Source organism: Lutra lutra, chromosome 7, assembly GCF_902655055.1.
Source record: "Lutra lutra chromosome 7, mLutLut1.2, whole genome shotgun sequence".
Classification (NCBI taxonomy): Eukaryota; Metazoa; Chordata; class Mammalia; order Carnivora; family Mustelidae; genus Lutra; species Lutra lutra.
The window spans coordinates 10,946,577-11,090,755 of NC_062284.1; the positions used below are offsets into that span (position 1 = coordinate 10,946,577).

At 47.0% G+C, this 144,179-nt stretch overlaps 1 protein-coding gene across 1 annotated transcript; it reads left to right on the plus strand.

Moving 5' to 3' along the window:
* The first annotated feature begins 31,318 nt into the window (after positions 1-31,318).
* On the plus strand, positions 31,319-97,339 carry ST8SIA2 (ST8 alpha-N-acetyl-neuraminide alpha-2,8-sialyltransferase 2). Its single transcript, XM_047738973.1, has 6 exons — positions 31,319-31,762; positions 64,412-64,474; positions 67,929-68,057; positions 71,798-72,055; positions 77,283-77,576; positions 92,848-97,339. Exons 1-6 carry the CDS (start codon positions 31,665-31,667, stop codon positions 93,131-93,133), a joined length of 1,128 nt encoding a protein of 375 aa, XP_047594929.1. The 5' UTR covers positions 31,319-31,664; the 3' UTR covers positions 93,134-97,339.
* Positions 97,340-144,179: the final 46,840 nt, after the last annotated feature.

The window sequence follows — 144,179 nt, forward strand, 5'->3', positions numbered from 1 at the left end:
AGGAGAAGCTTGCCTGCCTCTGATTCATCTGGGTTTTTGAAATTTACTCAGTTGCCTAGGTTTGGCCACTTTGCTTTCACTGAGTCCCCGACTCCTTTCTTATCCCACTTCCATCTGTGCTGGGACGTGGCTTCTTTGTGTGAAGCCCTTGCTTGCCTCTCTTTGCAGGAAACACTCAATCTCTGTTTATGCATTTGTTCAAAGTTCACTTTAAGTACAGAGTATTTATCAACTGTATTGCTCTGCAAAGCGCCTGCCGCCGGTTACTCATTATAGGGAATGGCTTCGCTTCCTCTTTTGCATGGCCCTGAAGCTTTCTGTCTGTCTCTCTCATTTGAGCGCTCTGTTTTCTTTGGCCAGATGCCTCCGTGCTCCGTCTGCAACCTGATGATCATGGCATATTTCAAACTCTACTCCTGGAGGGTGGGGAAGGTGACTACCAGTTTGGGACTGCCATGAAAAGAGCTCTTCCATCGGATGGCAACGTGGTGACTATGTTAAAATACTCCTCGTGGAAGCAACACCCTGGTAACGGGGGTTCAAGCAAAGCTTGGGGGATGGAGGTAAAGGTGGAGGCCACGGAGAGGTGTGGTTTCTGCCAGGGAATGGTTCTCTCAATCCCAGCTACATGTTGCAGTCTGCTGGAGCACATCTGAAAATTCTGATACCTCTGTCCCACCCCAGAGGACTTGACTGAATTATAGGAAAAGAGGGAGCCTGGACATCCGTTGTTTCAAATTCCCCAGGTGAAACTGAGAACCACTGGACTGCAAGTCTGAGCAGTCCGACTCCAAATCCGAGTCAACAAGAAACAGCCAAGCTTCACATTCAGGGGAGAGTAAGACTTGACCTCAAGTCCAAAGGGCCAGCAATAGGATTGGAGTCCATGGTGCAAAGCCAAGAATTTAAAGTGGGGGCAGAAATGAAACACAGTATTTTTTTAAAAAGCCAACCAGACAAGAGCCACAAGGACCCACGCTGACCTCTGCAAGAGCCATGGCCTGGTGGGGTCCAAGAGCAGCCTCAGAGGCCAAGGTGTCTGGAGCCCCAGTTGGTCTACACGGCTTTATGTCTGAGGCAGGACCCATGGGATCTGTGATTTCTTACTTACACCTCTTAGGCACCGTTCTGCCTGTGGTAGCTAAGGGTCGAACCACTTCCTGCCATTGCTACAGATTGTAATGACCAATACAATGGCGTAAAGTGATAGAGTGTTAGAGCTGTAATGACCAATACAATGGCGTAAAGAGATAGAGTGTTAGAGCCCCATGAAGTAATGTAGTCTGACCTCCTCCATTACATCAGAATGAGATCAGAGCCTGTTTCTCCTCCCCAAGATCTCCATTATAAAGACTTAAACTCTAGTCAGATGTTCATAAACAAGCACAATGGCTTAGAATATTAATAAGAAAGTTTCAGTTGTCATCAACTCTGTTACTACAGGGAAATGGGAGAGAAACGCTTATTCAGCCTTTCCTGAACATCATTGTGTATGAAAAGTGCCCAAGGAGGAGTGTGTTAAAAACTAAAACTCCTGGGCCCACTGCAGAGAGTCCCACTCAGTAAGTCAGGGAAGGGGTCCCAGGAATCTGCATTCTTATCATGTGAGATGCCTTACTTACTACCACAGGATTTCTGGTGCATGTGGTTCTAGAGCCAGGTTTTAAGAGATCCCAGTTCAAGCAATGCTATCATCATGTGATTCCTGAGCAGAAAAAAGCAATACCCCAAATTCAGTCATCATGGCAGTCACCAACCATGGTTGTACAATAGAGTCACCTGGGCAGCATTTTGAAAAACACTAATGCCTGGGCCTCAACCCAAACCAATTAAATCAGAATCTCTGAGGGCTGAGGCCTTGTATTAGTCAGACATTGCTATAATAATGCTGTATAGGGGTGCCTGGGTAGCTCAGTCGTTAAGCGTCTGCCTTCGGCTCAGGTCATGGTGCCAGGGGCCAGGGATCGAATCCCGAGTCAGGCTCCCTGCTCTGTGGGAGAGCCTGCTTCTCCCTCTCCTGCTGCTTGTGTTCCCCCTCTCTCTGTCAAATAAATAAAATCATTTTTTTAAAAATGATGCTATATAATAAACATCTCAAAACACACTGGCTAGGGGGCCTGGGTGGCTCAGTGGGTTAAGCCGCTGCCTTCGGCTCAGGTCATGATCTCGGAGTCCTGGGATCAAGTCCCGCATCGGGCTCTCTGCTCAGCGGACAGCCTGCTTCCTCCTGTCTCTCTGCCTGCCTCTCTGCCTGCTTGTGATCTCTCTCTGTCAAATAAATAAATAAAATCTTAAAAAAAAAAAAAACACACACTGGCTCAAAACAAGAAACATTTGTTTCTCCCTAGCAAGTCTAGGGCTGGACTGCAGTCGACTCACCTAGGCTGGGCTCAGCTGGGCAAACCCCACAGACTACAGGTGGCATTCAGGTCAGCTCTAAGTATATTTCATTCTCTCTAGACCAGTAGCTACCTAGCATATGCTCTCATGACAGATCACTGGTGTATAAGAGACAAGCCAAACTAAGCATTTGTAAGTTTTCTGATCATGTCACGTCTAGTAACACTCCATTGGCCAAAGCAAGTGCTATGGCCAAGCCCCATATCAATAGGATGGGAAAAAATATTCTGCTTAATGGTCCAAACTACCACAAGGCTCCATCCCAGACCAATTAAATAAAAATTTCTGGGTGGAGTAAGAACAATGAAAAAAATGCCCTAAAATGTGCAGCTGGGGTTGGATTCTTCTTTCTAAAGCATGATTCAGGTTCCTGGCCAACCCACAGATAAGTAGTTAACCCTGCATGAAGAAATTATAGGACTATATAATTAGAATAAAAGATGTCACATGAGTGACAATAAAATTATTAATAATAGAGAAAACAATAAAACTCAAGCAAAGTGCATTATTTGTCCATGTCAGCCCTTCATAGATTTGGACCCAGGGTTCTGCACTGCCGACCCTCAGCTCCTTCTCTGAGCTTTAGCGACTTATTCTACTGATTGTTGTCCACATGCCATGATTTCAATTTCCCACACCATCTGACCTCACTCTTCTCCAAATGCACTCTATAGGTTATATGACCACCCCTTAAATCCTGGATCCCTTTGCCACCCCACACACACTGTGCTGCTACTATGGTCTTGATACAGGAATAAATTAGCCTCTGCCCACATCTTGAGACCAAATTCCTGTTAATTCAGCTCAAGGAAGACCAGCAGGGAGGGGGCAGCTCCCCTCCCCGCCCAGCTCTGGTGCAGCAACCCTGGCTCACTGTCAAGACCAATTCCTCAGGCAAGTGCCCTCCCTTTGGGGTCTACGACCAGCTTTGCCTCTGACTCCCTGAGTTCCATTAGACAAGTCACTTCCTCCCTTTTCCATCCCAGTTTCCTCATCTGGAAAAAGGGGTGTCTGGAGATGGCCATGCCCTTTCTACTTTAACCTTGAGTACAGGCTTATGCAGGCACAAGAGTGGCCTTCAGAAAATGACATGGAGATCATTCATCCAACTGCCTTTGCCCTACCCAACGAGGTCTGCATGGTCTGGCCCTGCCTCCCGCTCTGTCTCCTCTCTCCACATGCTTTACCATGGGCCTGCCATATTGACCTCCTGGACATCCCTAGAATACACCACATTCTTCCCCTCTCACCAGCCTTTATACATCTGCTCTTTCGTCTGCCTGGGACTGTCTTCCTGGGGTCATCAACCATCCTGGTTTGCATAAAACTCCCCTGATTTAAGCACTGAAGTTCCCCCTTCCCAGGAAATGCCTTTGTCTCAAGCAAATAGGACAGTTGACCACTCTACTGTCCTAAATATTTGTGGGCTGGCTTTTCCTTTCTATTCAGGCTCTGCTCCAATGTTACATCTTTTTTTTTTTTTAAGATTTTATTTTATTTCTTTATTTTTTTAATTTGACAGAGAGAGAGAGAGGGTCAGAGGGAGAAGCAGACTCCCCGCCAAGCAGGGAGACTGATCCAGGGCTCGATCCCAGGACTCTGGGATCATGACCTGAGCCGAAAGCCAATGCCTAACCAACTGAGCCACCCAGGCACCCCTCCAATGTTACATCTCTAGTGAAGATTTTGTAGATCACTGTTATGAAACAGTCCACCCAACTTCTTTTCATTTTTTTTTTTTTTAGAAAGAGAGAGAGAGAGCATTGTGAGCAGGGGATGCAGGGGGTAGAGGGGCAAAGGGAAAGGGAGAGAGACAATCTTAAGCCAGCTCCACACCCAGCATGGAACCCGATGTGGGGCTCAATCTCATGACCCTGAGATCATGAGTTGAAATCAAGAGTCAGATGCTTGGGGCATCTGGGTGGCTCAGTTTGTTGTGCATCTGCCTTTGGCTCAGGTCCTGATCCCAGGGTCCTGGGGTCAAGTCCCACATAGGCTCCCTGCTCACCAGGGAGTCTGCTTCTCCCTCTCACTTTACAAAAAAGAAGAAAGAAAGAAAGAAAGAAAGAAAGAAAGAAAGAAAGAAAGAAAGAAAGAAAGAAAGAAAGAAAGAAGTCAGATGTTTAACCAACTAAGCCACCCATGTACCCCTCTTTTCACTTTTTATCACTTACCATATGCTGAACTTGGCTGACATTTATTTATTCTCTATCTCCTCCTTCTATCTAGAGATGAGAAGGCTAGTCTTATTCCCCATTTAGAAGGATGTCTGGCGCATGGGGGCATTCTGTAAGTATTTTCTGTTGGAGTGATTTTAGGTAAACTGAATTGGTGTCTTTTCTTCTCCAATTACGGACTGGAGTCCGGGGGTGTTCCTTTGAAGACCACACTCTCCTGGAACATTTTAGGAGGCCGACTGGTCCTTGAGTCCCAGGAGTTTGGACTTTTGCTCACATCATTACTTGTTTAACATCAGAACAGTCTGCCCAGAGATGCAATAGCCCAGGCAGCAAAGAGAATTCCATTAGCTATTTAAACCTGAAGCAAAATTTCATGGAGAAACATGGGACCTGCTAAGCACAAATTTAGAGAAGAGAGGTATGGTATGCCCACAAATCAGAATCGCTCAGGATCACACATCTACTCTTTAATCACAATGAACATGGCAGCCAGGTATAAAGTGCCAATCTGCAAGGTATTTTTCCTCATTGCATCCTCACACCTCTATAAAAGTTAGATGACATTACTTCACTTTAGAAATGAGGTAACCAGGGAACAGAGAGAGGAAGTAATTCACATCAACTGGTAAATGGCAGCAGATATTTGAAGAAAAGTCTGTCTGACACTAGAGACTTTTGTCTTCTCTCAAGACTAAGTCGCTCCCTTATTTCACTAGCTATGCGGAAACTTAAAACTATAGTAGGGTGTTTCCATAATAACTTGCAAAACACCGTGTTGTAATGTTTCATTAAAAATATAGGGTACAAACATGTATGTATGCTTTCTTAACATTTACATTTTTTCAAATTGTACATAGGAAAAATTTTTAATCTAAACCAAAATAATATAGTGGTTGTGCTAAGTAACAGGTTTTTAAGTAGTGTTTTTAAATTAGTTTCCAAATATGTGGTATTTTTACATTAAAGAAAATTGATGTAGTTATTCAAAGGGAAAGTTGCCAATACCTTGTTTACCTTGATAAGGTGAGAGGAGAGCTCTGGAGATGTCTGATCTGTAACTTCATTAGGTTCTTCAGTGGCTGGAAGACAAGAGGAGACTGGAGAATGAAAGCAGTTTTTCAGCAAGAAGTTGGACATATAACAGAGAAAGGTTGGTGGGGATGGGCAGTGTTTGGTTGACATCAAAACTAAGTCAGGGTCTCACTGACAAGGGCCAAAGACCCCTGTGGTCTAACCACCCTGAGTTAGTGCCCCAGGATTAGGGCACTGGCAGGCAAGGGCCTTGAACCAAAATCATTCCAGAAAAAAGGTGGAGAATGAATTTGGTGCCCAACCCCCCTTTTATTCACAGGACAAAATACCAGGCATGATTTCCTTTTGTCTTAGGTATTTTGGATCTGATGAGTTTCCTTAGAAGCTCTTAGTATGGCTCAGCCTTCAGATGCTCTGATGAAATGTATTTTCGACCATGAACAAGTTTTGTGTGCGCTTTCAACTCAGTATATTTTCCAAACGCAAAAATTGGAGAATAGTGAAAGAAGGACTTCTATGCACGGGGAAATTCTATTGTTTAAGATTTTTAAATAATTTCTATGAAATAGAGTTTTTTATGTAATTTTTTATTATGTTATGTTAGTTACCATACAGTACATCATTAGTTTTTGATATAGTGTTCATTGATTCATTGTTTGTGTACAACACCCAGTGTACCATGCAATCTGTGCCCTCCTTAACACCCACCACTGGGCTCACCTATCCCCCCACTCCCCTCCCCTCTAAAACCCTCGGTTTGATTCCTGGAGTCCATAGACTCTCATGGTTTGTCTCCCTCTCTGATTTTCCCTCTTCATTTTTCCCTTCCTTCTCTAATGTCCTCTATGCTATTCCTTATGTTCCACAAATAAGTGAAACAGTGTGATAATTGTCTTTCTCTGTTTGACTTATTTCACTCAGCATAATTCCCTCCAGTTCCATCCATGTTGATGCAAATATTGGGTATTCATCTTTTCTCATGGCTGAGTAATATTCCCCTGTATATATTTACCACAACTTCTTTATCCATTCATCTGTTGAAGGGCAGCAACTTCTTTCAAAACACATCTCCAACGGCAAGGGAAACAAAAGCAAACATGAACTTTTGGGATTTCATCAAAATAAAAAGCTTCTGCATAACAAAGGAAACAGCCAATAAAACAAACAGACAACCCATAGAATGGGAGAACACATCTGCAAATGACACTACAAATAAGGGGCTGGTATCCAAGATCTACAAGGAACTTCTCAAACTCAACACCTAAAAAACAAATCATCAAGTCAATATATGGGCAGAAGATATGAATGGGCACTTCTCCAAAGACATACAAATGGCTAACAGACACAAGAAAAAGTGTTCAACATCATTAGCCATCAGGGAAATTCAAATCAAAACCACCCTGTGATACCACCAGACACCAGTTAGAATAGCAAAAATTGACAAGGCAAGAAACAGCAAATGTTGGAGAGGTTGTGGAGAAGGGGAAACCCTCTTACACTGTTGGGGGGAATGCAAGTTGGTGCAGCCACTTTGGAAAACAGTGTAAAGTTTCCTCAAAAAGTTAAAAATAGAGCTACCCTATGACCCAGCAATTGCACTACTGGGTATTTACCCCAACGATACAGATGTAGTGAAAAGAAGGGCCCTATGCCCCTCAATGTTCATAGCAGCAATGTCCACAATAGCCAAACTATGAAATAGAGTTTTATAGAACCCAGGACCATGTATGATAGGTGGATTTCTGTGGATGGCGGAAGTATTGATTATAGATTCTATATTTCCTATAGATAGGAAAGGAATTAAATATCTCCCTTTGAACAGCATCCTTATGACAAGTTTAAAGACCAAAAAAACTATCCCAAGAATATTACAAATTTCTCAGGGTAGTTTGCACGTGTTTTGTCCTGAGTTATTTTACCATTATGGTGTGATACATTAGCAGAACATCATAGTGGAATCGCGGATCATCCTGGAGAGGTGGTGGGATACACTGGGATGAATATGGGTGTTCAAGTCAGGTACACAAGGACTGAAACCACAGACTGGGTGGCTTCCACAACAGATACTTATTTTGTCACAATGCTGAAGGCTAGAAGTCCAAGATCAAGGTGCCTGCATGATTGGGTTCTGATCAGAACACTCCTCCTCATTTGTAGACAGCCACCTTCTCGCTGTGTCCTTACATGGAGGAAAGAAAGAGCAATCTCTCTGATGTCACTTCTTATAAGAGTGCTAAGCCCATCATGAAAGTCCCTACCCTCATGACTTCATCCTAACCTAATTATCTTCCTATGGCCTCATTGCCAAATACCATTTTATTGGGAATTGGGGCTTCAACCTATGAATTTGAGGGGAGACACAAAACATTCATTCCATAACACTCAGGCTCACCATTAGGTAGCTAAGGGGTCTTAAGCAGGCTATGTAACCTTTCTGAGTTCCAATTTTGTCACCTCCAAAGCTGGAAGAGTTGGGCAGCTCTCCAAGTTAAACGAAAACCTCAACATAGTTCATGGCACATAGTTCACCCCACATATGTTACAGGTGCAGAATACTTTTTTCACAGACAGAAACACCGTCTACACAGGTGACAAGGGCAGAACTACTTCTGATAAGGCAACCCTTCCACCTGGGTATCACTTCTCTCTGGAAGCAACACTAGGACCCAGGACTTCAGAGGACATCGTTTAAAAACTGCTCATGTGGCACAAGTCCACCATGCCTGCTGGGTAGTGATCCCACCCTCAGTTCCGGGGTCCTAAGTATATAATGCACATTCATGTGAAGACACTGTCATAACTCAGGCAAGCCTGGACTCCTGGGGCCACATCCACACCCTCCAGACAGGTGTCTTTCTCTGCACCCCCATCTTATCCCAATGCCCTATCCCCTCTCTTTGATGTCTGTACCATGCTTCCCTCTCCAAGAATGGACTTAGAGTGATTCTCAGTCCCCTTTCAACTTGTGTTTAAAACTCCGCCCCCTCCACAAGAAAGGAAAGGAATCCAAAAGATGTATTTCTTTGACATTCCAGGTTAAAAAATTTGGGAAATCACAGTGTGTGTATGTACCATGGGTCTCAGTGTAGACAAACTTAACTAGACTTAGGAGTCTTATTTTTCTCTTAAAGAGTTGTACAGCGGGTTAAAAAGTGTATGATTTGTAAGTTTTGCATTAGTATCATTTCTATGCTGCCGAATGCATAATTCTGACTCACAGTTCCCACTGAACCTATAAGGAAGAGGATTTATTTTATCCTTTCATTTTATTCATTTCTTTCCCTTCCCTTTCAGTGTTTCCTTAGGACTGTGTCATGGGCAAAATTTCGCCTGTGGTTAGTTATGGGATTACAGCAGTGGGAGTTGGGCATCTGGGTACCAGTCTCCCATTGGCTGGTACCTACACCTGGGTGGGATGAGGATGTTTCTGAGGAGAGTTGTGACCCCAGCCAAAATATTTCTAGCCAAGGCAGACAAAGACTTAGCCCTAAGGTATTAAGACCTCCTCCTTAATGTTTTGTATTTTTGATCAGTAGCTTAGACAATGTATCTTCCTTTTAATCAGACTACCCTGAAGTTTATAAGTAGTTTCCACCATGAAGAGCCGTTCACAGAAGAAACATAAGATGTTCATTCTCACATACAATGAAATAATTTGCATTTAAAACAACAAAATACCAATTTTTTTTCCACCTAGCAGATGGCAAAGATCAACAAGTTTGATACAACGCTATATTAACAGGTGTGGAGAAACATTTTGAAGGAAGAGTATATTTGCATAGCTCTTTGGCAATGGCCACTAAAATATAAAGTGTCTATGATTACCAATTCAGCAGTTCTGCTCCAGCCATGTGAACATGGCTGGAGAAAACCACATGCCTGTACAGACTGGATTCCTGTTAGGTTTGCCCTCAAATCTTAAACAGGAATCCAGATCCTGCTCAGAGATTATACCACTCTTTTCCTGGTCTCATGACTTCCTGCTTTTCTAGATGATCACATCATTTGGACACCTGACTTCTTAAACCACCAACTTCTCTCAGTTGGAGACCCCTTCTCAGTCTTCATGGAGAAAGAGATGCAGATACAAACTGATTTTCCCAATTAAAAAATTGTGGCAGGTCTATCATGGGAAGGGAAGACAGCGTAGGATTTGCTAGGTCAGCCTCAGAGGTAAATGGGTTTAAATATCACCTATTAGCATGAGATTTTGGCCAAGTCATATAAACTCTCTAAAATTCAGTGTCTTTGCCCATGCCCTTGAAGAAAAGAGAAGAATCAAGAATGACCAAAGTTTCATACAAATAGGTAGCATTTAAATCATTTACCCCTGAGGCTGACTCATCACCAAATTCTGCGCCGTCTTCCCTGCCCAGACAGATCCTCCACAAATTTTCAGTATGTTGTTTCCTCTGGGTTTGTTTTCTTACAGTTATGAGAAATAAACTAACTTCCCTAGTTGCCCGCAAAGCCTCTTGTCAGGAAGTAACTTTTTTTTTTTTTATTAGAAAAGAGATTTTATTAGACAGAAACAGGAATGAGGCCCTAGGCAGGTCTTTGTACCTTCAAAGGCAAGGGCCTTCTACTAATTTCCTCCTACAAGTACTTTCACAGAAGGGGAACATTCAAAGACATAACAGGGAGAATAAATATCCACACTCCTTCTTCTTGACTGTTTCAGGTTAATAACCCAGTATTTGTGCAAATGGATGGACTCTGATGGCCACATGAATACGCGCCTGCCAAAAAAGATTACTCCCCAAATGAGCACAACATGGACAAGTCAGTGCCACACTGGGATGGGGTCATACTCTGCCTGTCACTCACTGTCTTCCTAAAGACATCAGATGGCATTACCTCCCCAGGTTCTGGGCCATCAGATGGGCCATTAAATTGGAATTTATCCTGTGTGTGTACAAAAGGCACTTGATTTAGTCAACTTAAGAGAAGTCTGAAAGCCAACAGTGGGTTCCATAAAGTTTTTAAAATTATCTCCTTATCAAAGAGGCTGTGAGCCCCAGCCAGCATGCACATACAGGAGCTGGGAGAATATTCATGGGTGCTTGATCAAGGGAGCCAGACATAAGACTGGATTGAGCAGGGCTGTGGGTGTCATTATTGTGTACCCTTGAATAGTGTAGGGTCCTTCCTCCTGGGACTCAGGAACCTCTTCAATCTGAAACTCACTGAAACCAAGAATATAAGTAAGGAGGTGTAATATCTTATTGAGGTGATTGCCCCCAGCCTTCTGCTCATCCATCCTTGGATTCTTCTGCCTGTAAAGCTTAGGAGCACCCTGCTTGGAGTCCACATATTTCATTTCTAGTGCCATTGTGTTCTATTACCTGTCTCCATAAAGTTCTGAATTTTCTGTGGTCAAGCTTCTTGGATGCCACTCCTGCCCTGGTCCTCATCATGATAAATGTCCCCACCTGGTCTCCATTATTCCCATCTCTATCATCCCCATTGCTCCCAGTGTGCCCAGTTCAGTGACAGCTCCTCTTACCACAAGCCCTAGCTTACAGAGGAGTGACACCACTGAACTTTCTAGTGATGCTGGTGCCCCCTCACCACTGGTCTTAGAAAATGGTATATTCTTTGAGACTTCCTTAGAATATCTGTTGAATCTCCTGGCTTTATATAGTATACCCACTCCAGTCCTTCCTAAGGGATGTACAGCTATTAACTTACACAGCTAAACAGCAGGGAGAAGTAAATACTCAAATGTTTGGAGGACTGTTGGACACAGGACTGAGTTAACACTGACACTCATAAACCTAAAACATCACTAACCTCGCATGCTCTGTTAGAATGGGGAGCACATGGGGGTCAGGTAATAAGTGGAGGTCTGGCTGAGTTCTGGCTTATAGTAGATCCTCGGGGTCCATGAACCCTTGTAGTAGTCACTTCTGGAACCCAAATGCATATTTAGGGTTTACATACTCAGGAATGGATGCAACCCCCATATTGGGTTCTTGATCTATGGGGTGAGAACTAGCATAGTGGGGAATACCAAGCGGAAGCCTCTGGAACAGTATTCTTGTTTGGAGGTAATTCTCCATAATTCTGGCATTTCTGCTCATCCTTTGAGCCAAAGGCCCTGCAAAAAAAAATGTTTCTATAACAGACAGCCTTCAGAGCTAGAAAGAGTGTCTCCCTAAAGATAGAAATCCTAGGAAACATTCCAGGATAATAAAGTCTCCCTCCTCCCAGGAGAGGATTTTTTTACCTTCCAGGATAGGAAGTCTAATCTTTTTCTGGAGAGAAGGATGGGCATGTTTGCCAGCAACCATTATAAGACTTAGCCTCTCCTAAGCTCAATGTTTCTTGGCTGTGGCACAGACCTGCATGTACAGCAACCCCTAGGCCCACCCCACATCACCCCCATGGAACTTGGTGGGTAATGGTAATCCATGCAAACATATTGTGCCATGACTAATAGATTGTCTAAATTCATTTTGTCTCATTGTTCTCTTACCAAATGTATGGAAATGGAGAAAGCAAATTTTAGGAACTGCTTGACTGCTTGACTTGACACATCCTCCTTCTCCAACACAAGATAGCAAATCTTTCTTTAGGATGGCAGAAATTAGTGACACTCTTAAAGACCTGAAGCTGGGATTGGCAAATTACAGCCCACGGGCCAAACCCAGCCCACCACGTGTTTCTCTATATAAAGTTTTATTGGAACACAGCCATGCTCATGTGTTTGTACATTGTCTGTGGCTGTTTTTGTACTACAGCAATAGTGTTAAACAGTTATAACACAGATTATGTGGCCACAAAGCATAAAATATTTATTATTTGGTGCTTGAAAGCTTTGCTAAGTCCCCATTTTAGGATTGCAGAGAATGCAATCCCCATTATACCTCAGATGAATTCATCAATCTGGCCTCTGGCAAAACCCAAATGGATCCTGAAAAATGACAATAAACTACCACAAACTCAACCAAGAAGTAGCCCTAATAGCAGCTATTGTGTCAGATGTATCGACTTGGTTAGGAAAAATAAACATGGCCTCAGGTGCATGAGGTGAAAAGAGGAACTGATACAGTTTGCGTTCACATGGAATGGGCAACACTATAAATTCATAGTTCTGTTCCAGGGATAGAGGAACCCTCCTGATAAAAGGGATATAGATGATTTGGACATCCCACAGAGCACCACATCTATCTTCTACATTGATTACAGTGATAATTGGGCCATATAAGTAAGAGTTGGCTAGCACACTGGATGAGTTGGTATGACACATGGTCCTAATGGTGGAAGGTAAACTGTGCCTAAGCAGGGCCTGCTACATCAATACAATTTGTAGGGTTACAGTGCTCAGGGATATGCCAAGATATCTTCCAAGTCAAAGATAAAAGATTACATTTTATATCTCCAGGCTTGAAGAAGGAAGGAAACACAATGCCTGGTAAGCTTCACCAAGTTCTGGGTGTATCATATTCCACATCTTGTAGCCCTGTTCCAGCCTATATACTGAATAAATTGAACACTGTATACTTTGAGTGGAGCCCAGAGCCTGGGCTGGTCTATAGTGAAAGCACATTGCTATTTCTGCCATATGACCCAGAAGTACCTGTAATACGGAGTTACTGATGGTGGGGAAAGTTGCTGTGTGAAGCAGATGGTATATTCCAGTTAAAGAACCACAGTTCAGGTCCCTAGGATTTGGGCAAGGCTTTGGTATCTACAGTGGAGAACTGTATACCTTTTGACAACAGCTACTAACAGAGATGAAGCACCTGACCATGGAAACATCACAGATGACCATGAGTCCAGAACTTTCCATTATGACCTAAGCCTGTCAGACCTGCCATATCCTAAGGTTGGGTGGGCCCAGTAGCAATCCATCATAAAATGGAAAAGGATACTACTGCACAACAATGTGTTCAGCAGGGCACAAGCAAGCTACATGAATAGAGAGCCCAGATATCCATGATTTCTCCCTTAGCCCATGCCCGCAGCTGTATCAGAACCATGGATGGCTAGCTAAAGAAAGAAAAAGCCAAACCTTGGCTTATAGATGGATCGCTTCTATGGGCTACATGCTTGTGTTCCCTTAAAATGCATATGTTGAAGCCTTAACCCCCATTGTGATAGTATGGGGTGGGGGGAATCTTTGGGAAGTAAATGGATTTAGATGGGTTATGAGGGTAGGGCCATTGTGATGGGATAAGTGTCCTTAAGGGGAGGAAGAAGCCAAAGTCCCTCTCTCTGCCATGAGAGGATAGAGAGTGAAGGCAGCTGTCTAAAAGCCAGGAAGAGAGCCCTCAGCAAGAACTGAATCTATGAGAAAATAAGTATCTATTGTTTAAGCTACACAGTTCACAGTATTTTGTTTAATAGCCTGAGTTAAGACAGCTTGGTATGTGAGTGTAAGCCAAAAATGGATGACAGTTGCACAAGAACCTCACTTGGGGTGGGGGTGCCTTGAAAGACAGTGGTGAGGACAGTTCTTCCAATTGGTGGCACGTCTAGTCTTTCACTTCATTGTCTACTTTGCATGGAAGGAGAAATGACCAAAGGTGAGAATATATATATGGCTCATGGCTAATGTGACTAGTCTGGCTGGACAGTCAGGAGTCTGGACAGGAAGATCTGGAGATTAAAAACAGAGATTTGGGTAGTGGCATATGGATGGACATATGGCAGTAGGCATAAGGTGTGAAGATCTTTATATCAAATGTTAATATCTACCAGTGAGCATCCACAATGGATGAGGCACAAAATAGCCATGGGGACAAAATAACTCAGCCATTTGAATCATCCATATCATGTGGTCACATGAATAGAGTGGCCACAGAGAGAGGGGTGAATGCTATGCACGGTCCCAGCAACATGGGATCCCACTTACCAAAGCTAGTAAATCATGACTGCTTCTGAGAATCCATTTGCCAGACACAGAGAAAACTCTGAGTGCCTAATATGGCAGCAAATTAAGGAATACAGCTGGCCACTTCAATTCTTCCCTTCCAGAAGAGCTAGAGGTTCCTTTTTGGAGGAATAGATATATATTTCAAATATGAATTTGCCTTTCCTGCCCATCTGGCCTTGGCCAGCACCACTTTCCAGAGGCTTAAAATGTTTGATCCACCAATGTGAGATCTTACATAACATTGCATCATAAGAGACATACTTTGCAGCAAAGGAGGTGAGGAAGTTGGCTCATACCACATAATGCACCACCCAGAAGCTGCCAGACTTATAGAGCAATGGAATGGCGTCTGAAGTTTCCACTGAAGCACCCTTGGATGCAATATTCCCCAAGGATGGGGTACCATTCTCCAGGATGCAGGACACACATTGAATTAGAGACCTGTATATGGCACTGTGTGCCCAAAGGAAAGAATGCATGGGTCTGGGAACCAACAGATGGAAGCAGGAATGACCTTATTTGACATCCCTCCCCCTGGAGAAATTTGTGTTTTCCCTCCCTATAACTGGGTTCCACAGAGTTAGAGGAACTATCTCCCAAGGGGGACACACTTTTGCCAGAGCCAGAGCAAGAAACTCATTGATTTATAAGCTGTGGTCACCATAGGGGCGCTTCAAACTCCTTCCATCCAGAAACAAACAGCCGAAGCAAGGAATCACCATCTCAACAGATGATTGTCCCTGAATGTGAGGGGAGGTAAAGCTCCAGGTGATCTGCGTGGTGCCTCTCAGTCGGTCCTCCCTTCCAAATGGGAAGGTGAGAGGATAAGTGCATGACCCTGGCCTGAGGAAGACACTGTGATGAAGGACTCAGACCTCTGGGTCACTGTGGCAGGTAAGCCATCAAGACCAACAGAGGTGAGGTGAAGGAAGTCTAGAGAACAATGAGGTCCAGGTGGGCCCCAAGACCAGCTGCTACAGGTCTTTCTACTCTTCTCCTACGTTTCCCACAGGAGGGAGGAGCACACTGGGATCTTGAGAATGTACATGAAGAAGTGGATCTGAGTATTACAAAGAGAGGACCATGGTCCCAGAGCCATCCTCCAAGGTCCCTGTGAAAGAGAGGACCTGTTGCAGCTACCGGGAAGTGCTGTCACAGGACAATTTCTAGTTACCAGCTCCTCCAGCCTTTCTCAGCTGCAGAAAGTGACATGCCTTTCTCAGCCAAGGGCATGCCTTTCTTAGGGCAGCACATCGAATGACCCATTGTGGGGAGTATAAACATCCAGCATTTTCCACTCAATGGGGAAAAACTATGATTGGCCAAATACCGTCAAGTGTTCTCCATGTGGTGGGCCAAGCTTTTGTTAGGCCCACATAGCAGTCCCACCCCCTTACTACCAGCCCAGCCTGGCTTCCTTTACCTCTTTTCCAAATGAGCTGCCCAGAATCCCATTCAAGAAAGGACATGGTGTCCAGTGTGGAAGGTGCAGTCAGCAGCCTCCAGTGCCAGCTCCTTCCAGGTCTGTGTTGGGGCATAGAGTCACCAAGCAGAAGTCACCCCCCTCTTGGGGCACCTGCATCCAACAGCTCAGCAAGTGGGGCTATAGAAGCTTTGCCATTTCAGCCCCATTCAAGACACATCTCCTGGACAGTATTTGCTCCAGAGTCCCCCCACCCCTGCACCATCCAGGTTAGATGAGACTGTATTGGCTTGCACTGCAGTTCAATTCACTTTCTGCCCAATCCTGCTCCCTCCTCCTCCTTTCACAGGTGTTGATCCCTAATAAACATCTTGCAACCCAAACTCTGTTTCAGAGAACCCAACCTGCAGCAAAGAGAGGGGGGAAATATGAATTAAAGTCACCCCAAATCATAGTCCCAACCATAAATACAGAGTGTGTCTCAGAGACATGATAGCTCTGTCATAAGTCTATGAAATCAGCCAAATAAATTGTAAACTGTTGTCACCCTTCTGTTTACTCAATGACAGTGTCAAAATCTCAATGTTTTCATCAGAATAAAATATAAAAGCCTGCCAGTACTTCATCTAAGTGATGTGTAGTCCCCAAACATTTTAAGAATGCTACATTTATGCCATCCAGACATTCTGACATCCACTACCCTCCTATATATACCTCCAGATCTCCCACCCTGGGTATTGGCTATCTATTGTTACATAACAAATTATGACAAGTGCAACAGCTCAAAGCAACACACATTTATTATCTCACAGTGTCTATGGGTCAGGAATCTAGGCACAGCTCTTTTTTCGGAGTCTCCCACAGGATGCAATCAAAATGTTGTCCAGAGTGGGGTCTCACCTAAGAGGCTCCACAGGAGAAGTTTGCTCAATGGTTGTTGGAAAGATTCGGTTCCCTGTGGGCTATTGGACTGAGGGCCTCAGTTCTCCACTGGCTGGAGCTAGGGGCCATCCTCCCTTCCCTGCTAGGTGGGCCTTTCTGACATACTGGTTGCCTTCATCAACGTGAACAAGCCAAAAAAGCAACAGAGCCCAAAAGCAAGATGAAAGTCACAATCTTTTGTGACCTAATCATGGAATTGACCTCCCCTCGATGTTGCTGGATTCTGCGGTTGAAACAAGTTACTCGCTGCAGAAGGGTTATACAAGGCTGTGAATTCGAGGAGGCAGACGTCCCTGGGCGCCATCTTGGAGGATACCCACTGGACCATGCAAATATGTGCGTGTTAATGTTTGCAATGTGGGATCATATTGTTTTATAATCTCCAACTTCCTAACATGCAAACCAACTTCTACATACACAAATAGCACCAAGCTATGATTGTTAATGACCACGTGGTACTCCACAGCATAGCTATCACGTGATTTTTTTCACGAAAGCCTACTGCGAGCCCTTGCGTTGTTCTCAATACTTCATTTCTATAAATGACCTTGTTATAAACATCTTTGTAACTAGACACATCCACATTCATTTATGTATTTACTTAGGAAAAAATTTCCAAAGATGGGCAGAATCATTGGGTTGAGGGCATGTGCTTTTTAAAGACTTCTGTTACTTTATGAGTTGTTTCCAACTGCAATTAATGGACTCGTTTGGCTAACAAGAGGCCGCTATTCGTCTCTATAACTCATACCGCTAACTGCTCCCAGAGCATGCGGGCTGTGCAGGAGAAGCAGGCCTCCATGGGTCTGCATACTTCTATTCTCACTGACCACTAATTCACCTTACAGAATAAGTGTCTCCTCTAACAGGGCTTCTGTATATCACTAAAATGACCACCAGAGAAGTTGTTCCAACCTACCCTCCTGTGAACAGTATATGGGAATCTCCCCATTTATTGAAAATCTATTATATGAGAAGGTGCTGACCGATCATCAGTAAAGTATGCACATTCTGGGTTCTTTTTCCCAATACTATGGGCTTCACATTAAATCAGTTCCTAGATGTCCTTAGAGCCAGGCAGAGATCACAAGTATATGAATCAGACTAGATAGAAAATGTGTGGTGGAGCCTGTTGAGAGCTGGGGAGTCTGCGGCCCCCTAAAGATTTCCAGACTAAAAAAAATTTTTTTTTGTTAAAAATTTTATTTGTTTATTTGACAGACAGAGATCACAAGTTGGCAGAGAGGCAGGCAGAGAGAGAGGGGTGAGCAGCTCCTGAGCAGAAAGCCCCATGTGGGGCTCGATCCCAGGACCCTGAGATCATGACCTGAGCCAAAGGCAGAGGCTTAACCCACTGAACCACCCAGGCACCCATCAGAAATATTTTAAACACTTTGCTGGTCCAAGAAAATATTTGGGAGCCTCGGATTAAACTTGAGGTGTGAGTTCTATGATCCATGATTTACACTTGAGAGAAAGTTAGTGGAGAACAGTTATTACCTCTGAACATGGGGGGAAAAAAAGCATTGCCTAAGCAAAGCCAATTGCCTCATACAGGTGACCCAAAAGCAATATATCCTTACTACAAAAAAACGGTCTCATACAAAATGGGCCAGTAGGTACTGCAAGATGGACAAAGGACACAAAAATTAATAAGCTTTCTCTTCTTGGGAAGCAAACTAGGTGTCATAAAAAGCATAAATGAACGAACAAACGATGACAGGGTTTGGGTACTGTGTCACTTCCTCCTTATCTGCTGCAGGAGCAGAGCTCACCCGCTTTCAGAACCTGGGAGCAGTGGGAGATACACTTATAAATACTCCCACACTTGCCGTGAATCAGAGTCGCTTCAACTCCGCATCCCTGTGGGACTGACTATGTGAATCCATTAAGTTAATGAGGGGTTGGGAGCAGCTGTATCTGTGCGACATGTGACAAGCATCACCTCATACGTGCATCAGGGATCTTTTCCAAAGACTCCGGGGGAAAATCTCCAGGTTTTCCAAATTTCTTCCTATCAGGGCACTGGGTACAGTGCTGGACTCCTAAAGGGAAAGGTACTGAACAGTGCCTCCTGGCCCCTGCGTGAGCTGTGAGGATACAGGTGCTGTACGAATATCACACTCTTCCTCCATCCCCAAGGAAGTGGATTTTCTATTTTATATACCTGCCATGGGCGGGGAGGGGCAGGGAGAGAAAGGCTGATTCTTGGTCTAATTAATATGTCAGGATAGCTGGGGAAGTGGAAACATTTCATATTTTCTCACTCTCCAATTTAAACAGCTAGAAATGCACACTGACTGTAGTTGTGCCCAAATCAGGGACAGGGCAAGCTGTTGATCAATTATTGATTTTCACTGATTGTGCAATGTGTCCATCTATCATTGATTTCCATTATTGATTATCTGAAGAACTGCTCAAATTTCCTTTCTTCACCAAGGCTAGAAGAGGCATTAAGAAAAGAACCCCTCTGCAGAGATAACTGGGATCATCCAACCAGTTTCTGGTGATTCATGTCCACCCCCGTTTCATTGGCTTTGAATACTGATAGCATTCAACACCCCGAGATAGTGTGTCTACTTCTTTTTTTTTTTAATTTTTTATTTCTTTTCAGCGTAACAGTATTCATTGTTTTTGCACCACACCCAGTGCTCCATGCAATCCGTGCCCTCTACAATACCCACCACCTGGTTCCCCCAACCTCCCACCTCCCGCCCCTTCAAAACCCTCAGATTCTTTTTCAGAGTCTATAGTCTCGAGTCAATTATCATATGGTTTCACTTATTTGTGAAGCGTAACAAATAATATGGAGGACAAGGGGAGACGGAGAGGAGAAGGGAGTTGAGGGAAATTGGAAGGGGAGGTGAACCATGAGTGTGTCTACTTCTTAATCTCAACTCCAGTTACATGCTTGAAACTGGCTGATGGGAGCAGGCTTCCATGGGTCTAACACAGGTCAATAAGCAAAATACAAGATTTGCGTCCTCTGGGTGTTTGTGTCCTTTCTCTGTTCTCATTCTATTTCTCTCTGACCCTCCCTGGCCCCGCGTCTGCACCGCACAGGCTCAGCCCTGTCATGGCGCTTCATTTTGGAGACCCTCGTCTAGCACAGTGCCACCTGGTGGCCCCTCTCCGCTGTTGCAACAGGACAACAAAAACCGGAGAAGACCACCACCTGGGTGGTGGGCTTGAATACACCCGATATCGACCCCATGCAAGAAATCAAATGACGCAGAAAGCCAGAGAGAGATTCCTCCTTTTGAGGAATGGCCCATAATTTCCCAAGTTGTATGAAAGCACAGGAAGGATTGATTCTGCGAAGACTGTTTTACAAATATCAAAACTATACTCCTCTCCACGCTGGCTCTCAAAATACCTTTTCTATTGTATTTTGTCAGCGGACAAGGATCACTTTTGAGTGGTTAACCACTCCCTACGGAAGCCTTCTCTTTACTGGCTTCTGAAAGCGAGATTGTAAAACGGTTTTCTATTATCTAGCAAATCATGATGAATCATCAATATTATTGATACTTAAGAGTTTATCTGTTCAAATGGCTGCAGCCACCTTGGAAGGGTAATTCCTGCTTTGAGGGAGGGCGAGCTCTCACAATGGCGAGCTGCGCGCTACAGTCCTGGATCCCCGCGGGTCGTCTGCCTGTGAGGAAAAAAAATAAAGAACAAAGTGGCAATTATCCTTTTTTTTTTTTTTTTTCTTTTTTAAACTACGCTTTGGTAATGACAACAAAAATGTGTGTTTGGTGTGATTTTTAAATTTCTTCACCTTTAAAGTAGATGCTGCTGAATGATTTCCACCCCATCATGATTTGTGGTCAATTCCGTTCTAGAAACAGAGAATAGAAGTTCTTTTCTTGCTAGTTTCATCTTTCCTGTTGGGTTTCCTCATGCCATGCGAGCCCCTAAGGGATCTTGAAATAAAGGCTGTGTTGTTTTGGTTCCTTGTTTGTGGGCACACCTCGGCCAGGGTCCAGCTGTAGTCTGAGCGGTGGGACACTCATCCTGCAGGAAGGGCACTGACCCCTCCCAGAGGCTGGCCAACAGGAGGGAAGAAAGGGGAGGGGAATATGTGTTCCCCTTTACTGGGCCTGGAACCATAAGAGAATATTATCTTTTTTAAAAAAGATTTTATTTATTTATCTGACAGAGATTATAAGTAGGTGGAGAGGCAGGCAGAGAGAGAGGAGGAAGCAGGCTCCCTGCTGAGCAGAGAGCCTGATGCGGGGCTTGATCCCAGGACTCTGGGATCATGACCTGAGCCAAAGGCAGAGGCTTAACCACTGAGACACTCAGGTGCCCCAAGAATATTATCTTTTGACATGAGCCTCGCTACAGAACGCAAAATCTTCCTGAAATACCTGAGAGTCAGGAAGTGGGCAATTCAGGTGGAAAGGGAGAAGGGCAATGCTGGAAATGGGAGAGGTCCTTAGAACAAGCCAGACGAAGTCCCTTATAAACCTTCCAAGTTTTTAAATTACAAAGTAAGTACTACAGGACTCATCTTGAATGGTCCAAACTGGGGATTATTCACACAGAGACTGAGAGGAAAGGAAGGACATTGTCAAGAAAGTGTTCAGAGTCCTGTTGTCAATGGTGCCTTTTTGACCTTCCCTACGGACGCAAGAACCACGATCCATACACAGCTGAATCAGTGCACGGGAGCCAGTGGGTCCCTCCGGTAAAATTTAGAGAGTTTGGCCGAGGATCTTATGGGCACTTAGAGAAGTGTAATAACCCACTATGGGGCCTTTCTGGATCTGAGACCCTGGCATTTTCCTTTTGGAATAAAACTGAAAGATCAAGCTTCCTAATCCCTCTTGGACCTATGTTCTGCTGTATTGGGAAAATTACATAGCGGTTTTCTGATTCAGTATGTGAGTAACTTAAATGCTCATGGGGGTTGCTATTATCTGCCCTGTCTACCTCTTGTGATGTCACATGACTGGAGGCCATGGCTGCTCCCAGGGCCACTCAGGAAAATTTATTAAACTGCTTTCTGACCAAAAGGGTGACCCAGCACTTATCTGTCATCTCAGTGAATTTCCAGAGACCTGCAAAATGGACGGTGTTTCCTCCCTTGGATCAAATCTATAACTGGGGTTCTGTTACTGATCTAGGTCTTGGAAGCAAATAAATCATGGCTATTACCAATAATATGTTGATCCAAAGGCCAGTACACAGCCATAAATCTCCCTAATCATAGGGAATTGTCAAAATTATCTCCCTGTTGGTAAACATTTACTCTGAGCTTTAGTTATTTTTTATTTTTATTTTATTTTATTTAGAGAGGAGGAGAGAAGGAAGGGGAGGGAGGGAGGGAGATGGAGAGAGAGAATCTTAAGCAGGCTCCACACCCAGCATGGAGCCTGACGCGGGGCTCAATCTCATGACACAGGGATCATGACCAGAGCCGAAATCTAGAGCCTGACACTTGACCGACTGAACCACCCAGACGCCCCTAAGCTTTAGTTACATGCAGGACCCCAATGCTCTCCGAAAAATATTTGTAAACAAAAAACATGCAACACTACTAGGTCATAAAGATCATCTCCCTCTCCCTTCAAAATGTTAACTATGATAAATGTTAGGTAGCAATAATGCCTTCTTAGAATCTGAAAGAGTTTGAGACAATTTGGATTTTACAGTTTGGATTTAAAAAAAACTGTTTAGAGAAACAAATTATTGCTTTCTTTTTCATTTCAATAAATTTCCTCCCACCAAAAAAAGGGGGGGTGGATATTCTTTTTTTTTTTTTTAATTTATTTATTGGACAGACAGAGATCACAAGTAGGCAGAGAGAGAGGAGGAAGCAGGCTTCCCGAAGAGCAGAGAGCCCGATGCGGGGCTCGATCCCAGGACCCTGGGATCATGACCCGAGCCAAAGACAGAGGCTTTAGCCCACTGAGCCACCCAGGTGCCCCAGGGGGGGTGGATATTCTAAAATATGAAGTGGTCACAGAGCTGACTTCAAGGTGAGGGTCATTCTTCTCAAAGAGAGCTTTGCACAGTAAAGTGACCTGATGATTACATAGAGCCAAGGGCTTTATGTAATGACTTGAAGAGGAAGGATTATGACCCTTGATTATGACCCTCATGTTGGTCTCCCTCTCTGCCCCTCATTTTAATGTATCCTCAGTATCACTGCATGCACAAAACCATGGGTAGCAGAGTTTGAGCCACAATGAGGTCGAGGGGAGAGTCCGTCCCTTCAGTGCTGGGAGCTGGGGAGACCGGGGTGCCATGTGGGTGTGAAGCTACTGCTTGCTCTCCCTGCACACATCTCTCTGAGTCACCCCTTTGCTCCAAAAGCTGGGACTTGCCCGTGACGCAGAGCAATAAACAGAGAAGCCCAGGTTAGGTGACTACTGGGTGATATCAGGTGAGAACATAGGAGAGGGACTCATCTCTGGGGCTTCCCAACGCCAGCAGGCAAAGTTCTGTAGACCGTGCTCTCCTTCCTCAGGAATATTGGGCAGCTGCTCACAAAACATCAGAGAAAGGTTGGAAATTGTTTGCAAAACCAATTTTCTTTACTAAATATGTGTGTTTCTCTTGGGTTATTAAGAAAGAATATTAAACCCTCGCAGAAAAAATATTCAGTGCAGTGCAAATAGGCACTACAAATTGTAATGACTTTTTTTTCCCCTGATTACAGAGTAATTTATGGTCATCATAGAAAATTGATAAAATGGAGAAAAATGTGGAGAAAAATAAAGATCAACCCAAATTTCAGCATCTGGAGATAACTGCTTTTGCATTATATATATATGCATATATATATATATGTATATCCTTTCTATTTTTGCCTTATCCTAAATAATAAGCAGAAGTCCATATATAATGAACAGTTCCTTTATGCCAGCATGCTCCTAAGTACTTGAGTTATACGATCTTAGTTCATTCTTACCAAAACTCATGAGCTAAGTGTTATTATCTTCTCCATTTAATATCGGGAAAACTGGAACCTAGATCGAGATCACACAAAAAGCTAAGTTCTGAACAGCCATCTGCGTGTCTCAAAATCAGCTCAGAGCAAGAACCACTTGGAGTGTGGTCCAGGGACCACGTGTGAACTGGACGTTCCTGGTCCACGCTGAGATGCGTCTAGACATTGAAGACAAGCCTTTAGAAACGTTCATAGAAGTTTCACGTGTTGTGGCCTCCGCGTGATCAGTGACTCCCTCAATGAAGAGTGTGCAGGTGCTTGACGCACGTGGTGAGGGGCCCATGATGTTACTTGCATGCTGGTCACGTGGTCAGACACCTGTTACTCTGCAGTCAATGAGATTTAAAAACAAAGAAAAACCCCGGTCCTGTACCACAAGTAGTTTGCGAAGTTCAGCTCTAAAAACCTTGTTTTTAAATGTAGCTACTGTTATAATTCAGCTGCGGGGAAGGGAAGCCCATGATCAGGAGGCCGTGGCCGTTGAAAAGATAATCTGTTATACAGGCCACGCCACACAGGAACACACGGGGGGGAGAGGGGGCTCCTGGGTCAGTCAGCAGGCAGAGGAGAGGGAAGAAAACATGGCCAAGAGGCTTCCGGTTGGTTGTCATGGGAAGGAAGAGGTGAGTCGGGGTAAACAGGTTTAGGATTCACTCTGTCTAATTTCGGTGGGCTCTGGGGCACAAGGGGTGTCCCTGGTTGTCTGGTGTAGGGCCTTGGGGTGATTTAGGGCAGGGGGATACTGGCCCAGAGAGTGAGAGTCCATACAGGAAGTGGGTGGGGTGTGGGTCTGGATTGGCTTGGTTTGCATATGGAAGACACACTCCCTGTCAAATCCCTCACTCTCTCTGGGATTCACTAGCCCTGGGAGAGCAGTTTCCAAGGTCAGGGAAGGCCCAGATGTCAGCGCATTAGAGTAGAAAGATCTGCTTAGTACAAATCATGCCTCCTAGGATCCTCCCTCGGGTGATAACAAGGAAAGAATGTGGCAAAATAGGGTGCTAAGAAACAGGGAAGTGGGGCGCCTGGGTGGTTCAGTGGGTTAAGCCTCTGCCTTCCGCTCAGGTGATGATCTCAGGGTCCTGGGATCCAGCCCCACATTGGGCTCTCTGCTCAGCGGGGACCTGCTTCCCCTCCACCGCCCCCGCAACCCTGCGCCTGCCTCTCTGCCTACTTGTGATCTCTGTCTGTCAAATAAATAAATAAAATCTTAAAAAAGAAAGAAAGAAAGAAATGGAGAGAGAGAGAACTATGACAGTATGAAACTTGGCTGCACGAACAGGTCTTGTACCCGGCATTTCTGCCCAAGACACAGTCATCTTAAGGCAGAGCTAATGCAGAGAGAAAAACCCTGCGGTGGTCTTTTCCGTCCCCATTGTGGCAGAGCAAGCCGGTTGCCCCTCACATCTGCCCTCCCGTTCTTCCACAATGGGCTTCTCAGCTGAGTGCACAGAAGGCCAGAGTCGCCTGCAGCGAGGTGTAGCCGCAGGACAGTGTTCTGGACCAAGGGGAGTGAGCCAAAGCCCTGTGCCGTAGGCTTCCGGAACTTTCCTTTCTTTTTATCTCTTCCTCCATTCTACCCCTGGGAATCTGGAGGTGATGAGCTATGAGAAAGGGCCTCATCAAAGGGATGGCACACAGGAAAGCTGGAAGGACCTGAATCCTAAAGACTTTAGGGAGCTCCATGGCCATACCAGCCCAGGCTGCCTACTGGGGGCATTTGCACATGAGAGAGAAACAAACTTGTTTTGAAGAAGCCATTGGCATTTGGGATTTACTTGCTTTACCTAATCCAAAAACGCTCACTGTCTCTTGATCCTTCTGTGGTTTTCCAGTCTACTTTGTCAAACCAGACTGGGAGAACTGGGAAGAGAGGATGACTAACCACAAAGGCTCCATGTGGGGTAGGGAGATGTAGAAGAGGACTCCCAATGGGACATTTTATAAGAAGCCTACTTGAGGCCCAGGGCACTCTCTTCCGCCCAGTGCGCTGTGCCAGGATCCGGGCATGTTCACTTTCTGTTGAATGCTGCCATGGCTTTGGAGACTCTCCCATCTGGAGTTTCGTTTAGAAATGGTAGTTTGCCAAGCATGCTCACCAATTCATTGGGACAATGCCAACTTCTTGTTGCCGGTGGTCACCAGTATCGCGCTGGAGGCAGCTTGTGCTGATCGTGAAACAGAGCCATTATTAGAAATCAAAGCCTGCAAACTTTCAACAACATAAATTTATTAAAACAAAGGCCAAACATGCTCAGAACTCATCACTTCCTAACTTTATTTTCTACCTTTCACCATTTTCCGTCCCCTTGAGATGATTCATCTGTTGTACATATGTGGTAGACATCCATGTCATGGCGGGTTAGGGCACACGCTTCCCAGTGTTTCGTTCAGTGACATGATGGTAGTGGCTTGAAATTGACCATGGGGGGGGGGGGACATGTATTCATTGAATAATGTGGGACCAGAAGAGGAATAAATCTCCCTACCTCTTGGGACTTTCATTGAACTGTCATGGAAAATGACACAGAAGAGTGTAGGTACGGGAAACCTGGCACAGAGCTCAGCTCGGAGACAGGAGAGGCAGAATTCTGCTCTCAGTTCTCAAACTAGCAATGGACTTGTGAGCCATCTCTCGGTCTCTGGGTCCCAGGGTTTTCCATCTGTAAAAATTCCACAGGACTCCAACCTCCATAAGGGCAGAAACTGTGCCTAGAGTTTATTCGAGACATGCCATGGTTGAGTGAGTGAAGGGACAGGGGTGCACCTTCTCTGCCCAATGCCCCAGCTCTGAGAATGCAGAGGTCCATGATCCAAACAGAGGCTAGAGAAAGTGACACGAGACAAAACAGAGAGCCAGGGAGGGCTGACCAGGGCCAGCTTCCTTAGATGCTCTTGGGGAGGGTCATGCTGGAGTTTGGGCAAAACTGGATGAGCTGATTCAGAGATCCCAGTCGTCGTTTCGCTGAAGCACTGTTGAGAATCATGAGAGGACGTTCCTTTTCATTTATCTCTACCATCTGACCCTTGACTTCACTCTTTGGTTCAAAACCATCTCTAATCCTGACTGAAGAATTTGGAAAAATCCCAGCAAAAAATTGAACCTCTGCCCCCCACCCTCTGCTATCACTTCCAGCTCCCCATGGAGCTCATGCCCACGTTCCTCCCAAGGTCTCTTGCAGATAATCCCAGAAACATTTACAACACTTGCCTGGGTATATTTCTTTTCTTTCTTCAGCTAATATACAATTTTGCTATTTACAAAAGCTACAAATGGAATGCAAATATGCCCATTTATTTTCCCATATTGTTATCGCTGGATTCTGATTTTGAAGGGGGAAATGTTGCATTTGTGAGAACATTCAAATTTCGTGTAAATTTCAAAAGGGAAGGCTGGTTCTCTCAGTTATGGGAGGTACAGAAATACAATAGCTTATTAGTCTATTCCAACTAAGATACTCTGTGATTTTACACCCTGCCCCAGAAGACCCCCAACACTAAGAATCCACAGCTCCTCCTTCAGAGATGACGATAGAGCAAAACTTATCACTCTAGTTTTTTCTCAAACATTCTAAATGGCTTTCCAAGCAAGTTCAAGGGTGATTTGGTACCGGGTCTCAGAATTTTGGATAAGAAAAATTATTATTTATTGTTGAGGTTTTTATTTAAAGATTGGGTTAAAAGGGGGGCGCCTGGGTGGCTCAGTGGGTTAAGCCGCTGCCTTCGGCTCAGGTCATGATCCCAGGGTCCTGGGATCGAGTCCCACATTGGCTCTCTGCTCAGCGGGGATCCTGCTTCCCTTCCTCTCTCTCTGCTTGCCTCTCTGCCTACTTGTGATCTCTCTCTGTCAAATAAATAAATAAAATCTTAAAAAAAAAAGATTAAAAAAAAAGATTGGGTTAAAAGGACTGGTTTCTTCTGTGTGGACAGATGAAAACTTAAATTCACGATTACGGTCTCACCAATGGTGGAGGGTGGGCAGTGAGTGAAGATAAATTTGTTTCGCTAAACTTGACGTACCAGAATGAAAGAGATTCAGTAAAAATCAAACGTGGTGCCTATTTACAAATCCATTTAGAACTGTGCTGGAGAGGACCTTGGCATTCCCACAATCCCAGAAGTTACCAAGGCTCAGAGGAGGCCAGCTGCATTAAAATTCCCTTTCTGCTCACAGAGGTATCTTGGGCAATGGAGCCCCTTCTGAGCCTCAGTTTCCTCCATAGTAAGATGAAGATGATGGTACCTGTGTAAAGGATTGCCAAGAGAAGTCTTTATCACCCCGCAAGAAGCAGTTCAGATGAAAACACTCCGTGTCTGGGGTGAGAAGCGTGGAGAGGTTAGTTGATGTGTAAATGATACATACGGTTTTTGGGTTTTCAGGAATTTCAACTCTGGGTGGGGGTCCCCACTCTTGAGGTCAGCAGCTGGAAGGAGAAGCACACCTTTAGTCAGAGTCAGAGATAAGGAAGGGCTGCCTGATTCTGGGCCCAGCAGAGTTCCCTGCTCCTCTATCCCCCATTCATATGAACCTCCCAGAGTCTTGTCAGTTGCCTAAATAGCTAATCTACTCTATTAATTTGAGTTAAAATGTTAATGGGTGGTAATGACTTTTAATTTGCTGCCACTCCCATATAACTCTTGTATTTTAACCCAAATACTCAATAATTTAACCTAAAGAAGAGATTACTATTTCTTAGAAAGACCAACGCAGGAAAAGGGACTCATTTAAATAGAGAGGGCAGGAGGAGTGGAGGGACCTGGAGGGCTGAGCCAAGTGTGTGCCCATGTGGCCGTTTACACAGCTTCAGCAGACGTGACACTTGCTGCCAATTCAATCATCTTCCCTCTTTCCAGACCCCAGAAACAAACTCGGTTTTCAGAGACAACCTCGAGGCAGTGGGCACGTGCACAGACCACCATAAAAAGGAGCTGGCCCATGCGGATGCAGACGCAAGTGCTGCTTCCAGACAGTGTCCTGTGGTCAACTATCACGAGAGTCCCTACCACTCTCCAAGTAAAAGCCCGTCTCAGTGGCTCTCAGTGCAAGGATTACATGTTACAAAGCTCACTCTCTCCCAGCAGGTGTACTTGATGGATGTTGCTCTGTGTGGGTCTGGTTACAAGGATTTCTCTAGAAAGGATGGACGGGTTCAACAGTTTCCATGTTTCCTGTCCACTCAAAATGACTGTTCTCAAGTGAGTCCAAAGAAGGGAGACCCTGAGCCTGGGATGACCACTGGGTCACCTAACAGGAGATGGATATACTCTGTTGTAACAGTAGCAATTTTGATGAGTTTAAGATGACAGCAATCTCTCCATGATGTTCACAGTAAGAGCTGGTAGAGAAGCTGAGAGCAGCGAAGAGACAGGCCAGCCCGTTTCTTGTTGCTCTCTTGTGTGGTCTTATTAATCAATTATAAGCTATTCGGGAGACCATAGCTGTACTGTAGCTTGCTCACATCCCGTACCATAATTACATGTCTTCCTTCTAAACCATGAGCCACTAGAGGGCAGGAAATGCCTCTCTCTCTTTCTTTCCCTCTCTCCCCTTCTCTCTCTCTAATTCTCTCTCTCTCCTCTTTGTAGCTCTAGCCCCAAGCACAGAGTGTCTAGTACAGGGTAAGTGCTCAACAAACACATTGAGTAATGGAATCAATCAATGAACAATTGAAATATGGAGCAGTGTAACAGGTGTACCCCATTCTTACCTCTCTGTTCAGATATCACAACCATTCAGAAAAACAAGACAAAAACAACAAATACAATTCTACCACTCCTTAACCACCCATGAAGTAGGACAAGGGAAAGATCAAGGCACTCAGAAATCTTGGAGATGTGATGGTTAAACCATGTGGCCAGCCACATTGATGGTACACCCTCCTTTGATGCCCGTTACCACCTCTAATGGACCGGGAGATAGACATCTAACACAGTACTCAACCTCACAAAATCTCACTCCAAGAAAAATAAGTGGTATTCTGGAGGAGCTCCCCGTAGGCATGGAGGTGCACAGATTTTGTGAGGGGCTAGAAAAGAAATGAAGTGCTGTCATGGGGATCGGTCCACCCCTCCTCTGGGGAAAAGACATCTGTAACCCATACCCAGAGCTTTCCCCCTTTCTCTGGAGTGCTTCCCTCTCCTGCCCTCCAGGCAGGGTAATGGGAACTCTTCCTACGGGGAAGATCTTATCTTGGCTTCCAGGGTCAACAAGAGCCGTCCAGCAACCCCCTAGCTTGGAAGACTTCCTCCTGTCCTCCTTCCTACACACAAAGAGGCAGGAGGATCCTGGGCACAGATAGCCCTCTTACATCCCCAAGGTGCCCCTGAAGGGACTTAGCCACTGACATCCCCCTCCTCAACCCTGGTGAGAACTAGCTCTGTGTGGGTGGTCCTGGAGGAAACAGCCAATCTGCGCCATGCCCCTTTCATTCCACAGTCCTTTTCAGGCCATTAGGATACCCCATATCACTTCTTGAACAGGACCCTTTTCCCCAAACTCAGACCTCGAGGACCCTTTCATAAACCAGATGATCACTTCTAGGAAGTTACATTTCCTGATTTGAGGATTGTTACAATTAGTGCAAAAAAAAAAATAGGCAATTATCTAATTCCAGTAAAACTTAATGGGGCCCTTGCCAGGCTAATGGTTGGTGCAGAATGTAATTTCAGTTAAATTGTCTAAGGCTGGGGAAGCGAAAAATATTCGGCTTGGGGGGCACTACCCCTTGTGGGAGCCATAATTTCTAGCAGGCCTTTAGATCAAGACAGGAGCCTCCCCCCCCCCCCCGGGGTGGGGGGGAGGGCGGGTACTGATTTTGCTAGGAGAGAGCAAAAGCTGGAGAGAGAAGCCCAGCCCAGAGTCAGAAGGGCCAGGGCAGAGGCTGGGCAGGGCCGCCTCTGAGTCTGCCATTGTGGGTAGAGCAGCCGCTCCAGCAGGAGCCCAGAGTTCTAGCCAAGACTGCGCGACCTCAGGCAACTCAGGGAGCCTCTCCGGATCCAGTCTCTCGGTTCTATCAATGGTGACCAAGATGACCGCCCGGAGGGGGTGGTTTCTAGGAGGCTGAGCACCTAGCCCACAGATTGCAATCAGCATCTCCGCTGAAGTTGGCCTATCTAGGATATCTCTTCTCTCCTCCCCTACCCCCCCCCCCCACCTCTCCTAATTCGTCAACTGCTGAAACATCTGCCTGGTTGAAACCGCCTCCTCGCCGAGCGCTGGGGACTGTCCCCAGGTGTAGGTCTTTGTGTCGCCAAAACTTTGCGAGAAAGCGAGGGCGCTGGACAAAGAGCGAGCGTGGGAGGGCGTTTGCCAGCCGGCTGGGGACGCCGGGCGGTGCGCACTCTTCCCGGGGCTCTGCTCGGTACCCGGACGCCCGCGGTGCCCCGAGCCCAGCCTCCCTAGGCGGGGAGTGGCGGTTTCTGGCCACATCCCAGCGCCCTCGGGGACTGAAAGAAGCCAGGCGGGAGGAGCCAAGGCGGGTGACTGGACCTAGGAGTTGACTAGGGTGGGAGGAGGCGAGCAGAGGCGCGGAGCAAAGCTGTCAAACTGCACTAGGAGCCCCGCGCGGGGGGGAGGAGGAGGGAGGGGAAGGGAAGGGGAGGGGAAGAGGAGGGAGGGGAGAGGAGGGGCGGGCGAGAGCGAAGAAGGAGCGAGCGGGCTCGCCGCGCCTGAGCAACCCCCGTCTGCCGCTGTCGCCGCCGCCGCCGCTGGCCCGCACTCGCCCGGAGCGCAGGGTGTCTGCCCCGCTGCGCGCCGCGCGCGGAGGCTCCGGCGCCTGCAGCTGCGCCCTCCAGCCCCCGCTCCTCGCGCCGGCCCGCGCGGGTCCCGGCGGGCGCGAACCCACCATGCAGCTGCAGTTCCGGAGCTGGATGCTGGCTGCGCTCACGCTGCTCGTGGTCTTCCTCATCTTCGCAGACATCTCGGAGATCGAAGAAGAAATCGGGTAAATAGCTGCACTCGGGCCCGTGCAGAGCCCTGGCGGGATCTCTCCCACCCCGGTACTCCGCCCCCAACACCCGCTTTGTGTGCGCCGCGCCCCCCTAACGCTCAGCTGGAGAAGTGGGGGGGAAGGTTTTGGCCCGGGGAGGCGGTGCCGGGGGACCGGGACGGTTTGGGGCGCGGAGCATGGGGGCGCGGCTGCCGTGGGGTGTCCCCAAGCGGGGAGCACGGGCAGCCTCCAGCTGGCCCGCGTCAGGGAACAGACTCTCCTACCCTACCCCCCTTCCCTAGCGTGTCCGCGAACGACGTCGCCGGGGTCGAGGGAGGGCGCCGGGGAGTGTCTGGGGTGGGCGGAGGGGCCGAGAGTGGAGGAGGCAGGAGTTTCTTTGTCTCCAGCTCGGCCGCTTTCTCGCCTGGCAAAGTGGGCAGGGGGCGCGCGGGGATCTCTGCGCTGGGGGAGGGGATCCCCGGGTTGGAGCGGAGGGCGGGGGCTCTGCACTGGCTCCCTGGAAGGGGAGTGTCCCCAGTACCTACCGACTGGCACACGCTCCTCCCGCCCGCCCGGGAGCCCGGCCTTGGGGCGCCAGCTGGTACCGCTAGAGGCGAAGCGCGCGGGGCTGGGCTGAGACTCTCTCCCTCGCCTGGGTTTGGACTCTCAGCTAACCCCACGGCGCCCTTTGCGCCCACGGGTTCCCGTGCGCTCTCAACTCGGAGACGGAGACCTTTCGGGAAAGTCTATGTTGCCGCGGGGTCGTCTTCGGGGCCCCCAGGAGCGCGGTCTCGCCCCGGCTTCTCTCCCGATCTCTCCAGAGCTGGGGCGGGACCGCGAGCCCCTGCCCTGGCGCGGGACTTCCAGGAGCGCTCACTTGCGGCGCGGGACGCACCGGCTGTCGGGCAGGGAGACTGGGACTCGCGCCCCTCCCGGCAGCCTCCCCGCACACTCCGCCGGGTCTCTCTGCTTCAGCGCCACAAAGAGCGTCCAATCCGCGGCGGGCAGGTGGGGAGGCAGCTAGGGTTCTGAGGGGCCCTGAGGAGAGCTTCCTGGCCCAGGGCTGGGAAAGGGTGAGGTCGCCGAGCGGCAGAATGTCCCTTCCTCCTTGGGGCTAGAGCCGAGCCTGGCGCCCTACTCGAGGCCCGCGCCGCGTGCGCCCCCTCCTTTGTCCCATTTGTTTCATTCATTATCAGCTGGAGTTGAGGGCCCGCTAAGCTGACAGGTCCCTCAAAAAGGAAATGACAGGATCCCGAGGCCCCAAGGACCCAAATCTGGGGCAGGCGCCACTTCCTGCCCTCTCCTTTTCTCCCGGCCCCTTCCCATCTCAGAAACCCAAGAATTCCTTCTGTGAGCTCCACTACCTTTCATGAACCCCTCTGCCAGCCTCCTCCTCTTCCTCATTCTCGGTTTCCCCACGAGCTCCGGAAACTTTCGCAAATACTGTTCAGTTAATACGTGACGTGCTCCCACGCAGAAATAGAGAAATATGTTACTTTCCATAGCTGTTTGCCCCAAAAAACAGGGTGGGAGTGGAAAGCGGGCAAGCCAAGTCTTGGATGATGGATGGCCGGGTGGGGAGGGCCTTCCTCTCGGTTCTCCCTCCCTTCTCCCAGCTGTGGGCTCTGCTTGGCCCAGACCACTTGCTGACCTTGACAGGTGAGAGGGAAGGACCAGCAGCTGCCCATTGTTCTGCTATAGAAACATAAGAAGTGCGAGCCCATTCAGGCACCCCTGGCTTTTCCATTCACTGAACTTTGACTGAACAGCTTCTACATGCCAGGGACTTTTAATTTTTAAAATGCAATCAGGAAATCACTTTGCACATAATGCTTCACTTTCCTGCCAAATGCTTTACAGAACCCCCAGCGCCCCCCAACCCCACCCCACATCAGGTTATTTCAACAGGGTATTCAGGAATAAGCTCCTAGGCCAGAGCTAAGAAGGGCCTTTACCTATATATTTAAAACCCAGGGCTCCTCTGCTATGCCCCGCGACCTGTTTCATTGGGGAGGGGAGTATCTGTTTGGGCTGACACTGGGAAAAATTGTCAGACGGGTCAAATGCGTAATCTTCTATGGCATCACCCCTCCTTCTTGGTGTCCCTGTCCTCAGGCTGATCCCCCAGCTAGACCTGTTTTGACCCAGGATTGAAACATCTCCCCCACTCACTCCCTCCCCCAGTCCCACGCCCAATCTGTCCCACACATGTTTAAGTGGAGGGGAAGCATATCTGGGATTTGCCATGGCTGGAGGAGGAAGGATATCGGGCAGAGGACCAGAATCCCAACAGGTGTGATGTCTGCTTAGAGGCTAGGTTCCAAGCTCAGTCACTTTAATCCTTGGAACCACCCCAACTTTGAGTGGTCAGCCAGGGCTCAATGGGTTAAGGGCCCTGGCACAGTGGCCAGTGAGGGGTGCCAGGAGCAGGGCTCTGTCTTCCTCATCTTATTCCTTCCTGGGAGACCTGGACACATATTCAAGACCATGGTGCCACTGCCCCAGCCGTGCCCGCGCTTCCCCATCTTGATCTCGACCTGCACCAGGGATGGCTGTTTCTGGAAGGGGGGACCCCATGGTGTTATTAGGAAGGGAGGAAGGAAGACATTTCTTTCTGGACTAAATAGTCAAGGATTAAGGAATGAAACGTGAATGAGGGAAGAGAATTGCACATGCATTGTCTGGTGGAACAAAAGTGAGATACACTTTTCTTAAGCTCTTGTACCCCCTTCTTCTAAAATGAAGCTTTTGGTACGGTAGTCTCAGAGGTCCTGTTCTGCACAAGGAATACAATGGGTTGCGAGGGGCAGGTTTTTCTTCCTGAAGCTTTTTCTGAGAGACTCGTTTCTTTTCCTCAGTGATGCTTTTCACCTTCTAACTTGCTTGCTTGTGGAAATGCCTCCCTGGGGCCAAGAGGGAAAAGGAAAGGTAGAAAGATGAGTTCTCTGCAAAGCACTCAAAGAGTGAATTCAAATTCTACATCAGACATTGGGTGGGGCTTTGATAAAACAGCCCCCAACAATTCATGCAGTGCCCCAATTTTTAGTCCAAGTTGTAAGCTAAAATGTTTCTTTCTGATTGTCCCCTGAACTTTAGTCTTGAGGGTAACCTACAACAGAGGGGTGTGAGGCATGACTCTCTTGCCCACCAAGATGTCCCCAAATCCAGTGCACAGAGACATTCAATAAACTTCTATTGCACTGGCCCAGTGATGGGCACATATAGCATCTTTGGGCAAAGCAGACACCCACAGATCCTTAGGATGGGAAGGAAGTGTGAGGTTCCCCCCCAGGAAACCTCCCCTTTTTTAAAAATCAGTATAAATTTGACCCTGTGAAGCAATATCACTTATCCAATATCACACCCTGACCTGGTAAAGAGAGGACAGGCCTGCACAGGTCTCCTTATTTGCAACCCAATGCCCTCATCCCTGAATGAGTTCCTTGAACATAGTCTCTGGTTTCAAAGAAGGTAAATAGTAATAATAGTAATAATCACGATAATGATGAAGATGAAGGTGATGATGGTCATTAGCATTTATTGATTTATCGAGTGCTGGCTATGAGCCAAGAGCCATTCCAAGTGCCTCATTGATATTAACATACCTTTTTGTCATGGCAACACAGCGGTTACCTCCCGAGGGGCAACAAGACTTCCTACTGGCCAAACTCTGTGTGCCAGACACTGGGCTAATTGCTTTAAAGTACTACTTCGCTCAATCCTACTGTATCTCTTTAAGCTAGGTGCTGTGGCTATCTCCAGATTGTCAGTGAGGAAACTGAGACTCCGAGAGGTTTGGTGATCAAGCAAGGGACTCCAGTTCCGTAAAAAGCCTCTCTAGACTGCCCTGTCCTCTGGGTTCTTTCGCCTTGTGGTAATACTACACAACGGGTCTCAGAACTTCACTCATTTCCCAGGGACGTTGCACAGGCCCAGTTTGCCTAAGACCATGGTATGGCCTCAGCAGCTTGCAAAAAGGAAAGGTGAATGAAGGAGACTGTGGGAAGGACAGAGGGCTCGTCTCCCCGAAATGCCCCTTTGGTCCCATCAAGTTCAGTGTGATGCCAGAGGACAGATGATGGCACTATCTGTCCCCTGGCTGGCCAGACAAACTCATGGGCCACAAGCAGGAGCATCCTAGACTCACAGGTGGGACCTTGGGCTGAAGCTTCTGGAGGGAAAACCCCTATCCGTTTGTAAATCTGATTTAGATGTCAATTGAAAGAGAATTCTGACATCTACACACCATGTATGATTGGGCATCTGGGGGCCTGGAGCAGGCTTGATAGTAGAGATATTTCACAGTGGGTCCCTGTGAGCACTGGCCTATTGGCATGGACATCTGACTGGTCAGAACAGATGCCATCCAGTCACCCTGGCCAGGAGTCCCAGTGCACCCCAAGCAGACATCAGACCACTACTGTGGAGAATTAAGATGGGGGGCGGGCTAGCTCTGGTCCTTGGCTGTGACCAGGTCTGCAAGGAGGCAGCCCCTGTGGCCATCCACCAGGAGTGAGGTGAGGTGCACCTTTTGGTCGTGGATGAGTCCAGGCTGATGTTAAAGAAACGAGCTCGTCTTTGAGTCCTGAAGCACAGGGACCTTGTCAGGAGAATACATATTTGCTCGAGACGATGCAATCTTTTTTTCTTTTCTCTTTTTCCTTTTTTTTTTTTTTTTTTGGAAAAAGCTCATTCTTCTTCCCAATCCTGGTGTACTTCCCTCTCGTATAAACATGACTGGAGGATAAAATAGGAGAGAAGGCTCTGGTTTTTAACTCACTTGCCCAAGTCCTGTTGCCAACTGTTCCTAGCATCAAATTTAAATTGTAAATAGATATCCATCTTGGAAACCAATTCACCACTCAGGGCCTCTTTCCCCCTTATAAAGCAGGGTTGCTAGGTTTTAAAATTGTTTAGGTTTTACAAATTGGAGATGTTGTAAATTGCAAATTATAAATACTTCTCAGAGAGAGTAGAATTCTAGAAAGGCTCCCATGCTTTGAGCGCGGTGTGCAAGGTAATACATAATCTGGCCCCAGCCTCCTGTTTCAGCCTCCCTGGGCTCTAGCCATTCTGTTTTGCTCACAGTTTCCTGGAATGAGCCATGACTCCATGCCTCCGTGCTTTTGAACACATTTGTCCTCCTTTCAGGAAAAACCTCTTTGCACACCCTATCCCTCCTGACTCCCACCCCACGCTCTGCTACCTTCCCCTGACTCCACCATCAAGGCTAAGGTCTGGTCGCATTTCCTTTGTAAAGCATTGCCAGGGCCCAGACCCTCCTTGGACAGTCTGGGGTGGCCATCCCTCCTGTGTTACCCTTAGCACGTGGTCATGCCAGTATCTATACCCATGGAAGATGCGCTCAGCAATTCTGTTTTATTTCTCCCTGCCCTCAGCCCCTGGTGAGGAGCATATGACTTAGTGCTTGAAAGCCGTAATATATTTTTCTGGACTAGATGTGGCCAAAATAAGTGTTCAGTCTTTCTGCTCCCAAAGGCCTATACTATTTTTTTTAAAGATTTTTATTTATGTATTTGACACAGAGAGAGAGCACGTGCAAGCACAAACAGGGGGAGAGGGAGCGGGAGAAGCAAGCTCCCCACTGCATGGGGAACCCGATGTGGGGCTCGATCCCAAGACTCTGGGATCATGACCTGAGCTGACGGCAGACGCTTCACTGAGTGAGCCACCCAGGGGCCCCTATACTATTCTAATAATAAGTAAACACTCTCTGCTTACTTGAAAGGTCCTGCTTTTCTACTTTGCCTGCCTTCTGTGTCCGACACGGAGGACACAAGCTCAGTCAAGGGCGTTGTTCATCATCTTGGAATGTCGGAGGCCGGCCAGTGGAAAAGCCCTTTCTAGTTTGTAAAAGTAGAGGATTTAGTGGTTCTGTTTCCAACTGCCAGTTCAGATAAAAACCAAAGCTGTCAAGACCCACTCCACGCCTCTGTTCAGCCTCTTATTCTCCAGGGAACCCTTTCTAGCCCTCTAGTCCCCAGTCACCGTCCTTCTGATTGGACAGAAAGTACCAGCTCCATCTGCCTTTGTCTCCTTCATGCTTTCATACTGACCTTAAGAGCAGACTTAACCAGGAGCCAACTGTTTCCTTCCAAGGGCTGGTCCCCAGAAAGGATGCTGGAAGTTGTATGTTTGACACATTGAGAAAGTAAGAAACATGAGGTCGGGCCATAGGGGTTGCAGGGGGGCGTTTCACTTCAGGTGGCCGTCTCCTGCCAAGGGGTGGGGTCGGTGCATTTCTCCAAGAGAAGCCCCAGGGTAAGACACTTGGGTGCCATCTGCGTCCAGGAAACCCATCTCCTGTGTCTGAATGACTGCCGGTCTGGGGCTTGTCCTTAAGTGTTGAGATTAGTCACTCTCCTGGGTGGCAGCTGGGCTGGTTTTAAATTCTCCCCAGTGGCCTGCAATCCATCACTCGGCTAGGAAGCCGCCCTGGTGTCCTGACGGGACCTGTTTGTCCCAGCGTTTTCTCAGCTTCAGCTGTCACAGACTTCACAGGGGCGAAGGGAACTGCTCCATCCGGGGAGAGAGCAGTGGCCGTGACAAGCCATGTATCCGTGTTCCACGCCAGGAGCTGCTCCTCCTGGCACTTGACAACTTGGAATCCTGATTCACTGCTCTCCACTCTGAGTCCCGCTCTGCGGACTGTGTGTGTGTGTGTGTGTGTGCGTGTGTGTGCGTGTGTGTGTGTGCGTGTGTGTGCGTGTTCCTAAATGGCTCTGCAAGGAGGCTCATGCTTTGTCGGAGAGTTTCCTCAGCACCTTTTTTGTTCTTCCTGGGGGAACCCAGAGGCCCCCCTCAGCCATACCTCCCAGTCCCTTTTTGAGCCTCAAGGCGACAAATTTTCCTCCTCCTCTGGCCTCTTAGTCAGTGGCTGGGGGTCAAAATGACCCTCAGGTCAGTGGTCCCCAAGGCTGATCCGCAGAAGGCCAGGGATCCAAAAGGGAGAAGAAAAGAAAGAAGAAAAAGTAAAAGCCCAACGTACCCATGATGATTATGCGGGTTAGGGTTGCCGGCCGCCATTCCTGAGAATAAGTCTCCTTTATTGCGAGGTGGTGTTCTTTTTTCCTGTGGGGTAGAAAGGTGTCCTCTCTTTCCTGAGAGAGAGCGATGGTCTTCCGTGGCCGAAGAGATTGGTGGCCCTATGACACCCCGATGCTACCAATGTTACCGATCCCTGAAATCTAACAGTCTGGGGTCTGAGTTTGCCTTGAAGGGTAAGCAGAGGGGGTCACTCCCCGAAGCACAGCTTTTCTCCTCACACATCCTTTCTTCTCAGAGGCCGATGCCCACAGAGAATAACGCATCACTCTGGGATGCCTGCTCTGAGCCGAACGATACTCGAAACCCGTTAGCCTTCTTCGCACCTGCCCTATCAGCAGTCCCGTGAGGTCTGTGCTGCTCTGTCCTCCATTGCACAGAGGAGGAAACCGAGGCACAGAGCAGTTAAAGAATACGACCAAGGTCACACTGCTAGTGAGCTGCAGAGCTGGGATTTGAACCCAGGCTGCGGGAAGCAAGGAGAACAATCCAGAAACCACGTACTGAATGGCCTCCAGTGGGGGAAATCTGCAGAGGCTAACGCTGGGAAACACGAAGGTCTGTGGGGAACAGCGGTGCTGAGAGCGAGCTCCGGGGCCATGTGCTAGCGCCAGGCTGGGGTGGCATCCTGGAAGCCTGTGGGCCGATGCCCTGTAGGGCGGCCGGCTCCAAGTCACCTGTTGCACGATGGTGCCTCCCCCAGCCCCCCACTTGCCCTCACCGAGTCTCCTCAGAATGGCTCTGGAGCGTGGCCTCCTGCAACTGTCTCATTGCCAGAGAGACTGATACACACTGAAGGAAGAGGAAGACAACACAAGTGATTAAGGCCAGGAGGAATTTCCTTCTGGGGAAAGACAGAAGGGCTGGTGCTTCCAGCTCCCTCGGGCTGTGAGGGGCCCATTGAGGAAGGAAGGAAGGAAGGAAGGAAGGAAGGAAGGAAGGAAGGAAGGAGGGAAGGAAGGAAGGAAGCTGGCAGGGACAGGACAGGCTAGTGCAGGGAGGAAGTACGTGCCAGGGAGCCCTGTTTTCCAGGGACTGACACGTGCCCACCATTCTGCTGGGGACCCCATGGCTCACTCCCTTAACCCCCACAGCCACCCTGTTTGCCTATTTGCAAATGAGGGTGGGAGAGTTTCCAGGATTTGCTAAGATCACACAGGCGGGAAACTGAGGTGCTGGAATCCTAGGCAGGTTTGCCTAGGCAGGCCCCAGCAGGCCTTAGCTACTTTTGGGAAATGGAATTATGGGGCTGCTGCTCCTGTTCCAACAGCTCCCTAGGCCTCCTCTGTATCCTCTGTACCACACAGAGGGTTTGGGAAGGGAAGCTGGGGACATCTGAGACTGCAGGGAAGGCTCATGGCAGGTCAGAGGAGCACCCCAGACACAGTGGTGGCCGCTGCCCTCGGGTGCCCCATTTCAGTGGATGCTGAGGAAGGGGCGGCCACACTCAGACTCTGCCCAGGGAGTCGTGGGCTTGTGTTGTTAGTTCCCCATCTCCGATTTCCAGAACAAGAACGTTGGCTGTACTTGGAGGAGCGATACCCAGGATTAATTCACACCTTCTCTCTCAGTAAATGCCAGCGTGGCTTAAATAATGAAGGGAGGAGGCATACGATCTCCGGAGAAAATGAGCTGGTAAATTGATAGGGCCGGGGACTTTCAGTTGCTGTTCCCGGAAGAACGCTGGGGGGGGGGGGCTCAGTCGGTGAAGTATCTGCCTTCAGCCGCGGTAATGGTCCCCAGGTCCTGGGATCGAGTCCTCCGCGGGAGCCTGCCTCTGCCTCTCCCTCCGCCTGCCTCTCCACTTGCTTGTGTGCTCCCTCATGCTCTGTCAAGTAGATAAATAAAAGCTTTAAAATAAAGAAGGAGAAGGAGGAGAAGAAGAAGGAGAAGGAGAAGCAGCAAAGCCATTCTGACCGCACCTCCATGGTTCCCAAAACTTGGGAACACTCAAGAGGACTCTGTATGACGTCTGACTGTACCGGGATCCACAAGGAGAAGCAAAGAGAAGGGCAAGACAGAAACCCCCAGTGCCATATTCATCCCAGCCCGGGGCAGGATGCCTCTTGGGCCGCTGTATACAAGGACAGAACCACGGCTGGCCAGCCTCGGGCGTGGAACCAGTGTGGAACCAGCCAACCAATGCAGCCCCTTTCCCACCCTGTCTGGTGCTGTCCAGTAAAGCTCTAACCTCCACTGGTGTCAGAATAACTCACTTAGGTCTTCACTGTTCATTTCTCCCAGCTGCCAGCACAAGGGTAACCGTGGGAAGATTGAGGCTCTCCTGTCTGGAGAAACACTTACTACCTGTGTGACCTCAGGCAGGTGACGTCACCTCTCAGAGCCCCAGCTTCCTAATCTAAATAACGGGGTTAATAATATCTGACTCACAGTGTTCTGAGGGTTAAATAGAACACACATCATGGGAATGAAAAATTGTGCCGCCGTGATGGGAATCAATATGGCGGCTCCTCAAAAAATTGGAAGTAGAATTACCATAGGATCCAGCAATCCCACTTCTGGGTGTGGACCCAGAAGAATTGAAAGCAGGAGCTTGAACAGGTGTTTGTACACCTGTGTTCAGTGGTATTTGCAGTAGCCAAAAGATGTCCAAAGATGTGTGAAAGGGTAAGTAAAGTATGGCATATAGGTATGAGGGAATATTATTCAGCTGTAAAAAGGAAGGACATTCTGGGACCACCTAGGTGGCTCAGCGGGTTAAAGTCTCTGCCTTCGGCTCAGGTCATGATCCCAGGATCCTGGGATTGAGCCCCGCATCGGGCTCTCCGCTCAGCGGGGAGTCTTCTTCCCCCTCTCTCTCTGCCTGCCTCTCTGCCTACTTGTGATCTCTGTCAAATAAATAAACAAATCTTAAAAAAAAAAAAAAGAGGGACATTCTGACACAGGCTACGACATGGATGGACCTTGAGGACATTATGCTAAGTGCAAAAAACCAGTCACAGAAAGATAGATACTGAACGATTCTACCTCCATGAAGTGCGGAGAGTCATCAAATTCCCAAGACAAAAAGCTGAATGGTGGTTGCTCGGGGCTAGGGGAGGAGGGAGCGACTATTTAAGGCATACGGAGTTTCAGTTTTGTGAGATGAGAAGAACTCTACAGATGGTTGTACAATGTCCTGAATGCACTTAACACTAGTGAACTGTACAGTTAAATATGGTTAAGATGGGAGGTGTTATGTGACGTGTATTTTAACCACAATTAAAAACAGGCATACAGATGCAAGCCACCAAAACGCACCGGGCAGGTGCTTAAGGCACATTGATTTATTTTAAGAGGGTAGTTATGGTCTTAACCAAGCAACATCAGTGGGAGTGTTCTTCAATTCAAGAAATAATATAGTACCAAAAAGCACGGTCGGGAGGAAGTCAAGGGAGAAAGGGGAGAAGGAATATAGAGCTAGACTTACAGAAATACAAACCACTTGCTGGAGGGAGCAGACACCCAGCACCTGGGATTTGGAATTGTGGGAAGTGCAAACACGTAATTTCTTTGTGGCATTCTGTAAATACCTGTTGGCCTGCTGGCTGGCCGGCCTAAGTTCAGTGGGAGCAGCCCAGGCTGAGTGGAATGTAGGGGATGGTGGGAGGCGTAGGCAGGGAAGGGGATAGACAGCCCAAACTACCCTCCCGCCACATCTAGTTCCCTAGCTGCCCCTTGCCTTACCATCTGCACCCCGGTAGCCTTGGTTAGTGTTTTTGGTTCAATGGTGAATCTGAAAAAAGAAGAGAGCCCCAAATGCTAACCCCCCGAGATTTGGCTCTCTCTGGCCTAGGGAAGGCTGAGATACAGCTGTCTCCCTCGCTTGTAGGCTCAGGCCACACGGTTCCCCTAACACAGGAGGAATGAGGGAGTGCCGTGGGTTGTGGGGACGGGAGTGCGGAAGCTGTGGGTCAGCGTCCATGAGGGCTGTAAGAAACAGTGCCAGCCTCAGGCCAGAGTTTCTGACCCCGCAGATCTGAGTGTGGTCTGAAAGTCCAAGTTCCAGGTGATCTGTTACCATTGGTCCCTCCAAGGACCACATTTGGAGAACCACGGGGCTAGAGCCTTGTCACTCAAAGGGTGGTCCTTGGGCCAGCCACATGGCATCATCTGGAGTTTTGGTAAAAATGCAAAATCTTGGGCCTCACCTCAGAACCAGACCTAATGAAATTGAATCTGCATCATTACAAGACCCCAGGTGATTTGCATGCACACTCGCTCCACTGGTGGGTATAGCTGGTTTCCTGGCCTTCTGCGGAGCCCCAGCCCAAGTCAGTGAGGTCGGACCATCAGACTAGAGAAAACTTGTTGTAGGATCCCTGTTACTCGTCACAGAGTTGGCCTAGAGTTACCCTTGAATGGATGTCGGAATAACTTGCTAATAGTTATTCTTAGAACCACTTGCCAGATGCCTGTGTAAGCACCAGGAGCTTTTCAAACATTATTTCACACATTTATTATATAAACCCCAACAAAACCCACTTTGTGGAGAGGTAAACTGAGACTCCAGTAAAGTAAATGCTTCCTAAACACAGAGAAAGAGAACTGAATTTCTCAAGGTCTAGCTGGCCATTTTCTGGGTGCTGGAGATTTAGACCCAGAGATTAGCCTGCTTCCCTCCCTCTGCCCCTCTCCCAGATGAGGCCCGAGACAGGAGGCAAGGCAAGGAGAAATCCCAACCAAGGGTGGAATTGATCTATGAAATCAGTCTTCAAGGAGACTGCAGTGTGTCTATACCAGAAACAACCTCGTCCCTGGGCTGTAGCACATGATTGGAATTTCTGGAGAAGCTGGGCAGCGAGGCCCTCCTTGGCTGGATCATTAAGCCCCACTCATGAACTTGGCCGGGATGTGGTCATTCACACAGGAAATGCCCCCCTTTTCTAGCTGGTATATGCCGTAACAGACCCCTGGGGTTCCTGGGTTTTCTGGGTGGTTTTGGTGGCTTACCCAGCCTACAGTCTCATCCCAAACTGTGCTCTGTTATAGAAAGCAGAGGAATTAAGGTAGGGGAGGCCACTGGGGGTGATCAAAGGCAGGTATAAGAAAGCCATTAGAACCTACCTGCTCCTTCAGGTAAAGACAGCCTCTGGGCAGGCTGGTAGCCAAGAATTTAATTGTATTTATTCTTGCCATTATTTTCTATTTAGGGCAAGGGATATTGGTATTCTATTTATGGTACTGATATGAAGATTCCTTTTATGATAAATTCATTTAAGTTTTTAAGCGAGTCATTGTAAAGAAAAATATTAAGTCAATAAAGTGCAGTTAGCAAAACCCCTGAAGGAAGATCCAGGAAAAGATTGACGTCTGTGCAGTGATGATGCACTAGCCTTACTTCTTCCCCGTGATCATTATCTGCCCCTTTGGTAGCAAAGCTGTGACAATCCTTGCAAAACTTCTATAGGAAGAGGAAGAGAGCTAATCTTCCTAGAAAGTGCCTGGTTACAGAGGCACTTGCTCACGGTACCTGGGAAATTGCCCAGGGTACAAATAAGGAATTGGCCAATGAAACAGTCTTGTGAATGCTTTGAAAAGCAAGGGTGATTTAGGCCCGAGAGACCCCTGGCCCCCAGCGATGCCACAAGGTTAGGCCCCCATCTCACTGTCTCCTGGCACGCTCTACTTCTAGTTTGCGCCGCACCTTAGGCTTCGTGTATCTGGCATGATACCTTTCTTGCCTGTGGGATGGTAGCCCCAGGAGGTTGGGGCCACCGCAGCAGACCTGTGCTGCCTTGTGCTTCTAAGCTCCTTGCACGGGCCTTGCAGAGACTAAGCCCTGGTTTGGAGAACAAAGGCAGGAAAGGAGAGAGGTCAGGAAAGGTGGGGATTCCTTCCTTGAGGCTCAGAAAGACCCCTGCCGCCTACATCCTGAGATCGTGTCTACATTTCTCTCCATGGCCGAAGGAGAGAAAACGTGAATTATACAAGCCCCCCCCCCCCCCGCCCCAAAGAACTGTCTGATTTGAAGTCCATTAAGTGCCATCCTACTTACAGAGGAAGCCCACTTTCCTTTTGGCTGGTTCCATGGAGAAAGACTAGCGCCCCCCCCCCCATTAACATAAGTATCCCTCGCAGGGTAACTTGAGGTTTTCTATAGTCTTCGTGGCCTGGTACACAGAAGCCAGAGGACTGGAGGGATGTGGCCAGAATCAGGAATCCACTGGCAGGCTGAGATCAAGCTGATAACACGGAGATTAATAAGGGTCTGCAACCCCCTCCATCCTGTAGCAGGAAGGAGGGTTTTAAAATCAATGCTGGTCTGGCTGGCTTAATGGTACCTAATCTTACCTTTTGAAGCTGGAACGTTTGGGAGTTGAGATCAATGGAGAGAAAATAAAGTAAAATGTGTTGACTTTGGGATTTTTTTAGTCTTCATCAGAGTGCCATTGTGTAGCTTTGTTTTTATTTTCTCTCTTGGAAATCGGCGGAGATTAACCACTGAGACCATCAGCCTGGACGAGGTGGTGGGGTTATTCAGTTTTGATTTTACTGTTTTCATCCACTGCAAGACAATCTCTGTGAGAGAAGAGTCCATTTCCGCCCCGTTCACCAACGTGTCCCCGGTGCATCACGCGTGGTAAATGCTCAGGAACCGGTTTCTCAAATGTCACATTTCGGCAACCAGCACACTCTACCTACCACGGAGAAGTCCACTGTCCAAACCTGCTCCCAGCGAGGTGCAGAAACAGCAGCCTTGCAAGGCACTCGAGGTGCCCCCGGACAAAAGCGTCCCTGGTACCGAGATGCTGTGACCGTTACTGCGAGCTTCATGTGCTTACCACAAAGCTGTACGAGTCAAATGGATCCGACTCGCCATCCACAGGTGCTCACAAGCGCTGTGTTGGAGGCTGGCACCATACAAATCTGAACCCAGTACAGGAAAAAAGGCTCAAGGCATTTGTGGTCTAACGGGTCAGAGACTTCTTAGGGATTGATGACAGATGGGTCTGGAGTGAGCAACAATTTGGGGATCAGGGTTTTGGATATGGATTCACCACCCCCAGGCCATTCACCTTAAGGGCAGGCCCAAAGCTCTCTGGGACTTAGTTTCCCCATCTGTAGAATGAGCATAAGATGAGCCCACAGTTCTTCTCTAGCTCCAATGCCTCACAGCTGGGTGCCTCCCTCGATGGGTTTCCCTGTTGGATGGAGTCCAGACTCACTGGAAATAGCAAACCCTTTTGTTATGCCTCTGAATTCCTTGCCCTGAAATTTTAGAGGGGGGCAATAAATAGGTGCTGGTCTATTTTCACCCACCAGCTGCTCTACATTAAACAGGAAAAAAGTGGCCATGACTGGAGAAGGCAGACTAACATACTGAGCACCTGTTACCTGCCAGGCACTGCAGTAGACACTCTCACATCTCAAAGAAGCACCTTATAAACTTGCAAGAGAGGTTCAGTAACATCACTGTTTCCTGTCGTTCAGTACCACTTGGAGAATCATTATATTACAGCAGGATTGGTGCTGCAGATAAATTATGCTCAATAGTCCATGTGTTAGAAAAGCACTAAGTGTGTGTAGTAAAATATAAAAGGCTATTATCAAATATAGCTAAGTTGGAGAATTTTTGGAAGCTTTCTTCCTTTGGTTATCAGGAAAATTCATTGTCACCAACAAACCTCTGGTGTGTGCAATGGCAGTGCCTGTCCTCAGCGGTGAGCCCTGCCTTGCAATAAAAATAAAAGTGACATTGTTGTGCTAAGGGTACTGATGATTCATACTGTAGGAGCTCCAAAGAGGGCTGAGGACAAGAAAGACATTTCACAGAGGAGGGAGGATCAGGGTGGGACTTGAGTCCAAGGATGGGTCCAAGGACTTAGCCAGAAAAAGAATGAAGGTGGTGATCCAGATGGGGAGAATGGTCCAAGCCAAGGAAAGGGTGAGTGACAGCAAGGAGCTGGGCTGGAGTGGAGGCTTCAGGAGTGCCTGGAGGTGGAGGGAAATATAGCAGGACAGAGAGCTCAGAGCCAAGCTGTCAGTGCTGACGCTATCACACTTGGTTCTTTTGGGAGCCACTTTGGATTAAGCTGAGGTCCAGAGACCTCTAAACAGTCCATGATTGATCTCAGGAGATCAATGAACCTCTTGAAATTCTAGGCATTTTTGTGGACAAAGGATCCATATATTTTCAAGGATTCTCAAAGAGATCCATAAAGCTGAAGAGAAGATGTTATGGACAGTAGGAAACCTTGAAGGGTTTTGAACAGGATTGTGCAGAGAATATGTGAGCTGCTGAGAGGGGGACGAGCTGGGGACACCACTCATGTCATCCACAGGAGGAGCATGAAGGGTTAGGGTTGCAGTTGTGTCAATGGAAAGGAAGAGAGAGTTAGGGCATCATTTTACAGAGAAGAAGTAACAGCGCTCAGGGGACCATCAGTGATGGCTAGGACAATGGTTTGGCCTTAAACATGGTGATTATAAAAGGATGGAGTTTGTCTATGTGGGAATGAAGACATTTAAAAATCACTGCCTGAATCAACAATTAGCAGAGCATTGGGACAAAAGGCTAGCTGGCCCATTTTCCTTTTTTCTTTAAGTATGGCAACAAAGGCTTAAGATGGGAAGAGGTTGTCCATGGTCATGTACATGGCGGGCAACTGGGATCAAGCCATAAGAGAACAATATCTAGGAGGGAGGTTGTGGAAGATGGAAATGGAGATTGGAAGCCATTTGTAGGGAGATATTAGTTGAGGCCATGAATGGAGACAAAATCCCTAAAGAAACAGAGACCCCAGGATTAAGCCTTGGCCATTGCCCTCATTTAAAGGGTGGAAAGGAGAAGCCAAGGTAGCAAAGGACATAGAGAAGGCTGGACAAAAATGAGAGGGAACCAAGAGACCAAAGCAGTGAGCAAGAGAGGCAAGTGCTCCTGGCAGGTTTGAGGGTGCTCAGGGACCCCTGGACTTAGCCATCAGCAGGTGTCTGGTGACATTTGGGACAATGATGAGATGAAAGAAGATTTCAAAGAGAGGTCCCTGATCAAAGAGGTGGTGTTTACCGTCTGGCTGCACCAGAGGTTTGAGAAGGAGGGAGAAGCAGGTCCGGGCTGTGAAGAGCAGGCAGGAGAATAGTTTACAAAGGGAAGATCGCATTTGTAAAAATAAGGTAGAGAAACAAGGAGTGGGAGAAGGAAAGGAGAGGTTATATGATAAAGCTACCATGTTGAGGTGAAAACAAGACCAATAATCAGAGTTGGGGAGAGGAAGAGTGGGATGAAGGCTCGAAGACCATATTCTGGATTGGGAGGCTCCAGAAACATGAATTTTAAAGGAGGGAAGATCTGGGATCTGCCGACCCATCAGGCTCTTCTTGCCTAAGCAGATCCCTCTGCCTGGGGCTCTTCCCACAGCCCTTTGTGAGGCTGGCTCTTGATCAGATTCCGTGATGCTAACGGAGTGCTGGCTCCTTTGGCAACTCTTCCTTGTCTCCCGCCGAGCCTGCCCCCAGTTCCTACACACCCATCCCTGTCCTCCTCCTTTCCTCTTGGTGCCACCAAGTACATGTTTATGACTCTTCCTTTGTTGAGATATTTGTCTTTCTCGTATGGGTATGTGTGTGCTTCCAAATTTAGATTTATTTTAAAGATTTTATTTATTTATTTGAGAGAGAGAGAGAGAGAGCACAAGCAGGGGGAACACTAGGCAGAGGGAGAGGGAGAAGCAGGCTCCCTGCTCAGCAGATGTGGGACTCGATCCCAGGACCCTGAGATCACGACCTGAGTTGAAGGCAGACACTTAACTGACTGAGCCACCCAGATGTACCTCAAAATTTAGATTTTAAGCACCTTCAAACCTGGGGGGTGGGTTACTGTCTATCCCCATTGTGCTCCCAGGGCTCAGCTTAGGGCCTGCCATATAGTAGGTGCCTAATAAGTGCATGCTTATTGGAAGAAAATGATTGGAAGACAAAGGAATCCAGCCATGACCCGTCTCTCTTCTCAGAAGAGTTTTAATGAGAACAATAATAGAAGTAAAATTGAAATCGCATCTGCCAAGCTGTTTGTATATATTCATTACCTCATTTACTCTGCAAAGTTTACTCACTTTAAGGAGTGAGGAGGCTCAGCTTTAAATACTCTGCTCGCTCACCAAAGCCTGTGTTCTTCTGTCGCTCTTTTCTTGACGGCATTGAATCAAAGAGGCATTTCTGTCAAAAAAATAAAAATAAAAATGCAGAGAGACTAGATCCCTTCCTGCCTTCCCTCTTCCAGGGAATGGGGAGGTTCTGGGCATCCTCTCCCCACTGCTCCCCATTCTGAACGTGCCCATGAAAGCCCTTTACAGGCCAGAGTGTTTTACAAGAGCCTAAGAAGGGTTAAATTTCCCATCCACTTGTCCAGTCCACTGTGGTCACATGGAGAGGTAAGCTGGTGAAGAATTCTCTTTGCCTCTGGATTGTTCTCAAGTCCAAGGAGGGGGCAGACTAGCCCTCACTCCCCCTAGCTTCTTCCCTGGCCTTTTCTAGGTAAATTCAGTGGCAGGAGAAGTGGAGAAGGGATAAGGCTCAAAGCCAGCCCCAGTCCAAAGCCTGAAATGCTACCTTGAGCCATTGTCCCCAGAGCACCATGCAGAGCCACCAGCCCAGACCCCTGGAGGCAGACGGGCGGAATGCCCCGCACACACCTGGGGAGTCCAGACTGATGCTCAGGGCAAGAGGGAAAGCAAGGGAGGGGTACTTGTCCAGTCCATCTTTGCGCCTCTCACTTTTGTGTGTTTGCAGCAGAAACCAGGCTCCCTGAAAAGCTGCTAGAAACATTTGAAACATTAGGGCCAAACCCTCCTAGAATGAGAAGGTAGGAATCCAGTGGGATAGACAACCCCAAGTCCCTGTGCACAAACTCCTTGGAGGACTTGGCTCCCTGCTTCCTTCTTTTGGTTCTGCCAGGGGACAGCTGGGCCTCTGTCTGGAGTCAGGTGTAGGTCCCAGGTACAACTGCTGTCTGGCCCTGCTCTCTGGCTTCTCTTCTGGGTTTGCGCCAATTACACAAAGCCCCAGTTTTGACTCCACTCAGGCTTTGACCGCCCCTGCCCCAACCCCTTGCCCCATGTTCCCAGCTTAGAGACAATCTGTTAGACAAAGCCAGGTTCAGATCCTGCCTCCAGCTCCTCCTTGCTGTAAATCCTTGGATTCAATGCTTAACGTCTCTAACTGAATGGGATTACTAAAAATGCTCACCTCGTAGGGTTATGATAGAGACAAAAGGAGAAAATCCACAGTGAGGGCGTGGCCTGTGGGTGCCTGATGCTAGGTACCCAGGCAGTAGCAACTCAGGATGGTCACTCCTCTGGGCTCTACCATCCAAGCAAAGTCCTTCTTGAGTCCCCACCCAGACACCTATTTCTAGCATCAACCTGACACAGGCTTGGGTGCCACCATCCTCTCTATGCCCATCCTTGCCCATCCCGACCCCACCCCCACCCGCTTCAAGCTACAGCGACGTTTGTTGAGTGAAGTCATTTTCTATGCCCTAACTCAACATGGCAGGAGGTTGCGTTTTCCATCCTGAGCACCAGCTCTGGGCTTTTCTCCAAGGCAATCAGGAATTGGCTCACAGGGAAACAATGGGCAGAATCCCTCCACAATTCCTCCCCAGAGCCCCCAGACTCCTCCAGAACACAGGGTAGGGGTGGGACTGGAGCCATGGCTGACACCTGAAGTCATGGGGGCTGAGTATCCTTCCAGAGCTCGGTCTGGTTTCCTCTTACTGTTCTGTTAGTTGTAAGTTCAATCAGCGAGCCCTGGGCAGGCAGTAGCCTTGCACTGTATGGTAGGAAGAAGGAACTTCGCAGATTTCCAGCAGCTTTGCTTCTACAGGGGGCAAAGGACTCAGCCTCTGGGTGTTCTTCTTCTGCTTATGGTTGAATTTATCAATAAGCACCTTGTCAGTTGTCATTGAGAAGGAGCAAGAAGCTAGTGTCCCCTGCCACTCCCCACACACCCTTAGGTCCAGCAGGCTTGCTATACTGGCTTAAGAGGGGCTTCTGAGTCAGGGGCATTAATGGAGAAGATGACATGCCATGTTCTGTGACGTGAGTGGCAAAGAGTCAATCCAGGGATCTCAAACTACAGAGTCCAGGTAGGACACGTACATAAGTGAGGCATCTCAGGGTAAGACAAGAGGGAGTGGTGAGGACTGTGGCGAAATGAAGCATATTCCCGCCTGTCCCCCCCCTGCTCCCACCAACCTGAGGCACAGCCCCTTCTCAACCCAACTCAACCAACTACTCTGACTCAGTGTGGCCAGATCTTTTGATTGTTCATAAGGATCCAGAAATTAGCATGCTTTATAATAACTATTCCCTTGAGCTTTAAAATATTGGCCTCTGATTTTTAAAATATTTAGAATATGCAAGTCATCCCCACCCAGACACGTATTGAGGGCAGATATGACCTGGGCCCAGCTGTTCATAAACTCGGAATTTAGTAAATGCAGATAGAATAAAGGATTCCTGAGGGAGAGCATGATGTTCAAAGATACGACCTTGGTTGGATCCAACCCACACATTCCAGAAACTTCCCTTGGTGGAGTTAGCAAGTGGCAAGTGGGAAAATGGAATACGAAGACAGAGAGGGCTACCCCAGAAAGTGTCTCCTGTGCTCTGCTCTTTAATCTGTACTCTTTATTTTGAAAGCTGGGAGGGTCTGTAAGGGAATGCTGAAGAGTTTCAAGGAGGGACTGCCAGATTGCAATTTGCATCTCAGAAAGCTGGGTCCAGTGTGGGAGGGGCTGGCAGAGAATGACTCTCCAAGACAGAGAGGGAGAGAATATGGAGACCAAGCCATGATCCAGGGTGGGGCCATGAAGGTCAGCACCTGCTCCCCTCAAGTGTACAATCTGAAGCCTGGGTGGTCCTGGAAGGCAGAGCACGGTGAGGGCACGTGGGGAATATAGATTCCACCTGGATCCTGGTCAGGTTTGAGTTGTGTAGGGAGGTATCTAGGATGTGCATGATTCTGGAAGTGAGGCGTGCCTGCTGGGAATCAGTCAGTCATGGCATCTAGACAAGCAATGAAGCTGGGGTTTGGACGAGTGATCCATGCTCAGCAGGGCTTTGAGCTACGCCAGCATAGAGGGGGAGGGCGGACAGGTGGGGAGGAGCCGGGAGAAAGTAGTGGGAAAGGTTCAGGGAACACTTGGAGACGTGAGGCCACTCGATGGAGGAGGACAGTGTCTGTGGCTCGCGGCCTATTTCGGGTTTTGCTCAGTCCAGGGGCAGAGCAGAAAGAACCAACGTGTGGTCGGACTCACTCAAGGACCAGTCGGTACTCCGGAAGTTTCTGCAAGGAGTCCCCCTAGGAGCTCAGTCCAGCACAGCCTGCTAGCCAGTCGAGCCTAGGTCTCAACAGCGTGACCTCTAGAGGTGCTTCCTGCTGTTTAGCTGAGAGTTTCTTTGTTGAAGAAAAGGAAACGCACTGATTCAGTCTCTGGCACACCATTGGTGACAGCAACAGCAGCGGGTACCACAGCTCTGCCATGGGGAACACACGCATTTTCTTCTACCTCCTGGTCCTCATTCTCCCTTGAAGGCTGCACTGCTGAAAGGCAGCTTCCCTGAGGACAGCTGTTCCACGGGGGTTTGGCAGAGTCCTTGCCCAGCAATGGTTCTCTCTGATCCAGAGGGTGGCAGCCATCATCTTAATACAAAAACTGAGGTCCCTGTCCGTCGAGTGCTTCTCACTGCAGTCCCACAACAGGACCTCACTTTACCGAGAAGGACATCAAGTCCTAGAGAGTCTAGAGCGGCAAAGCCAGAACCATCAGGACCCGGAACCCCAATTCCCTAACGGATGGTCCTGGCCATCCTCCTTCTGCACGACACCCACTCTCCCTGCATGGTGACCACTGGAAAGGCAGGGTGGGGACACATCTGACACCCAGAAGAGACAGGACTTCAAAGTCCTCTCCAACGTTGGTGCCCTCGAGGGGTTTCCTCCAGGAAAGGCTGCCACTGGTATTAATGGGGATGGATGCTGTTTCTGAATGCAGCTCCATCAAGAAGGGAATAAAAGAGAGGGAAGAAAGGCCGGCTTAAGGTAGAGCCCTTTCAAGTGCTGCAAGGCGAGGCGGGTTCAAGAGCAAAGCGCGGCACTGTGGCTGGGCATTCTGCTTCTCTTTAAAGAGCACAGATTTATCCATGGCAGGCCACATGAATGAAAGGAGAGGCTTTCAGAGCTGCCAAGAACCCACTTCAGGGGTTTTGCAGGAGTCTATTTCTAATGCAACGACGCAAGGCGGGGAATGACAGCCGAGGTTAACACTGTGTCTGCAGCAGGAGGCGCGGGGACTGCCGATAAATGGACACTGAGTAACTGGCCAGTGGAGGTGCTAGGGTCTGAATGCTTGTGTTCCCCACCCCCACCTCCAGATTCATATGTCAGAACCCTAACCCTCAATGTGATGCTGTTAGGGAGTGGAGCCTTCTGGGAGGTGATTCGGTCATGCGGGCGGGGCCGTCATGATGGGATGAGTGCCCTGTCCAGGAGACCCCCCAGAGCTCCCTCATTTCCTCCACCACATGAGGTTAGAACAAGAAATCAGGCCCAGATGGGGTGGGATATGGGGGGGCTCCCCCGACCGTGCTGCCTCCCTGATCTCAAACTCCCAGCCTCCAGGACTGTGAGCAGTAATACATTTTTGATAAGTCACCCGGTCCCTGGTATCATGCTCTAGCAGCCCAAAAGGATGGAGACAGTAAGATTGAATGAATTTTCATATAAAACCACGCCTGGATCACGATTCCTCCCTACTGGTGTGGTGCAGGTGAAGATTCTAACTTGACTCTTCCTCCAGTCCGCTCACCAACTATCTCACAACTACTTGTGGAATTAACCTTTGCTTCCTTTTAACTCCCTGGCATCTCCCTGACAGTATGTTGAATCCTTACCCGCAGCAGGTGAAGGGCAGGGTGGCACCATTCTCCAGGCACAGGAGACCCCAGTTCCTGCTCTGCCAGTGTTTTCACTGGGCACATCACTTAAACTTTTGGGGCCTGTGTGTTTTATTTTTAAAACTAAAATGTGAAAATTAACAGGTCCCTCTTACAGAGCCCCACACATCGTGGGGTCAAGCAAATGAGGTCATTAACATTTTTCACTGATCTCTTGGAATCTGCATCCCCTTCCTAGAAATATGTTCTAGTAACATGTCCATCTGGGACAGGGATTTTCACCTGGGTTGGTGAAGGTGTCACATTTAGGGAGTAAATTTTGCTGAGAAAAGAGAGGCTGATTCGTTTGAAAAACAAAACAAAACAAAAACCATATTCCAGTATGTTTTGTATTTGAAAATTTCATAAAATGAATAGTCTGTAAGAAAAACTGTAGAAAGTAATGCTGAACAAAATCTTGCTGGATGTGAAAATAGAGAAAAATCAAGACTTTTAATTGGGGGCACCCTCTATCTGGGGAGCGGTGAGACTCCAGGAGGGATTTTATTCATTGTAAGTGGAACCTTAAAGTGTTGAGTGGAGATGATTTAATATAATAATGGGTTTTCTGAGCCAGAAGGAATCTTAACGATGCCCTGAGGACTCTAACCCATCTCTTGGGTAGGGATTGTTCATTATGTCCCTTCCCAGTAGCAAATTTCCTCTAGAGGGAAATCTGTCCCATGGCCAGACCAAGGAAGCCCTGACTTTACCTATCCAGGAAGGACAGAAGGAAGCAGCAGCCACTGTCATTCACACAAGGATGGGGTTCAAATAAGATGGGGAATGAGTAGCATCCATTGCAAGAGTTCTTTTGATGGGGGACATAGACCAGATTGGAGAGGCGCCGAGAGGGTAGAATGAGGAACACAGATGACTAGTGTAGACAATTCCTTAGGAAGTTTGCTAAGTGCTGGCAAGACATAGAGAAAGTACAGAAACCTTATCGAATTAAGGTTGGGTTGTTTTTTAAGATGAGGAAAGGAGGGGCGCCTGGGTGGCTCAGTGGGTTAAGCCTCTGCCTTCAGCTCAGGTCATGATCTCAGGGTCCTGGGATTGAGCCCCGCATCGGGCTCTCTGCTCAGCGGGGAGCCTGCTTCCTCCTCTCTCTCCACCTGCCTCTCTTCCTACTTGTGATCTCTGTCTGTCAAATAAATAAATAAAATCTTTTTTTTTTTTAAATGAGAAAAACAAACATACATATAAATGCTAATGGGTATGAGCCAGTTGTATGGCTGAGGAATCAGGAGCTGGGATCCTGAGCCCACCTCCTGGGTCCAAGCCCTGGTGTCCCTACTTAGTCCCTGTGCTGCCCTAGGAAGTATTTCACCTTCTCTGTGCCTGAGTGTCTTGTCACGTGGAACGGGCAAGCAGTTCTGCCTCACAGGGCTATTGTGAGGTCCAACATAAATATCAGAAGTACGACAGAGCTGGAAGGATGTTGTTGAAGATATGGAAGGGAGAAGAAGTAGTTGGTAGAACAAGAGTCTCCAAGGCAGGAAGGGATGCGATTCAGAGCACAGGCAGGTCTGGATAAGAGAACAGCTAGCTCCTACAGGGCTCCTGGGTCTGGATAAGAGAACAGCTAGCTCTTCTCTTGCAACAAAGGAAGGGACAAGGCAGACATCTTCTGTTTACAAATATTCACTGAGCCCTTATGATGTCCAGGCACTGTGCCCAACACTGGGGGTTCAGCCATAACAAGACAGACACGGCGCTTCTGTCACGAAGCTTACATCCCGGGGGCGGGTCAGACAGTGCGTTTAATACATGAATATGGTGATAAGAAGACAGAAGGAGATGGGAGCAGGGAGGCCATGGTGGGGAGAATAACAGAGCAGATGCTATCTTAAATGGGGTGGTCAGAGATGGTCTCTCTGAGAAAGTGACATCGGAGCCCAGGTTTGAAAGGGCAGGGAGGGAGTCATGGAGAGATCTACAGGAAGAGTGTTCCAGGGAAGGGGAACAGCCAGTGCACGAGCGCTGAGGCTGGAGCACCACCTAGGGGGACATGGGTAGGTGGGCAGTAGTGGTGGCAGTAAGGCTAGGATTTCCCTTCTTCCTTTCCAAGCCATGCTTCTGGGAGGCTGAGTCCTCTTCTCTACAGGTGGAGGGATACCTTCAGCCTTCCTGACTCATCTAGTCATTCAACAACCCTCTCCCAGGCATGTTTGATGTGCAAGAGAGACACACCCCACCCCCGCAACACAGAGATGAGCAGGACCCTGTCCTATGCTTGGCTGCGGTCTGGCGAAGTCATGTGCTAGGTGACACTGCAGTGGTGGGGAGCACCTTGGTGCAGGTAGGACCAGGACCCAGAAGTAGGACAAGCACTCTGGCTTGCTGTAAAGCAAGGACTTCAGGATGGGGTCAGGGGGCTCTCAGAAAAGTCTCTACAGCCTTGAATGATTTAAGGAAATCTTCTTGGCTGATAGCTTTACTGTCTCCAGCTCAAGCCACAGAATAAATATGTCTCACCTCTGAGTTTTAACTGCCTTGGTTTCTGGGTTTTTGAGTGTTCAGGGTTTAGGAATGCAGCATTCTCTCAGAAGTCTTTCTATTATAAAGTCCGTCTCCTTTATAAAATGGGTATGGGTTTAAGGAGAGTCCCACATAGATTGGTAAACAGTGCCTCAGTTTATGCCAAAAAGACTCAGGTTTGAGTAAGAAATCATATGGTCCCTTTCTCCCCCACCCCATCAAAGGTAACAGTTTCATAATGAGAAAGGATCAGCAATAAACCGGGTACAAAATATTTGGCATCCAAGTGACTTATTTACTTGAATTTGGATGTGTAGATCCCTATCTGTGCTTTTATATGAAGACTAGAGAAATTGCCTGGAACATAATCAAAGCCCTAAGTTCACATGGATGTTTTCTGAACTTGAGCAAAGGGAAGAGCCAGGAGTGAGCTGGGTCCTTTTTGTACACTGATGAAAGCTGATTCGCAAGCAAAAGTTTGCTGAAATCAAAGCAAATGGGTAATATTTAATAATTTAGTAATACACTAATATTTAAAGTGAAAGAAGGGAGGACAGCCGAGAAAAGAGCTAGGCGGTTGACGAGGAGAGCTCAGGGGCATAAGAGAGACACCTGTAAGCTCGCTGACTTCACCCTGGTCCCTGACACCAACAGCAGAGATCTCGATCGTCATGGAAACACCACTGTCAGGGTTGAACCCTACCGAGGTCTCTTCAGAGCTCTGTGCCTGGTGTGTTTCAGTATCTGTGAGGTTCAAGGGCTTCTGTCCAATAAGACTCAATATCCAGGAAAGGGTGTCCCAGAGACTGGTGAGCACATCAGGAGAGCTTCAGGCTTGACCTGATGAGCAAGAAGCTGAGTTCATGGAACCAGAAGAGAGAGGCAAACTGGTGACAAGCCTGGGTGACCCTGGGAATAAGTCTAAATCTGATGGAACTACCAAGCCAGAAGCGTCACTTGCCGCTTATAAAACTGAAGCTGCTGTGACCTTTAGAGTCACAAGGAGTCCTGCCTAGCAGTCCAGAAGTGACCGGCCAGTTCCAGCTTTCAGTGTGATCCACGGTCGTTGTCAACGCTGGTAAAGAGCTGGCAGTGCTGGAGTTCATGGTCCTCCTTCTTGGAGCTGTGCCTTCAGGAAGCCTATGCAGGATCAGAAGGACATCGTCAAAAAGAAATATGGCAAAGACGCCTCTCACATGGGGGATGAGAGGCATTTTGCTCTTAACTCCTGAGAGCAGAGGTCAGCAAAGTGTGGCTCATCGGTCATATCCAATCAGCCACCTATTATCATGTGGCCCTCAAGCCAAGAATGTTTTGACATTTTTAAAAGGTTGGGAGGAAAAAAAATCAAAGGAAGTGTAACACTAATATCAAGTGCTTTATAATCTGTCCTGCAGTGTTCTAAAGCCTGGAACTCATTAGCTCATGCACTCCTTACTAAAACCCTGTGAAGTGGTTACTCATTCTGTAGACCAGGAAACAAACGGAAGCTTCTAGATAGGTTAAATAATAGGCAAAGATCACACAGCTAACAATTAATTCAGCTAGAACTCAGACCCAGGGAGTCTTATTACAGAGCCTTGTGTTCTTAACTTGCATCCCCATATGAAAGGTTCTCCTACCCCATAAGTGTAGATAAAGTAGAAGTCCAAAAGAGAGACTCAAGACACACATTTTGATGAGTTCGTGGGAGGGAAGACTTTATAGAGGAATGATGCCACCTTTCTATCATGATGACAGGACTACAAACTTTGAATCTCAATTAATCAAGCTCCAATCTCCCCCCAGAAAGAATTGCATTCTTCTCATTGCAAAACCTTCCATTTTTCCTCTTGGTCCACAAACCCTAAAATATTTTGCTGTCTGGCCCTTTAAAGGAAAAGTTTGCTGACTCATATCCCACAGAATACAGAACGTTGGAGTTGCTATGGAATGTGACTAGAAAGGCTGGCTACCCTTACAAGGTGACAAATGGCATGAATGCAGTAGCCTCTAGTTCTTAGAGCTTGGAAAGTATGACCTCGAAATTCAGGTCTCTTAATGAACCCAGCCATTGCATCACTCCTGAGTAGCTGGTGACTGGGTCCAAGCTTCATCAAGGACTACCCAGTGGTATCTACTGAAGATGCCCTAGATCAGGATGGCTAGAATGCTGGAAAAAAGTTCCCATGAATGCAGGTAGTATACAGGAGTTAGGGGGTGGTCTCACAGTGACCGACCCAAAACAAATGACTAAGCCTATGGACAACACCACATGTAACTGCCTCCTGCTCAGAGTGAATCAGACACCAGTGACAGAGTGTCTTCAGGAATGCAAATTTGGCCTGGTCCAAAGGATGGGGTGCCATGTTTCCCACTGTGCTAGGGCAACTGAAAATACTTTTATTGCCAGCTTCGTGGTGAGGCTGTGCACTGGATCAACAAGGCTGGGCCCCTTGCCCATCTGAGCACTTGGCCAAGTACAATGAGCTCCATGAAGGAAGAGATGGACAGCAAAGCTTAATTTTCTGGCAACAAATTCAGGAAGCTCCTCACCTAGTAAGCCCTGGGCCAGAGAGCCCCTGACCCATCCAAGCACTGGTCAGCTGGTAGACCCTCTGCTCCTGTTTTAATCACAGGGGATCAAGGATCAAGACACAAACACTTGGGAGGGGTCTTTCCCTCTCTTGTCTCTGAAGTTCTGCCTCCTTAGAACAGCCACATCAAAAGCTAGGTTTCCAAAGCATGCAACTACATGGAAGAATCTTTAAAAAATTATACTAAGTGAAAGAAGCCAGACACAAAGGTCAACTATTATATGAGTCCACTTACATTTTTTTATATATATATATATAATATATATAATTTATATATATAAATTATATATAATTTTATATAAGTCATATTATTTATTTAATTTATATAATTAATTTATATTAATTTATATAATATATAAATATATATATATAAAAAATATGGAATAGACAAATTTATGAAGATAGGAAGTAGAATAGAGGTTACCAGTGGGTGGGAGGATAAGGGATTAGGGAGGTATTGTTTAATGGGTATAGAGTTTCTCTTTGGGCAATTAAAAATATTCTGGAGCTACGTAGTGGTAATGTGCCTACACAACATTTGGAATATACTTATGCCACTGAACTGTACACTTTAAAAGGGTTAAAATGGGAATTTTATGTTAAGTATACTTTGCCACAATTAAAAAGAAGCCCATCCTCTAACGCTGAACCCAGAAGCCCTAACTCTGTCTATGTGACTGACCCCAAGTGAATTATCCCTTTTCTTACAGTTCTCCCCACCATGCATTTCTGGAGCCATATATTTATAGTGTGTCCCTTAGACAACAGGAAGGAACTCCAACTGGTTTTATGCAAAAATTGAAGGAAAAGAGGCTCCTGGGTGGCTCAGTTGGTTAAGCATCTGCCTTCAGCTCAGGTCATGATCCCAAGGTCCTGGGATGGAGCCCCACATGGGGCTCCCTGCTTGGTGGGAATTTTGCTTCTCCCTCTCCCACTCCCCATGCTTATGTTTCCTCTCTCACTGTCAAATAAATAAAATCTTTCAAATTTTTTGAAAAAAAAAATACCATTCAGTATCCTCCCAGAATTCTGAAGGAAGGAAGGAAGAACCATCTGCAAATTCATGATTTGTGCTTTAGTTTAAACTCTTATTCTCAAGACTACTCAGTTGTTTAAGTTGGGTCTAGACTCTTAATTAAAGCTGACAGTTTGTTTACTGAGCCTCACTCTCCAGTGACAAACAGAGAACACAGGAGATTCTAAACAGCTCTAAGACCCCAACACAACACACTGGATATTCCCTTACCCATCAACAACTGGGCTTGGGCAAAGAGACAACACAGAAATGCAGCTTTCAGATTTGCTAATTGCTTTTCACCAGAACAGAGCTAACTGTACATGATGCCTTTTTTTTTTCAACATATCATTTTTATGCATTGTCTTAGTTTACCAAGTACACTCTACTCAGAGGGAGTATTAGGTCAGTGGTGGAAAGGAGATCACTGTCCTAAAATGCAGGACTGTAAAGCAATCAATTTCTATCATCACTATGGCTGAGAATATTTAACAGGGTCAAATGCACAGTGGTTATTACTAGTATTATACCTTGTTTTATAGAGTTCTTTAGGTGTGCAAAGTGCTTTCCCATATGTCTTCTCCTTTAGATTATCCAAGTGCCTTTGTTTCTATGACTTCAGCACACTGTGAATTATCTTTAGCAAATTTTTCTCACCTGATCATCTTCCTATGTCACTCAACCAAGCAGGTATCAGCATTCCTTCATTGTAAGGAAGGCAGGCTTATCTTAATAACACTGAAGGCAAAATCCTAATCAGAAAAAAAATAAAATAAAAATCCCTTGTCAGTTCATGTGATTCTTGTTGAGCCAAACATCTGCTGTCTGTTTCTTGGAATGACGGTGTGCCCCATCCAATGGATATCTGAGAGGGGAACTGTGTCTTGTACAGGTGTAAATCGTATGCAGGAACATGGCATGCTCACCGGGAAAGGAAGACTTTGGAAGAAAAGTCCCACTTAGCCTGGAAGTTAGATTTGATTCAGTAAGCCACAGTTGGGGAAGGCTGTGAAGGTGAACAAGACAGGGTCCCCGTCTCTTTTAATACAGGTTTTATCATCATTTAGGTACGGTCAGACCAACAGGTCAGGGGATGATTGCCACTAAAACGATATTTTATTATACTTCCAGATCCCAGGTCACCCAGGAGGCAGAAAGATGAGGAAGACTGTGGACAAGAGCCTTTATTGTCATTCTCATAGGAAGGAAGAGTGAGGCAGGGCAAGCAGGCTGAGGCTGGCTAGGTTGAATAAATCCAGCAGGCTCTGGGACATAGGGGCTGCCCCTAGCTGTCTAGTACCTGGCTCTGGGGTAATTAGGACAGGGGGATAGTAGCCCAGAGTGTGAGACCCCAGTAAGGGAGATAACAGGGGGTGTGGTGTGGGCGCTAGATTGGTTGGTTTGCCTTTGAAAGGTGCACTCCCAAATGAGTTGTTTACTGTCTCTAGGAATTGGCTAACCCTGGGAGGGTCAGTCCCTCCAGAGTCCACAACGCTTCAGAATACAGAAAATAAAAGACCTGGTTAATGCATATGCCCTCCAGGGGCTGATGTTCTAGTGTGGTGAGCAGCCAAAGAAACTGCAACCGGGACCAAATCTCCAGGCCCCGGTTCCAACTCTAAGAGGAGGAGTTTGGACCATGCACATGAGATTTCTTTAAAGCCCACCCACCTGTGAGTTCAAGAAATAGTTGAAATAATTAAATACAGCACGGAAGTCACAAATGCTGTAAGACAATTGAACGCTCTGGGAGGAAAAGGAAAAGATGGAAAAATGAAAATGGGGTGGTTTGGAAGGGAAACACAGATGTTGGCTCGGGGGTCAGCTGAGGAAGGTGACAGCAGATAGGCTGGCCGGTGGGAGATCCCTCTTCCCAGGGACACCAGGCAGAAACAAGAGTTAAAGCAGAAATTCTGAATGGAGACAATTTTGCCCCCCTGCCCCAGGGGACATTTGGTGAGTCTGGTGACACATTTTTGGTTGTCATAAATTGGGGGGGTGGGGGGCTGCTGTTGGCGTAAAGTGATGGAGGCCAAGATGCTGCTGAACTCCATGTGTCTTGGTGCCACTCGGGACCTGGTCTGGAGGCAGAAGAGAAAGACCTGGGACAGCTGTTGTTGGGCACGTGGTTCTCTCCAAACCCCTGGTCCCATTAAACCAGAGGGCTGCATAGAGATAGTGCTCTCTCTCCTGATGCCCGCTTCGATTTCATGAAAGACACTGTGCATGGGGTTTGTTGAGGATTGCTTTTTTGTATAAGCCAAGTTTTAAGTTTTTATAAAGTCAGATCTGTCTTTTATTTTCTCTTATGACTTCTTCTTACCCTTCTGAATTTTAAAAAGTCCTTTGCATACACTCTTCATACCTCATCAAAGATTTGATAAATATTCTCTTTCATTTTCTCACCGGTTTCTTATGGGATCCCTTCCTTAAATGGGTACCTCTGCAATTTAGTCTTTTTCAGAGGTTTCTAGAAGTGTTCTCAGAGATAATATGGCTTTAGGAATTCCAGTGATAAATATTTTTGTATTAATGACGTTGCGTTCTTTTCAAATGCCATCTAATCCCTATATCAAACATGTATTTTCACAGATGGCATTGCTTAGGATCAGGGGTTTTCAAAGATGAGTCAGTTTTAAAACTTAAGGAAGTAATGTTGTGTGTGAGTGATAAAACATGGTGAACTGGTGATAAGAGAATAGCTGGCATTTAGGAAACACTAGTTAAATCACTTGAGATCATTTTGATGTATAGACTAATGTAATACTCAACTGATTCCCCTCTGCTTCACCTCCAGGTTGTTAACCAACTACTCCAAACCGTTTACTGAATTTCTCATTGATCATGATTTTTTAAAAGTCATATATCAGTTCTTATATGAAGTCTTTCTGGATTATCTTTTTTGTTCCATTAACCTTTCATTCGCCTTGAGCTATTACCACACTTTTAATTACTGCACTTGACTGAGTATCTGGCCCCACAGGTCTTCCCTCCCTGCAAAGAGTACTGATTTTGAGGACAGGGGTCAGGATGGAGGGATGTGCAAGGTCAGTGACATGTGGACAGCAATTCACCCAGGAAAGCCCTTGGGGTTTGATCTGAGTAGATGTAGTTACAGGTCCAGAGCTGGCCCGATATTCCCAGACCCCTGAGTTAAAAATGCCAGAGCAGAGCTCTGTCTTCCCAGGGAGAGACAAGGAGGGACAAAAAGGAAATACTAGACATTGATTTAAAATGTGAAGAACTAATGACACTCCATGCAATCAAGAACTAGACCGGGAGGGATGGCAATTGGAGACCGGAGGAAAGACCTAAGGGAGGAGGCTCTGGGCAGGACATAGCATACTTCCTGTTGTCGGATTGTCTGGCTGTGAAGTGGGAGAATGTTGCCTGATGCCAAATAATGCTGAAAAGATGTTTCAGTCCATCAGGAAAAGGCATATATGTTTTCACACACATGCATACACAAAACCCACACACAGCGTTATAACTACAGATAAGGTAACCCTAAAGAAAGCAGACAGAAAAATCCGGACTCAACAGTGTAGAGACAGGCATTCACTTCCCCCAAAGAGTTCTCATTAAATCACAGGATCCCTTGAAACATACAGCTTCACCAGTGATTTAATCGTTTCTCTGGAGTGCTCCAACACCCTGATGGAAAAGCTAGATGGAAGTTTAGAAATGAGAAAAGTGTGAAGAAAGAGCTCCTCCACCACACATCCTATAAATCAGTGGGAGAAAAAAAATATTCAATTTAATAAAAATAATTAGTCTCACAACTTTTTAAAAACACACAGAGGGCACAGAGTGGACTAGGTACTGAGTGAGGGTGGATGGATTCATCTCTTCCCTGGCCCTGTGTGATAGCAAAGCAGGGTGACACTTCATGGCCCTAGAGGCCCCCTTCAGAATGGAATTTTCCAGAAGGAATAGGTGGTTGGGCTGGAAAGAGGCCTAGAAGGTTTCTACTCCAAAAACCTATATTCTAGAGGAAGAAGTAAATGACCCTATTAATCACCCATCTCCTGCTCCTTGCCCCCAACAAAGTGACACCACTTATTATTTTTCCTGCCACCAAGAAAGCAAATCATTATCACATTCAGTCTTCTGTTGAACTTCTGGTGTCTCAGGTTTAGAATGTGAGGGACAACATCCTAACATGTGAGTGAGAGCAAGAGAAGACCAGGGGCAGATGCTGAATCATGCTAGAGTGAAGGCCAAGTCATGCTAAAACATGCTAGAGCAGATGCTGAGTCATGCTGAGTCATGCTGAGGGATTAACTAGGGGAGATTCATCTCAAAGAAGTTAGTCTCAAAGACTCAAATGATCTCAAGTGGAAACACTCCTACGAATTGAAACAGTGTTCAAGTGGGAGGGCGGGGGTGAGATCTGGGAGGCCTACTTCCCTGTAAAATGCTTGGGTCTGTGGCTGTGCCAGGATGTTGCCCACTCTGGAGAATCCAGAGTGAGATCTCATCCTCCCTCTACGGTTCTCCAGGCAGGCTGCAGGATCTCCTGGTGATTGAAGAGGGCTTTGGGAAGAAGAGCTGGGTTTATAAATAATGCATTTCCTTTGTCTTGCAGGGATTCTGGAGGGAGAGGTACAATCAGATCAGCTGTGAACAGCTTACATAGCAAATCTAATAGGTTTGTAAATTAGATTTTGTGTTCATTTGTTTTTGCTGTAAGGCAGCTATTAATCTGTTTCTCCTCTTTGCTGGATGGTGCCCTTCTTACTTAGCAAATAGATCTGTTTTGTTTCACTTTGGCTTTGCATTTCCCTAATCACTTTTGGGGAGGAGCTATGGATAGAAGAGCCCAGGAAATGGCCCAAGGTCTAGAGGCTGTAGAGATGGAAAACTCAGATGGGAAAGAGCTCGTTTCTGGAAAAGAGCCCACACATTTTGAAGCACTTGAGCCACCAATGTGCTTATTCACAACTTGCATTTTTGCTGAGCAGTGTAAGCTCTAAAGAGAATCCGGTCTCTCACTCAATTTCATTGTAGGTGGCTTATCCAGGAGATGAAGATGGAAAATAAAACATTCAGGAACTTCACAGAGACCTCTTAAAAATATTTAGGGAGTCAACTCAGTGATGTTCATCTTGACTGTTGAATGCACAATCTAAATTCGGAAAGCAAGTTTTCTCCTGTGATGATCCTTGGCCAGAGGCTTGCTTTTGCAAGCTAACAAACCCACACTTGCCACTGGCTATGGTTGGACCATGCTTTTGAGTCCGCATTCTCCACTGAAGACAACTGCCCCATAGCTCTGACCTACAGGCTATGAGCCTGAGCTTAAGGAACATTGGAAGGAAGAAATATTGCCACATTGTTTGACACAAACAGTTACTACTGAAAATGAAGTCCTTGTCTTACTTTCTAAATATCCTACTGTGGTCAGTCTGGAGATGAGAGATCCAAATGGTTTGGAGTAGGGTCTCTTATTTGCCCTTCCATAGATTTTTTTTTTTTGTCTCTTGACCATATCAGACCTATTCAATATGTCCATTCCTGACCCCACATGATTCAGGAAAGTGACCCCTCTCTCCCTGACATCATTGCTTCTAGCTCTCTAATGACCTCTTAACCACCTGGGAGCTACAAATGAAGCTTGCACTATGCCTAGTAAAATGCAGAAATAAAAGAGGAGGCCATGTGGCCCTAAGTTCCTCTCTTTTTACTGTGGAAAAATGTTCCCTTTTGGAGAAACAAGATCTTGACCCATGATCTTGCCACAGCTGTGCTCCATGGTAACTTGAGGGAGGAAGAGTCTTACTCAAAGTCAAGTATGAGAAGCAGGAAGAAAAAGCCTTGGGAGGCAGGCAGACCAGGATTCATTCCCCGTGCTTGTTAGTTGGGGCCATGAGCAAATTATTTCTCCCATCTGAACCTGTTTCCTCATGGCATTGGAATGACCCACTAATCCAGCTGAGTTTGTGCAACAGAGAGCATGTAAAACCAGTGACTTGAGTTGGCTCCTGGGTCACCTAATCTATCCCTCCAATGTTACAGAGAAGAATGTTACAGAGAAGAAGAAAGGTGACTTGACCAAGTCCCCCAGCTTAACAGCCACAGAGCCAGGATTAACTCCAGGAAGACCACAACTAGAGGCATAAGGTCTCCTCCAAGATTTCACTAGGAAGTGGAGACAGAAATGGAATTTTACCACTAGTCATGCCAGCGTTTATCTCTTTCCCTTCCTCCCCTCCACCACTCTGTCCCAGAGAAGCGTGGAAACTCCTTCTGGATTTTTCCAAGAAAATTCCCTGGGCAAGCACCCAGGATAAGTACCTCTGCAGATCCTTCTGGCCTGAGAGAGCCTGAGGTCAACCAATGTGCCACAGTTTCTAGGAAGCTTCACCTTAAGACTGAATCCACATTAAGCCATAAGATGCCAGGTTCTGATCATTTATTACCAATGAGAACATCAGCTAGCCTGTTTGGAAAATAAGTCAAGTTTGGAAGTCCTGTTTGGAAAACACAGAAGTCAAGTGTTTCTATCACAAATACTGTCTGATGCAAGCTACAGTGAAGTTTGGGATCTTGAGGTGTAATAGCTAGATCTGTGGTCCCAAGTGTCACTGCTCCTACCTGTGGCCTGTGCAGAAGGAGGCAGTGCCAAAGGATTTAACCACAAGCAGCTCCTCCTGCAGCCTTATGAGAGGGCCATCAGTGACAGGTGCAGGAGACCTCGTGGTCCTTACAGAATTCTAGGTCCTTAATGCTGGATATCTTCCTCTTTCTATAAATGGGGAAACTGAATCTCCAAGAAGTAAAATGATTTACCCACAGTCACACAGCTTGTGAAATCTTTCCATGGCACCTTCTGCTTCCTTTCATGAAAACAACAAAATTTCCAAGGGTCTTCTGTTTCCTCTTCTAGTCCTCTGCAAAAGTTACATATGTTTGAATCCAAAACAGGAGATATCAGCCAGAGGAGTCAGGAATATTGAGCAATGGAGGTGTGTGGGGAGAATGTGCAGAGATAATTTGCACCCCCAACTGAATTTCTTTTCTACCTACAAAAAGCAAAGTAGAGCATCGGCTGTAGACTTCATTAAAAGAACTGCATCTCTTTTAACTTGGCTGTTTCCAGATAAATGCTGAGGACATAGATGTTTGGTTTGAATTCTTTAGAGCTCCAAAATTTGGCATCACAAATCCACTTATCACTCGAAGTGGGAGAATCTGCTGTCAACACAGACAAAAGCAATACCTGACATGACCCACATGCATCTGTACGCATCCGATAAGGGCAGGCTGGCGACTACGCTGCCTTTAGAGATGTAATTGTAACCTAGTTTCTTAGAAACCTACTAGCATAGATTTCAAACCTCAGAATTCAAGCGGGTCCCGAATGCTTAGTGTTCCTGAGTCAGGTAGAGAGATGCTGTGCAGCCAGAATTGTGATTTGCCCCGGACATGCAGGGCCAACCAGCTCCTTCACCCATCCAAGGCTCCCCCAGCGTGAAATTCAAGTTCAACAAACATTTACTGAGCACCTGCTATGTTAGGCCTTTAGACAAAAAAGAAATGAATGAAGGAGCTCCCCTGCTTAAAGACAATGGGAGAGGGAGACCGAGCACCGAGAACTGTGGAGCAAGGTGTGAGGTGTCATCTGAGAGTACGAACAGGGCAGTGATACGATAAGAGGGAGGAGGGGAAAGCCACAGGCTGCTTCGCTTTTCCCTGGTATGAGCTTTTGTTTTCTTTTTATTAAGTTTTGTAGACCATCTGATGCCCCCCCTAGCTGCTAATGCAACTGCAGAGTTTTGCAAAAGTAACTCGAAGGTGTATTACTATTCCAATGGTTGACAGCTAGGTTTCACTGGGAGGAGACATTGGGGTGGGGGAATGGAGAGAAAGAGAGTTCTACCACCCCCTTCCCCGTCTCCAAACTGTATGTACCATATACCTGAGGGAGAGAATTTGTGCATTCTAGAAGATAAATAGACTTCCTTCCCTTCTCAGGTAATAACTGCAATTTTGCTCTCCTGAAGTTTACATCCAAGCCCATGCAAAAACAAAACTATTAGACTTGTCATCGGCATGCTAACAGATCATGTCTACCCTCTTTCTCTTTTTTTTTTTCCTTCCAGAGCTGAAGTTGTAATAAATGGCTCCTCGTCGCCAGCTGTTGTTGACAGAAGTAATGAAAGCATTAAGCACAACATCCAGCCAGCCTCCGCCAAATGGAGGCACAACCAGACGCTCTCTCTGAGGATCAGGTAGTGGTAATTACCTATAGGACAAGAGAGAGCCTTGGCCTTCTTCGGCACAAGCCGGCAAATTGCCGCTCTCCATCATCTAAAGAAGTCAGGATAGAAATAAAATGTTTACCTCCCACTGAGCCAGGTTTCATCCGTAAGCAATCAATCGGAAATAAAAACCCGAGACAACCCCAGCAGCCCAACACGTGTGTGCAGTGACTAGGGCTGGGGAGGTGGCAGGAGCTCCCTGCTGAGGTCCTGGATTCTGGAAGGAGTGAGGCTCTCGGGTCAGCAACAGCAGGAGCCTGAGTGGTGGAGACCACAGGTGGCTTCTCCCAGGCTATCCAAAGCAAGAGTCCTTCTCTGGCACTTGTGCCACCGTCTGTGGGTGACCCAGGAGCTGACATAAAGAGGAAAGGTGTGCTTAGCCAGAGAGGAGCTCTTGTCCTGAGCTTCTAGGATGATGTCTCAGAGCTCCACAGTCACTGCTGAGTGGCAGGGATGGAGAGCTGTAAAGAAGGAAATACAGCATCAACATTTTGAGTACTTGACATTGATATAGCCATGACTGACCCACCCAAGTTTGGTCAGTAGAACCCTGGCATCGTGCTGGGGGCCCGGGGTGCTAACATAAAGCAGACATGCTAGTGGAGAGACACAGATATAAGACAGCACAGCACCATGTGACACACACATTAGGTGGTGTTGCATCGCATGAATCAGTGGAAATGCAGAGATCACACTGAGGAGAGAAAAAGGGGATGAAGCAGGAGAGCCAGAAAAGGAGCAGTGGGCTTAGAAAGGTAATTAGGAGTTTGACAGGCATGCCAAGCTTCATCCCACTTGTGCGCAGCCTGGCATCCAGTGTCCGTGCCCTGTGCTGCTGGGGCACGAAGTAGGAGGTACAGAATGTGGGTGGGGAGGTTGGCGAGGTAGCCTGGACCAGATGGAGAAAGCCTGGACTATGGCGGCCAACCTTCGCTGGCCTTCCACCTGGGGAGGGAGAGCAGGGGGCCCAGAGCTACCAGGTGTCCCCACAAGGAGCAGGGAGGTGCCCCCTCCAGGGAGGCTCCCTGTCAGAATGGAAATGCCCCACCCCCTAGTCCAAGGCTTCATTGGGGACATGAGGGGGAATGGGGGTGGGAGCTAGAGACACGTGAGACCCGGGACCCAGCAGCTGAGAAGCCACCTGAAGGAACCGACTCCTGGCACCACAGTTCTGCCACCCTCACCAGCGCCCCTTCTGAGGCCCCCTGGGCGGACCAGATACAGGCCTCTATCACTCGCCCTTGGATCAGCAGCACTCTTGGATCCATCCGTGAGATCATGTACAATAGTCTCCCAGGGTTGGGTTGCTCTTAGTCAATTCCCACCCACTTGGTGGCTTAGGACAACAGAAACATATTCTCTTCCAGCTCTGGGGCCGGAGTTCTAAGTGCTCCCTCTGCGTGGCAGGGGGAGGGGTGTGCAGGGGGGAGGGGGGATGCTTCAGCCCTTCCTCAGCCCTGTGGCCTCATCTCTCCAATCCCTGTCCCCATCTCTTCTGTGTCTGGGGGGTTCCCTCTCCCGCCTCTTGTAAGGACACTTGTCATTGGCTTCGGGGCCCACCAGGTAATCCAGGACCATCTCAAGAGCTTTAGTTTCATTACGTTCTCAAAGGTGCTATTTCCAAATAAAGCCACATCATGGGTTCTGAGGGTTAGGAAGTAGACATATATCTGGTGGGGGGAGCACCCCACCACACCATCTGTGAGTGAAATCCTCCCACCAGCACAAGCCCACCTGCATACCCCTGGCCTTTCCTCTGCCCCTGGGTAGACAGATGGACACTTAACACACACACACACACACACTTTCAGAGGGGACCAGACCATGGCAGCCTACAAACACAGCCACACTGGCAAGAACAATGCGCCTTCACCCAGGGGGAAAAGAATTTCCTTCAACTCCCTTCAATTAATCACCCAACTTATTATTAATAAAAGATGCTGTGAGTGACTCGGAATGATGTTTAATAATTGATAGTAATTTCTCATAATTAGGTATAAATCAATTCACTCACAGAGGTGTTTATTTTATGGACTTTCTAGGAACTCTCTTTACTTTTAAATACTTTGGGGTAAGTGATTGCAGAGGTTTTAGCAATCTCCATGCTGTATCAGTTTGTCAAGTTGTAGAATCCTTGGTAAAGGGCAGTAAATAAATATAATGCTTCTTTTCCCATCAAGAGATACAAATTATTCAGACAGGAGTGTCTCCCCTGCGTGATGGCAAGAGATCCAGGTCATTAATAAGACTAGTGGAAGAAGAACTTCTTCCAGTGTGTCCTGCCAAGCATTCTAGCCACCCCTTGGCTACGCCAGAGGCTCCCAAATCCAGCCACATGTTAAAGCTCCCTGCTGAGTGTTAGGAAGCACGCAGAGCCTGAACCATTCTCAAAGTCAGGATTTCTCAGGTGTGAGCCCAAAGCTTCCGAATTCTTTATAGTTCCCTGGGGGCTTGAATGGGCATGCTGCTGGGACACACCGCTGGTGACCAACATCTCCAGTCCTACAGGCTCTCAGGCATCAACGTTACCATCTGCACAATGCAGCAACTGTCTTGCAAATTCTCACATTTGCAAAGTGCAGGAAGAAGTTTTGTCCTGCCAGGGCTCTGCGGAAAAGAAGATTGGCATCATTGTATCTATGCTCGAAAGGGGCTTGCAGCAGGAAATGAAGTTCATGTAGGGCTACTGTGGGGGACCAAATTTCTTTCTCTGACTTAAATCATTTCTAAAGATGTTTTAGGAGATTCAGACAGTAAACACCTCCACCCCAGCTAGAATCCCCCAGATAGGTCTGAGTGGTTTAAGTAAATCTCCCCAGGCGATTCTGAGAAGACACCCATCCTTTTTTCTGACCACACTCCATTCCAGCTGTGTACTTTGCTAGATGATTCTAGAACATTCCCCCTAAATCAAAGTCATCCTGGAGACTAGGGAGCTGTCCTTTGCTCACCTTTGTTCTGAAACAGCACAAAGGAATTTCTCTGAGGGACCAGAGGAGGATCAATTTTTATAAACTCGAACTAGATAGCAGTGGGGGACAGAGCAGCACAGTCCACGGAATGGACCAACTCAGGGATGGCAGGCCACGTTCTCAGTCTCTCAAAGGTAGAGGAGTGGACACACCTCACAGTATCTACACTCCCATTCACGCCATGGGCTATCCCTTCTCCTAGAGAAGATTTTTGTGGAAGAAAATAGACCGCTGAGGAGTGAGGGACATGTGTCATCCTGGCTTCCTCATCCTGGCTCAGGACCCCCTGTCAGAACCTGGCCCCGAATCCCACTGAGAGGGAGTGTGATATCTGGAGATACTGGAAGTGTCCAAAACTGGGGTTCCCTGGGACATTGGATTTCAATGCTAAAAGCAGGCTGTCCTGGGCAAACCAGAATGGTGGGACACCCTTCCTCCCAGGGTCTTATGTGGTGAGCTCTTACTATGTCCTAATAGAGTCATCTCCCTGGGCAGTTACCACCTCTCATAGGAAGAGGCCATAACCACAAAAACCAGACTGGTCCTCACCATAGTTGCCTCTGGGCCATTTCTGATACTCCCCACCTAGAATGCATTCTCAGAGGGCACCCGAACTCAGCTCCGCCTGTGTGCTGGCTGCGTCAGGCCACGGGGGGACAGAGGACAGGAAAAGCTGGGTTGACAAAGGGCAGCTGGCCACAGGGAAACTTGTTCCTCATGTGTGTTTGGTTTCTGTAGGAAGCAAATCTTGAAGTTCTTGGATGCTGAAAAGGACATCTCTGTCCTCAAGGGGACCCTGAAGCCTGGAGACATCATTCATTACATCTTTGACCGTGACAGCACAATGAACGTGTCCCAGAACCTCTATGATCTCCTCCCCAGAACCTCTCCCCTGAAGAACAAACACTTCGGGACTTGTGCCATTGTGGGCAACTCGGGGGTCTTGCTGAACAGCGGCTGCGGGCAGGAGATCGACACACACAGCTTTGTCATCAGGTAACCACAGCAGGGGCTCTGGGCCCAAAGCGACAGGCAGGTTTAAGTGGTGCACGGCCAGTTATCCCAAGAGGTTGAAATGAGAGACTATGCTTGGGTTAGTCCCCATTCTCACCTTTATGCATTAGAATTTCTTGAGGCACCTTTAAAAGTCCCAGTGTCCAAACTGCACCCCAGACTGATTAGGTCAGTCTGAGGGGTCAGCAGGATGTAGCTGAGGAAACCCAAATGGTCTGGTGTACCTTCAAGGTTGAGAATCCCTAACCTGGCACAGAGGTAGGCAGACTATGGCCAACAGCCTGTTTTTATCAATAAAGTTTTATTGGAACACAGTCATGACCATTCATTTTCATATCCTCAATGGCTAAATTAGTTTGGCAGAGTTGAAGTGTAGCAACAGAGAGAGCATATGCCAGAATCCGAAAATAGTACCTAGCCCTTTATGGAAAAAGTCTGCCGACCCCTAGATAAAGCCTAGGCCAGCCAGTTGTCAGTTCAAGTTTGCAAACCTCGTACAAGTGTTCTCGAAGGTAGTGCTCTGCTAATGACTATTATCCTGTAGTCAAAATCTGGGAAGTGAGGGGGTGGCAGAGAAACTTGGACTTGACCATCATTCTCCCTGAAATGTCAGCTCTCATTGTTCTTTCTCCTGGGACCCAATTGGACTCAGTTACCCATGGCCCTGATACCTGACCCCCAACCCAGATGGACTGGGAACAAGGCTTTGCTGTCCCTTGGTCAGAAGTAGGGCACACAGAGCCTCGAGTTTCATCCCAAACAGTGCCCCAGCCCTGGCAGAAGGGCATACCGCATCTCACGTTTCCTCTGGGGCTGTCCTGATGCAAAGAGAGCCTTGTCCTGGGGCTTTGGGAAAAGACCTCAGGCCGTGGGATTAGATGCTGTGTTGACTCCTGCATCCACTGTGACAGAAGCACCACGGCCACCTCGCAGCCAAACCTGGTTTAGCTTGGTAGCCTTTACCAGATTGTGCCTGTGCCTGGTGTAGCCCGGGACTTGGCCCCCATTCTCAAAGCCCTCCTGTCTACAGACTTAGGGACAGCGGGGGAATGCAAGGGGGAAGGAAGCAGGGCAGGTGTCTGATGGAGGCCAGGGCAAGGGTGAGGGTTGGGTGGTGGGGTTTAAAGGTGTGAGCAGAGTGTGAGAGTAGGGGGTACCAGGCCTTCCTGACTTGGGGTCACACGCATAAGCAATGCTTCTTCCTTTGCCACAAGCTTCAGTGGTGAGGTCTGCATGGCCCACCCAGCCCTGCCCTGGCAATTCAGGACAAAATTACAAAGGCGCACTGTATACAGAACCCGCATGATGCCAGGTGGCAGCCCTGGCTGCCGTCAGGGACCCCCTGGGCTCTTCTTCCTTAGGGAGACCACCCACTTTCCCTCTGGGGGATCCTATAGGCCACAGCCCCCACCGAGAGGAAATGCGGTGAGATGCTGTGGCCACAGCCTGAGTTGGCATGTGTGTGTCTAGATGATGTCACCCACAATAAAGCACACTGAGAGTTTATTCCCTGCCCTGCCTTCCCCTGAGTGCGGGGAGGGAGGCCACCCCACAATTCCACACCACCTCTCCTGTAGCATTTGCTTCTCTGAATGAGAACTCTCCAGGAACCCTGTGTCTCCACTCCACCCACCCCATGCTGACCATGAGCTCCCCCAAAGCAAGATGCTCCTGTCCATCTCTGGGCACCAGTCCAAGCCTGAGCTGGCACAGACAGGGGACTCTGAGCTCGGGCTCCAGGCTCTGTGAGATAAGAGACACCAGGAGGGTCCTGATGGGATGTTCTCGGTCTCTGTCAACAAAAGTCTTCCATCACTTTGCCTTGCTCTGTGGTAATGGGGCCTCTCCCCTGCCTGGGAGACCCCAAGACCTTACGCCTCTCAGAACGCTCCACACTGAAAAGGCCTGCATGCAAAATGCAGTGAGCTTGCAAAACGTTCTGCATTCCTGAGGGGAGTTCAGGTCAGGCTTCTGGAAGAAGCAGACGTTAGCAAATGAAAAACTTGAGCAGGAGGAAGCAGCAGGAGGAAAGGCATGGAAGCAAGAGACTAGATTCATGGATGGTGGAGGCTGGGGCTTGACTGAGCCCGGGCTGCCCACCTAAAGTGCTGCTGGGAATTGGGGCCGGACAGGAGTGCTGGTCCCTGCAGTGTCCCCATGAGGCTGCAGTGGCAGGCAGAGGGGACTGCCTAACTCGGAGTCATTTAGTACAGAATAAATTCCCAGATGTTTGGGAATCAAAACTTCATTGCATGCTCGCTCTCTCTCTCTCACACACACACACACACACACACACACAGAGACCACACAGACACACACACTCACCTTCAATAGAGAGAACCTAATGAATGAATGCCCCCTCACAGACAAATCATCACTCTCATTGTCACAGTCATTGGGCACTTAGCATGCACCAAGTGTAATTCTAGGCACTTCATGTCAATTGACTTATGCAATTCTCACAACAACCCTATCAGGAATGTTCCATTTGGGGCTGGCTTTTGCAGGAAGGAAACTGAGGTACAGAGAGCCACAGGTCCATAGCATGCTTGGGTGGCCAGGCTCAAGCTGTGGGCCCAGGCAGTATGGCTCAGAGCCAAGCATGAGCCGCTGCTCTCTCCAGCAGATTGCCTCTCCCCCTGGACCTATGGACATGCCTGTTTCTGGAAGGGACAGACTCCTTTCCAGCCCAGAGTCATGCCCGTCAAAGCAGTGCAGCCCACCAACAGCCCCCCTAGAATTTGCTTTGGGAGACCTGGCCTGCTGTTAGAGCAAGCTTATTCCCATCCTGATTCCCCCCGACCACCCCCATAAGGAAAACTGCCCTGTGAAGGAGGGGTACAGCAAGGCAGAGTTGCCTCCATCATCCTCACTCAAGGAGTGGCCCTGAAACATGGTCATGGGCGTTGCCTGGCCCTCACAGCCCTCCCCTGCCTGGAACACCTGCCATGAGCTGGGTCCCAGGTTGAATGAAGTGGGGAGCCCGCCTCAGGCTGCTCGCAGTCCCAGAGCTCCCCAGAGTCTCCAGCAGGGCACTTGGACGACACCCCAACTGACCAGTACTGTAGCTGAGCGTGCACGCACCCGTTTTCCCTTCCTTGACCAACCTGGAAGCCTGTCGGGGGGCAGCCCCCGCTGGCCCGTGGTAGACTCAGCAGATGTGAACTGCATTGAATCCGCTTCCCTTCCCCCTGCTTTCAGGACCTGGAGGTTGGCCCAGGGGAGGCCCCAGGATCTCAGGAAGGTCTTGAAAACCTGGCTCAGCGGGGTTCAGGACAATAGGGATAATGGCACTCCATTCCTCTTGAGGTCCGAGGCAAGGGCCCCTGAAGGTGTCCCAAACCATCTACCCCCTGCAGTGTGCAGCCACAGTCACATAGCAAGGCCAGGGTGGGAATGAGGACGGTGGGTATTTCAGGGGGTCTAGTCTGAGCACCAAACAGGCCTTAGAGTCAGACACATCAGAGACAGAATTCTGGGGCTTCTCTTACTCGCTCTGGGCAAGTTACATGGCACTTTCTGGCCTTGGGCTCCTCATTTGTAAAATGAGGGTGATTAACACGGAGTCAGAATAAAATGAGCTGAACTGTGTTAAAGGACCGGGGGCTGGCACACACCAGGAGCACATGGATGTTCATTTTCTTTCTGATCATCCTACTTTTCCTCCTCAAATGTTGAAGGAAAAAAAGTCCTGGTTTGCAAGGAGGGTGAGTGGTGTCTCTCTGGGTCTCATCGTTTGGCAATGACTTATGGCCCTGGTCTTCATATCTCCAGCCTCTGTTCTACAAACACTTATTCTAGTTCCTCAGACTTAATTCCACTGGTCAAAGGGCTCTTCCACCATCAGATCCTCTGTGCAGTAAGCATCCAGGCCTCCCCTGTGGCCAGCCCAGGCCTATTAGCTTGCAGTATAGGCAAGAAGTCCCAGGATGCACACCCAAGCTAGACCCATGAAGGTGGGAAGGTCCCCCACAAAGCAGGCCTCTGGTGAGATATCAGAGGTTGCCCACCCAGGGTCCCTGGCTAGTTCAGCACAAGATTGCAATGGCCTTTTTAGTTTGTCCTCCCAGACCCAATTCTATCCAATCCAATACCTACTACAATTTCGTCTTATTGCCTACCTGTTACCTAAAATGCAAATTTGCCATGTTACTCTCCTGCTCAAGAATCTTCTGTGGCTCCCTTTTGTCCTTGGAACCACATGCCCAACATATACGCTCTGTTTACCTCTCCAGCTTTGTCTCCTCCACATAATATGTCCCAGGCAGAGTGAATTATTTGCCTCCCCCTAAATCCCCATACTCTTTTGCACCTCTACACCCTTAGATACATTACTTGTGCCTATAATGCCAAAACGCAATGTTTCCTAAACTGCCTTGTCATAAGAATCACCTGATGGGCTTATAAAAATAACTACCAGTTCCTCTGCTCACCTGCTGAATCTGGGTCCCCAGGCAAGAGACCCGGTGAATCTGTATTTTTAACTACCACCTGAGGTGACTGCTCTGCTCTGACAAGCTAGAGAAACACTCTTCTAATTGCCTCATCCACAAAGGGATTAGTTCTCCTCCATCCATCCAGATGTCCCTCAGTGGTCACCGCCTCTGAGAATACCATCTAATGCTCCTCCTTCCCGTAGTAACGTGAGACTAGATCACATTGAGATTTTAGTGTGGTCCAGCAGTGTTCCGAGTACTGGGTATGTGCTGACTCCTTTAATCCCTGGGAGGGGGTGCTCTTGGGATCTCCATCACAGCTAAAGACACCACCGTGCGTATTCCTTAGCTGTAGGGAAGCTCTTGGGAAGCTCGGAGAGGTTGAGGAGTTTGCCTAGAATCACACAGGTAGAAAGTAGCAGAGCGAATTCTGAACCTGGGAGTGTGCCTTCAGAGCCCTCGCTGTTACCTAACGTGGCCAGGTAGCATCTGCTTCTAGCATGGCCGTCTTGGGGGTTGAGGGCTGGCTTAGTCGCCCCCTTCCTGCTCCACTAGATCTGGAACTCCAGAAGGCACACACTGTACAGCCCCAGGGGCCAGCGTGTATGTGGTAAGAGCCTAGTAAATACGGGAGGCAGGGATGATTGGGGTGGGGGGGTGGCGTGCTGGAAGATGAGGAGGAGGGGACGGGAGGTAGAGGTTGGATGAAATGAAATGTAGGCAGCAGCGTCTCATCTTTCCCCAAAGGACGGTGACGCCTTTCTCTCTGGCAGGTGCAACCTGGCCCCGGTGCAGGAGTACGCACGGGACGTGGGGCTCAAGACCGACCTGGTGACCATGAACCCCTCCGTCATCCAACGGGCCTTTGAGGACTTGGTCAACGCCACGTGGCGGGAGAAGCTGCTCCAGCGGCTGCACAGTCTCAACGGCAGCATCCTGTGGATTCCCGCCTTCATGGCCAGGGGCGGCAAGGAGCGCGTTGAGTGGGTCAACGAGCTCATCCTGAAGCACCGCGTCAACGTGCGTACTGCGTACCCCTCTCTGCGCCTGCTGCACGCCGTCCGCGGGTGAGCGGCCTCTCCACGGGGTGGGCAGGAGGCCGGCGCGGAGCTTGCGCGGGGCTTGGTGGGCGATATTCCCCGCCCAGACACATTTGCATCCCAGCTTACCACGCGTGAGTTCTATGACCTCGGCATCGGCCTGGTCTTCCTGCACGTCCCTTCCTGGAGACAGGAGCTGGGGCTTGTAAACGGGTTTCTTCCGGCACACCCCCGGTTTGACCAATCCGTAGTGCCCGCCCGGAGAGCTGGGTTGAGAATGGTCCTCCCATCCGGGCTGCGTAGGGAGTAAACCATGAGGGGCAAGGATGGAAAGAGGAAAATGGTCTGGAAGCTCTTGCAATGGTCTGCGTCCTGACTGCTTGTGGCCAAGACTGGGGTCGTGGTAGCAGATAGGCAACAGATCGCTCAGATTAGCTGGAAACTTTGGCGTAGGGGCAGCAGGATTTGTTGGTGGGTTCTATTTGAGGATCTCGAGGAGGGAGAGAAAGAGAAGAATCCAGAATGGCTGTTAGGATTAGAGCTTGAGGGGTGCCTGGGTGGCTCAGTGGGTTAAACCTCTGCCTTCGGCTCAGGTCATGGTTTTAGGGTCTTGGGATGGAGCCCCGTGTGGGGCTCTCTGCTCAGGAGCCACTCGCTCCTCTCTCTCTGCCTGACTCCCTGCTTACTTGTGATCTCTCTCTATCAAATAAATAAATAAGATCTTTAAAAATATATTTTTTAAAAAAGAATTAGTGCTTGAGAGTATGGGTGGACAGTGGGACCATTTTCTGTGAGAGGAGAGCCCATGCGCATTTGGGGGTATTAAGTTTGGACATACTAAGTTTGAGATGCCTGTTACAAATATGCCTGTCCACACTCCTGAGCTTGCAGCTTGGGATCAAGCCCTGTACCCACCTCACCCAAACACATGGCACTTCACCATCCTGCTCCAGTGGCACGAGCAAGCGCATTGTACAGACCCATACTGATATTGAAATGCTCTTTCCTTGGGCCCAAGCATAACTCAGTGTGGCCCCCAGAAAGCTCTCTGTCCAACCCACATAGATTCTTGCTGTCCTCACAAAGGTGACCCCAGAGACCCCCAAGCCTGTGACCAGCCCTGATCTGATTAGGCTGTGTTGCCAGCACGGATAACCCATTACCCCCAAGAAAAACCCAGCGAAACATTCAGGAAGAGGTGGCTACGCTTGTGGCTGACGGAGCAGAGTGACACCTGATGGACAGAGGGCTCACTGGGGCCACATTCCTTATCCTGGAGGTTGACCTGTGAGGTCTTCCTTGAACATCTACCTCCTCCCTGTCTCAGCAACCCCCCCCCATCTCATGGAGTCTAGGCTCCATGCCTCATATGTTGTCTCTGCCTGGAAGGAGGAAAGGATTTGGGGGTCAGAGGAGATGCAAGAAGGGGAAGGACTCGCTCATGGTAAAGAGAAATAGTCCCTCAGACAGGGAATGGGCTACTACCTATAAGAAACGTTTACAGCCAGAGCTATTTCCAGCTATAACTGACTCACTTTCATCTGTCAAAATAGCATTAAGCACCAGTAATAAGCCCTTTAAACAAACAGACTGTTAATCCTGGGATGGCAACATCTTCCCTTGCAGGAACTCCCGGGAGGAAATATTGCAGGAGAGAACGGGGCTGGTTTCTGCTTTTAGCAAGGGGAAGAGTTGGCAGGGAAGAGGGCTTCAGGGGCCTCAGAATGGATTTCTGCCAATGGCCCTCTCCCTCTACAAGGTGTGGGTCCGGTCGGACATTACTAGAAAGGTGGGTAGTGTCTGTAGCGAGAGCAAGGGCTTGCCCAGACAAGGCGGGAACTTACACTGTGGTTTGCCTCAAGAGGAAGAATGGGCTGAAGGGATGGGGGAGGCAGAACAAAGCCACAGGAGAAAAGACTGAGGGTTCATAGAAAAGATGGCTGAAGAGGAAACTGGCCCAGAGGCAGTCTGGTCTAGCATGAGAACCATAGGCTTTAGAGTTAGGGACACCTGGGTTCAAATTCCACCTCCATTACTCAGGTGGTGGAACAGGTCCATTACCTCCCTGAGCCCTGCTTTTCTCTGTCTCTTGCCTACATCCGAATGTGTGGTATGAGCTGGCCAAGGGAGACACACAGTCAGTCAGTCATCCCTACGGCCACCAACCACCCAGCAAGGGATTGGACTTGCCTTATAGACTTCAGAGGTAGAAGTAGGACCAGAGGGTGAAACCACAGGGAGGTGGGTATATTTAGGCTCAATTGGATAAAGGATTCTGTAGAAGAGTGGACAAAAGTTAGATTCACCTGTCAGGATGTCTTCACCTCAGAGTTCCAATGTAGACTGTAGTTTACAGAAAAATCTTATTTCCATACTTAAAAATCTATTGTTCAATAAACACTCTCTTTATGAAGTGGAGGATATAAACATTTTTATTGCAGTAAAATAGACACAACATAAAATTTACTACTTTAACCATTGTTAACTGTGCAGCTCAGTAGTTAAGTATATTCCCAGTGTTGTGAAACAAATCTCCAGGACTTCATCTTGCACATCTGAAACTCTATACCCATTAAATAACAAGTCCCCTTTTCCCCAATCCTCCCTCCCTCCATCCCCTGATACAGTAACCTTTCTACTTCGGTTTCCATGAATTTGGCTACTTTAGATACCTCATTCAAGGAGATTGCTACTGCACTTGCCTTTCTGTGACTGACGGATTCCACTTAACATGTCGTCCTCAGGGTCCATCCTTGCCATAGCCTGTGTCAGAACGGCCTTCCTTTCGAAGACCGGATAATATTCTGTTGTACGTGTGCGCCAGATTTTGTTTGTCCGTCCATCCATGGCTGGACATTTGGGTTTCTTTCACCTCTTGACTGTTGTGAATAGTGCTGCTGTCAACATGTGTGAGCAGATAGCTCTTCGAGACTCTGCTTTCCATGGCTGGATCATACAGTCGTCCTGTTTTTAATTTTTTGAAGAACATCCATCCCACCTTCCATGGTGTCTGTACCATGTTGCGATCCACTAGCAGCACACGAGGGATTCAGTTTCTCCACATTTCCCCCCACACCTGCTATTCCATTTCACCACATCTTTACCAACTTGTGATTCAGTAGTAACCCATCTTGACCACTTTCAAGTGCGCCATTCGATTAGAAGTAATTGGCTGTTAGAGGAAAATGTAGCAGAAAATCTTTATGATCTTGGGTCTAGCAATGGTTCCTTAAGTATCACACCAAAAACACAGGAAATGAAAGAAAAAAGGAGATAAAAGGGACTTCATTAAACTAAAACTTTTCATGCACCAAAAAGCCAATCTAGTATGGCGGGGCGGGGGGGGGGACCTACCCATAGAATGGGGGGAAATAGTTGCAAATCATGTATCTGATAAGGGATTAATATACGGAGTATATGTTGAGTACAACTCAACAACACCATAAATAATCAAACAACCTCATTTTTACATGGGCAGAGGACTTGGATGGACTTTTTTTCCAGAGAAGATATACAGATGGCCAATAAGCACATGAAAAGATGCTCAACGTCACTCATAATTGGGAAATTGTAAATCAAAACCTCAGTGAGTTACCACTTCCCACCCGCTGGGATGGACGCTATCAAAATGTGGGAAATAACACACGTCAGTGAGGATGTGAGGAAATCAGAACCCTTGTGCCTGCTGGTGGGAATGTCAAGTGGGAATCACCTTTGAGGCATCTTAATATGTTCATTCTGCAAAAGAGGAAGTTGACGCCCAGATGAGTTGGGTGATGAGTAGGAAGCCACCGAGCCAGTAAGGGGCACAACCAGGAACTGAAGCACAGCACCCAACTCTAGCCAGGACACCAGAGGCAGCAAATTCAAACCCAGCCAGTTCTGGATTTGGGGCCCCCATCAGCTCAGTGGGGTAGGTGCTGTCACACCAGAGAAGTGGTGTGAGGAGACCACACAGCAGTGTATCACTTCTCCCTGGGTGCACGGCAGCTCTTCTGAGTCTGGGACAGTGTTCCCACCAGGCAGAACAAGCTGAAAGGTCAGAACACCTCAGGGTCCCATCAAACACCCTCTGGCATCTGAGGCTTGACACAGTCTTGTGGAACCCCCCATTGAGGCTCTCAGTGTTGTTCGCCCCTTGACGTTGCCTTGGCCTTTGCCTCCCTCATTTGCTTGACTGCTCCTTCACAGCCAAGCCATCTTTCCAAAGGAAAGCTGCCATCCTCAGATATCAGCTGTGTGTCCACTCACTCTGAATGCAGCTGGGTGGCTTGACATGCCCAAACATGTCCACATACAAGTCATTGTGCTCCTAGGACTGGTTTAGTGTCCCCAGTCCATCCATTCATGGGGGGGAAAAAAACCATGAGATGCTCTAGTAACAGCAAATAGGCTTGTCATGAGGACCAAATGAAATCATTTACATAAATCACTTTAGAGCCCAGTGCTGGTCGTATTAAGTCTGTCTAGTACTACAAGCTGGCACGTGGTAGAGCCAGGCTTCATGTGAAGGGACCACATGAACACAGTTTCCGTTCTCCTGGCTAAACAGTCTCCTCCTACACATTAACCTACTTCTTATTATTAATTGTTCAAGTCGTCAGTGCCTTGAGGCTAGGATACTGCCACTTTGTGCTGCATTCCTCTCTCCTGCATAGTGCCTGATACTCGGAGAGCTTCTGGCGACTGGTCAGGGGGTCCCCAGTGACCTCAGATTGAAGAAGGACATGTAGGAAAATAGAGGAGGGGCACAGATAACCGTCCCTAACACGGCTATACTAGACACCATGCTAAGTATTATGTCATGTGATGAGAGAGAACTAGAACCAGCATTCTATGCTGAAGACAGCAAAGTGAGCCTCAGGTGGTAAGAAACTTGCATAAGGTTGCATGGCTCATGAGCGAGATTCAGGACTCCTCCCTTGCTCCTGATCACCACCCATTTGCTCCTGTGGCAATAACCAGGAAGTAATAACAGGGATCCTAGAAGAATAATGTCAGAAGGCCAAAGCCAGAATGTGAGCTTATGAAAATATTAAGAATAAAATAGAAAGGGGGCACCTCTGGCTCTTGATTTCAGCTCAGATCATGATCTCAGGGTGATGAGATGGAACCCCTCGTCAGGCTCCGCCCTGGGTGTGGAGGCTGCTTAAGATTCTCTCCCTCTCCGTCCACCCTCCCTCCCAAAAAAGAAAGAAAAACAGAAATTGCATTTTATGGTTCAAGTAAAAAGAACCAAAAAGTTAAGGGCAGGCAGTGTAGAGGCTACAAAAGACAAATGGGAACGAGACTCTTGATTCCTCTTCTTCACCTGTCTTCTCAGCAAAGGAGAGCTGTCTTTTACCTGGATAGCATGACAAAGCCTTTGGTATCGTTACGTATAATCCCATTTCGTTGCCCTAAACCAGTGGTTCTCAACATGGTCCCTGGACCAGCGACATCAGTATCACCTGGGTACTTGTTATAAATGCAAATTCTCAGGCCCAACCCCAGCTTACTGAATCAGAAACTGCATGTTTGAGGCCCAGAAATCTACATCTTCACAAACCCTATAGGTGATTCTGATGTACAGCATAAGTTTGAGAACCTCTACCCTCAACAAAACCAAGACCTACTAATATCTCAGAAGATATCATGCACTAAGACCACTGAGCAGTTGGCCCTGATCTTCCCTAAATCATGCCCCAATTTTCTAAACATGGGGAAAGCATGGACTCCAGTGAGCTTGTTGTCAGCCCCAAGCCAGAGTTTCAAAATGGTTATCAGTGCAATGGCTCAGGAACACCTGAAGATGAAGAAGCAAATATCAAGACCAGATGTCCTCATGGGAAAGCAGCAGGGCACACTGCCCCAGTCTGCACTTCTGAGGAGGGTAGTAGACAGTAGACCCAGGATCGGTGGAGACATTTTCATATCTTGGTTCAAGTCAGATACTTTGACAAAATATTGCTTGAGCAGCATGGAGAACTGTGACATTTCAGGGAGTAAAAGGGAGCAAATGTTAAGTCTCTTCTTAGAGAAACCTTGTAAGATACTCTTTTTATCCCCATTTTACTCACAAGGAAACAGGCTCAGAGACCAGGTAACTCAGATGAGGAGGAGGGGGACTCGAACCCATATGTATGGGTTTCAGTTGTGTCTACTGCCATGCCCCTTCTCATGTCCTTGACAGACTGGCCACTGTCTGTTGACCACAGATACCCAAATGACTAACTAAAGGTTGACTTCATGGGGGTCTCTAAGAACACACCACCAGCTTCCTGTACTGCCAACTGTCCCCATTTTTACCAATAACTTAAGTGAAGGCATCAATGGTCTCCTTAGTCAGTTTGCAGAAGACACAACTTTGGGGGGATTCCTAATAATTGGGGCCTCGGGGTTGAATCCAAGCTTCTTTTGATAGACTGAAACAATGAGCTAATCTAAGAGGGAGAAATTTAATACAGACGAATGCAAGATTCTGTGCTTAGGTTCTAAACAATTGTACAGGTGTTATGAACAGTACAAATCAGCAGCAGGCATGCGGTTTCTCAAAGGGATAAGATGATCTTAGATCACAGCGATGGATGTATAATGTTTTGAGACTCAAGGAGGTCAGCAATGACCTTGGTCAAATCTGACCTGGAGAAGTTTTGGGACCCAGGCTGGAGAGGGACCACAGTGGAAGAGAAATTCGAAAGTCGAAAGGTTTGGGGAGAGAAGTCTCCAAGGAGCATGGGAGCAATCTTTCTTCAATTAACAAATATTTATTTGCTATAACCTAGAAGGCCCCGGGCCTGTGCTGGGGGAACCCAAAAATCAATGAAACAAGGCTTTTGCCCTTGAGCAGCTCACAGATTTGGACTGCAAGGCTCCAGATGTAGAACCAAGGTTGAGAAGGGATCTACAAGGATTCTGACTTCATCTGAGTGCTGAGAAGAGCATTCCAACACATAAGGTTCTCTGAACTGGGCTTGGTTGCCTCTTGTTCAGGCAGCAGTGAATGCTCCTTGCTGGGCCATGACTTGGGAACTCCGCATCCTACAGAGTTAGTGTATGAGTCTGTCAGCGCTGCTGTGAGAAAGGACCACAGGCCAGGTGGCCTAAATGGATAACAGAAAGTTATTGTCTTGCAGATCTGGAGGCTAGAAGTCCTTCTCAGAGCGCTGAGGGAAGACTCTCTTCCAGGCCTTTCTCTTGTGGAGGACCATCTCCATCATTCTCTCTGTGTGCCTGTGTATTTCCAAATCCCCCCTGCTTATAAGGTTGGGTTGGAATAGGGGTCCCCTTAACAACCTCATTTTAACTTGCTTACCTCTGTAAAGATCCTTATCTCTAAATAAGGTCACATTCTGAGGTACTGGAGGTTGACCTCCACAGATGAATTCTGAGGGAATATCATTCAACCCATAATGGTTGGGCTAGATGGTCCACCCTTTCCACTCAGAGATTCATTGATTCATCACACCTGTGCCAGCAGAACCTCTAACCACCGGGTCCTCTGGAGATTCCTGACACTTCGGGGCCTTTATGGGCCCTGGGCATTGCAGGGAGGGGGCAGTGTGGGGCAGAGAAAGCCTACCCTTTGAATCTTACTTCTAGGGGGCTTTGGGTTCTGTCATCCTGCAAGAGCGGCAGTGCCCTGGCTGGCTGTTGGCAAGGGAAGCGAACAGCCCAGGGGAAGGACACCCTGGCAGTTGAATATGGCTGCAGGAAGGGGAAAACTCTGGTCTGCAGATGGTGGTGAATGGCTTCGATTCAATTACGACAATAGGGAAGGCTGTGACCTGTGGAGAGGGTGGCCCTCGGGTAGGAAAGCAGCCTGCTGCCTGGCCCATTTAGCCACCCAGACCACAGGCCTGGTGCAGAGGAAGCCTGTGAATTGGTGCTTAATTAGGCACCAAACGTGCTGAACATCAGCCCTAGGATGGCAGTGGTCCAGCGGGCATCCCTGCCAGGGCTGGAGCAGCAGATCAGCATTGTGGGCATTGCTGTGTGGCAGTGGGGAGCAGAAACCTGCACACTGGACGGGCAAGAGAGTAAGCATGGCGCAGAGAATCAGAGCCGAGACCAGGGCAGGTTGGAGGCCCCTCCTCCGAGACAGGGCCATCGTATGGTCCTAAGAGCATGTCCGCAGATTCAGTCCAGGAGCCGGGTTCCGGTCTCCTCCAGGGGACACAGAGTGCAGAAGTATATCCCATCACAGTGTTACATAGAGAAAAAGAAGGAGGTCTATGGTATTAAGGCACAGATGGCATTTCATCATTTTTCATAGATTGTCTCAATTTTTTTTTCAAACAGCAATGCACATAGTAAAAAGAAAAATCCAAACAGTATAAAGGATTTAAAGTGAAGAGCGAGTGAGCCCTCCTCCACAGAGGCAGTCTGTTACGCTGGTTTTCTGTGTGTATTCTTCCAGAAATATCTACTTTTACACATAAGGGAGCATGTTTTAAACATCGTACCTTGCCAAATTCTGGAAATTATTCCACATCGAAGCACAGCACCTTCACAGTGTCTGGACCATAATTTATGGGAGCAGAAATCATTGGTGGCCATCGCAGGTTTTTCCAATCTTTTGCTAGTATAATCAGTGCTACAGTGATCATCTTATCCTGGCATCTGCACACGTATGTACATCTAGAGGCTCACTTTGAGGCATGCCGCTGCTAAAAAGAGATGCATGTAAGCATCATTGGTTTTTATAGAGGTTACGAAATTGCCCTCCCTAGAGGCAGGTACCAAGTTACACTCCCACCTCCGACGATTGAAAATGCCTGCTTTCCCATAGCCTCACCAGCTCACCAGCGTGGTAGGTCACCAACACTTGTTCTCTGTGTGAATCCAATGGAAAATGCCATCCGATTGTTGTGTGGAATTGGATTCCTTTCATTATAAATGAGGTTAATTATAATTTTTTTTCCTGTTTGGAGTGGTATCCGTTTAGAGTCCAGAATCCAACCAGCCACAGGTTTTCAGCCCCCAAGAGGTGGACTTTCTGAAACCCTGCTGGGCCAGAGGTGATCCCTGTGAGTGAGTCACAGTCTCTCGACTCCCCCAGGGGCCCCCCATGAAGGAGGAGGAAGCTCTGAAGTTATCAGCCATCATGATTTTTCTTCTTTCTTTTGGTAACAAATGGTCTAAGGCACGACTAGCCTGCCTCTCCCATGTACAGACCTGCGGGTCTGCAGGAAAGCCAGCCTCCTTGGTTTCTGCCAGTGCCTCCCAAGGGGACACTAGCCTCTGCTTGCTCATTTTCACTCCTGGCTTCATAAACTAGAGATCTGTGGTGCACCCACTTTGCACATGAGCTATGAGGATCTGGGGTTACATAAGGAGTAGGAAGTCAGTCCACTGGCTCACAGAATTGTAAATTGCAGGGGAGGGGAAAGACAAGTAAATAATGATAGCATAGTATGGTAAGTGCTGTGATTGGAAAAGAACAATGTAAAATGGACCCATCTGGGGACGTCTGGGAAGTGACATCAAAGCTGAGACCATAAGACAGAGTTGCTGGCCAGGAGAGCTGGGAGTTGTTGGTGTCTTGGTAGGAATCAAGAAGGTCCTTATAGCGTGTGGCTCTTCCACCACCTCTGAGGGCCAGGTCGTGGGAGCGATCTCAGCCCCAGGTCACAAGGGCTTCCCAAGCCTGGCCAAGGCTACTGGGTGTTGTCCTCGGGACTCCAAGAGTCCCTGGAGAAATTCTGGTGGCATGGTCATCCTTCAAGTCAACCTTGTTCACTTGAGTGAAGGACACTGGTTTGGGTAAGCACCGAGGCTTAGGGACCAGGAATTGACCTCAAGCATCAACAGGACTTGGTCAGCTCTGCACTCCAGCCCCTAATCTTGAGACAAAACCCCCAGCTCTCCATGCTCACAAAGCTGGGCAGCCTCATCCTGAGGTGTTCCCCCAGGAGACAAGATCCCTGGGCAGTGTTCCCAAGGAAAAGACAGCAATGGGCTATGGACCCCCAGACCAGAGCCCAGGCTGCTGGTGTGGATAATGGGAGACCAGGGCTCTGAGGGTCCTGCCCCCAACTTTGCTGCTCATCTCACACAGAGTGTCCCCAAGTGTGCCATGGCAACCACCTATAAGGCATTCCTGCTCCTTAAGGGACAATATGAGCTATGTTCCACAAAGTGCTTTTAGCATCTTAGAGAAGGACGTTTTGGTCCCTTTTTCCTGCAGTGGCAGCCACGGTGCTTGCCACATACTGAGCTCAGGAATTCAGAAAAAGGACAAATATGCTTTGGAGATGATTTTGGAGATCCTCGTCTATAGCTGTCCATGCTCATAAAATACGGCGCTTAATCGTCTTGGCAATTGGGATAACCAATTTGGAAAATAATTACTGCCTTCTTTATGATTACTTTGCCTTCTAATTAAAATCTCAAGACTGGAATATTAAAGGTGCATTGTCAATACAACGTCCCGGATGCACCCAGCTAACCTGATTTGGGAAGGCAAAATTAATTAGTTTGTGTTTTAACACCCAGCTGTTATCCTGAGGAAGGAAATCGTCTACAAGTCGGCCACACACACACAGTCTCTAAGCTGGCCAGAGTGGCCGAGGGGGATAGAAAGGAAATCAAGGGTGATTTGTTCCCACGTAACTCAGTCAGTGGCTATTACAAGCTGCTCATTAAATGGCGCCCCCGCGTCCCAGTCAGACATGGCTCAGGAGTGTTCTTGTTCACCTGTGGTGCCGGGATGGGAAATAAGTCAGCCCCCCCATGCCACTGAGCTCCCCATTCATTCTGGAGCCTTCTGGGCTGTTAACACCTCTCCCAGTGATTGGTTCTTGGGAGAATGCTGGCAGCAGATCCGAGACGCTGCACCCCTCTCTCTCTCTGTCCCTCCCAGCCACAGGTACAAACCTGTGTGCCATGCTGGCTTCCCTCTTCCTCTTTTTTGACTTCTTCCTATTTTTCAGTTCCATGTGAGTCAGACATTTGCTGAGCACCTGGAACCCTGGATGATAGTGGTTCTAGGCTGTGCAGCAATAACGACCCCCCAGCCCCTCGAGGTTTAGCCCAACAAGCTGATTTCTCATTCATGGGAAGTGTGATGCAGGTCGTCACTGGCTCTCTTCCAGTCGGTGATCCAGGGATCTAGGCTTCTTCCTTGTTAGGCTGACACCATCTTTACGGGAGGCTTGGAGGGTCCCTAAAGCAGAGGAGAAGGTTGGCCCCCAAAGAACACACTTCCTGTCACAGCTTCTTGGCCAGAACTGGTCACGTGAGTGCAGCCCCATTGCAAGGAATGCTGGGAGATGTAGGAGGGCACATGGAGCGTTTGTTGAGTGCTTCTGTCCATGCCACAGTGCCCTGATTGTGCCATGCAGGGAGCCAGGTACCTCTGAACCCCTTACCAGGGGTGTGAGGCATGACCCCTGCCCCCGGGGAGATGCCAGCACTGTTCTGTGCAGGAGGCCAACCCACACAGTGGTGAATTGTCAGGCCAGATTGACAAGCACAACAGCAGAAGTAGAAGCCAAGTTCATGATAATACGTGGAAGTGATTACCTCAGCATGAACCAGGAGGAAGAGGGCGGAACAAAAGGAACATTTCCAGGAAGATGTAGTTCATGTACTTAGTTTTGGTGGGGAGGGGAAGACAGTTCACCTTGGGGACAGGAGGAGGAAAGTCCCACCTGCAGGCAGGGAGCAGCATGTGTCCGAGTAACCTCAGACCTCCCACAGATCAAACTCTTCCCTCCACGTCTCTGAGCACAGCACTGATGTCCTGAAAAGAAATTCATTTCTGAACGCCTTCTCAGGCTAAGGCCTTACAATAGGAAAACAAACAAACCACAAATCCCTAATAAGGCATTTGTGACCGGTGTTAGGGCTTAAATTTGCTCAGGGAGCAAATAGCGCTGTGCTCTCAGGCAGGGACACTGCAGTGGCTTGCACGTCCCTCGGGAGGGTCGACAGCCAGCTCCTGTCGGGCCACGACCCTCCCAGAATCACCATGGGGAGGAAAAGGCCCAAAACCAGGAGCAGGGAGGCTACGCGACGCTTTTTCTAAGCCTTCCAGCAGCTGGAGGAGTGCCTCTACTTGAGCCTGTCTCCCTGGACTCTCCTGTTTTCCTTCTGGAACCTGAAACAAGAGAACAAGTTCAATCTGGGAGGCCCATGGATCACCCACACAATGGTCTGCTGACTCACCCAACAGGACCTCACATGATGTTTCTAATTTTTTTTAACTAGTTGCCAACATTCAAAAATTTGGAGAAATGGCATAAAAATCCAGCTCTCTCATACACACTTTGACACACTATACTGGACAATAATAAAACTGGCTACCCCTTTAGATGCCACAGGACCATGGGACCCTCCCTGTTGTCTTGGCAACCCTGAGGCCAGGCACTGGTTTTCCCTACACACATCCCAGCCCCCAGCTCACTCAGTTACATCTCCTTCCAGGCCACTGGGCTTGACAAGTTCCCCTAGCCCAATCATCTTTAAAACTTGATGACTGTTCCTGAGGCTTTCTCTTTGCCCATATTTTCTCTAAATATACCTCATTCTTAGCAGAACCACCCACCAGTGAAAGCAGGGCTTCTTAACCTTGGATGCGCATTTGAATGACTGGGGGAGGTTTTAAAAATCCCAGTGTCCAGCCTACACCCGGAGGTTGCACTCAGGATCTGTCTTCTTAAAGCTCCAGGTGACTCAGTGTACAGCCTTGGTCGAGAAGCATTGAGTTAGAACCAAAAATGCAATGGACTAGCTTTAGGAGGGAGTGAGCTCCCCATCATCACAGGTAGTTAAACCAAGGTGGATGAGCACTTTGGAAGGATGTGTGGGGTGATCCAAACATTGGCTGCTACTCTGCTGGGGTTCTTTCCTCCTTCCACTTCCCTGCCTTTGCCCCTCAGCACCTTCCCAAGCTCAGTTCAGCCACATTGAACCTACAGTGTGCAAGTGGTCTCAGGAAGGGCATCTTACCTCGTGAGCTTCAACCACGGACCGCCCTGAGGCAGCACCATGCCTTCCGCATATCAGCTGGGAGTAAGCCTCTCAGCAGTTCAGGGAAGAAATGATGAAGGTCTGCGGGATGTCCACACAGGCTTTTCCCTATTACTTCCCAGTTGTGTTTGTGGTTAGTGAAGCCATTGTCTTGCTCCCTGCCTTTGTCCCTTCCATCTGATTCTGGGTTGAAAAATTCACCCATAGGGAAGTTTCTTGGCCCAGACAGAATGAAACAGGAGGAGAAGCAAGCAAAGTGGTCTTCAACTGACAAGCTTACGACAAAAGACTGGCTGTCTAGGGGCTCTCCTGGAGGTCGGCACAGTGCCTCCGAGAATCATGTTCACAGGATGGGGTGAGGGGTCCTTGAAATATGTTTCATTATATAAAATATTACATTATTTACTAAAATTATGTGGGTTACTAGGAATCTGTAACCTTTGTCTGTTTCAAAGGCTAATCTCCTCCAAAAAAAAAAAAAAAAGAGGATTTAAGGTGAACTTTCTGGAACATCTTGGTGTTTCATTTTTGGGTCGGTAGAAAGAACCACTTGCATGAGGAAAGGCATGCTGGCGCTTCTAGAAAATCTTCCCCCCACCCACCCAACTTTTCCCCAAAAGCACTGTGAAGAATATGAGACAGTTTCAACTTTCAGCAACATGTAAATGTTTTGCCTGGCATACATTTGCTTCTGGCTTGAATTTAATTGGTGCATTTGACTATAAAGTCACGCCTGCCACTGGGCTGAGGTGTCCTCAGGAGCCGCGCTGGGGTTGGGGAGTGGATGTTTTTCACAGTGGCAAGTGGACCAGGTGCAATGAGGCGCACAGAATTTGAGGACAGAAAAACATGGCCAGTGTCTGGTGTGGACACACAATAGTGAGGAGTTGATGGCAAAGAACTCCATCTTTCTACCAAGGCATATGCATTGCATTTAAAGGCATCCAGCGTAGGGTTAGCAGAAGCTTTTTATGAGAAATAAAGAGGTTAAACCACACATCCCGGTGAGTTCTAAATCCAAGCAGAAGAACCATAGTGGAAAGCCAAAATGGCGGCAAAGAGAATGGACGTTTTCCAGCTTCTGGAAAAAGGTCTAGATTGTGTTGGAACTTGGAGATCCCCTAGTCTATGGCCCATCATCACAAAGATGTGAAAAATTGGGTCCAGCAGGGAGAAGTGACCAGCCCAAAGGCACGCAGGTAGCTATTAACAGAAATGTCACTTGAAACGCAGGTCTAAAATGTTGGTAGCTCCCCAGACCTCTGTCTCCTCATCTGTGGAATGGAGCTGGGTTCTTCCTCAATGCTGTCTTGATTAAGGTAAACTGAGACCTTCTATGTGCAGAGGTAGCTCAGTGCCTCCTCCAGCACTAATGGGTGTCCATTAGCCCAATGCCGTGCTCTTCCCAATTCTCCATAGCTCCTCTCGTTATCCCTGCCAGATTCCTAGGTAGGAAGTGGGAACTCCCATTTCAGAAGGAGATACACCAAGCGCCACAACAGGCCTTGAGAAGAGAGCATGGCAGAACCTGGTTTCACTGGGCAGAGCACCCTCTGGTGTCTCCTCAACACTCAAGGCAGCCACCCATGGTCAGAGGTGGGCAACCCACATTAGAGGGTAGGGGTCCTGCAGGCGGGGATGGAAGGAAATCCTATGACGCTCAAGAGACAAGGAAGTCTCTGCTGGAGTCAGGAATGGTGACATGCAGAGGGAAGCACATGGGACCCTCCACAAAGTGAAGATGGGGGGGCACCGTCCAAGAGCCGCCCCTTAATAGGGGGTCTGCATGCAGCGGCCCGAGCAGCAAACTGCCACACCCACATGAGTCCTCTGTGGCTGGCTCTCTCGTGCTCCCACAGCAGAGGCCAGGAGCGTGACTGCAAAGCCAAAAATATCTACCAGCTGGCTCTTTATAGAAAAAGTTTGCCCGTTCCCACTTTAGATTTCAACAGGCCTCAGTCCAGGTCAAGGTCTTGTCCTTTCTACCTAGGTGGCATGGGGCAAGCCACTTTTGTCTCTGTGCCTCATTTCTACATCTGTACCTCCGAATAGGCTCCTCATGTTTCCATAAAAATCGTATATGTGAAAGCTCACAGCATAGGGAAGAGTTCTGTTTCTTAATAAAGGTAGGTAGTCAGTCCTCTGTGAAAGGAACCAGGGGTCAGTGGCTGGATTGGTCTCCGCAGCTCCTGGAGTGGTGAAGACAAGGCGGACTGCTGGACAGGTTAAAATTGTTCTCTTCCTGGAAAGGATGATTCACAAACTCATGTTTCTTGTCTCTTCTTTTTTTTTTTTTCTTTCTTTTTCTTTCCTTTTCTTTTCTTTTTTTTTTTTTTTTTTTCAGGTACTGGCTAACCAACAAGGTCCACATCAAGAGACCCACCACTGGTCTCTTGATGTACACCCTGGCCACACGTTTCTGCAACCAGATCTACCTCTATGGCTTCTGGCCCTTTCCACTAGATCAGAACCAGAACCCCGTCAAGTACCACTATTACGACAGCCTCAAGTATGGCTACACCTCCCAGGCCAGCCCCCACACCATGCCCTTGGAGTTCAAGGCCCTCAAGAGCCTGCATGAGCAGGGGGCTTTGAAACTGACTGTTGGCCAGTGCGATGGGGCCACGTAAGGTGGGCATCCTGTGGGACTCAGTGGCTCACATTTCCTGCCAGCTACACCACAGGCAGATGGGAGTCGGGGTGGCACAAATTATAGAACAAGCAGGCTAGTGGTTTTCTTTGTTAAAGTGTAAAACAGTGACCAGAATATATATATCTATACCTGCATATATATATTGACCTGAGTATTTATAACTGTGTGGTGTTCATCTAGCATTAGGCAGATAAGCCACAGGAAGAAGGTGTGGAGAACCCACCCAAACCGGATTGAGACTCAGTCCATCTTTAGGGGCAGAAGGACTTGACATGACAAGAAGCCAGTCCCATGACTTTGGATGATCTGGGTTGGAGAGATCTTTGGGCTCATGGATGAATGGAGAGCCCCTTCTTGGCAGCTGCCCCGAGCCTCTGAGACACGTGGATTCTGGGTGAGCCAAGACCCAGAGGGGACAAATGGACCCAAGTCTAAAATGGTGCTGTTCACAGAGGAGAAGGAGGTTGAGGGGTTCAGCCTGGCAAAGCAGGACAAGGACACCAAGAAGCAGAGGCCACTTCAGGGTCGCGGGCCTTATTCCACAAACCTAGAGTTTAACTGTCCGAGGGATGATTCACGGTGGACCCGCCTGTTACCGACAGGCTTCGACAGCTATGGAAAGATGGCTAGAGAAGAAACCAAGGACAGTCCATACTCTGGCTTTGCAAGAACCACCAAGAACCTGGACAGACCAAGCAGATGACCTTGAAGACCACGGGGGGTGTTCATCTGGCGTTTCGGAAAAATTGAGATATCCTGCTTGGGGACAGCACTCCACCCCACAGTAAGGCAGAAGAGTGTCCAGAACGTGGTGGTCTGGTGGGTGTTCTTTAAAATGACTAGAGTCCACCAAGGAGGAAGGGACCCTGGGATGTCACCCGCTGGGTCAGACCCCTTCCTGCTCTATTAGAATGTCACATGAGGGACCGTCCTGTCCCCTTCTTCCACCAGGGAAGCCACAGCCAAAGCTTGAAAGGGCACCGTCAAGATAAATGTCATCCTTTTTTAAAATACATATGATTGCCTTTCTGGGCGCCTCAAAGAGCCCCAGAGTGTGAGACCTAAAAGGATGTTAAGCACCTTGCTTCATTTCTCTGTAACCACTCTGTTTGCTTCCTGCATTGTGTGCTCACGGGGCCTCTGCAGCCAGACTGCCGCATCCCTGTCACTTTCTCGTCATTTTCCTCTCCTGATGTCACACTAGCCGGCATTGAGCTCCAACACTGAACATCTCCAGCGTGCAGGGAGAGGCTCCGCTGCCCACCCCCACCCACCCATCCTCTCCACGGAGGCAATGATTTGAGAATTTCACAAAATCCCTTTTGCCCCCTTGAAGATTAATTATAAAGACTTTTTTTTTTTTTTTTTAAGCCCAAATCCAAATGCAGTATCCAAATACTGGGCATAACCTTCCCGGGGAAATCTGGGCTCCATGCCAATCACTTAGGGGCTGGAATCAGAGGTCACATATAGACAAGCATTAGGCGGTTTCGATGTATTCCCTTGCCTGATAAATAACAGTGTTTTAAAACATATTTGAAAGATAAGTAAAAAACCATTATCTGGAAGGTGAAGGGAGTTAAGAAAAGTTACCGAGATCTGCTCCCAAGTACATGAGACCGGACGTAATTAATCAGCAGCAATTCAGACCAGGACATTTGCTCTAAATTAACGGCTGGTGGGCAGCAAACGGAGGTAGTGGGAGGATGTTCAGAACCATTCACCTGCACGTGGGTGCTCCATGTCCAAGCCATGGCTGCGACCACCACCCTGCCTCTCTGTGTTTCTTCTCTTGTTGTCCTTGCCGTGGACGCTTCAAGTCTGAGATTTGGGATTTGCATTATAAAATGAATATTTAAAAAGCAACAGCCCTAACAGCCTCTGTGGGAACTGCGTCGTTTGGACTTCCTCGCAAGAAGTGGAAATAATTAGTATCATATTTTACACTTCTCCAGAACCTTTCATCGGGAGGATCTCAAAGGCCCTGGAAGACATTTAATGTCTGAAGCTGGGAGTGCCCTGGGGAGCAGGTAGAATTGCCTGGGACTCGGTGGATTAACTGGGGCTTTGGACTCCAGAACGTTCCAGTGGTGAGTCCTGAGGGGAGCTGGGATGACAGGTCCTGGATTGGCCCCACGCTCCGTGTACCAGCCAGCAGTCTGCCCTGTGGGGCAGTTTAAGGCCAGAGCTCCGTGGAAGAGCTGGTTTTCCTTCTGTCCCATATTACTCTAGGTTCCTTAAACAGACACCAGTGGCTGTTAAAGTAGAAGGAGCCCTGACAACCTGCCCTGGGAAGCCAGGACCCTCCGCACCCCTCCATTCCCCAACTCACAGGTCCTGCACTGCCCAAGTGCACCGGCCACCTGATGGCAGGAGCTCCAGGACCTGGACTTCCCCCACCTCCTTTTGCTCCTCCATCTGGGCACGCAGTCAGGAGGCAGCCCATCCCCTCTGCCCGTTGAGAGCAGCTAAATGCACAAGCCAGCTAGCCTGGGTGGCCCCGAGGAGTCCCAGCCTGCACCCTGTCCCCGCCACCCTGGTCCACCGCCTTGTAACTGCAGTGGTCACAGCCATCCTGGGAGCAGGAGACCCTTACGGTCACCTCCTGTTGACCGTTAAGCCTTCCCCAATCACCCCACCCTCACCCACCCTGGAGCTTCTGAGACCTGCATGCTGGCCAAGCCCCCAAATGACCACCCCCTCCATCGGCCGCCTCCTTGGCTGAAGAGAGGAAGCCACCAGAAATACCATCTCTCCCCCAGATCTCCTGATCCCTTTCCTCCACATGCTTCTCCTTCCGCCCATTTCTGAGGACATGACATCCATCCTCTGGGCAGTGACATTTTCCTACACACTCCAGCCACTCTGCCGCCTCTGTCCTCACTTCCACCAGCACACACTCTCCCACCCATCCCAGCTCCAGCATCCTCTTCCCTCCCTCCCCTTTCCTGCACCAGCAGCCCCAGGAAGGGGTCTCCGGTGCTTACAGTGCCGTCCCCCATGACCTGCCTATTCTCCATGCTCTGAGGACCGGAGATTCAGCACCCTCTGTGTTGCCTCATCAGAAGACCCCTCATCACCATCGAGCTCCCCACATCACTGGGCTCCACAGCGACCCCTGCTGGACACCCGTCCCCTCCGTGCCTACGACGCCATGTACTCACGGGGTTTCTCCTCCCTTCCCAATGTCTCTTCATCATTTATTTATTTATTTATTTATTTATGATTTATTTATTACCACCCTTCCCTTGTTCTAAAAAGGACCCGAGATGGGTCAGGCCATTATTTCCCACCTCCCACCTTGCCCCACTGCACGGACACTCCCTACATTGGTGCCTTCCATTGTGTGCCCACCCCACCTGTTCCAGGGGCGCCATAGACTCCATACCTCGAAGCCAAGTTTATCATCTCTGCTTCCCCTTCCTCCACGATCCCCCCCTCTTCTTGCTAGAAGCCCCGTGAGCCTCTCAACCACCCAAGTCTGAGACCCTAAAGTCATCTTTGACTCTTCTCCATGGGTTCCCTTGTCACCCTTCCCACCAGCGCTGCCCTGGCTTCTCCCTTGCTTGCACAATTTTAGCAGCGCTCCCTTCCCCCTCCCCGCATCCCCATTTCCCTCTGGGTGTGCTTGCACACCCCCACCCATCCTGCATATGCATAGTGATTTTTATCTCCAGCAATTCAGAAGCCTTTAAAAGTTCCCCTGGCCCACAAAACAAGGTACAAGTCACTACCCTGACATTACAGATCACCAGATAAGGACCTGTTCCTTCTTTATTCCCTGCACTGGTCCATTGAGAATCGTCATTGCTGGAAGGGGTGCCTGGTTTTCCTGTCTCTGTGCCTTTGGTCTTGCTGTTCTCATCTCCTGGGACCCTCTCTTCTGTTCCTTTCAAGGCCGGTGCAGAAACCACATCTTCCATGAAGCCCTCCCTGATCTACCAACCACTGGGATCTCTCCCTCCGCTGAACCACCGTAGCACTTTATTTGTACCTTTCTCATGGCACTTACCATATTCTGCCTTGTATTATAGTTATTGTGCACTTGTCCTATGACTGTTCTTAGATTGTAAGCTCGCCAAGGGCAGGGACTGTGTTTTATTCATCTGTGTCCATCACAGCACCAGGAGTGGTGCAAAGCACACAGCAGTTGCTCAATAAATGTTTGTTGGATTAAATCCTTAATGCTTGTGGAGGGCTATGTAATTAATGAAGTCATTTTGCATCTGTAATTTCATAAAACTCTCCAAAAAAAAAAAATCACATGTGTTGGGCAGATGCAGAAATCATTATTCTTATTGGATGGGTCATAAAATTGAGGCCAAAAAAACTAGGTGAAGCCCCATAGCTCATTGGCAGAATTTGCACCCCAGTCTTATCCCCAATCCATGGTATCTTCTATTAATCCCTGTGGCTGGTTCACTGCAAACTGGAAACCAACCTCAAGCACAGTCTTGGCTGCCATGGGTCTGGGATCACCTTCAAAGAGTCAGACATACCTCAACATGAACCCTAGCTTGTGTGCCCATCAACAAAGGCAAAGTCTCCCTCCTTTTGGGAGAGGACAAAAGCCATTTAGGTCTTACCAGGCCCAGGGGGTGGGGCTGTGGGACCTCATAAATCATTCCCACTGCTGTTGTCACAGGGTACGAAGCCATCCGTCCAGATGGCAAAGAGACCAACAGCTCCAAGGGGCTGCTATTTGATAAATCTCTTCATGCCTAATTAAAGCTCCCCTTCCAGAATGAATGGAACAGGGACATTTGTTGATGCCAGTCAGATGGGACTCCAGACGTGCGTGCTGCCTCATGAATGCCCTTAATAGCATCCCCAATGACACCAACAGCCTGCCCTAGCCTGCCTGTCTCTCACCAGCACTGCTGGATGTCATCATTCCTTCCTGTCTTCATTCCCATCCTTCTGCTTCCCCTCCCCAGGGCTCTTCCCTTCGGCATCCACCAGGAGCCTGGTGAGCCGAGGGACCTCTTCCTGGGACTCGAAGCCCTGCCTGGGGTAAAGTGGTGGGATGGCGGGAAGGGAGGAGTTGGGGAGTGCTTGGTGCCATCTCTCCAGGTAGCAAAAACACCAGGGGTCTGTTCCAGTGCCAGGTTATCCACAACAGAGGGCGGCTACCAGGGTTTCCATGGTTACTACGTAGAAGCAATGTGTTTGTTGCCCTTGGGCTTCATGGTGAGGGTAGGAGTTTCATATCTCGCCTTAGTGATCCAGGTGGTGGGACCAGTTTCCACAAACTGTGCATCAAGCCATCCAGTCCAGCGTCATCCTGTTTCCAGAATCATCCTAGTTGTGTACAGCCACAGCCCCGCGAAACCATCCAGTGAGATCACTAAAGGTCACTTGTGGCCCTTCTCAGTCTTCCTCACAACATCCCTCCCCTCCCTAGAACCTGGGGTATGACATGGGTCTCCCGGGGGTTCCAAGGGCTGTGTCAGGAAGGACCCAAATGCTCCAACCATGACTGCACGTTCTAATATTAAAGAGGTTTCTCCACAACTGACCCAGCAACAGCTGCAAGCAGCCAGTCCTTAGGGAATTAATAGAAAATGAGAGCCCACAGCCAAGCAGTGGGGCAGCTGCCCAGGGCCTGCGTGGACCTCAGCAGTGGGGATCCCACTGCGAAACACAGAGGTGAGTCACATCAGATTTGGCTCTTCGATTTGGTTCTAAGCACCTTCATTTCCTAAAATGAGGTTGTCACAGTAGAGCTGCTGGTCATAGTCTAGGAAGGAACAACTAACAATCAGAACAATTCGCTCTTCATGGAAGTTGGAAGCTGCAAAGGAGACCACCAAGCTGTTTTGCGCAAGGAGACCCAGCATTGTGTGTCTCCCTTCCAACCAGGGGTGGCAAGAATGTAACTCACTGTAGTGACAACTGTGGCTGCTGGTACTCCGCAGCAACCCGTCTTCCCCCAGGAGCCCTGGGACAGGCACCAGACGATCCAGAAGCCTGCTCTTAGGAGCAGCAGCGCACAAAGGAAGCCAGTCGACGTTGGTGCCGTCTCATCTGTAACACGGATAGGACACCTACCTACCTCCCCCACGGAGTCACTGGGAATAATGCAAATAAAGAACGGGGGGGTCGGGGGAGAGAAGCTGGGCGGGGAGGAGGTTCTGGGCCATAAAGCAGATCAAGCGCATACAGCTGTGACTTTGCAGGATCTCCCATGTCACTGCCCCCCAAAACATGTTAGTAGCTTTCCTTTGCTCTTGGAAGAAAATGCTTATGTTTGCAAGCCTGCAAAATTCCATGACTTACGCGGTCTTGAAAATGCCTCCCCTCTGGTTCACTACATTCCAGCCACACCGGCTGGTTTGTTTCTCCTAAAACTTTCCAGCCTCATTCTAATCTCAGGGCCTTTCCACGTGCTCTTCCCTCTGCCTGGAAAGCTGCTTCCCCTGCTCCTTGCAAGCTGCCTCCTGCTCATCTTTCAAGTTTCATATTGCATGTCACCTCCGGGAAGTCCATCCCTGGTGCCCCTGAACCAATCACTCTTTATTATCTTTCCTATATCCTGCTAGCTGGCCTATATAAACTATCTGAATTATCTCAGTTATTTCATAGTTCTCAGCCCTGAGAAATTTCACGAAAGACTATGATGCCCAGGCCACATTCTGGATAAGTTTAATCAATCCAGATCTCGGAAAACTGATCAGGGACATCAGCACTTTTTAAAATCTCCTTCTAGGGGCGCCTGAGTGGTTCAGTGGGTTAAAACCTCCGCCTTTGGCTCAGGTTATGATCTCAGGGTCCTGGGATCGAGCCCCGCATCGGGCTCTCTGCTCAGCCGGGAGCCTGCTTCCCTCTCTCTCTGGCTGCTACTCTGCCTACTTGTGATCTCTCTCTCTCTCTGTCAAATAAACAAATAAAATCTTTTTTAAAGATTTTATTTGTTTATTTGACAGAGAGAGAGAGAGATCCCAGGACCCTGAGATCATGACCTGAGCCTAAGGCGGAGGCTTTAACCCACTGAGTGACCCAGGCGCCCCATAAATAAATAAAATCTTAAAAAAAAAAAAAATTTTCATTCTAGTGCACAGCCAGGATTGAGAAACAATGACATATTTGCTCCCCTGTTTATTGTCTACCTGCCCTTCTAGAATGTTCAGTGGGAACTCATTTCTTATAGTGGTATCTTGTGCCCTGGGCAGTAGGTTATGGTTAATGCATTGGTCCTGGGCTCTGGCAATGGGCTGGCAATGTGACCACTTCCCTGGAACTCCTAGGAGGCACAGACTAGTTTTGACTTCTCCCAAGTGACACTCTGTCCCCTGCAGCCCCAGGTAGATGGCCAGCCTTTTACCCTGTTAGCGGGTGGGTGGAATTTATCCAGTGCCCTTTTCACCTACTCAGAGAGCTTCACGACTCCTGTCCTACTTGGGATCCTGACTCATGCCTGGTCTGAGCAGCCATTAGATTCCCAGCCCCACCCCACAGCAGGCACTGGGGGAGGTCTCAGACCCACTGGTACCTGGACCTGCCCCTAGGGACTCTGATGCAATTGGTTTGAGACATGGCCTGGGCATCTAGAAGCCCCCGAGTGGGGTGTTGATGTGCAGCCCCAGCTGGGATCGGCTGACCCAGACCCAGCTCCAGAATCTCCGCCCTTCTTCCTTTCACGGCAACTTAACTCAGGCCTCAGGTTGGAGGTCTTTCCTTTGTTTACAGCTGCTGGAGTTTTCCTTCTTTGATTTGGAGCTTGGCTTTATTTCGTCTGATGGGTTCCGTTGTTGCTGCTGATGGGTCCATCACCCCCAGGATTTGTGCTTTTTCTGTGTGCTTGCAGCAGGAGGAAAAGCCTGGCACTTCCTGTCTCTCCTTCCAAAATATAAGCTTTGGGAGGACTGGGCCCTGCCTGGCAGGTTCACTGGAGCACTCCCAGTAGCTAGAACTGTGTGTGGCACATACTAGGCACTTAATAAACTCCTGTTGCCTGAATGAAAGTATGGGCCTGGATGCTTTAAGGGAGACAAGCACCCTACTGACCTCCAGAGTGGGGAGGACTCCTATCTAATGGAAAGAACCCCTCCTGAAGAGGGGCAGGGCTGCTCCCGTGTGCTCAGCTCGGTCCTGCATTCTGGGCCCCCTGTTTTCTAGAACACTTATGCTTACAACAGCCCTGTGAGTTTTATTGCCTGCATTTTATAGATCGGATCACCCAGGTTCTCAGAGGCTCAAAATTTGCTCAAGATGTCAAAGGTCCTGAGTGGGTGGCTTGATGCCAAAGCCAACACCTAGCACCGAGCCCCCAAACCTCTATTATCTGGTCAGAGGGTGAGCTTGCATACAGGGGGCACGGGGACAACAGACTAGACTGGTTCTCCTTCCATCCAGACTGGTCACAGGCTGCTGCTCTCATTGGCCCTTCCCATGGACGGAGGACGGAGGAGCATCTGACCAAAGGGCAGGACACCAGAGCTTTGTCTCACTGATGTGTTCATGGTAGCCAGGCCTGGACATGGACACAGCCTTGACCCAGAGCAGATGTCCAGCTCATGTGAGTACAGATTGTAAATTCAATTGTGGAAGCATTGAGAGGCATAAGAAGCAGAAGAGGCATCTTAGGGCAATCAGCCAAGACTGATCACTAGAAATGATTGCCTTGAGGAGTAACTGTGAGGCACAGTGGAGAGTGGGAGATGGGCCAGGGACAGAGGGAGTGGCAGAGGACCCAAAAAGGCAGGCTTGTTCCCTGAACACTCACTGAGTGCTTTACGTGGTTGGACTCATTCATCCTCACAGAGGTCCCTGCGGGTGGACGTTATGATCATCCCCACTTTACAGATGAGGAAAGTAAGTCTCAAAGGGTTTATTAACTTGCCCAAGGTCAAAAAGCTAGGCAGTGGCAGAACTGGGATTTGAACTGAAGCCCACACTTTCCAAAGTGGTACAGGAAGCCCCTCAACTTCACCTTGATCGCTGTAGCCCCCCCTGGGGGCTGCATTTGCCTTGTTGCCAAGTAACATGGCCACTTCCCATGGGGGCCATGCCCATGCAGACCCAGCCCCCCGGCCCCTCCTCGTCCCCAGCTGCCGCCACCAGGCCCACTGAGTGGAAACGCTCATTCATGCAGGGATGGTGACAGGCTCAGCTGTCAAGAGGCTGCAGCTGCTGCCTTTTGAACTTGGCAAGGAAGCCGGGACTGGATATGACCCTCTGCACATGCTGGGCCACTTGGCCCAGTGTCTGGGGATGAGAGGGGGGACAGCCAAGCCACAGGCTGCTAGGAAAATGTGGAAGCACCCTCTGGCAGAGGCCAACCTGGAAAGGAGAAGTAACAGTGAGCAGAAGATGGAAGGGAATGAGCTAAGAGCAGAAACAGAACAGAGAGAGTGTGGGCAAGGTCATGGAGTTTTCCTGCGAACTCTCCCAGGTGTCAGCAGCTGTCCTCATCAAGCCCCTTGCTCCAACCGCCTGCCTCAAAACCACACAGTCACACGAGGCTGGGTTACAGCAGAGAAGGGGCCTCAAGGCCTCCCTGAGGGCACTGAGGAAACCGAGGGACCCCGGATGACCCATGTCCCAACTTTTCCTCCACCGCATCCTATCTGAGCAACCTGGGTCCAGCCACTTCACCTCTCATCTCTGTTTCCCCATCGGCAAACTGAGAAGTTGCCTGCTCGGGTGCTCCTATGATTAAGCCTGACCCGGCGCCTTGAGTCCTTTTCCCCGGAAGGCCAGCCGCGCATGGCAACTCGCTGCCTTCTCCGGGTGGCTCAGGCCAAGGGGACAAAGACTAGTCCGTGATGAGTTATGGCTCATCCTGGCTCCGTATCTGTTGCAGAAGTGAGTGGCAGGGTCTGGCATGCAGTAGGTGCCTAATAATGAATGAATATCTGTTGAGAGACCGAATGCTTCCCAGTTTCCTGAAACAGCTTCTCTCCAGCTACTCAGCAGAGGGGCTCCCCAGCCTTGTTTTCATTCCTGAAAAAAAGAGGTGCATTCCTCTGCCTTCCTCTCCCTGAGAGCCACAGCTGGGATCATAGTAGATCAGCAGATAACTAGGGGTTTTGAGGGCCAGTAGCACCCCTAAACTCCCTCCCCATTGCACGCCAGAAGAGGCCTTTTCCTTAGTGGCTTGTTGTCCCTGCAACAAGACCCTGACTCAGGTAGTCTTGGGACCTGCCATTTGTTGAGTGTCTATCGTGTGCCTGCTGCTACCTTGGGTGTTTTGCCCTCTGGGTCAATAGTATTATCCCCATTTTATGGATAAGGATGTCAAGACCCACAGCTTGTCAGATGGCCAGTATGGCAGAGCTGGGATCTCACTCAGAGGGAGAATTTCTTCTAGGAATCTCTCCCTACCTAATCCACACAGCTGTTTGAGCTCAATCATGCATGCACCCCCCCCCCTTACTCATTCATCTCTTCACCCACTTAAGAAACACTGTGGGGGAGTGCACTTGGATGGCTCAGTTGGTTAAGCATCTGCCTTTGGCTCAGGTCATAATCTCAGGATCCCAGGATTGAGCCCAACATCAAGCTCCCTGCTCAGTAAGGAGCCTGCTTCTCCCTCTTTTTCGTGTGCTCTCTCTCAATTAAGTAAATAAAATCTGTTGAAAAAAAGAAACAAACAAACCACCATGGCACATGAGCAGCCTGTCCTCACTCCTGAAGGGCTCGCAGTCCGGTGACGGGAGTGCCAGAAGGAGGGCAGATACGGGGCACAAGGCTGTAAGGGCAGGTGTAAGGGGAAGGAGCAGATTGCCCAGGGAGAGCAGAGAGAAAAGAGTGAGGAACTCTGTTTTCGGGAGGGCACACCAAGGAGAAGGAGCCCAGGAGGGGTGGCTCCCAGAAGAGGAGGCATTTGAATTCTTACCATTGGTAAATGTTTCCCTTGCTGCTCAGTCTCCAGCCCACCCAGGTCAGTTCCTTCCTCTCCTGCTTGTCTGTTCTCCCTTTGATGACTTTCACTCCAAAGGAGCAGTAAAATTTTGAAACATGCCCAAGGAACTGAGACCGTGTGCCTGTGAAGATGACTCTCCTTTCCTCTACAGACACAGGAACCACAAGGGGAGTGAGGGCTGGGACACTCTGGTCCCTTCTTCCCCATACCCTCAATGCTTGGTGACCCTCCAGCTCAGAGGCCATGGGGTATAGCCCACCTACACAGCACACAGCCCCCACCATTGGGCTCACCAACGGGACCGGGACAAAGAGAGGTGCCTAAGCATGACTGCTTCCAGCTGTCATTCAATATCAGACACACCGAGAGCTGGCAATGGACTAGCTCTGCTCCAGGCACTGCGGGAGACACAGTCCCTGCTCCTGGAAGCTCAGGTCTGATGGGATGAACAATTATGCACCACCAATGGCAGCATGAAATAAAAGGGAAACACCAGCCCAAGTCACTGGGGGGATTCAGAGCAGACTTCACAGAGGAGATGATAGAAGAGCTGAGCCTTGAGGAATTTTGATTTTGATAGTTGAATGTTGACTCTCTTGACTATCCCTTCTGGGATGGTTCTACCCTCCTCAGCAGCAGCGAGGGACAGGAGATGAAGGTTCAGGGAGCTGACTTCCTCTACCTTGGGCACTTTGCCCTCTGAGGTCAATAGTATTGTCCCCATTTTATGGATAAGGAAGTCAAGGCCCACTGCTTTGACCCCAGAGGGCAAAGTGCCCAAGGTAGTTGACTGCCACACTGCTGCTGATCAACCAATTTACAAAAGCCACCAAGAGAATAAGCCCTGCTGCCACCTGTCCAGCCTCCCCTCTAGGTTGAAAGACCACCCCCAGGTGAGGTTACCTGGATGCATGAGACCCGTGCTCTGTCCTTTTCCTCTTGGCATGGTGGAGACACACTGGGAACCAGCAATGCACTAGGTCCACCATGCCAGGGGTGAAAGGACAAGCAGGTGCCCACCCAAAATGCCCAAGATATGCAGTGGCAGCTTGTTTCCAAGTACCCCCTCATGCCCTCATCCTCTTTCTACTTCACTTTCTTCCAGGGTGTGTTTGGTAAGAACTCTGTGTCCCCCTTCTATCCACAGCCTCCTTAGTCTGTCTGCAGCTCTTCTCACTGTAACACCAGTCACAACCCAGTCCTTGAGGACATGCCACAGCTTCCCAGGAATGCTGGTAACCATGCAGGCCATTGAGGCAGAGATTTGCTTTCTCATGATCTTTCTCGGGGAAGATGGAAGACTCTTGCTTCTCACCAGTGGAAGTCAAGTGGATAGAAGGGAAGAGCCAAGGATGAACGTGGTGGCAGCTCCAAGGGTGAGCAGGCTCTTGCACTTTCTCTTCATCCCTGGATTTAAAAAAAAAAAAAGACCTAGGTATGAGAAACAGCCTCAGCACTTAATGATGTCATCAGTTGGGATCCCACCACGCTCACCAGAATCTCAAGAAGACAGGATGTCCTATCCTAAATGAGGGCATTACTCTTACCCTGACGTGAGCATGAAGGATAGGTGACAAGGTCCTAAATCTGAGCTCCCCCACCTATAAGAGGAAGAGGCAGGTGGCAAGAATAAATGGGACATGGCAAATAGTGGGGCGCCTCACAGCTTGCTTCCTTTGGTTAAAAAGAAAGGGGAAACTAACAAGACAGTCTACCCGGAATCATATCAGGAGGTAAGGGTAGAGGACAGAAGAGAAGTCCACGCTACAATGTGGCACATTTTCCAAAATATTTAAGATAATAAGCTGACGTGACAATCATTAAGACTGGTGAAAAGACGCAAGAGGGAGTGAGGTGAGATCAATACACAGAGACATATGGCTAAGTGGTGGCATTTAGCTGGTGCTTACGACCTCACACCCAACAATGCAGACACCAGCAGGGCTCATCCCTGCTTTCATTCCCAAAGGCAGACACGAGCTACACTTCTGTCTGCAACAGATGGTGACTTTGAACTCAGCCTATTTAAAAACAGCATGCATGGGGACCCTGGGTGGCTCAGTCAGTTAAGCATCCAACTCTTGGTCTCAGCTCAGGTCTTGATCTCAGGGTCATGAGTTCAACCCCCATACTGGGTGCCACACTGGGTGTGGAGTTTACTTAAAATTAATCAATCGATTGATTGATTGATTAGCCAATTAACTTGATTAGTTAATCAATTAATTAATTTGAAAAACAGCATGCACAATGTGGGGGTCTAGCTGTTCTCAAGACCTGGGAGACAAAGAGGAGTCTTGTCTGCTTTTTACTCAGGCATTGTCCCTGCCAGTCATGAAAGAGAATTTTTAAAACAATGGGACTTCCGTTATGGAATTACAATAAAGATTCCCAGGAAAACACTAAGTCATAGACTAGATTGGAATCAAACTTTTCCTCCTGCCTGTGGCAGAGATGGGAATCTGGCCTAGATAGCTCATAATTCCAGCCCATGTTTCCTGTGCTTAACACAGGGCAGCTGTCACCAGAGCTTAACTCAGAAGGGCCTGAGCTGTATACCAGGGGACCAGATAATATCAAATGTTCACATGCAAATCTGTATATAGGGGCTGAGCCCAAGATGACTCATATGTACCCAGAGTATGTTTAAAAGCAGAGTTGATTAACGGAGTCCCAACCATCTTCTAAATGCTAGATCAGGGCTGAGAGGCCAAATCCCAAGCACAAAACATATGTTTGTCCTCCATTTGGAAAGCACAATCAATCACCCACTTCTACTGGAGACAAAATAAGGCCTGTGAGAGCCTATTCCAGGCCCTACCTTCAATATAGTATGCCTGTGTTCCACAGACATCCCCTTGAAACCTCCTTTCATTCTGCCATATTCTCCCAAGGAAAAAAAAAAAAAAGAAACATAAATTACAATGCGTTTCTGGAAATAAGGTCTTTTATAACTCCCTATAAAGAGAACAAAGTGGGCTCTCATCAGGCTTTCAATAAACCATCAAATAAACTCTTAAAACATTAAGAGATGCTGTGCCTCTTCTAAGTTGAAAAAGTCCATCATAAAGCCACAATATGCTTCTCTTCACACCCTGAAGGTTTATGGTACCAGAGTCGCATTGCAACAGTTTCGGGGCTTGAGGGCATATGCAGTGGGTGAATTTGTATTCCAGGTGGTAAAATAGAAAACTCCCTCTCCACATTCAGTCATGCTCTACCAAGCTTCTTTGAAATCACTATGGCTCCAAAGCTCCAAAAAGCTCCAAAGCTAAGACACCTACCTATCACCCTTACTAAAGAGAAGGAAGACAGGACGAGTAAAGGGCCCTGTTTTGCTTCCTGAATGGGAGTAGGACAGAGCTGCCCCAGGTTCCAATGAAAACAACTTGAAATGATAAGATGTATGTAAGGCTGTAGGTGTTATCATGTATCAAGAAACTGAGTTTTATAAGGATTGTGAGAATAGGTCTTCTGCCTACAGATGGGCACTGAAAGCACCCATGTACTTCAACTTACTTTATAAGCCTTATTAAAATGATTTTTCAAAAAGGATACAAATCTTCTGGCACATAAATAATGGAAGAAAAAAAAAACAAGAGAAATTTTGGAAGATGAAAAGCAGATGGAAGAATGGGAACTGACTGAACTATGTTGTAAGCTGGCAGCAGAAAAGGTGGCACCAGGTGCCCATGAATGTGGGGGTGAAGATGCAGCCAAAAACAGAAAAATTGGTTAAGAGATATTAAGGAAGTGATTAAACCCTCTGATTTCATCTCCCCTCTGGGGAAACTGGGTGATGGCTCCTCACACACCTAACACTGGAGAGAATAAATCCAAAGAACTGTGGATACCAGGCACAGAGGTACTAAGTGACTCTATGCATATTAAATGCTGAGGTTCTCCCAATACACACATCCCATTTTAGCCTTCTTTCTCCTCCCAGAGCACTAGCTACAAGGATTCACTCTATAAATAGGAGATTAGAAGGACTCCTTTGGGAATCTGACCAGCTCAAGTCAGATCACTATACACTGGAGCCCATAGTCAAAAAGCTTGTGGCAAAGGCAGAGATGGTCAAAATGCATTCCATCTGCTCTCCCACATTTTCCAACCCACTTGCAGTGAGGCAGAACCTAATTCTAACTAGATCTGGCCAGTTGACTATAGGCAGAAGTGTCATACTACTTTTGGAATAAGACATACAAGAACCAGCACACACGCAACCATCTGGCTACCTATTCCTGTACTAGGGTGCCCAGAGAGACAACAGGACCCAGATGAAGCAACTAGAGAATGACGGACCCTTCATCAACCCAGGTCCCTGAGTGTGGAGCAAAGTTCTAAAGCAATCTCACTGAGTATGTTGTGTTAAGTCACTGAGCACTGGAGATTGTTTCCAGACATAAGTCTAAAGGAGCTCCCCTCTATTTGCTAAATGGGATACTGCCCAATTCATAAATTGCTTAATAAAGCTAATTAGATCTTCAAATTTTAAAAAAGCATAAATGTAGTCTCTCATGACTAACACAAAGTCACACATACACACATACACATACACATATACATACATACACACACACATATACATACATACACACACACAAGCACGAGTTTTCAAATGCTGTTTTGGTTTGCAGTGCTAAAATATAAGGACTCAAGGATGACCAGATATCTGGCCCATCATCCTTCCAATGGTAGCTCCTGGGCAAAATATCCAGACCAAATCTCCTCTTCACATCCATTGGACTCATGGAAAACCCATAACATTGCCTCCCAACAGCCCCTATCCTCCCAGCTCTGGTACCTCAATCTATAACTTAATCTTAATTCCATAATCCACAACTCTGATGTCTATCAGGGCACAGTCCACTGTGTCCCTCAATTCCAGGGAAGAATAGCTTTCCAGGTGGTCCTCCAGAAGCCTCTCTCACTTCTGCCTCCTCTCTCCTGCTGTATGTGGATTAGGGTATGGGGCAGGTCACATCATATACCAACAACTCTCCCTTAAAATATTGTCTCTTTGCAATTGCCATTTTCAACAATTCTATACCCTTGAGATGGGTGATGGGCTAAGGATCAGTACCTGGTTTTAGGTCAGCCCTTTGCAAGTCCTACATGGATATATAGCTCCTGGCTTTGGAAAGAAAGAGTACATGGCTGCTTTTGTTTTGTTCTTAGCCTGTGGCATCTCAGCTAAAAGAGAGGCAGGGGCACCTGGGTGGCTCAGTTGGTTGAGTATCCAACTCTTAGTATCAGCTCAAGTCATAATCTCGGGATTGAGAGATTGATCCCCACATCAGGCTCCTTGCTCAGCTGGGAGTCTACTTGAGATTCTCTCTGTCTCTCCCATTGACCTTCCTCCACTCATGCTCCCTCTCTCAGACAAATAAATAAATCTTTAAAGAAAAAAGTGAGAGAGGGAGAGAGACAGAAAGTTGCATTTTAATACACTGATGCGAGTAATGGTTCAGGTACCTTGTCTGAAAACCCATCCTGTAGGGTCAAGCAATCTCAGGGGCCTAGCTATTTCAAACCTCAATCTCTAACAACCCAGAAAACAGATATTTGGTAACTCGAGGGCCATGATTATGCCTGACTGAAATCTAAAGAGCTGCAAGAAGATGTGGGCCACACCTTGGTGATCTGGAAAACAATAAGATTCCAGTATCTGCCCTTTGCTTTTCGTTTACAATCTCATTAAAATCAGAATTCTAGATTAGCTGCATCTGTGTTTCCATGACATCAGTCTGTTGTTAGAACTGTTCCCTAGATCAGGAGTAAAGCTTCACAGCAATGGATGGATGGACATAGGGCTTTGTATGTAGGCACTCCACATGTTAGAGAATGGTTCGAAGCTCAAGAACACTTCTTCAGTCACTGAGAGGTTTCCAAATGGTGCTAAGTCTTCTTAAGGTCAATTGTTAAACAAACTGAATCATAGTTACATAGCTACAAAATTTTATTGCTGAAAAGGACCTTAGAGACATTCAATTCTGAACCAAATAAAAGGTGACCATGCTCATTCTCAGATCCCAGGCTCACAGCAAATATCTGATTGGTCTCATCACTGTGCACACTAAGACCAACCTTAGCCAATACCCTGCAGTGCAAGAGCATGAGAGATTAAATCTACTTGCCATTGCCAATTCTACCTAATTCCCTTATTCTATTTTTTTTTATTATAAAGATTTTTATTTATTTTAGAGAGAGAGCATGAGCAGGGGTCGGGGGGAGGAGCAGAGGGAGAGGGAGAAACAAGCTCCCTGCTGAGCAGGAAGCCTGACGTGGCGCTCGATTCCAGGATCCTGGGATCATGACCTGAGCTGAAAGCAGACACTTAATCGACTGAGCAACCCAAGCTTCCCTAATCCTCTTATTTTATAGGTGAAGAACATAACCCTAGCACTTGCTCCCAGTCACACAGTTAGTCAACAGCAGAGAAAAGACCAGACTTCTTACTCAATGTTCTTTCAACAACTCAACCTATGTAAACAGAAAAATGAGCCCTTACTCCCTTACTACCTTTTCTCTGTTCCTCCTGTCAAGTCTTTCCAAACACTCAAAGTTTATTCTAATCATAAATATGATTCATATGCCATATTTACCTGTCTCTCTACTTCTGCTTTTCCATTTTGAGATCCCAGAACAATTTAACTCATTATTTATAGATACTCCAGACCTTAACAAAAAGTCAAATGTTATGCTTTCGAGTTAAAAGGTCTAACATGTTCCTGGAAAAGTAAAAATGGAATACTTCCAAGTGCCATATTACGGATGCACTAAACTCTTCTAACTGATTCCATTTGAGGTCTTGAGTCTAGAACAGGCCAAAGAAAATAAAAACCATCTCTTCAGACTCTCAGCATCTTTCGGAATCTTTTCCAGATGAACTTGTCTACCTCTGTCCAGAATAGAAAGTGCTTACGGGTTAGAGGTGACTGGCAATGCAGACATGGAGAAATAGTGCATTCTATTCTTGGATTGCATATTACTGTTCCATATGGGGGGGCAAGCCAAAACATATGGCATTCCATCTGCAAATGGGGCTGGCTGGGTCCCATGAATGGCTTTTAATGTGAGTAGATTCAGCCTGATTTGGTCTGCCTCCAAAGAAGAAGAAAAACCAGTGATTCAAATATTGTGTAAAGCCATTGAAATTAATGGCACAAAACAAGACTCATTTGTATTCCACCTAATTTAAAAGATGTCTGCTTGGTGTAAAGTAATGAATTAGTTACGGGGGTGTTTGGACTGAATGTTCAATGTTCTCCTTGAAGGAATAAATCCCTTTTTTTCTTCTCTCAAGCCACTCTCTGTTATTTTGTGCTGTTTCCCCCCAGGAAATCCACTAAGCATTTTGGCTTCTATAATAGGCCAGATTTGATGAAGTTCACAACACTGGCACAGCTGATCCTGTTTCAACTCCCCAAGACCAGGTTGGGAGAGACAATTCAAAAGATGCTCTTTTAAAAGCTGCTTAATGGGCAGTTGGGTTCAAGACAGCAGTGTAGGAAAATCCTGAACTCACTTTTTCCCATGGATACAATTAATGTACAACTATATATGGAATAATTTCCTCTGAAAAAGACCAGAAAACTGAATGAACAGAACATCTACAACAAAGGCCAAAAAGGACAGTATCAAGAGAGGTAGGAGAGATAAAGACACTACCACACCAAAAAGACAAAAACTAAAAGAAAACCACATCCCAAACATGGCAATCCACAATTGGGAGGGGTCTCAAAAACACAGAACTTCATCCTGAGGAGGAGAGGTTTATGTTCCACATCAGGTAACTCAACCTTTATATCCTTCACCAGAGAAACAGGCCCCCTAAGTGCCAGGCTTTGAAAAACACCGTGGATTATGTCTAGGAAAACCATAGAACTGTAGGGAGCAGAAAAGCCAGTCTTCAAGGGTTCACGCACAGATTCTTTCACCCTAGGACTCAACATAAGTTCTGGGCATTAGTCCACGGTATGTGAAAAAGACCCACTTATTAGCCTTAAACCACCTGCCAAAGAGGTAGGAAACTATTCAGACTTCCTCCAGGGACAGAGATATTGGTGGACACCATATTTACAACCTCATTCTATTTTGCTAATGTTGGTGATGGTAGGCACCATTTTGAAACTATTTCTCTAATATGCTAGAACTGTTGGGCTTACCAAGCTGAGAACACTGTCCACCTCTGCAGCACAACAGCAGGCCACAGATGGGCCAGCCACTAGCCCTGCCTGCCCCTACACCATAGCACAACTGCACATTACAGTCAAGCCAGGTGCCAGTCTTACTTACCTCTATGCCATAGATATGGCCCCTATGCCACCGACATGGCCCTTATGCCACGGACAGATGGCATATGCAGCCCACATAGGGGACATCCCTTGAGCGATGCTCTGGTAGTCAGAGGTGATTGTGCTTCTGGGCTCCATATGACATCTTCTACACAAGACCATTCCTTCAAGACTGGGAGAGGTAGTTGATTTGCCTAACACATAGAAACAAATGCAGAAAGGCAAAATGCGGATACGGAGGAATATGTTCCAAATGAAAGACCAAGACAAAACAACAGAAAAATACATTAATAAAATGGACATATGCAATCTACCTGAAAAAGGCTCAAAATAATGGCTATAAAGATGCTCGCTGAACTTGAGAGAAGAATTAACAGAGTATGACCATCAATAAAGAGATAGAAAATATAAGAAAGTTCCAAACAGAAGTTACAGAGCTGAAGAATACGGTAACTAAACTGACAAAAACCTTAAAAGGGTTCAATAGCATACTGGATGAAGCCTAAGATTGGGTCAGCAAGCTGGAAGACAAAGCAATAGAAATCCAGACAGAGAAACAAAGAGAAAAAAGAATTTTTAAAAATGAAGAGAATCCAAGGGGACTTTGAGACAACATCAAATAAAAGAACATTAGCACTACAGAGATCCCAGAAGGAGAAAAGAGAGAGAGAAGGGACCAGAAAACCTACTCGAGAAAAACAGCTGAAAACTTTCCTAATTTGAAGAAGGAAAGAGACATACAGGTCTAGGAAGCACAGAGAGTTCTATATAAGATGAATCTAAAGAGAGCCACACCAAGACACTATATAATTGAATAGGTAAAAATTAAAGATAAAGAGAGAATCTTAAAAGCAGGAAGGAAAAAAACAACTTATCACATACAAGGGAAACTACATAAGGCTATCAACAGACTTTTTTTTTAAGATTTTATTTATTTATTTCAGAGATAGAGCAAGAGGGAGAGAGTGAGCACAAGCAGGGTGAGGGGGGCAGAGCAGAAGAAGAGGGAGAAGCAGACTCCCCACTGATCAGGGAGCCCAACAAGGGGCTTGATCCCAGGACCCCAGGATCATGGCCTGAGCAGCCAGACGCCCCTAAGCAGAATCTTTGTAGGCCAAAAGAGAGTGTACTGAAAGGTAAAATCTTTCAATGAAGAATTCTCTACCCAAGAAGATTATCATTCAGAATTGAAGGAGAGGTTATTAAGTTTTCCAAATAAGCAAAAGCTAAAGGAGTTCATTACCATTAAACCAGCCTTACAAGAAATGTTAAAGGGATTTCTCTAAACTGAAAAGAACTGACACTACTTTACAACAAGAAAATACACAACATCTGCAAATCAATCAACATGGTACACCACAAAATGGTGTAGGATAAAAATCACATAATCATTTCAACAGATGCAGAAAAAGCATTTGACAAAATTCAACATCCATTTAGGATAAAAACTCTCAACCAGGTACCCATCTTGTTGAGGGAACCTATAGAGGGACCATAGCTAAACATAATAAAGGCCATATATAACTAACACAGAGCTAACATGACGTTCAAGATCATCCTCTAAGATCAGGGCAAGAGAAGAATGCCCACTCTTGCTACTGTCATTCAATGCAGTATTAGAAGTCCTAGCCACAGCAATTAGACAAGACAAAGAAATAGAAATAAGAAATTTCCAAATCATAAAGGAAGAAGCAAAACTCACTATTTGCCCATGACATATTATATCTAGAAAACCCAGAGACTCCATCAAAATAACTGTTAGAACTAATAAATAAATTCAGTAAAGTAACATGATACCAAATCAACATACAGAAATCTGTTGTGTTTTTGTACATTAATAACAAATTATCATAAAGAGAAATTATAAAAATAATCCCATTTACAATTCCATCAAAATAAATAAAATACCTAGGAATAAATCTAACAAAGAGGGTGAAAGATATCTACATTGAAAGCTATAAAACACTGAGAAAGAAATTGAAGAAGACACAAGTAAATGGATAGATATTTCATACTCATGGATTGGAAGAATTACTACTGTTAAAATGCTCATACTACCCAAAGAAATATACAGTTTTAATGTAATTTCCATCAAAACTCCAATGGCATTTTTTCATAGAACTAGAACAAATAGTTCTAAAATTTGCATGGAACCATAAAAGAACCCAAAGACCGAAGGCAATCTTAAGAAAGAAGAACAGAGTTGGAGGTATCATGCTCCCTGATTCAAACAATATTACAAAGCTATAACAATCAAAACACACACAGAATGATAGAACAAAATTGAGACCCCAAAATTAAACCCACATGTAAATGAACAATTAATTTATGACAAAGACCCAAGAATACACAATGGAGAAAGGACAGTCTTTTCAATAAATGGTGTTTGGAAAACAATACCGACCTGCAAAGGAGTGAAACTAGGTCACTATCTCATAGTATTCACAAAAATGGAGTCAAAATTGTATTAAAGACTTGAATGTAAGACCTGAAACCATAAAATTCCTAGAAGAAAACATAGGTAGTAATCTCCTCAACATTATTGTATTGGTGATATTTTTGTAGATCTGACACCAAACAGAAAGAAAACAAAAGCAAAATTAAACAAATGGGGCTCTACCAAACAAAAATCTTCTGTGTAGTTGGGGGGGGAAAGCCATCATCAAAATGAAAAGGCAGTCTACTGAATGGGAGAACATTTTTACAAGTCATACACCTGACAAGGGGTTAATATCCAAAATATATAAAGAGCTCACACAACTCAACAAAAAAAGGACCTGAATAAATATTTTTCCACAGAAGACATACAGATGGCCAAAAGGCACACAAAAAGATGTTTATCATCATTAATTATTACAGAAATACATATCAAAACCACAATGAGATACTATCTTACACTGATCAGAATGGCCACTATCAACAACAGAAGACAGAACAAGTGTTGGAGAGGATGTGGAGAAAAGGAAACATTCATACAGTGTTTGTGGGAATGTAAATTAGTATAGACAGTATGAAAAACAGCATGGAGATTCCTCAAAAAATTAAGACTAGAACTACAATATGATCCAACTATTTCATTTCTGGGTATTTATCCAAAGAATACAAAAATACTGGTTACAAAGAATACAAAAATACAAAAATATGAAGGCACCAACACTGACGGCAGCATTATTTACAATTGCCAAGAAATGGTGATGATCTAAATCCACCCACCAGTGGATGAATGGATAAAGAAGATGTGGCACTTATACAATGGGATATTAATCAGCCGTTAAAAAAAGAATGAAATCTTGCCATTTTTGACAACATGGATGGACCTAGAGGGTATTATGTTAAGTGAAATAAGTCAGACAGAGAAAGACAAATATCATATGATTTCAAACCTATGTGAAATCTAAAAAACAAAATAAAAACAAACTCATAGATACAGAAAACAGATTGGTGGTTACCAATGGGATTGGGGGGGGGTGAGGGTTGGAGAAGGGAGGGGCCATGTGAAACAAGTGGAGAGTGCCAATGCTATGGGTATGGACAGTAACTAGACTCTTAAGAGCAATCGCTCTGTAGCATACTGATATCAAATTATAATGTCATCTACCTGAAATTTATATAACCTTGTATACCAATTTTACCTCAATTTTTTAAAAGATTTTATTTATTTATTTGACAGATAGAGATCACAAGTAGGCAGAGAGGCAGGCAAAGAGAAAGGGGGAAGCAGGCTCCCCACTGAGCAGAGAGCGGATGCGGGGCTCGATCCCAGGACCCCGGGATCATGATCTGAGCTGAAGGCAGAGGCTTTAATCCACTGAGCCATCCAGGTGCCCCTTACCTCAGTTTTATTTTTAAAAATTGCCTAATAGAGTCATCTTTTTCATGCCTCTCAAGCAAATGTCCAAGGGCCACTTATCATCAAGGGACCAGTGGGCAGAACTTGCCCTTCCTGAAGTAGCAAGACAGAATTTGGAGTTCATCGTTGAATAACTGGATTGTGCTCCCATGTGTCACTTTCACATCCCCAAGGGCTCACTGCAGCCCCTGCATCACTTAGGCAATGAACAACAGGGCATCCACTCTTGAGATGATGGTAATGATGATGATGATGATGATGATGATGATGGTTCAGTGGGACTCTAATTTGTGCCAGAAAGCATGCTGCACATTACATGTGAATGATCTGATTGCATTTTACGATAACTTCACAATGTAGGCTCTGTCCTCCCCACTTTTCAGATGAAGAGGCTATTCAAAGTGTTAGTTGCCACAGTCAGAGTCAATGAATGGCTGACCAAGAACACTGGTGTTCCTGCCCCCAAAGCCTATGCTGGGATCAAACAGGAAAAGGTGGGTTGGCTGCCCCTATGAGCACCCACCACCCCCTAAGCTGCTGTGTCTTTCAATGGGACAGCCCAGCCTGCTTAAAGTACCAGTTGGCTCAAACCAGGGCTACTCTATATAGTCATGACCCTGAGTCAAAGAAGAACCAGCAGAAGAAGGCACATCACTTCCATGGCATCATTCCCCACCCATGGGACTGGCTTCCTCAACAATATTATGTGACTCAGATCAGGACACTTCTGATCAAGGCCAAAGTTAACCAAAAACCCCACACTCCATCTTTCCCTGTGGAGTGAAGACTTTGTGCTTTATGGTCCACTCAGGGCTATCCTAGCCACATGGCTTTCAAACCTATTTCAGCAACGCAGATCTTTTCCCCTCCAAATCAATCAGCAAACAGAATCCCTCCATTTGAAAAGAGGTGAGTGAGGGGCTTCCTGCCTTCCTTCTCCTCTTAAGGACAAACTCTGAAGATTCTAAGGATTATAAAGGTTCCAAGCACCACTGCTGGAAATCATTTTAGACTCATTTTTTTCCACCTTCTAGCTGTAAGAGTCCTGATAGACCAGCCATGGACACATCTCCTGGCTTCTTGCAAGGAAACAGAATTGTTGTGGAAACCAGCCAGGCTTACTGTTAACAAGAGCCATTTTCATAATTGCACACATTAAAGCAAACTACACCATCCTAGACGATCACAAAAAGTGGAGTTCAATGGAGTTCCCGCCTGAATCATTTCCGAGAGAGTGTTAGTAGAACCCTTTGGTCAGGAGCAGCCTTCCCTCTGTGGCAGGCCGCGCGGCATGTGCAAGGCAATCCTGCCTTGCTCATTACTTGATAGGAAGGAGGTCATGGAAGCCACTGCACCTGTTCTATGTCTTCTGGTGTTTTCAAGATGGAAGTAAAAGGTATAAAGAAATTAAAAGATTTAGCTCTCCGCTATCCATTCTAAAAGAATGCATTCTAGAAGAATAAAGCGTGGATTTCCTTTGCTGGAAAATCATGGACTGACTTCCTTCCTTCCTTCCTTCCTTTCTTTTATCCTTTCTTTCTTTCTGGTTCTTTCTCTTTCCTTATTTTGACTGAGGCTTAGCAAATTTATTTCAGATTCCCTTATCACAGAGCACACCCATCAGAGCATTCACTGAGAAGCTGTTTGTCAGTGGCTGGCCCAACAAGTGCCAATGTAGGCGAATTCCAGGGGCGAATTCCAGCAAAGAAGCCATGTGAACTAGGAGAAGTAGAGCAGAGCTGGCGGCCCAGGAAGGGGGCCTGACTGGCCAGGCTCAGAGATTTCTCCTGATTCTACAAGAAAATCATTATGGCAGCCATGTCCTGGATAATCTACATTATGCTGAGACATTGGCCTCTGTCTCCTCACTGCCCCCCCGGGATAAAATCACGAAATTGCCCTTCCCACCACCACCACCATGCGCTCCCTCCCCATTCCCACTCTGCCTCTAGCCATACAAGTCTGTGTCCCCCTCCCCTAATTCAGGACCGGCCCCTCCTTATTCCTCAGACATCCAGGAAGCAGGAGTTCTGCTTCCTGAAGAAAGGGCCTTTAAATCTTGCAACATGCCCCCCCCCCCATCAGTGTGCAAGTAACGAGACTTGCCTATCTGTCTATAACTCGGGTTTATTTCTATTTCAAGCTATCACTCCACAAAGCTGGGAGAAACTCTGACTCAGTTCAGAATGTCCTCACCTCCCTGTGCCTGTGCCCAAATCCTGAGGACTTCTGTGGTGTCACGGCATGGGTGTGGGGGGTGCCATCTGGTTTTTGGTGTCAACTGTCAACTCAGACATCTGCTGGTATTTCCTTTGTCCCTTTCCTCAATGCCTTTCAGGCCAGCTCTCCACTGCTGCTATGCCTGGCAGAAGGCCCAGGAATGATTTTGCTCTTCCCAGCCCCAGGGTGGGGTCAGTGCGGCTAGGGGTAGTCACCCAGCTTCCAGCTTCTACCCTCAGTGTGTCCATGAAGACACTTGCTGCCTGGGGTTCTTGACTCCCTTGAAACGCAGCTGCCTATGGGGCCTCACTGATTTTGTTTGGTTTGAGGTGACTTGTTGTGGTTTGTGGTGGAGTAGGGACAGCAAAGACAGAGATTATTAAGTGACAACAACAGAACAAAACCTTAACATCTCTTAAAAATAGGACGACCCCCTCTAAGTGGTCATGAGCAGCAAGCTGGGGTGGGGTCTGTTTTCCACCGTCTTTAGAAGGTGAACCAAGCCTGAAAGGAGGGGAGAGAGGGCTGCCTGGGGCTATGGTGGGGACAACCGGGGACCCTTTCCCTACGAGCCAGGTTGTAAACTAGAATGGGCGGTGGAGTAGTTCTGGAAAGGATGTTCCTATGCAGATGGAGCTGGCCTTCCCCAGAGCTGGTCATTTATGGGGCGAGCTCATAAGGGACTTGGAACCCTTAGAGCTAGTACCTTCATTCGTCCAACACAACACACAGCAGATGCTCAGGATGGGTGCCCGTAGACTCCTGGGGTCTCCCAATGACCCAGGGAGTTGAGACTGTAGCTGCTGTTGCCATGAAAGCATTTTTATTTATCAAGCCTCCTCCTCTCAGGTGTGAGTTTTTAAGAACCCTCTTGGGAGCCCTCTCTCTCCACCCACTAAGGGAGAGTGGTGAGAACCCATCAAGAACCCTTGAGAGGGCAGGTTTCAGAATCAAGGGATCCAGACTTCAAGTCTTGCCATGACTCAACCTAGCAGTGTGATCTGGGTCTCCTGGAGTCACTCATTTCTCTGTTTAGTAACTCAGAGCTACCTAGGTAAGAATGGGATGAGAACATTTGTGTGCAATCCTTCACACAGCGTTGGGAACACAGTGAAAGCTGATGACCCGGAGAATTCAGGTAATTTCAGTGTCATAATTGCTCGCTTCATCCCCAGTCCATTTCCTTGCCCCTCTTCCTGGGCAGGCAGACCCAGAGAGGGATTCTCCAAGATCCCCTCCACTCCTTTGAGGAGAGGGGCATAGCCCCAGCTACCCCTGCCCCAGGAAAGCCCTGTCTCTAGGACATGACACGGTGAGCCCTGATTTTGTCCTGTGTTTGCAGAGTTAAGAGACGGGGTGGGAAGGGTAATGACCTCCTAGGACTGACTCTGGGACCCTCCCTTCTTCCCTACTCAGTTCTGCACAGGGACGTGTTCTGAGTCCCCCCACTAAGCATTAGGGAACAGAGACCATGCCGTTTCTGTGCCAGCCACGCCTCCCTGGGCAATCCTACTGCCCCTATAAGCTGAGCCTTTCTGGGCCAGCCTGCTGTCCCTTAATGTCTTAGAATATCACCTTGACCCAAGTTTATGGGCAAAGAAACCTGCAAAACCAGGGTCCCTGACACTGAACCCCAATATCTTGATTGAGACTCAGAGAGCTAGAAGCCAAAACCTGGAATAGTCATTTCTAGTGGTTTTGGGCAGAAGTTGTGGTTATTCTTTGGGGCAGGCTCTGCTTGGTGTTGGGAAAAGCCATTTCATTGGCTGTTTTCCAGGGTGCAGACACAAGTCCCCATGTAAGTGTCCTGAAACGGGGAGTGCTTGACAAACGCTATGATCGGGATGTGGGTCTCCAGGTGCAATAGCTTAACAGGAGAATTTTACCAAAGGTAGGAGATCCCCTTCCAAAGACAGTTTTGACAACAGCTCTGGCCTGGCCAGGCATGGGGGGTTGGGAGGTGCTCCAGAACAGAGGTGATAACACCAGATTGATTCAACTGTGGAAGGAGGGGACTTACAACCCGGGGACAGGCCTGGGGCTCAGCAAAAAGATTGTTCTGGGGAGGGGAGGGAGCTGGGGGCAGGAACCCAGAGACCTGGAGATGATACACTTTGAGGAAATGAAACCTCAGGACCACTTTTAGGGTTTCATTTTCTTTAACATAAATCCTTCAAGTTTTGGTGAAGTTTTTAAAAACAGATTAATGTTTGTGTTCATCCCTCAGAAGACAAAGGGAAGAACCAGGGTTTAAGTCCAGGGCCAAGCAGCTGGAGGAGGTGGGGACCCCTCTCCAGTGGAAGGTCCTCCTTCAGAACTTGTGGGTAGATTTTCCAGATGTATGCAGAAGCTGGACACTGACTTACCAGAGAAGCACCTGAGTTGTGGTCATTTTTCCTAATAGAGGGAGACTAAGAATGTCTATGAATTCATTTACTTACCATTTATTTATTTGTTTCAAGTTTTTATTTGAATTCTAGTTAGTTAACAGGTGGTGTAATATTGGTTTCAGGTATAGGATTGAGTAATCCTTCACTTACATATAACACTCAGTGCGCATCATAACAAGTGCCCTCCCTAATACCCATCACTCATTTACCCTACCCCCCAACTAACCTCCCCTCCAGCAACCCTCAGTTTGTTCTCTATAGTTAAGAGTCTCTTGGGGCGCCTGGGTGGCTCAGTGGGTTAAAGCCTCTGCCTTCAGCTCAGGTCATGATCCCAGGGTCCTGGGATTGAGCCCCACGTCAGGCTCCCTGCTCAGCGGGGAAACTGCTTCCCTTCCTCTCTCTCTGCCTGCCTCTCTGCCTACTTGTGATCTCTCTCTCTGTCAAATAAATAAATAAAATCTTAAAAAAAAAAAGAGTCTCTTAGGATTTGCTTCTCCTCTTCTTTTTCCTTCCTTCCCCTATGTTGATCTGTTTTGTTTCTTAAATTCCACACAAGTGAAATCATGTGGTATCTTTCACTATCAGTCTTTCACTTGCTGACTTATTTCACTTAGTGGAATACACTCTAGCTCCATCTGTGTCCTTGCAAATGACAAGATTTCATTCTTTTTGATGGCTGCATAATAGTCCATACATACCATTTCTTTTGAAGCACCTGTGTTATATACTAGGCCCTGTGTAAAGTGGTCAGGATACAAGGTGAAGAAACCAATCACTGTTCTTGCCCAGATGGATCTTCCAACACCAGGAACAAACGAACAATAAACCAATAATATTTCATGTGGTATATTAATTAGGGCTCAGCAGAACACAGCAGAAGAGACCAGAGAGCCAACAGAGGGTATAATGAAGGACTTAACCTACAACTTTTATTGTTTTATTGGAACATTATATTATGCTCTATTTTTAACAGCAGATCATTGTATCATTTAAACATCGAATTTTGTAGCATTCCATCATAATGGCAACTGACATCTAGTAAAAACGAGATCCCAGACACTGTTCTGGTTTGCTTCTGAGACATGCTTCCAGAATAAAATGCTGGTTGCTCCCCCCAACAAAACACAGCATGGGGACAAGAGTGGCCTAGAAAAGAGGGCTGGTCAGGAGCAGATGACTATTTGGGGCTGAACTGTGTCCTACCAAAGTTCTTATGTTGAAGTCCTAAGCCCCAGCACCTCAGAATGCAACTGTATTTGGAGACAGGGTCTTCAAAGAGGTAATCACAGTAAAACGGGGTCCTAGGGGTGGACCCCAATCCAATATGATGGGCGTCCTTATAAGAAGGGGCAATTAGGACATAGATACTCACTTGGGAGACCATGTGACAGCCATCTGCAAGCCAAAGAAAGAGGCCTCAGAAGGACTGTACTGCCATCTTGATCTGAGACTTCTGGCTTCTGGAACTGCCAGGAAATAAATGGTGTTCAAGCTGTCCAGTCTGTGGTATTTTGTTATGGCAGCCCTAACAGAGTAATATGGGTGGAAGACCTTCTGGAAGGAGGCGAGGACCAGCAGAGCCCTCTCTTCTTCCCGCTCACATCCCCATCCCCTCTTCCCTGGGTGCCAGCCAGAGAGTCAGACCTTCCCTCCTCTCACAGCAGATGTGGGGCCTCTTCTTCTAAAGGCAGGGGGACCCGTGGACCATAGGCAGCACCTGCCCTTTCCAGGAGCGACCTTTATCTTCCATGATGCCCAATCATCCCCTGCGCCAGAATGACTGTTAGCAAAGGATTGAGAACCTGATCTATCCTCCCGCAGACGCTAGAGTGTCACATATTTCTTGCCTTCTCCCCTCTTCTTTCAACCATGGGGTGAATACAAAACAACCTCTTGAAAGTCCCCAGCAGCAATCGCGCATTCCAGCTTCTCTCCCAGAACAAGGAGCACCGAGCTTGTAGTGTAAGGAGATTATCTCCTCAGATTTAATGAGAGTCACTGTGAAAACAGAGTCCCCAGGAAAAGGAGAAAAACACCACAATAAAAAAAAAAAGAGGAAGAAGAAGAAGATGGAAGGAAAAAGAATATCCATCCAATTAGTGTCTCTAACACGGCCTCGTTATACATCCACTTCTGACATTTGCCAGTGGTGTTCGAATTGAACCGCAAAAGAATGTCTTCTGAAAGGCAAATTGACATTTGCCATAATCATCCCCAACCCCTTCACCCCCTAAAATGGATGCATTTACCACAACAGCCGGGAGGAGGGAAAGGAGGAGCAGGGCAGTGGCTGAATTCACGGTGTCAGAGGAGAGGATGGTGATCTGGTGATTGGGAAGGGAGACGGGGGAGATCGCATCATGGTTACATGTGAATGACCCTCATCGTCTGTGTCTCTGTGTGATTTCCTTTTTAGGGAACATTTAATAAGATACAGAAGCCAGATTTGGTTGAGTTGAATGCAGGATTGCCATGGCAACCTTCCTTTGGAGGTTATCCAAGTCAGGTAGTGACAGCAAAGCTGAGTTAAAGGTCACCCCTGCAGAGAAAGATGGGCATTGATAAAGTATTTTAACAAGACCCAGAGGAGCTGGTATTTGAAAGCTACCTACAGAGGACCAGCTAGGCACCGGGAATGGGAAGTAAACAACAGCAGGGAGAGAGGGGGCGTCCTGTGGGGGATGCCACCAGCACGGTAAACACCTCGTCCTACAAGACAGAGAACTCCGGTCTCCACCAAAAGCTCAGACTAACCATAGAACGTCTGTGATCAATGGAGCTTCACACACCCAGGCATTTGGATCGTAAAGAAATCTGCTTGTGCCCAAGACATGCATTCCTGAAACGTCTTGAACAATCATATTTTTGCAAATAGAACAGCACTGACCTTCTTTATCACTCTGATTTATTTACTCTCTTTTCTATTAGAACGTCACTTTAAAATCTTAGAGTTCAGAAGACCCTTCTTTGCATTACGCTTAAGAAAGAAACTTTTGAGGAAACCACATATATGTATTATCTGTGCGGCTGGCCCCTCAAGGAAGATGTAAAGATGAGTTTTACGGGTAAGAAAATGTAGAAAATTAACCCAACCTTCCTTATATATAAGGGAGTGCCAATTTAAATAACAAATAAAAAGATGTACATTAAAATAATAAATTTTTGCTTCTCAGATAACCAAAAATCTAGAAGTGCGGTATTACCTGGAGTTGGTAGAGAATGGATCTCATACACTGTTGGTAGGTGTGTAAACTGGTACCACTCCAGGGGGGAATAATTGGCAAATAAGTATCAAACTTTGAAACAGACCTCCCCCTGAGCTGGAAATTCCATGTGGAGACATCTGGTCTCAAGCAAAGATATGCAGATATCGGTGTTCATTGTAGCGTTGTTTATATTAACAAAAGATTAGAAAAAAGTTCAAGGTCCATCAGTAGGAGACTGACAGAATAAATTATGGCATATTTGTGAAACAGAATAATATACAACTTTTAGAAAGACAGATTTATGGGTGTGGGCAAAAGACAATCTCCCTGATATACTGAATGTGGAAAGCAAGTAGAGAATCACGAGCATTGTATACTTACCTCTATACCTTTCCACAATTAGAAAATTTTGCTATGTACATGTATTAATTTTTCAATTTAAAAAGTTAGATTTAGGGGTGCCTGGGTGGTTCAGTCAGTTAAGTGTCTGCCTTCAGCTCAGGTCATGATCCCAGGGTCCTAGGATTGAGCCCCACGTCGGGTTCCCTGCTCAGCGGGAAGCCCGCTTCTCTCTCTCCTACCCCCCTGCTGTGTTCCCTCTCTCGCTGTGTCTCTACCAAATAAATAAATAAAATCTTTTAAAAAATAAAAAATAAAAGGTCATCTGGGGTTTGAATTATTGCCCATTTGTCCCATGTAGTGGACTTTGTTGGTACCTCTCCAGTTTTCATTTCTCCCTTCCCGCCTCACAGAACCTCAGCTTTGTTTGGGGCGGGGCATCTATCACTCCCTTAACTACCCTATGTGATTCAAGGGACATTCAAGGGACAACACAGCTCCAGTGGTGGGCCCTGAGCCAGTGGGTCTCAGACTTGATGGGGCATTGGAACCAGCTGGAGAGAATTTCTGATCCATGGATCTGCAGTGGGGCCCTGAGAACTTTCATTTCAAAGAACGGTTGAAGCTGTTGGTCTGGGAACACACTATGAGAACCCCGATTTAAGCCAACTGCATACTACCCTTCTTTTTTGCCAATGCTGGCTTATGTGAAAGGGCATCTGCACCTTCTGAGACACAGTGAGATGTTTGATATAAGTGTTTTAGAAGAAAATTTCCTTCTTTTAAGAGAGATCTACAGAGCAAGTCAATTGTTCCCTCCTTCTCCCCTCACCCCTTGCCCTGAACATGAATAAGAGGAGAGAGAAGCCCTAATCACGGGCAGGAGTTCTAGAAGAACAAAAGAAATCAGCCTTAAGGTGTTTCTGATAGTCTGAAAGGTGGAAGAATCTGAACACTTGGACATCCCCCGGCTAGAATTCCCATCGTATCAACCAATACATCTGTTTATGGTGTAAGCCCCTCTGTGTTACGTCTCCTGTTACCTGCGGACAAATACATCATCACAAGCTTGAGAGATATTATTTTAAAATATTTGAAGTTAAAATACTTTTTTCCTTTATGGCAAAATGTCATAAACTTAGTACAAAGACTAATAACAGATTAAGGAAAATGTTTGCAAAGTGCACCTCACGTGCCCCGTCGCCGTTAATACCCTGGTCAAGTGAGCCTTCTTGCTCTCCTTAACTCCAGCGTCACACAGAGGTAAGTACTAAAGAAATGCAGCTCTGAATCAAAGCTCCGAAAAAAGTTTTTATTGAATAAATAGCTCAGAGAAGGGGACAGAACCGGAGTCTACAAAGGAACGGATACAACACCCAAAAAAAAATGTTTAAAAAAAAAAATGTTTAGGCCATCTATCTTCCCCACACCCCAGAGTGGAGCTGTTGCCCTCAATCTTCTCTCTCTACATTCCCCCGCATTGATTCTTCTCTTTATATTTCCTGCCTTCTCTGGATATGTCACTATCATGTAATGCCCCATCATGACTGCTACCAATACCGTCTCTCCCAGTTATCCTCAGAGGGGTGTAGTTGACGTGGCACGTGTGAGAGGAAAAGAGTAGTATTTTATACCTGCCAAATAAGGACTAATTTATAGATGAAGAAGTGACAGCAGATTTTAAGTATCTTAGCCCAAAGTCACATCTTGAAAACCCAAGCTCTCACCCACTCCTCTAATCTGCCATCAACAAAGGACCAAGATCCCCAACATAAAAATAAATCCTACAAATCAGGGAAAAACCACCCTAATGGAAAAATTTGCAGAGAACATGCACAAGCAAATTAAGGAAGAAAAACAAATTGAAAAAGATGTTCAAGCTCACTAGTAATAAAATGAATGGAAATTAAAACAATATTTCAGCTAGCAGATGAGCAAAGATTTTTTTAATTAATTACAGCCAGTGTTGGCAACGGTATGGAGGAAAAGGAACTCCCACACTGCTGGCAAGAGAGTAACGGAAGAAAAATTAGGTAATACCTCTCCAAATTTAAAATTAGCGTACATCTGACCCTGTGATGTTGCTTTGAGCAGTTTATCCTAACGAGTTCATCAAGAAAAATAGGAAAGAAATATGTACAAGAATGTTTACAAAGCCTGTATTTTAATAGTAAAACATGAAAACTACTTAATGCATCCACAGGGGATTGTACAAGAGAGAGAGAGAGAAAAACAGAGAGAGATACAGACTATGGCTCCTCAATACAGAACCCTACCACTGACTGCCTTGCCTACCGGATCACAGGTGACCCTGAGCAAACACAGGCTCGCTCAGCGGGACCAGATCCTGTCCTTATAAGACTTAGAGCAGGGAGCCCCAAGGCAGAGGAGGGGCTCTCTGCATGTCTCAGAAACAAGGAGTTTCTCCAAGCCCTTCGTCTTCAGAGGACTAAGTGAAGCATTGGGAAAAAGCTGGAGTGTTCCTCTAGTGGTCTTATGACATGGAAATATGAAAAGCAGAGAAAGGAGGTTCCCTCTACCTCCATGCTAAAAATAGAGATACAGTCACGGAAGAAAGTCTAGAGGTGGATAGCTATTGGGGCGGGGGTGGTGGTGGCAGAGGGCTGTTTACCTCTGAGCAGTGGATCCATTTCCTTTTCTTCTTTAATCCACTATTCTAGCATGTTGGGTTAGTAAGAGAATCAGAGCCAGACATGTGGTTGCCTACTACAGAAAAAGAAGGGAGGGAAAATCAACATTGTTTGCACATCTACTAAGTGCTGAGCTGGGCAGTCTATCTGTGCTTCCAAGAATGTAAGTTGGCCACGCTGGGATGCTTCTCCAGTGAGAGAGCAACCAGAACCTTCAACATTGAGGAATGCAGAAAGAAGTAGAACGTTTTGAGTCAGCAGGCCTTCAGTGACCCTACAGAGGGAAAGAAAGGTGAGCCACTGAAGGCAGAGTTTTCAGAGGAGATGGCCAAGTCAGTGGCCAGATGGAAAGTGAAGAGAGATCTGCAAGGTCTACAAGATCCCAAGGAAGGCCTAGCCAGTGGGGTTTGGGGTAGAAATAGGACCCACCTTTGACAGACACAAGGAGCAGATACCAGTAAGATACCTCTCCAGGGCAGTCATCAAGAATCCAGATGACGGCAAAAAGACCCTCCAGGAACCAGTTGCCTGCCTTATTGGCATGATATCACATACACCTATACCTATATCCAGATGCCATCTTGAAAAGATGGAGAATAGAGAAAAACACTCAAAAGAAGAAAAATTGGCCCAGTAGACCTTTGAACATAGGATTTGATTGAATATTTATAGATGAGAGAACTAACTCATGAGAGCTGTTACAAAACTACAAGTCTATGTAAGCAAATTTTAAATTCTATTTGGTATTTGACCAGCATATGGAGGAAAAGAAATGCCCATACTCTGCTGATAAGACAGTAACTGAAGAAAAATTAGGTACTACCTCTCCAAATTTAAATCAGCATACATTTGTCCCTATGATTCTGTTTCTGGTAATTTATCCTAACAAGTTCATCAAGCAAAAAGAAAGAAAGAAATTCATCCTGCTTACAGAATCCTGTTATATTGAAAGAGTCCTCAGTCTGCTAGAATTGGCAGTAACTGACAGTCCCAGATGTTTTCTTATATATGAGCTGTTAGTTTCTACCATATTATTTCCACCATATATTAGTCATATTTACTTGGGGGGAAAAGGGGAATTAAATGCTTTGCTAGCTGACCTCTCCTGGCACCATGTGAAGAACTTGAGGAACAGTTCTAGAACAAGAAAATGATGTGGGAGTCTTGTTTGAGGAAGACGTTGGAGAGGTGTTAGAGGCAACTCACACCATGCCTTTAGGTAAGCTTGTAAGGATTTTGTTCCTACTCCTAGGCCTTTGCTTTTCCTCACATTGGGGTTTGTTTAATGTGATTTTCTTTTATTTTACTTGAAAGAGAGAGAGAGCACAGTTGGGAGGGACAGAGAGAGAGTCTGAAGTCAACTCCACCCTGAGCAGAGACCCACATGGGGCTCAATCCCATGACCCCGAGATCATGACCTGAGCCAAAACCAAGAGTCAGGCTTAACCAACTATGCCTCCCAGGTGCCCCTAATGTGATTTTCACGTAATATAGTGTTTTCAGCACACAGGATTTGCTGCCTGCCCAATTCTGTTCCTTTCCTCCCTTTCCTGCCCTCAGACAAAGCCCAGGTCTCCCTCAAAATAGAACATGTAATTTGACACCCCCAACAAAAAGCTGGGACCTTAAAAGCTATCCCTTAGTGTAAGAATGATCTAGAAACAAACCCACCCCTTGAGGACTACAAGGAAAATGACTTGTCTTAAACCTCTGCAGCGAGTAGAGAAGAAAGAACATCTCCCCTGAGGCTTTGTATTCTCAAATCTGACTCATGCAGGTTCAGACTGAAAGAAAATTACCTGCTTGATTTGAAGAACCTCAAGGAGGGGATGTAGTTCAAATAGTCCTGGGCTGGTGATTCCCCAGACTCTGACAGCAAGCAATGCCTTCCTTATTGGAGGGAAGTCAGCCCTCAAAGCATTTCCTTATATAAAGATCCAAATAATATGACTGCACCATCTACAACAAGAAATCATGCACTGGGGCTAGCTGAAAAAACAATAGAGTGAGACCCAAAAAACATTGTAGGTAAGGGGATTATTGGACACAGAATATAAAGTAAGCTTAGTATTTTTTTTAAAGATTTTATTTATTTATTTGAGAGAGAGAGAAAGTGAGAGAGAGCATGAGTGAGGAGAAGGTCAGAGGGAGAAGCAGACTCCCCGTGGAGCTGGCAGCCTAATGGGGGACTTGATCCCGGGACTCCGGGATCATGACCTGAGCCGAAAGCAGTCGTCCAACCAACTGAGCCACCCAGGTGTCCCGCGTAGTATGTTTTTTAAAAATGAAGGCAAGTCAAGGAACAAGCATAGCTAAAAAGGATGAAGCAGATTTGAATAAAAATGAATAGAACATCTAGAATGAAAAATATAATAATCGAAATTGCAAATATGTTGCAGAAACACTATACACCAGTTACAGCAGCTGAACTTAAAAAGACTGGCAATATCAAGTGCTGACATAGATTTGGAGAAATTGAAATGCTCATACATTGCCAGTAGGAATGCAAATGTTCTAGCAGTGTTTTATAAAGTTAAACATACCTTCACCCTGCAATCCAGAAATCCTACTCTAAGGTATTTATGAATAACAAGTGGAACTTATGTCTACACAAATACCTGCAAGCAAGTGTTCACAGCATTTTTTGTTCATAATAGCCAAAAACTGAAAATAACTCAAATTCTGTCAATTGAAGAACAATTAACTGTGATACATCGATACAATGGGATACTATTCAGCAATAAAGTAAAATTAACTACTGGTAAACAGATGAATCTCAAAAGCATGCTAAGTGAAAGAAGCCAAACATAAAAATCTGTGTATACTATATGATTCCATTTAGGTGACATTCTGGAAAAGACAAAACTATAAAGAATGAAAATACTTCAGTGACTTCCAGGAGCTTGGAGAGAATAAAGGGAATTGATTATGGAAGATCTGGAGGAAAGTTTTTGAGAGGATGGAAATGCTCTGTGTATTGATTGTGGTGATGATTACGCTACTGTATAATTTTGTCAAAACATCAAACCAAACAACTAAAAATGGTGAATTTTACTGGCTGTAAATTATATCTCAATAAACCTACCTTAAAAAAATAACATTGGGAAAAATTTCTTTTCTAAAAGTACACTGGAGAGGTGGAGCACCTTAGACACAGCTGAAGAGAGAATTAATTAACTGGAAGTTACAGCTGAATAAATTATCTAAAAGGCAGAACATGGAGAAACATGTGGTAAGTATGAAAGAAAATATAAGAAATATAGAGACAAGAGTAGCCTCATATACATCTAATCAGAGCCTAGAAGAGAGATATAACCTACAAGATTCATCAGCTTGAGTCTTTCTCTACATGACCCTCTAACCATAAAGAAAACATATTTAAAAATAAGACATAATTCCCTGAATCAATACAACTAGAAAATATCTTTTAAAAAAGTTTCACCAGGGCACCTGGGTGGCTCAGTTGGTAGGCATCCAACTCTAGATTTTGGCTCAGGTCATGATCTCAAGGTGGTTGTCAAACCCCATATGGAGCTTCCCACTTTGTGAGGAGTATGCTTGAGATTCTCTCCCTCCTTCTCCCTATGCCCTCCACCCCCAACAAAATAAATAAATCTTCAAAAAGAAAGAAAGAAAGAAAAAGCTTCACCAAAAACATACATTTATGAAGAAACTTTAAAATTCAATAAAGAATATTTAGAGGTATCTAGTTAAATGCAGAGATATAGCATTTCATTTTCTTGAGTGCTATAATTTAATATTACAAAATATACACTCTGCCCAAAGTAATGTATAAATCCTATGCAATCAAAATTCTGTTTGGATTTTTTGAAGATTATTTTTTTATTTGAGAGAGAGGGAGAGTGAGAGATCATAAGGGAGGGTAGGGACAGAGGGAGGAGAGCCCCCACTGAGCAGGGAGTCAGATGTGGGACTTGATCTTAGGACCATGGGATCATGACCAGAACCAAAGGCAGACACTTAGCCAACTAAGCCACCCAGACACCACTCTATTTGGAATTTTTAAGGAATTCAATAAATTTACTTTACAACATATAAGAATAAAGATTTGTGAATATGCAAATCACTTTTTTAAAAGATTTTATTTATTTATTTATTTATTTATAAGAGAGGGCTTGAGAAAGAGAGCAGGCAGAGAGACAGACAGAGGGAGAGGGAGAAGCAGGCTTCCTGCTAAGCAAGGATCCCTATACAAGATTCCATTCCAGAACCCTGGGATCATGACCTGAGCCAAAGGCAGACACTTCATCAACTGAGCCACCCAACTGACCGGGTAGATCACCTTTTAAAAGTACAGTTAAGAAAGGATCTTGGCTTAACTTAAGTAAGACAGTCTACAAAGACATACTTACATATTAACCAAAAATATTTTAGCAGTATAGAAAAAATAAATAGGCCAATGGGAGGGAATGAAGAGCTCAGGTTAAACCTATAGATTCAGGCTAAACCTATGTACATGTCATGTACACATGAATACACACACGTATAAATGCATACATACACACACATGGGTGTGCTTAGGAATGGAATAGGTGACAAAAGTGCCACCATAAATCAGTTGGAAAAGAATGGGTCATTAACTCTGAATTTAAACATGCTATTCCATACAAAGGTGCACTTCTGACAGATCAAAGACCTAAATATGAAAGGTAGTATGAACATAAACTTAATCAAAGAAAATGCACAACAACATTCTTGTGAGGGGGGCAAGGAAGGACTTTGCAAATAAATTTTCAAAAGTATAAATCATAAGGCAAACACATAGATAAAACTGATTTCATCAAAATGAAAGATTTATGTTCTACGACCAACATCATGTGCAAACTTAAGAAGTGGACCGAATAGGAAAAGATATTTGCGATGACTAAAATCAACAAGGGGATAATATCTAGAATATACTAGGAATGTCTATAAATCAATGGGAAACAAAAAAACAGGAACCCAATAGGAAAATGAGGAAAAATAAAAGCCAGCATTTTATAAAACAGAAACTCCCGAACTAAAAAGTATATGAAGAGGGGCTCTTCATATACTTGGGTGGCTCAGTGGGTGGCTCAGTGGGTTAAGCCTCTGCTTCAGCTCAGGTCATGATCTCAGGGTCCTGGAATCGAGCCCCGCATCGGGCTCTCTGCTCAGCAGGGAGCCTGCTTCCCTTCCTCTCTCTCTGCCTGCCTCTCTGCCTGCTTGTGATCTCTGTCTGTCAAATAAATAAATAAAATCTTTCTTAAAAAAAAGTATGGAAGATATGCTCAAACTCATTAGGTAAAGATATGCAAATTAACAATGAAATATCCCTTTACGTGTATTGGATTGGCGCCATTAGGAAGATGGCACATGCCACAGATTGGAGGTCACGTGAACACAGAAACACCATACATGATTGGTGGCAGGTGTTCACAAGTACCGTGTGGACTACTTCATCAAATTAGGAATATGCATCCCTATGAGCCCAGGATTCCACTCTCAGCTACAAATTCCAAATATGGTCTTCTGCAGGTCTATAAGGGGATATTTATGGAAATGTTTATTGTGGCTACCTTTGTGTGGCAAAAGGTTTTTCTGGACATCCATTACTGAGAAACGGAAGAAGCAAAATATGATAGATTTACTACGAAACACTTGGAAACTATAGGTTAAGTTCTCATATATTGTTTAATACAAAAATAAAGAGAGAGAATGACCTATATAATATAGTATTTGTATAAATTAAAAATATATTCCCACCAAACGATAACATCTATCTTCCAAGAATACATACAAAGGAACACACGTAGATTAACCATGCCCGAACGGTTGCCTCGGGAGTGTGGGGAGGGCAGTGGGAGTGCCAGAAATGGGGAATAAATAAATAATTCAAGAGAGGTGCCTTGCATGAATCAATTATGATAATTCACCATGCACCATGAACTAAGAAGCATAATTAACTTGACCCTCTGCTCTTGAGGCCTCAAAAAAAAAAAAAAAAAAAAAAAAAAAACAGAATAATAAAAAGAATTTTCTTTCTTCAAGAAAGAAAATAAACAAGGATTGGAAAGGAAGAAACAAAGCCATCGTGGTTTATAGAATATACTATGAAGTATGTAGAAAACTCAAAGCCTCTACAGATAATTACAATTAATGAGAGAGTTTAAGGTTACCAGATTTGAATTCAAAATATAAAAATAGAGATGCCTGGGTAACTCAGTCAGTTCAGCGTCCGCCTTCAGCTCAGGTCATGATCCTAGGGTCCTGTGATCAAGGCCCACGTCAGGCTCCCTGCTCAGTGGGGAGTCCACTTCTCCCTCTCCCCGATGCTCATGTTCTCTTCTCTCCGTCTCTGTGTCTCACAAATAAGTAAATAAAATCTTTTTTTTAAATGAATAAATAAAAAATACAAACATGTTTAATTTCTATGTACCACAAGAAAACTGCTCAAAATGTGTTTTTAAAAGATGCAATTTAGAACAGTACACGATTGACAACATTTGTCAGCATATAGACAGTATCTAAGAATAAATTTAATTAAAATTGTGCAACATTGAGCTCTTTCCCTCACTATTTACATAGTATTATTGCTCTATATGAATTATATATACATCATTCATTTGAAGACAATTACCTTTGAAGGTAATTGATTTGAAGACAATTACCTTGAAGACAATTTAGGGGGCCTTGGCCCCCAAAATCTTGTCCTCAAAATAAATACATCCAGCTCCTTCTATGACACACGTCCAGACCCCTGTTACCTTATTCTCAAAAACCCAGGCTTGTCACTACTTCTCTTAAAGTGTATTGACCAGGGACAAACCCAGTTCAGTCCTGGAAAGTGAGCCAAGGCAGGTAAGGAGGTGATTTTCCTGGCATAGCCCTCAGCAGCAAGGTGCTGGCAAGGATTTGGCCCTTGCCACAACCCTTCCCGGACCCCAACTGAAAAGTCCCTTTTCAAGATGCTGACAAGAATTCAAAAATACTGTCTTCTGATCTTGCATTCTGAACAAGTCCCCCTCATCCAGCCACCCAGAACTGGCCTTCTGATCTAGACTTCACTCTTTCTCGACCACAACTGCTGCTGCTGCTCAGGTCTGGTCTGACCTCCAGAATCCTTCTGGTGTTGCTTAAAGAGCTCAGCCGCAAGTGTTAGCATCTCCTTAATAAAGAAGAAAAGGGTTGGGGCTCCTGGGTGGTCTGGTGGGTTAAGCCTCTGCCTTCAGCTCAGGTCATGATCTCAGGGTCCTGGGATCAAGCCCCGCATCAGGCTCTCTGCTCAGCAAGGAGCCTGCTTCTCTCTCTCTCTCTCTCTGCCTGCCTCTCTACCTACTTGTGATCTCTGTCTGTCAAGTAAAAATAAATAAATAAAATCTTAAAATAAAATAAATAAAAAGAAACGGTTAAGATGGTAAATTTTATGTTGTGTGTTTTGTGCCGTGATGAAGGAAGGAAGGAGGGGCAGAAGGAGGGAGGAAGGGGAGGAATAGTGGGAGGGAGGGAGGGACGGACAGACGGACGGACCGATGAAGGGAGGGAAAAAGGATCAGTGGTTCGTGCAAGACTAAATGTAGTAGTCGCAGCACCCAGGAGAAGGGTGCTCCCCACGCCCAGCTTATCCTCTTTCTGTTCCCATCTTGACTTCATAGGACATCACAGAAGGCCTCCCATGCACACTTGTATCCTGCCTAGCCCATAAGTGTAAGTCCACATGACTTCCTAAAGGCAGCCGTTCCTCTGACCTCAAGGTGTGCAGCCCAACCTCTCAGGCCCTGGAAGCAAGCAGAAGCCCTGTGAATAGAATATTCCTGGGCCCTGAGGCTCAGGGCATGGTCCTGACGAGGGCGCGGGCACTGGGTAGGCAGAGGCCCAGTTGTCTGGCTGTAAGGGGTCCTGCCCAGGATAGCCCAGCACAGGGGGGCAACCACTATGAGAATGGCCCGCCAGAGAAGTGACTCCTTGGCTGAATCTTCAGGGTTGGGCAGAACCTTGCTCATTCTAGGCAGGACAGACTATCCAGGGCAAAGCAATGATGCTAAGAGAGAGTCAGGGAACTCTCGGTGCTGCCCACCACCCTGTGCAGAGCCCAGGGGAAGAGAGTCCTGGGTGGGAGTGGAAGGGAGGGCCAGAGCCGGAAATAAATGGCCAGAAAAGCAAAGGCCAGATCAGGGCTGGGAGACCATGCTTGGATTCTGTCCAGAAAGCAGTGCAGAAACATGACTAATTTTAGGCTAAGGGGCAGCGTGACGGGACTTGTATTTTAAAGAGGCAGCGCCCTGCCATGTAGGGAAATAATGGAATAGAAAATGAACAAGAACAAAAGATAATGGCTGGGAAAATAGAGCCTGCTGAAAGCAGATGTTGTAGGGGGCAGCCAGAGAAAACAGGGGTCCGCGGGTGGGCAGGAGGCGGCACGTGGACTTCAGACCCGTGCTGAACGCAAGTTCTCATTCCGGAGGAAGCCAGAGATGTCATTTGACCTCCCCGGGGCCTCGGTTTCCCTTCTCTCTAAAATAGCACAGAGATTTGCTGAGAGAATTAAAGTGAGTTCACGGAATAGAAATCGCAAAGGCAGGCCTTACTCCTTGAAAGTGGTTGGTCTCGCGACCCTCTCCCCAAAAGACTTGAGGACAGCTTCCACAGAGAGCAACAGCTGCAGCAGGAAAGGCTTGGTGGGGAAAGGATCAGTTATATCCAATTTTGCTAGGATCCTTGGCAAAGGGAGCCAGGGAAGGAAATGGAAACAAAGACAGACACGTTGGAGCTTTACGAAATCCCAGCAGGCCTTGGGGATGTGTGGTGTGCTTCTCTGACCTGCACCCTGGAAACTGCTAGTGGCAAGAGAGGACTAGCTTTCATTTATTAACAGCATATTTTTTTATTAAGATTTTATTTTAGGGCATCTGGGTGGCTCAGTCAGTTCAGCCTCTGCCTTCCGCTCAGCTCACGATCCCAGAGTCCCGGGATCAAGCCCCGCATCAGGCTCCCTGCTCAGTGGGGAGTCGGCTTCTCCCACTCCTTCTACCCTTACCCCCTGCTTGTGCTCTCTTGCTTGCTCTCTCTCTTTCAAATAAATAAATAAAATCCTTTTTTTAAAGATTTTAATTCCAGTTAGTTAACATGCAGTTTAATATTAGTTTCAGGTGTGCAATATAGTGATTCAGCATTTCCATACAACACCTGGTGCTCATCACGGGACGTGCCCTCCCGCACTCCCCACCCACCTCCCCTCTGGCCACCGTCAGTTTGTCCTCTATAGTGAAGAGTTCGTTTCCTAGTTTATCTCTCTCTTTTTTTCCTTTCCTCATTTGTCTCTTAAATTCAATGTATGAGTGAAATCACCTGGAATTTGTCTTTCTCTGATTTATTTCACTTAGCATTGTACTCATTAGCTCCATACCCGCTGTTTCATTTTTTATGACTGAATAATATTCCATTATATATCTGTACACCACATCTTCTTTATCCATCATCTACTGATGGACGCTTGGCCTGCTTCTACAATTTGGGTGTTGTAAATAATGCTGCAATAAATGTAGGGGTCAGGTATCCCTTTGAAGTAGTGTTTTTTGTATTTGGGGGGGTAAATATCCAGTAGTGCAATTACTGGATCGTAGGGTAGCTCTATTTTTAACTTTTTGAGGAAACTCCATACTGTCTTCCAGATTGGCTGCACCAGTTTGCATTCCCACCAACAGTGCATGATGGTCCCCTTGTCTCCACATCCCAGCCAACACTTGTTGTTTCTTGTGTTGTTGATTTTAGGCATTCTGACAGGTGTGAGATGGGGTCCTGTTGTAGATTTGATCTGTATTTCTTTGATGATGAGTGATGTTGAGCATTTTTTCAGGTGTCTGTTGGCCATCTGGATGTCTTCATTGGAGAAATGTCTGTTCATATCCTCTGCCCATTTTTTAATTGAGTTATTTGGAGTGTTGAGTTGTATCTGTTCTTTATTTATTTTAGATACTAGCCCTTTATCAGATATGTTATTTTCAAATATCTTTTCCCATTCCATAGATAGCCTTTTAGTTTTGTTGATTGTTTCCTTCTCTGTGCAGAGGCTTTTTTTTTTTAAGATTTTATTTATTTGACACAGAGAGAGAGAGAGATCTCAAGTAGGCCGAGAAGCAGGCAGAGAGAGAAGGGGAAGCAGGCTCCCTCTGAGCAGAGAGCCCAATGCGGGGCCCGATCCCAGGACCCTGAGATCATGACCTGAGCTGAAGGCAGAGGCTTAACCCACTGAGCCACCCAGGTGCCCCTGTGCAGAGGTTTCTTATTTTTATATAGTCCTAATAATTTATTTTCACTTTTATTTCCCTTGCCTCAGGAGCCGACATATCCAGAAAATGTTGCTATAGCCAACGTCTAAGGGATTACTGCCTGTGCTCTCTTCTAGGATTTTTATGGTCTCTTATCTCACATTTAGGTCTTTCATCCATTTTTAGTTTATTTTTGTGTATGGTGTAAGTGGTCTAGTTTCATTCTTTCATATGTAGCTGTCCAGTTTTCCAATAGCATTTGTTGAAGGAACTGCCTTTTTCCTATTGCATATTCTTTCTTGCTATGTCAAATATTAATTGACCATATAATTATGGGTTTATTTCTGGGTTTTCCAGTCTGTTCCATTGATCCGCATGTCTATTTTTACACCAGTGCCACACTGTTTTGATCACTACGGCTTTGTAATATAACTTGAAGTCTGGCACTGTGATGTTGTTTTTTCTTTTTCAAAATTAGTTTGGCTATTTTAGGACTATTTGTTCTACTTCTGTGAAAAATGCTGCTGTATTTTGATAGGGATCATATTAAATCTGTAGACCGCTTTGGGTGGTCTGAACACTTTAATAATATTTGTTCTTACAATCCATGAACATGGACTGTCTTTCCATTTCTTTGTGTCATCTTCAATTTCTTTCATCAGTGTTTTATAGTTTTCAGAGTACAGGTCTTTCATCTCCTTGGTTAAGTTTATTCCTGGGTATCTTATTATTTTTGGTACAATTGTAAATGGGATTGCTTTTATTTCCCTTTCTGCTCTTTCATTATCAGTGTATGGAAATAATAGATTTCTGTACATTGATTTTATATCCTGTGACTTAACTGAATTCATTTATTAGTTCTAGTAGTTTTTTTGGTGGAGCCTATAGTCTTTCTATATATGGTATCATGTCATCTGCAAAGAGTGAAAGTTTTTGCTTCTTCCGTTCCAATCTGCATGCATTTTATTTCTTTTTGTTGCCTGCTTACCGTGGCTATGACTTCCAGTACTGTGTTGAATAAAAGTGATGAGAATGGACATCCCTGTCTTGTTCCTGACCCTAGGGAAAAGCTCTCTGTTTTTCCCCATTGAGCAAGCTATGAGCTGTGGGTCTGTCATATAGGGCTTTATGTTGAGGTGTGTTCCCTCTAACCCTACGCTGTTGAGGGTTTTTGCCATGAATGGATGTTGTACTCTGTCAAATGTTTTTTCTGCATCTATTGAAATGATCATATGGTTTTTATCCTTTCTAAGAGCATAATTTTGTGAGCCTTGGAGAACCACCTTGGGTCTGCAGTGACCTCCAGCTCATCCAACCCCCCATCAAGAAACATACTTCCAGGGACGCCTGGGTGGCTCAGTTGGTTAAGCAGCTGCCTTCAGCTCAGGTCATGATCCCAGCGTCCTGGGATCGAGTCCCACATCGGGCTCCTTGCTTGGCAGGGAGCCTGCTTGTCCCTCTGCCTCTGCCTGCCACTCTGTCTGCCTGTGCTCGCTCTAGCTTCTCTCTCTATGACAAATAAATAAATAAAATCTTTAAAAAAAAAAAAAAAAGAAACATACTTCCAGGGCATTGAAATAGGCCACACTCTTGGAGTGTCTCCCAAACAAGCTTTTCAAGGAGCTCTTCCCACAAAAATGACCAGAGCTAGAACCGCAGTTTCCTGGTGAACCGAGGAACCAATAACTCTCAATGACCAAGACGCATAAAACAGGACAGTTTCAAGAAATGTGCTGGCAAGCAGTGATACGGGCAGGAGTTGGAGAGGAAATAGAAACCCACCAGCTGGTTCAGCAATTTATCAAGTGCCCTTTTAAGCCTCTAAATACAGAATGCCTTCATCAAGAAATAACATTTGTTAGATAGACACCAAACAGTAAAATCCCATTAGATCAAAATCAATTAATCTTCAGTTGCAGACATTTATTTTGGGCTAAGTTAAAGGTTCCCCTTAACCTATGGCAAACAGGGCTCCCCAACCATATGGTAGTTAGGATAGCAAGAGACATGGAAAACCATCTCACACAGGTGCACCCTCCTTGCCATTTATATCATATGGTTCCAAACACACATTCTCTCTCTCTCTCTCTCTCTCTCTCTCTCTTTTATCCCATGGAATAAAACCTGAAGCAAAATTAACTTAAAAGTAGTATGCTCCTCCCACTGTCACCCAGTTTGTCAGTTGAGTCCTTTTCTCTGTTGGACTGAATGTCTTGTTGGTCACCGTGGCAGGAATGGCAAGTACAGCACACACACTATCTCTCATCCTGCCCAAGCCCCTGCAGACATGACTAGCTGATCAGAGCTGAAGGATCCTGCTCAACTCAGTGCTCCAAAAGAAGCAAGGCATTCTAAATGTTCCTTCTTCTCAAATTATAAAAGTACCATCCTCTTTCCAATGAGAAAAATCTGTTCTGTGCCCAAGGCCCTAGGAGCTGAGGATACTTATTCGGCAGAAATACCCTTCCCACTACAGAAAGAACCAGCAAAGCAGGTGGTAGAAGAGGGCTTTCTAGGGGGAAAGAGAGGCAGGATTCCCGATGCCCATTCAACTGAGAGTCAGCCTAGTGTGGCGGTTAGGCACATGGCTCTGAGTTCAAATCCTACCTCTCATGCTTACTGTGTGTCCTCGGGTATGTTATTCCACATCTCTGTGCCTTGGTGTCCTCATCCATAAAATGAAGCCAACAGTACCTGCCTCGTAGCATTGTGGTAAGAATTAAATGAGATAACCGGTGAAAAGTCCCTAGTGCATCCTACTATGGTATGACACATGTTACTTTTTTGCTGTAATAATTCCCGGTATCAGACAGTGTGTAACACCACATTCAGATAATGGCCCAGTTACCCCGCAGGGCATCCAGAGGCAGGGACCTCAAGGCACAGTGGTGTCCTATCACAGCTGCTTTCATCGTTTCAAGTCTCCAGGAGGTCAACAATTGTTTCCCCTCCAGGTATGCCTGATTTCCAGATGTCACATGGCCACTAGCAAAGGAGGGGGGGGGCGGGCAATGCCAGCAAAAGAGACAGAAGAAGACAGCTGGTGGGCACTATCCATAGAGCGTGGCTCAGACTGAATTTAGGGGCAACAGGAAGGATGTATTTGTGGGTGTGCAAGCTCACACATGGATTCCATATGCTTCTGTCTGTTCATGGGGCCGCACCTGCATGCCTTGCGGACATCAGGAGACAAAGCAGAAGGGTTGTGCCAGCAGTGTGACCGCCTTGCCCTGGGGGCATTTTGCATGGTCTTATCTCCACCTAGGCTTCTCCATTGCATATCAGAGCCCTCAGCTGGGTTTAACCAGGTTGCTTTGCTCTTGAGGAATCGGTGCTTTGAGGGATCCATAGGTTGTGATTCATCAGACGCTGGGACCCGTTCACTGGAAGCAGAATTCCCTCTGGGTGCTACGTCATACGAAAATAAAGTTGCCTAAAACCACCTATATACTAACTGTGACAAGACTACAAGGAGGCAGCCTTCTTGTATGGATTTTGAAACAGTTTTAAAGCAAAGGGGACTTGAAGCAGCCATGGTTTGGAGAAAATGACCCTTATTTGGGTGTATCTAAAACTCCACAGGCTTGGGAAATAAGACCTAAGTCTGTCTTCTGGCTCCCACTCTTGTGTAACCTTGGACAAGTCACTTAAACTCCCTGAAAGCCAGTTCAGTTCCATGGTCTTTAAAACGGGCACAGGATACTACTGCAGAGACTTACTGTGAGATAAGTGCCGTAATTCAGGGACATAAGCTGCGTGGCCTCACAGCTGGCACTGAGAAAACACGGGGTGGGTTGGATGGTGGCCCCCAAGAGATGTGTCCACCCAGAACCTGGAAATGTGACCTTATTTGGAAAAAGTGCAGATGTAATGAAGACTCTTAAGATGAGATCATTCCAGATTATCCAGCTAAGCCCTAAACCCCATGACGAGTGTCCTTATAAGAGAAGGGCAGAGGGAAATCTGGAGAAGGCCAAGTGACCACGGGTGAGGCAGACACAGGAATGCCATCAGCTCCCCGAAGCTGGAAGAGGCAAGAGCCAGTTCTCCCCTGGAGGCTTGGGAGGGCGTGTGGCCCTGCTGATTCCTTGGTTTCTGGCTTCCCAAACTGAGAGAGGGAAAAAGAAAACATCCCTGTTGTTTGAAGCCACTGAGTTTGTGGGAATCTGTTACGTCAGGGAATGAACGCTGCCTGGTATGTGTCCCTGTGTTCCCATGGAAGCTCCAGGAGAGGAGAGGCCGGGTCTCAGGTTTTCCAACTGTATCTCCAGGAAAACGCGCCTTCATCCGTGTTTTGGGTTTTGTTTTGATTTTCCTTTGTTCCGCTCTTTCAGTTGTATGACCAAAACTGTAAGGGGTTTCCGGAATGCGTTGCTATGACACTGCCTCTGCCGGGCCAGGCTTACAGACTGAAAAGGAGAACAGATCCGTTCTCGCTCATACAAACCCCATCCAGCCTGGGGTGTGTCTGGAGAGGTTCAGCTCCGTGAGGACCACTCTCTGGGTGAGTTACTTCTGCCGCACGCGATGGCTCGAACCCCTATCCTGGGACATGGCAAAGCTCGGTGCACCAGGATCAGGGATGAAGCAGAGATGGGAGGATGTCAGAACTCCCTTCTGTGGCTCTGAATCCTGCTCTCTCTTGGCCTCCTCATTTTAGCGAAGGCAGAGAGCCCCAGTCTGAGCTAACCACCAGGCCTGGGTGACCATCTAACCCTCCAAACATCAGCCCTGACCCTGCAGACGCCTCCACGAGGCAGCTGTGGCTAATCAGACGCGCCGTGGACAGCTGTCATTGTATCTCCCTTCCTCTGGACAACGGCTCCCCACCCACCCCCACCACCACCACCACCTCGAGATTCATAGGCACTCAGGCCCTGAGAGCCCATTAACCTTCAATGCTCCACGGGGTCCGCTGTAAAGAGTCCTGGATCGATGTGGTCAAGCAAACAGTTTCTCAGAAGCCTATCACACAAAGCAGCCAGCACGAGGCACCAAGGCCCATCTTTGTGGATGGCTGGCGGGGGCTTGGAAAGCTGTCATTTTTCTAACAGGCCTCAGAGTAGGAATGGATTTTTTTTTTCCTTCTTACCTGCCACCAGAGCCGCCAGTTAGCAAACACAGCGTTTCCAGGAAAACAAATACACAGCTGGGATACTCGTTTTTCTTCTGTGACTAAATATTGGGAGCTCGGCTGAAAAAGATTTCAAAGACAGAAGGTCTTCAGAATTCCCTCTCTCTCTGTCCCTTCCTCCTTCCCTTCCTCCCGCGGCCACCCTGCCCCTTGATGGAGATTTGCACGCCCCACTCCCAACCCAGCCACAGTCACAACTGCCTTTTCATCTTAAATTTCTATAGCAGCAGATGTAGGTCACTGATCTTAGAAGTGGCCTAGTTTCCCAGCCCCAAATAGAAATCTTTCCCCGGCTTGAGTTTTTGTTTTTTTGGGTTTTTTGTTTGTTTGTTTGTTTTTTCCCTAGGTTTGTGGCTAATAAAAGTGTAACCTGCGGAGACAGGCCAAACACACTGAGCTCCGGCCTCCTCTTCACACCTCTGCGCACCGAGCAGCGCACCAGAGCGCCGGCAGCCTGAGCGATGTGTGAGGCCACAGCTTTCCCTGCAAGAGATGCGAGGGCCAGAACACGCCTCTGAGAACGTAGGTGGCAGGGCCTCCCAAGGACAGCGTGGCCATTTCTGCTGGAGCAGGTCGAGCGAGGACAACGCAGCCGGGATTTTTCAGATTCCCACCTGTGCTGGAGACATGCACCTGTCGTCCCTGTTGGGCTCAGCTCTTGGTTCTTGTCTTGCTTGCTTTTTTTTCCTTCCTTCCTCCTTCCCTTCCTCCTTCCTTCCTTTCTTTATTTTTTTAAATCCAAGTTCATTACAGATAATCAGAAGGTACCGATGAACAAAAAGAAAAACAAAAATTACCCAAAATACCCTTAGAGGAAAACTCTAACATTTCTTTGCATATCTTTCCAGTGATTTTTTTCTATACATATATAGTGATATAGACTTATTTTAGACCAAATTGGGATCATAGTATTCTGTGACCTGGTTCTCTCTCTTAACTTATGTTATGAAATGTAAACCCTTTTCCTGGTCAATTCACCCGTGTGTGTGTGTGTGTGTGTGTGTGCATTTCCACACATGACCTTGGGAGTTTTTTTCCTAAAATTACTGATAGAATTTTATAAAATGAAATCTAACCTGAAAGAGATAGCATGCCACTTTATTTATTTTACTTTTTTAATATTTTATATATTTATTTGACAGAAAGACAATGAGGGCAGGAACACAAGCAGAGGGAGTGGGAGAGGGAGATGCAGACTGCCCCCGAGCAGGGAGCCTGATGTGGGGCTCGATCCCAGGACCTTCACATCTGAGGCACCCAGGGGCCCCTATTAAGACTATTTATTTAATGTGTAAAAACAGTACTCAGAGTTACCCCTCATGTCATCATGTAGGTCTACTTCCCCAACATCCTACGTCCCCAATCCTGATTTCCACAAGCGATCACTGTTACTCATTGAATGGACTCGTGGACTAACCCGATCTTTGTTCCTGCGTTCCTACAGAACCCACGATATATGTGTGTCTACATTTTCTCATGGGAAGACGCCATCTTCGTTTTGCAGCTTGTCTTTTTCACTGAACAACGTGGCGTGGACACCTCCAAGTCAGCACATACAGGAGACCGAGCGTGTTCTGTTTAGTGGAAGAACCTCACCGGTTAGGAAGGTACAGTAACGTGTTCAACTTTTCCCCATTGAAAGGGATGTAGGACTTTTTGTAGTTTCCTGTCTGAAGTCATGCTTGCGGATACTCACAAACATATCCCTGTAGGAGAGGGTCCTGTTAGAAATGCTAGGTTGTGGACAGGAGACATATGACATTTTGACTGAGTATGCCAGATGACCCTTCTAAAGATGCTACCGTTTGTCTCCCAGACCAAC

What these genes read in the sequence shown, in the direction of transcription:
- ST8SIA2 (XM_047738973.1), top strand. Translation starts at nt 31,665, where the DNA reads ATGCAGCTGCAGTTCCGGAGCTGGATGCTGGCTGCGCTCACGCTGCTC. An exon ending in TTACATAGCAAATCTAATAG is followed by an intron (nt 64,475 to 67,928) that starts GTTTGTAAATTA and finishes TTTTCCTTCCAG; the next exon opens with AGCTGAAGTTGTAATAAATG. An exon ending in ACACACAGCTTTGTCATCAG is followed by an intron (nt 72,056 to 77,282) that starts GTAACCACAGCA and finishes TCTCTCTGGCAG; the next exon opens with GTGCAACCTGGCCCCGGTGC.